This window comes from Pteropus medius, unplaced genomic scaffold, assembly GCF_902729225.1.
Source record: "Pteropus medius unplaced genomic scaffold, Ma_sr-lr_union100, whole genome shotgun sequence".
NCBI classification, from domain to species: domain Eukaryota; kingdom Metazoa; phylum Chordata; class Mammalia; order Chiroptera; family Pteropodidae; genus Pteropus; species Pteropus medius.
In genome coordinates, this window is record NW_024344378.1 from 26,382,519 (window position 1) to 26,523,888 (window position 141,370).

General features: G+C 35.5%; 3 protein-coding genes and 1 pseudogene across 8 annotated transcripts in view; 3 read left to right on the plus strand and 1 right to left on the minus strand.

Annotated features, from left to right (window-relative positions):
* CPEB3 (cytoplasmic polyadenylation element binding protein 3) overlaps nt 1-687 on the plus strand; it is a 165,525-nt gene extending 164,838 nt beyond the window's left edge. For all 6 annotated transcript variants that reach the window (XM_039871733.1, XM_039871734.1, XM_039871731.1 and 3 more), the window contains exon 10: nt 1-687. This exon is cut by the window's left edge and continues 3,121 nt beyond it. The gene's annotated coding sequence lies outside the window, so the exon portion shown is untranslated.
* A 15,628-nt stretch (nt 688-16,315) lies between these two features.
* On the minus strand, nt 16,316-104,506 carry BTAF1 (B-TFIID TATA-box binding protein associated factor 1). Its single transcript, XM_039871738.1, is given in 39 exon segments — nt 16,316-17,874; nt 19,564-19,734; nt 20,091-20,250; nt 21,543-21,754; nt 23,906-24,058; nt 25,477-25,602; nt 27,254-27,384; nt 27,472-27,613; nt 29,286-29,415; nt 29,570-29,647; nt 30,810-30,977; nt 31,068-31,189; nt 31,416-31,568; nt 37,996-38,144; nt 39,122-39,323; nt 40,739-40,848; nt 41,272-41,425; nt 43,100-43,221; nt 43,224-43,289; nt 44,391-44,817; nt 49,886-50,089; nt 51,545-51,719; nt 51,965-52,107; nt 52,392-52,541; nt 53,622-53,726; nt 63,876-63,996; nt 66,439-66,563; nt 67,388-67,528; nt 68,227-68,403; nt 68,501-68,596; nt 69,225-69,314; nt 70,417-70,485; nt 70,759-70,888; nt 73,103-73,239; nt 75,367-75,530; nt 86,249-86,395; nt 87,936-88,050; nt 91,409-91,532; nt 104,184-104,506. Coding segments are annotated over 39 exon segments (5,547 nt in total). The 5' UTR covers nt 104,198-104,506; the 3' UTR covers nt 16,316-17,730.
* On the plus strand, nt 62,668-62,786 carry LOC120610191 (uncharacterized; annotated as a pseudogene).
* A 9,028-nt stretch (nt 104,507-113,534) lies between the features above and the next one.
* Nucleotides 113,535-114,302, plus strand: FGFBP3 (fibroblast growth factor binding protein 3). The gene has a single exon (XM_039872435.1). It carries the CDS (start codon nt 113,535-113,537, stop codon nt 114,300-114,302), a length of 768 nt encoding a protein of 255 aa, XP_039728369.1.
* Nucleotides 114,303-141,370: the final 27,068 nt, after the last annotated feature.

Genomic DNA, 141,370 nt, shown 5'->3' on the forward strand with positions numbered 1-141,370 from the left:
TGACACTTGAACTAGTCGATTTTTTGAAGGCTATAACCTAACCTCGACTATTTGTTGTTATGTGCAATACTGTTTGTACTGTTTGTATAAAAAATAGAAAAAAAAAAGAAAAGAAAAAAGGCATAAATCTTTATTGCAGATTTATTTTCATTGCAAACTTTAGACATTGTGATTCACTGAAATCATTTTTCTACTGTCAAATATGTACCTTTTCTTCATGCTGGTATTTTTTCAATAGTAATGTAGCCTTTGTACTGAGACAAATTTTCATTGTTATTTTTAGAGAGATTTTTTGCTAAGAAAAAAATTAAACATATTTACATATTTTTCATTTTATTTCGTATTTTCTTTAAGGAGTGCTTTCTCAATCATTAATAGAGTTGTTTCTGGGAGGGACTTTCATATCTGGTCAATGTCATAATATTATTTTGTATTTTTACTTGGAATAAATTAATTTTATGATGCTAATTCTTTAAAAGTTTATTTTTTTCATTTTCAGTTATTTTTGAAGCTAAAACCTTTGTAATATTGTTACTAAAGTGTCTAGTTTTTTGAAATGCAAAGCTTTATGTATTAACTTGCTGATGTGGTTTACAATAGTGTGACAACAATGAAAATGGTTGGTTATGTAAAGTGATTGGAAAATGTAATGAATAATTGGGTAATAAAATGACAGAATGAGCAGAACATGTGAGATTTTGACAAGCCTTTTCCTTTATTACAGTGGTTTAGTGTAAGATTAGGGATGTCACAGTACAGTTCTCTAGGGATGTCACAGTGGATTTATACAACACCAGGTGCAGCCAAATCTGTGCCCTGATCATGAAGTCACCCCTAGTGAAATACCAACAGGTCAAAAACCTGGCTAAGTCAACAGAATGACTCATTGCTTTTCCCCTCTCACTCTTCATTTTGTTGTGTGTTTGTGAGTGTGTGTGTGTGTGTGTGTGTGTGTGTGTGTGTGTGTGAGTGAATCTGCTACCAACTGCTGTGCACATGTGGGATGGTGCCTTTTTCCCAGGCCAGATCTTTTCCGTGCGTTCACAGTGGTGACATCTGAGAGTGAAAAGAAGTTGCGGATGGGATGACACCACCTTCTGTGTAGTTAGACTGGGATCCCATCGTCTCCCCTGAGTTACCTCCCTTTACCACTTGGGTGTCATAATGAGGAAGCACCCTCAGACGTCACCACTGTATATGGACAGTCTCAGACTTTGTCTTCCTCCACCACAACCCCACCCCCTCCCGGATATGGTGCCCCTCGTCTGTCCCTTATTGTGGCAACACATCTGGCAACACTCCAAGCATGATCTGTCTGCCCTCCTGCTTCTTTTCCAACACTCACCTCACCTTGAAGCTGTGCTGTTAAGGCAGCGTGTCATTGTAATGGCACCTAAAATTAACGAAACATACAACTGCAAAACTGGTGTTGCGTAAACAGAACATCCAATGACTTGCTCTAGATAGATGGTGTGTTTCTACAAGTCCTTGATGGCCTCTTCCAGTTCCGCTGCCACGGAGGCAAGGTTATCAATAACTTGGAGAAACGTGTGTCCAGAGTTGGCTCTTGGGTATGCTCTATGTATTCAGTTTTGTAAATAATATATAGATTAGATCAAGTTGTGATGTAAAATTTTAACTCAAATTGGGTATTACTGGTTGGAATTTTACATTAGCTACAAATAAGTGATTAGGAACAGAAGAAAAGAAATTGGAAAATTCTTACTTAGTGGTATAAAGATTATGCTTAGATTTCTGCTTATATCTTGTGTTTTATAGCTTGTTAGTGAGGCATGGGCTAATGCAGAATGTATTGCATTTATGCAATTAGCAAATAACTGCTAGTTTTAATTTTATCTATTATATTAGCAACAAAATGGTATTTAACTGGGTAAAGCTCCTATCTAAATATTTGAGTATTGTGACATCTCTACTTGCAAGGTTTGAGTGAAAGATTAGTCACAGATTAGTGAAAAAAAAGTATCTTTTTGTTAAAACTTACTTATTTGTATGGATTGTTGCTTTTTCACCAGTTTGTATGGTATGTTAGCTAACATTTTCTGTTTTTTTTAATAATAACCAAACTTCTCTATCTCAGCTGCAATAGTGTTCCATTTTACCACAGAGTATTTTATAATTAATGCTGTTGACTTTATACCCCAAAATGGGTCAAGAAGTGGATATGTGATTCGGGGATGTTTAAATTTGTATGACGATGAAGTTAATTGCAACAAGTAGAAAACTCGGGTGCTAATACAGGATAACTTCTGCTCTTTTTTCTTTTCTGGATATATTTCTGTTGGGGTATAAAGTATTAGGTATTTGTATTTTTGCTGTCAAAATAATGGACATAACTTTTAGTGTGTTCACAGCTAAGATCTCTGTATTTGTTTTTCAACTAACAACTAATTTTAAATGTATTGTATCTTTTATTACCTGTTCTCTTAGATTGTTTTTGCTAGTAACCCTTACTCAGCTTCTGCCTCTGGGGCTTGGACTAATATTGCTTGTATGGAACTGCAGTACTGTGACTAAACATGGAGCTCAATGCAGCTATTGCTTACAACTGCTTAAACTTTGTAGTTTGGACTTCATTTTTTTTTTTCTGTAATAACAACTTATTAAATCTAGTTGTATGAAGTACTGATACTTGTCATCCTTTGCATTTGCTAAGGAATAGCGTGGAATATACGGCTTGCTTCTGGAAACATCGGCACATTCAATTTACTTGATTAGCTTTTGAGGGAGGAGGGACAAGTTCCTTTACAGCAGATTAAGTACGTCAACATTCACCTTTTCTCTGTCGCAAATAACGCTCATTTAAAAAAAAAAAAAACGAGTATATTTGAAACAGGAAGGTATTTCTTTTTCTTTTGACACAATGCGAACGCGTATTCAATGCAAGGTTGTTAAAGGTGCAATTGGCTTTTATCCCAGTACTTGACACGTGAAACCAATTTTCAAAATCAAAACTAAAAAAGTCAGTGAAAACGTAAGTACGCCCCTTTCGTTTTTTTACACCTGGTTCCAATCATTTCAGAAAATGGATCTTTTTAAAATTCCATATCGACTTCGGACGTGCTAGAAGCTCTCTCGTAGGCACTAACTTTTAATCCTTTTAGAAAGTGGCTGCACGAGAGAATCCCCAAGGAGAGCTCTTAGAACAAGCAGGTGCCACGTCCCAGCCCCTGAGATTGCTCTCACTGGTTTGGGGTGGGGTCTGGCGCAGCTGTTTTTAAACTCCCGGGGCTTGCAAGACCGAGCCTCTGCGGTTCAGCTGGGCGCGCAGGGAGGACGGGCGTAGGGAGCGCAGTGGCCAGGTGGACGGCGGCCACCGAGCCAGGAGCTCCCCGCTGACAAAGGAGGGATGAGGGTCGGCTGGGGGCGCCCACGGGCTCCCTGTCCCCAGCTCGGGCCGCGGCTGAGCTTGCCGGGTTTCACACCCGCTCCTTCGTCGCAGGCTCCCTCACTGGCTTCTCCCACCAGAGTCTGCATTGCACCCCTTCCTGCGGCCGGTCCCCAAATCCGCGTCCTGCGTAGGCCCCCTCCTCCCAGGTGGCCCTGGAGTGTCTTGACGGCTCATCTACTCGCTGCAGCCCTGCAGGTAAGCCCACACCCGGCCGCTGCGCTGCGCCCCCCGGACCTGGAGCGGCAGCGCGGGGCGCCCCGGGTTCTGTCCGCGTGGCCGCCGCCTCCCTCGGCACAGGCTTCTCGCGCGAGAGCCGGATGCCCCGGGGGCCTGAAGCCGATGCAGGAGGCCAGGGCCGCCGGGGACAGCTCTGAACATCGGGAGCTCTGTATTCCTCTTGCAGCCGCCTCCAAGATGGGGAGAGGAATGTTATATTTCAGGTCCTTTTTTCATTTGGCTTTCTAAAAATATACACTGAGCAACAAATGGAATCCTATTTTCAGAAGGCTGCTCTGACCTGGGACCCACATTTGTCTCTGGCAAAAAGTTCCTGATGTCCCAGTTCTTGGAGTGGAAGGGGAGTTCGTAAGTGAATGACGCTTTTGTGATGAGCAGCCTGTTATATCTAGGGGCAAAAATCAGGATTCTTGGAGTTTCTGGTGCCTGCAATTTGCAACACACTAACCCCCTACTGAATAGATGTGCGCTACAGGCCCAGAGATGGCTGGGGTTATGTCTAAGGTAACTGCTGTACAGAAAACTCACTACCGGCAAACACTGATGAATACTCAGCTTTAAAACTGGATTTGAGTGGTTTTTCACCAGACCTTTGGCACATGGGTCAATGAGACACTCTTAAATTGGAAGACTTAAAAATCATATATTTTAACTGAAGCAGCTGTCCTAAATAGGTTAATGATTGCGTAATGGGATGAGGGGAGGCCAAATGAATGGGTCCTACTGCTGTTCAAAGGATGGTTGGGAAGAATATTCTACCAATTTAGATTCAGTGATTAGGAGTCTGCAAATTAACTGACAAGACAGATTAACAGAAGAGACAAAGCTTATTCATGTGCTTACGAGGCGCATAAAAGAAGTAGCCCCCTTAATATAATTAAAGATAGGGTTTATAACCTAATTAAATAGGGGAAAGGGATGGGGAGGAAAAGTCTTCTATGGAAAATCAAATGATTTATTTAGGAAAGACAATGGGTCTTTAGGGGAACCAATGGAAATTAAAATCTGTGAGAATGTTTGTTTACACAGGGGAGAGTGTTTTCTCCATCTTCTTTCTGGCCAGTGAAACTCCCCAGAAGGGGGCTTTGGTTCCAGCCTCACTCTGAGAAGTTCCTACCTTTAGTCAGATAAAGGAGGCTCTGGGGAAAACAAAACAAAAACAAAAACAAAAAACTTTTGCATCTGTTGAATCTGAAATGTCTTCAGTGTAAAATCATATCAGCTCTGGGAGGGGTCAAGTGGGTCTCCACAGATAAATAGTTGGAATGAAGATATCACTGGGACAGATAACTGAGTTATCTTTATTCTGCCCCAGTACGTAGTATTACAGAGGGAATGAAATTTTGAGTTTGGGCATTATATTTAGGTAAGGAGGACGTGGCTGTAACTGCATATGCACTCACCTCAGTATTTAATTCTGGCCCCTCATGGGTCAGCCCAAGTCATGTTGTCATCTTTGCTATTACTGGTTACATCTTCGGTTAAAATGTTTTGAGCTGAACTGTTGAGTATAAGGGAAATATTTCAACTCATCACCTGCAGTGCAGGCTTGAACCAAATGAGACTCTTTGTAAAGGGCAGAAAAACTCCCTGGGCAGGTTTTGGTTCCTAAGCTGAGTTGTGTTGTGTCCTTGACCTCTCAAAGGTGGGGCCCTTGTGCTCAGTTTTGTTACTCATCATTAAAACCAAAACACAATTCCAATACATTCCCACAAGAATGACTAAAATTAAAAAGCCCACAAATAACAAGTGTTAGGGAAGATCTAGATAAGCATTGACAGAAGTGTAAAGTGGTACCACCCTTTTAGAAACTTCTATGAGAGCTGAATATGCGTATGTGCTATGACTTAGCTTTTTCACTCACAAGTCAATGCCCAGCAGGAATGCTTAGTGTGTTCCATAAAGATGTGTACAAGAACGATCATAGCAGCACTGCTCTCAGATTGGGAGCTATCCAACTGCCCTACATTAGAATGGGTAAATTGTAGTATATCTGCAAATAGAATACTGTAGAATAAGATGAGAATGAAGATCTACAAGTATAAACAACATTACAGAAGGATCTCAAAAACTTAATGTTGATCAAAATAAGCCAGACTCAAAAGAGCACATGATATGTGATTCCAATTAAGTAAATGGACAAAGGAGTAACTGGAAAGGGGCATGAAGGCAATTTGAGTGCTAGTGATTTTCTCAGGCTGCGTGTTGAATACACAGGTGTATTCAGTTTGTAAAAATTCATTGAGCTATATACACTGTGATTTGTGCGCTTTTCTATTTCAATGGAACATTAAAACAAAAATGGGCTCTGTGAAAGGTAAAAGCTGATGCTTTGGCCAAATGGAATTCATTCTTTCCAGGCAACCTCCATATGATTCACTTGTCACATTCCAGAATAGCCAGGCCTCTTTTCTGGCTGTCATTGCTACCAGTCACCCACACCCAATTCCCCTGCTCCCAGTCTTCCCCCCACCCATCTCCTTTCTCCTCTTCCTAACGTCTACCAAAAATCCAGGAGGATTTTTTAAAAGTCAATTTGGAGGGAAAGGTGGAGTAGAGAAAGTTTTAAAAAAACTCCACCATTAATCTCAGCAGTTGATAACCGCATCAAACACTGAAAGCCAGTTCTCACAGTGTATGTGCTGACTGGCTTATATGAAGTCTTCTTTATCATCCAAGATCTGTTGACCCCACATCCACATTATAGTGATTGATTTTTTAAAGCATGAATACGTCTTTGAGATACTTGTGGATTCAAATTCTGTTGTAAGAAATAAGACAGAGATCCCATGTATTCTTTACCCGATTCTCCCTAATGTCTTGCAAAATTGTATTAAAGATCACAACCAGAATGCTGACATCGATAAAAGACAACATGAAGAACATTTCCATCACCGCTAAGGATGCTCATGTCGCACCCACTTCCCTCCCACTTTCTCTGCCTTAATCCCTGGCAATGACTAATCTCCAGTTCTATAACTTTCTCATTTCAAGAATGGTATGTATATTAATGGAAACATACACTATATAACCTTTTGGCACTGTTTTTTAATCAGCATAATTCTCTAGAAATTCGTCTTGGTGGTTGTATGCCTCAGTAGTTAATTCCTTTTGATTGCCAAGTAGTCCTCCGTGGTTTGGATACCCCATAGTTTGTTTAAGCGTTTGCTTGTCGAAGGACATCTGGATTGTGTCTAGCTTGGGGCTGTTACACACAGAACTGCTGTAAAGATTCATGTACAGGTTTTCGGGCGGATATATCTTCATCTTTCTCTGGGATAAATGCCCATGAGTGCAATTGTAGAGTCGTATAGTAGTTTCATGTTTAGCTTTTAAAGAAACTACCAAACTTTTTAGAGTGAGTGTACCTTTTAAATCGACCAAAATGTATGAGTAACCCAGTTTCTCTGTATCCTCTCTACCATGTGGGTTTGTCACTACTTTTTTGTTTAGCCATTCTGTAAGTGTGCAATAATATCCCATCATGGTTTTAATTCACACTTTCCTAATGCCTAATAATGGTGAACATCTTTCATATGTGCGTTTATCATCTCTATATTCCTTCCCTTCGGTGAAATGTCACTTTCTATTTTGCCCATTTTCTAACTGGGTTTTTTTTAATGTGGCTATTTTTAAAATCACTTTATTTTATAGAACAATTTTAAGTTCACAGAAAACTGATCAAATAGTTCCCATGTCCTCTCCAATCATATCTCCCCCATACCCCAAGTTTCTCTATTAACATCTTGAATTGATATGGCACAGTTGTTACAACTGATCAATCAATATTGATAAATTATTAACTAAAGTCTATAGTTTACATTAGGGGTCACTATGTGTTGTACATTTCTATAGGTTTTGACAAATGCATTATATCATATTATCTACCATTATAGTATCATACAAATAAACTGCCCTAAAAATCCCCTGCGCTCCAACTATTCATCCCTTCCTTCCTCCCCCGGCAACCACTGATCTTTTTACTATCTAAAGTTTGAGCCTTTTGCAAGATGTCATATAGTTGTAATCATACAGTATGTAGCCTTTGCAGACTGGCTTCTTTCATTAAGCAATACGCATTTAAGACTCCTCCATGTCTTTTCATGGCTTCATAGCTCATTTCTTTTTAGTGCTGAATACTATTCCATTGTCTGGATGTACCACAGTATATTCACCTGCTGAAGGACATCTTGGTTACTTCCTGTTTTGGGCAACTATGAATAAAGCTTCTGTAAACATCCATGTGCAGGTTTTTGTGTGAATATACATTTTCAATTCATTTGGGTAAATATTTAGCATGATTGCTGAATCATAGGGTAAGACTATGTTTAGCTTTGTAAAAAACTGCCAAACTGTCTTCTAAAGTGGCTTTACATTTTGCATTCCCACCAGCAATGAGTTCCTGTTGCTCTATATCCTTTTCAGAACTTGGTGTCTCGGTGTTTTGGGATTTAGCCATTCTAATAGGTGTATAGTGGTGTATCATTGTTTTAATTTGCAATTCTCTAATGATGTATAATGTTGAGCATCCTTCCACATGATTATTTACCATCTGTATTATCTTCGATGAGAAGTCTATTCAGATAATTTGCCCACTTTTATGTTGTTTTTTTTTTATTGTTGGGTTTTAAGAGCTCTTTGTATATTTTGGGTACAAGTCTTTTATGTGTTTTGCAGATATTTTCTCTGGCTTGTCTTTTCATTTTCTTAACAGTCTTTTACAGAGCAGTTTTTAATTTTAATGAAATTCAACTTATCAATTTTTTCTTTTTATGCTTTTTATGTTGTATTTAAAAACATCACCAAAGGTCATCTGGATTTTCTCCTGTGTTATCTTCTAGAAATTTCACAGTTTTATGTTTAACATTTAGGTCTATGATCTATTTTGAGTTAATTGTTATGAAAGGGGTAACGTCTGTGTCTAGATATTTTGCATGTGGATATCCAGTTGTTCCAGCACGATTTGCTGAAAAGACTATCTTTTCTCCATCATACTGCCTACGTTCCTCTACCAAAGATTAGTTGACTTTTTTTATGAGGGTCTATTTCTGGGCTCTACATTTTGTTCCACTGATCTATTTGTGTATTCTTTCACCGTCTTGATTACTCTTATTGTCTTGAAGTCAGGTAGTGTTAATCCAATGATTTTGTGTGTGTGTGTTGGCTATTGGAGGTTTTAAAAAATTTTATATGCAAACTTTAAAATCAGTTTGTCAATATCTACAAAAAAACTTACTGGGATTTGGGTCGGGATTCCACTGAATCTATAACTCAGGTTGAGAAGAATAATATCTTAATGAGTATTCTTATCCATGAATATGAAATATCTCTTCATTTCTTTGCTTTCTTTCATTAAATTTTATAGTTTTTCTCATAGATCTTGCACATATTTTTTAAATTTATACCTAAGCATTTCATTTTTGAGATACTAATGCTGTGATATAGGAAAGTGAAGACCTTTTTAGTCTCTTCCTGTAACCTAGCTTTAAATTCCAGGAGTTTTTGGTCAATTCTTTAGGATTTTCTGCATGGACCCCTATGTCGTCTACAAAACAAGAGGTGTCTTGTTTTGTCTTGTTCAATGTCTTCCTTCCAAATCTGTATTCTTTTATTTCCTTTTTTCTTTTCCTGTATCAGCGAGGGCTTTCAGTATAATACTGAATAGGAGTGGTGAGAGGAGACAGCCTTGTTTCGTTTCCAGTCTTAGGGAGAAAGCATCTAGATTATCAGTATTAAGTATGATGTTAGCTGTAAAGTTCCCCTCTGTTCCTAATTTGCAAGTTTTTATAATGAATGGGTGTTGGGTTTTGTTAAATGCTTTTTCAGCATCTATTGATAAGATCATATGATTTTTCTTTAGCCTGTTGATGTAATGGATTATATTAATTTTTAAAGGTTGAACCAGCCTTTTATACCTGAATTCCCTCTAATGTATCCTTCATTTCAGTTATTGTATTCATCCTTTCTGACTGGTTCCTTTTTATGGTTTCTATCTCCATTTTTATGGTTTCTCTTTGTTGAAGTTCTTGCTGAATCCATCTATTCTTCTCCTAAGTTCATTGAGCATCCTTGTAACCAGTGTTTTGAACTCTGCATCTGGTGGGTTGCTTGTCTCCATTTCATTTAGTTCTTTTTCTGGAGTTTTGTCCTGCTCTTTCATTTGAGACATCTCCCAGTCTTGGTAGAAGGGCCTTATGTAGTAGGTGCCCTGTGAGGCCCAGTACTTCAGTCTTTCTGTGGTCACCTGAGCAAGGTGCTCCAGGGGTGTCCCTTGTGTGGGTTTTGTATGCCCTCTTGTACTTAAGCCTGATTGCTGCTGGAATGCCTGTGGGTGGGGCTGGCTGTGGTTGCAGCAGATGAACTGATGCCACGGAACGGGAGTCACTTTAGTGGAGCTCTGGTTCCAGTCAAGTGTGCCCTTTGGGTGTGTTGTGGAGCTGATTGGGTAGTACTCTGGTGCGATCTGAAGCTGGCCACTGGGTATGTTGGTTCTGGATCCTCTTTGGAGGGGCTCTGGTGCAGGCCAAGATCAGCTGCTGCTTGTGCCAGGCTTGGGGCCACCTGGTAGGAGCTACAAAGTGATCTGTGGTTGGTTGTCGCTTGTGCAGGGCTTTGAGGTGCTCGGGAGAGGCTATGCTTCGAACAAAGGCCAGCTGCCATATGTGCTGCGCTTTGGTGGGCACCACAATGTGAGCTGAGGCCAGCCACACTTGTGCCAGGCTTGTGGCTGCTTAGTTCCAGCTACATTCCAAGCCAAGACGGGTTGCCACTTATGCCAGGCCTTGGGGCCACATGATGTGAGTTACAGTGCAAATTGAGACAGGTTGCCACTTGTGGCAGGTTTGGGGTACAGGGCATACCGAGGCCAGCTGCTGCTTATTTAGAGTTGGTGGATCTTTGACGGATTTTAGGTAAGTCCACAGTGGGAACTGTGGCAGGCTGCTTGTGTGGAGCAGCTGCTGGAAGGGGCTCCGGGTGGTGTGTGTGGTAGGGTGGGGTGTCAGCAAGTCACCAGAGTGGTGAGAACAGTATTAGCCAGGTTGATGGAGAGCACAGATTTGGAGCCTATTGATACCTGCTAGCTGAGTGGGAGAGCTTAAAGGAACACTGAAGAACTGCCCCGACCCCTGCCCCTCCCGCCCTCTCTCTGAAGGTAATCAATTTAGTTCCTCCCAGTATATATCCCTGGCACCTTTCAAGCTGCTGCCCCAGTGCTGGAGCTCAGAGCAAGTGAGTTTGTGAGTGAGTGATTCTGCGCAGGCCTCTCAAGAGGAGTGCTTTGGTCTCCAGCAGCTCTGTGCACTGGATACAATCTCTGCTGCTTTTCACAGCCAGATGTTATGGAGCCCTCCTTCCTGGCACTGGTGCCTCAAGCTGGGGAGCACGGTGTGGCTCATTTTCCTTCTCTCTGAAGAATTTATCACTCCGTGCAAGGCAGGTCTACTGGCGACAAATTCCCTCAGTTTTTGTCTGAGAAAGTATTTCCCCCTTCATTTTCAGAGGATAATTTCACTTGAAACGGACTTCCACGGCACTTTAAATAATCCACTCCACTCTTTTCTTGCTTTCATGGTTAAAGAAAAGTCTGATGTAATTTTTATCTTTGTTCCTTACCAGGTAAGTTTATTTTTTCCTTGTCTCAATTTTTTTTCTTTGGTTTTCTGCAGTTTTCTCATAGGTGTGTAATGGTAGTAATATACCACTACATAGCTATTGGAGAAGATGTTGAACATCTTTTCGTGTGCTTGTCTTCTGTACATCTTCTCTGGTGATGTGTCTGTTCAGATCTTTTGCTTGTTTTTAAATTGGGTTGTTTACTTATTGAGTTTGGGGAGTTCTTTATATATTCAAAACATAAGCCTTTTATCAGATATGTGATTTGGAAATATTTTCTCTCACTTGTGGCTCATCGTTTTTTCTAAAGTATCTTTCAAATAGTGGAACCTCTTAATTTTTAAAAAAGTACAATTTATCTTTTTTTCTTCTATGGATCATGCGTTTGGTATATCTAAGAAATCTTTGCCCAATCCAACATCACAAAAATTTTGTTTTCTTCCAGAAGTTACAAAGATTTAGTTTTATTATGTCCATGATTAATTTTAAATTAAATTTTGCACAAGGTATAAGGTATGGAGAGCATATGGACACCCACTTTTTAAAAGATTATCCTTTCTCCATTGAATTGCCTTAGTGCCTTTGTAGAAAATCAGTTGACTAAGCGTCAGCATATTTGTAGGCAATCAATTCTGTTCCACTGACCTATCTTTATGCCAATACTACACTCTTGATTACTATATGTTCATGAGCTTTAAAATCTGGTGATGTAAGTCTTCCGACTGTTCCTTTTTCATAGTTGTTTTTGATTACCTGGTTCCTTTGCCTTTCTACATAATTTTTAGAATCAGCTTATTGATCTCTACAAAATGTTGTTCTGGAATATCGATTGGAATTGCTTTATGTCTACAAATCAGTTTGGATAGACCTTAAATCTTAACAGTATTGAGTTTTCAATCTCTGAATACAGTGCATCTATTTTCGAAGGTCTTTTTGGTTTCTTTCATCAGCATGTTATAGTTTTCAGCACAGACATATTTTTTCAGACTTATACCTAATTATTTTATGGCTTTTGGTGCTGTTATAAAAATTTTGTTTAAAATTTTCAATTTCCAATTTTTATTGCTTGTACAGATATTTTTTCTTTTTTTGTATATTGACCTGTATCCTGTGATCTTGCTCATCTAGTAGCTTTTTTGTAGATTCTTTGGCATTTTATACAAGGTTAATCATTGTTAAGTGGAAAGTTTTACTTTTTATTTTCTAAACTGTATGCTTTCCTTAATTATTGCCTTATTGCACTGGGAAGGACCTCAAGTATATCTTTGATCTATCTTTATGCCAATACTATACTCTCTTGAATAGAAGTGGAGAAAGTAAACACTATGTATGATTTTAGTTTCTGGAAATCTGCAAGGACTTGTATTATGGCTCAGCATATGGTCAGTTTGTATTAATGTTCCATGTAAGCTTCCAAAGACTGTATTTTGCAGTTTGGGGGTATATCTATATATACATGTCAATTAAGCCATACTTATTAACTGTATTAAAAATAATCTACGTTCACTTGTTTCTATTCTGGTTGTTCTAATGAAAGAGGTGTGTTAAAATCTCACTGTGATCGTGGATTTGTCCATTTCTTTTTTTTCTAGTTTTGTCGATTTTTTCTTTGAGTTACATATCAACTCGGAGGTGTTATACCTCCTGGTTAACTGAATTTTTAAATCTTTACTGCAAGTAATACTTTTTCCTTGAAGGCTAATTTTTCTGAAACTAATATAACTATACCAGCTATTGGCTTCAATATCCTTCCTCCTTACTGGTTTTTGTGCTTTTCCCATTGTGTTTTTCCCATTGTGGCGCAGAGTACGCAAATGATCAATAAATGTACATGTGAATGTCACTTAATTTCCTATTTTTCAAATGTGAAATCATTGTATATGTGAATGTTTGCATATCCTTAAACACTTTTGTTTTTGCCTGTTTTTAGTCTTTATATAAATGGACTCAAACTATACATTTTCTTCACTTGTTTTTGAGATTTATGTTTTATTGCTGTGATTTTTCACTGCTGTATAGTATTTCATTTTGTAAATAAACCCCCAGGATTTCTTATTCAGCCCCATACCTAAAAATATTATCTTCCAAATTTATATCTCTAGTTGTGAACTTTCTCTTTGAGCTCTACTCTTATATCTGTCTACTCAACATCTCTACTTTGACATATAACAAGATTCTCAAATGACCAAAAGAATCGATTTCATATCCTCCCTCTCGCCCTCCCAAATTTGCTTCCTTTTCAGTCTTCCGTATCTCCCCATGACACCATTTATCTAGTCATACCAGAACCAAAAACAAGATGGCAATGTATTTGGTTTTATGTTGAGGTATAAGCAGGAGGACAGACTGACTTGACTAGGGTAAACATAGTGGGATATGACAAGAGAAAGAGAAACAGGCAGGGGCCAGAACCTGTAGGACTTGTAGACCATGGTAAACAAGTTCAGGATCAGTCTGAGTGTTATAGGAAGTCACCGGAGGATTTGGCAAGCAGGAAGACCAGTTAGAATATAGTAGTCCAAGAGAGTTAAGATGGTGGGAACTATAGTAGTAGTAGTAGAGATGGAGAAAAGTGAAGAGATTTGGAAAATATTCTGGAGATGGTAGAACTTGATGTTTTGGATGCAAGGGTGTGCAAAAAAGTCGTAACTCAAAGGGGACTTCTTGACTCTTCTCCCATGATCTCCTTTTCCTTCTGGACCTCCTATTAAATGTATATTAGATGCTCTTATTTCTTCTTCGATGATTTTGCCTCTTTCATATTTTCAATCAATTCATCTCTATCTCATTGTAGGTGATTTTGTAAGACCAAGCTCCCAGTTCATAATTTCAGCTGTGTCTAATATGCACTGATAACTATCAAGTTTTCAATTCTAATAACTATTTTTCATTTATTGGATCTTTCAAAATTTGCCTAATTTTTTGTTTTCCTTTTTATATATAATTATCTTTATGATCTTTCAGATTATTCTATTTGAAGTTCTTACAGAATTCTGTTTGCATCTGCTGATTTTTCCTTATTGCCTCCTGCATATTGTGTGTATATACACTTAATCTTAGAATCTTTTTCCCTATGGAATCCTGTGAAAACTTATCCCTAGAGTTGATTTTACCGTTGATTTACTGTCTACTCAACATCTCTACTTTGACATATAACAAGATTCTCAAATGACCAAAAGAATCGATTTTACCGTGAAAACTTATCTGATCCCTAGAGTTGATCTCTAGGATCCCTAGAGTTGATTTTACTGTTTTCTTGATTTGTGGTTCCTAGAATATACACTTAGCATAAACCAAGACCTTAAATCTACCTGTGGTGTAGGCCTGGGATTCTGGTTTCTCATAGATAACTTTGTGTTTCCAGGCTCCTGGACAGCTATGCTAGTCCTTTTTGAACAAACGAGCTCTTTGTGGCTTTATGGAGGGGATTAAGTTATGGTTACATTTTTCTCCTGTAAGCCTGAAAGCAAGTCTTTTGACCCTACACAGATATTATGTTATCAACCCCTATATTCGTCAACAGAACTTCACTGGTTGGAGGAAATTTACCAGAGACTAGGAACTGTTTCTTGAAGCAGCAGGCAATTTTTGTCTCCTTAGAGATGATGGCTGACACTGATTTGTGCAACTAGCAAATATTTTCTATTAATTGGCATAACTCAAGTTTTTGATGTATAGATTCATATGGAATATTCTGGTGCTTGATAACATTTTCCTGCAATCAGTTTCACTTTAGATCCCATTGATGCAATGGGTATTATGGGAAATTAAGGAGGTCTGTCTGTAACCAAGGAGTATAAGGTTGAATTGGGATTAATTATTTGGAATGGATGTGTAATATAATGCTTATTACTTTCCTACAATTTCTATTATACTCTTAGAAGCAAAAGTGGGAAACTACAAGTGGTCACATTATCAAATAGTTTTACTTGGGAGTATTTATTTTTGAGTATGCTTATTTAACCATTTACTATACTGGTTCAATCAGTCCAACAGAGACTTTCATCCTTGTTACCACTATAATAGCTCTTGTTGAAAAACTATCTTTTGAGACATGTTTGTGGAAATATACATATATACACATGTAACAAAAATTATACCCAAAGCCCCAAACTTTAATATTTCTTTAGTGCTAAAAAACTTGATTTTCCTACAGGAAATACCAGTGATAACTGATACTCTGCTTATATAATTTTTATGTAATTTCTTATTGAATTTTCTATAATAAAAGAGGAAGAGTACAATGGGTATTCATGAACCCATTACCTAGCTTAAAATATTAACATTCTCTTGTTTCCCACATGTACACATTTTAAAAAACATTAACACATCATTATGACATCCACAAAATTAACAGCTATAAATTTAATATCATTCACTTCTCAGTTCAATTTTTCCCGTATGTCCATTTTTAAACTGCACTATGACGACTCTAAGTGGGTTACTTAATTGAGAATTCTTAGTTCTTACCTGTTTAAGTGTGCTTCTTTATTTGATTTAATTTTGTGTAATTCAAAAGGTTATTTTTCAAATGTTATAGTGACACTAATTCTTCCTCTCGCCTCCGACCCTCTTTTCCCACTCAGAGGCAATCACTATTATTTTCCTGTCTATGCTTCTAGAAATATTCTTTTAAACTGCCTAAACATCTGACATCCAGCTCTGTTCAATTTGAAAAAATTTTTAATTTTTATAGTGTTCTTCTGCCTATTTCTATTTCTTTAATGATATAGTGCTCCCTCCATATTTTCAGAAAATATCAATTACTCTGAGCTAGGTTAAATAGTTGGCTTATGGAAATAGCAAATAATAGTTAACTTAAAAATTTCAACTCAGGTATGCTGGCTCAGCCACCCACCCAGGGGTAAGTACAATGGATGTTCGATATAAAGAGTTTCCTTTTGGTCTTTTATAATTTGAATATAAAACCTAAAAATGAAATTAACCATTAGTAAGAAAAAAAGGCATTGAGCTTTTTTAGAACCTTTATATCTGAATAACTTTTTTGCTTTTTTCTAGTGATTATTTCCTACAAATAACACACAGTTACATATGTTTTACAGTTTCAAGCGTATTTATTATTCTCTTGTGGAATGCTAGATTTAATGTTACAGTATGGTTGTCAAAGCTACTGAAATGTGACAAATGTCCATGTCTAAATGCTGCAGAACAGTATACTGAATGATTTTTAAAAAGTTACTTTACAGCTGAGGTCATATGGTTTTTAAACCCAATGCCTATGTGAATGGCCAGCCACAAACCTTGGGGATGTTTATTACCTGTACATGTATATACAAATATATCCCTTACATATATATGCACACAGGCATGTATTAATTTATGTGTAAAATTTATAAAATTATATACATATACATACATGCACATCTATATACATATACCCACCCTCACCATTGAGCTCGTTTTTCTAATACTAATCAACATCAGGTCCAATTCTTATTGCTGCTCAGTATAACTACATGATTTTAAGTGCCAATACCAAGCACCTTTTCAGATGCAGGACAGGTATGTCTGTGCATATAGATATGTGTATTTATGTATATTTGTGTGTGTGTGGGTGTATATATATGAATTCTCCCTTTTATGCTTCAGTCATGCATTACTTTAATAAACAGGTTTTTTAACCATAAGTTTTGGAATTCTAAACAGTGTAAAATCTACTTTTGGAAAACTGTATATGTTCATAGTTACAAAAAATATATTATATATATGATCAAAACCTATTGCGTACATATGTTCTCTGATCTGGCTATATCCTAGCCATTAGATAAATTAAAAAAAACACCCTCTTAATAGGATGTTGTGATAGCCTTAAATAGACCATTACCTGTATTTAGAATAGTTGATATATTTTAAAAGTTGACAAAATGTTGTTAAAGATTTGAAAAACACTATGCATCTGCATTAAATATATAAAGGTTTCCACCAAGAACCTGGTTCAATTCATTGTCTAAGATTTTCATGTTCCAAGAGTGACCAGTATCAGTCATTATTCTTAAAATTATGGCTCATTAAGGCTTTTATACAAAAAAAGCCCTCTTTTTAATCATTTATAAAAACAAGTTCTATTTAAAAGAAAAAAAATGTACATGAACACTTAAGTACTCATGGATATTTATCCTGTTACAAAGTGACTATGTAAAGATATAGGAGGCTCGTTCCTACTAAGAACACCTCATGGTAGCACATGTAAACCTGGTTTGGTTCCTCTGCTCTGCAGCTATTCAGCATGTAAAATTTAAACCATTTCACATTAACATTTAAATTTAATACAGTGCAAATATTTGAGAATAACTTGTTCCCCCCAGTGAAACAAGAACCAGCGTTATGCTGAATATTCTTCAGATGTATTTACACATTGAGCTAAAAGTTCACCATAAACTTTGAAATTTGCTGAATATCAGCAGAAATGTAACCGAACTAGCAGCAATTGCATTTACAATATTTGATAGTTACTTGAGAGAATGCATAAAATTTTCCAGGCTGTACTCGGAATCATATTGCTCTTGATCCCAAAGATCACTCAGGTTTTCAAGAACTGATTTCATACTTGCTTTCCCAGGAGTAGAGGTATCAGCTTTTTCTGCTTTGCCATCCTTAAGAAAAATTGGCAGAAAGATAAAATGAAATAATAACTTCAGGAATATTTTCCTTTAAAATATTACATTTGTTTCTAACATTGCATTTATTCAACAGAATTAAATACTTCAAGTGATGGGGAAGCTCATGCTCTCATAAGATAGCTTAATCTGTTTTCCCACAGACCTAATAATTTTATTATTTTAAGCTTTTTATTTGGGAAGAATTTCAAGATTATAAAATTATTATAAGAACATTACAAAATTCATTGTTAATTGTGTCTTATTAGCTCTGTCATTCTCTTTCCCCTGTATACATGTGTATATATGTATGACTCAGATAATCAGCTTTTCCCTAAAACCATTAGAGGGGAAGTTATATTTTGCTCCTTTATTCCTAGATAGAAATAAGCATGTATTCCTAAGAACAAAGACTTACGTACCTAAGTACAAAGGTCAAATTAAGGAAATTTAATACTGGCATATTAAAATGATTTAATATATATTCCATATTCAAATTTTGCCAATTGTCACAACAGGATCCTTTATGGCAATAGCTCTTGCTTCCGTGGACCATCCCCCTGAGCCCAGTTCTACTTGCTAAGTCACCTGTAAGACTATTCTTTCAAACAGAATAAAAGCTATCTGAAGACAGAAATCCATGTTTCTTTGAGCCTTTTTTCTAGGTTACATATTACTTGTTCTTTCAACCTTACATTATATGACGTGATTAAAGAACCTTTATCCATTCTGGCCATCTTTTAGGGACTTACTAATTTGCTACTGTTTAAAATGTAGCACCTAAAATCATACATATTTAACACTTTAAATTTATTGAGATGACACTGGTTAATAAAATATAGCTTTTAAGTGTACAACTCAATAATACATCATCTGTATACTGCATTGTGTGTTCACCACCCAAAGTCAAATCTCCTTCCATCACCATATATTTGACCCCCTTTCCCTTTGGTAACCAGTAAACTGTTGTCAGACATAATATTCTAAATATGACTTAGCACACACAGTACAGTGGAACTACTTTTTCTCAGATTTGGACATTGCAATTCTGTTATTACAGCTAGTTTATCTAAGGCCAATTCTCATCATAATTTATACTGAGTGTGCAGTTGATTTTCTGAACTTATGAAGGACTTTAAATCCAACTCTTACATTATTAGACTAACCAACATTTCAGGCTAGTACATCCTTTGATAATGGATTGTTATCTGATGTATTAGTTCCACCATCCATGATAATAATGGCTACTACTGAGAATCTATACTAGATATCCTTACAATTTCCTTTTAACTTCATAATCATACAGGAATATAGACATTATTATTCTCCCAAGGGGATAGATGCTCAAAGATGTGAATTTGCCTAAGGTCACCAGTTAATAGGAGACATGGCAGGGAACACATATCCAAGTCTAACTAACTCCAGTGACAGCTGTCCTTTATCAGGAAAGGACTAAAGAAAGAAACTTTGGGGCAAGACACTTTTGGAGGACATCAGAAAGTCAAAACTTCAAACATCCCTTAGTATCCTGGAGAGTTTTATCTGGACATTAAAAATTCCCTCAAAGAGTTGTCTAGTTGATATCAAAGTGAATGCCTTTTGCTACTCCCTTCAATACTTTCACCAAGTAGTCCCAGGAAGTTTGCAAATGCATTAAAGACATAGCAAATTGTTCAAGTTCTTTACCTTATCAAGAGTAAATAGATCAAGAAGTTGATCTGTCCCCATACTCTGCAAACTAGAATTCTCTTGGCTAATAACTGTATTCGCTATATTCATCTTGAATTTCTGCAAACCCATTATTTTCTCTTCCAATGTTCCTCTGGTTATCAATCGGTACACATTAACCACACGTTTCTGAATAAGAAAAAGAAGTTAAGCAACTGTAGAGCACAAATAAAAGCTTTGAGGTTCACCAAATCGGGGGGCCTGCATACTTGTTCTAAGTACTTTACTATCTAATTAGGATTGAGTTTTCTTGATCTGGCTTAAAATGTTTGCAGAGAATCACAGATTAGGAATGGACAGTGTCCCAGTTTTCTTATCCCAAGCCACTCATTTAATGCATGAGGAAGTGGTGCCACAGAATTAATGACTTGCCTAAGGTCAAACACTTAACATCATAGTAGGAACTTAAACCAAGGATTCTTGTATTTTTTAGAAAGTATTTTTCCCAGTTCACAGGTTAACACCTGTGAGTGGTGAGTTTTTACCTGACCAATGCGATGGGCCCGGTCCATGGCTTGTAGATCACGCATAGGATTCCAATCGTGCTCCACAAATACCACTGTGTCAGCTCCTGTTAAGTTAAGCCCCAGGCCACCAACGTGAGTTGTAAGTAAGAGAACATCTATGGATGGATCATTGTTAAACCTAAAGGTATAGATATTAAAAAATAAAATTAATACATTTCTTAGGTGCCTATATAACAGAAATTGGATTATTTAATAAAAATTAAAGAGCACAAATAAGAATTTTTTTTACAACTCCATAATATAGACATTTCTGTGATTACTTGATATATACATAACATCTTTAGTAGTAGAAAGAATGTATTCTAGAACATGTCAGAAATTTCATAAACAGAAATAAATCCAATTGGTTTGTATTTTAAGATATCAGATAAAGACCAAGTTGCAAAAGTGTAATTAAACACTAATTATAATTAAAACAAAACCCAACTATGAACCTTTAACATATGGAGATAGAAGGGGATAATGGGAGGAAAGGCTAGATCAGTCAGGGAAGACAGAGGATAAGGATGTTGAGGGTGGCTGCTATTGAGCTAGTCCTAGAAGATAATGACAAAGGACATCTAGTAGCTTCTAGGAAAAAGAAAAACTAACATTATTACTAACATTTTAACCAAATGACCAATATTAGTCTCACTATGAGTCAAGCAAGGGCTTTTACTTTATATGCACTGTTATTTAATTGTTATAATAGCTCTATAAGAATATTATCATTGTCCCTATTTTAGAGAGACTTGGGCTCTGTGGATAATAAACAGGCCCAAGAGAACACTGCCTAAATAGCAGAGTCAGGCGTCAAATCTGGATCTGTCTGCTTTCAAAGCTCATTTGTGGTCTCTAACTGTATTGTGCCTAACGATCTCTTAAGGATGCTCACTAAAAATGCTCACTCTTGAAGTCAGCAGGTCTGAGACAGAACCTAAGAATCTGCATTTAGAAATGAGATTTCTAAAAGAGGGTACAGGTCACACTTGAGAAACACTGTACTCACCAATTTTGCTTCCTAGCTGGGTCAGCTTTCAACTTGTTCTCAGCAGAAACACAGAGATTAGGATACATATCTCAGCTAATCCACTTGTGTGCTTCCTCCCACCCCAACTTCCCAAAAAAGGTGAAGTAAAAGTAGTTATCTCTTTTTTGTTGATGCCTTAAATTTCTTTCATATCCTTCAAAGTGCCTTTCCTAATATAGTCACACCTTTTTTTTTAACTAAACAAACTATTCAATTATATTTCTGTAGTTCTCTAGTTTAAATAGGGTTTAGTTGGGTTGAATTATAATTATACAATTATATAATAATAAAACACATTTGCAGATATTTAGCCAAAGTAAACACTTTCTGAGGCAAACTTCTATGTAAATAACCATACATTGACTGCAGCTTGATTCATAAGAGTTTTAGAAGCCACTTACCGTGAAACAATGGAATGCCTCTGACCAGGAGGTATGCTACCATCTAATCTCAAATAAGTGACAGAGGGTAAATGAGGTTTGAGAAGATCATGTTCTACTATATCAAGCATGCTTTTAAGCTGACAGAAGATCAGGATCCTGTGCTGGGCCACAACAGACTCTGTGCCACTCTCTGAAGTGCTGCCATTTCCCAAACCACAGTCCAACAGTAACTTGAAAAAAAGAATCAATTGTTACACAGGTGTTCAATAAAAGTAGGTGACTAATAGTTTTTCAAGCTATTCCTCATATAAAATGGTTTCTAGATTATTTATTATAGTTATATACTTATAGTACCCAAGACTATAAATGATACTCCCAAAATTTGGCCTGCCTGCTGTAAAATACAGTGAAACTATGATGCCCTCATTTTGGCCATTACACTATTGTTTATCTCACCCAAGATCATAGTAGCTTTATTTACCAGAAATTAATTCATTAAATAGATTTACAGTGAACTTGACATTAAATCAAATTCAGTTTTACCCTATATAAGACTGACGTGCTACCTACTGCATTGAAGAGGCAGATAATTTTATTTGAAATGTTTGCCAAGTCTGACAGAAAACACTTGTATTTATATAAGTGTTTTAAATTTGACTCTGCTTATCGCCATTAAATTTCACCTAGAGTTTCAGTTCATTCCAGTCTATTGAACTTTTTAAATTCTGGCTCTGGTACTACCAGATACTTTTGGCACTATTATTTGCTGATAAACATGTTTTTGTATTTTTATTGCCAGATTTTTAAAAAGTATATAAGACTTCTCCTCTACTTCAGAGAATAGAAGTATTTTAGATGAAAGCAAGCAAGCAAGCAAGCAAGCAATCTAGCTTTCTCCTGAGGATGAAAAGAACTGAGTAAATGAAAAAGAAGAGTTCTAGAAAAGACATCCATGAGTACAGCCAGAAACAATCTGGGCCTAAGCTGCAGATTTCCTAAGTTTAAATTCCAGACACTTCAGGGTGACAAGAAGCATTCTAAAATGAGATTAGTTTAAGTAACAACTATAGGTAAAAAAAAAGCAATGTATAAAAATATAAACCAAAAATAATTTAAAGCCTGTAGTATCATTAACATGTGGATGAAATTCAATTATTTGAAAATAGATCCACACTGATACACATTATAAACAAAACTACTGAAAGACAAAGAGAGAATCTTGAAAGCAGCAAGGAAAAAAGTGATCCCCTGTAAAAAGGATCCTCGATAAGATGAACACTTGATTTTTCATCAGAAACCATGGAGAACATTATCGAGAAAGTGAAAGATAATATACAGAATGGGACAAAGTATTTATAAATCATATCTGATAAGGGCTTAATATCCAGAATATAAAAGAACTAAACTCAACCAAAAGACAATCAAATTATAAAACAGTCAAAGAACTTAAACAGGCATTTCTCCAAAGTATATAAATATCCAGTAAGCACAAGAAATGATGCTCAACATCATTAGAGAGAGCAAATCAACAATAAGATACCACTTCATACCCCTACTGGGATGACTATAATATAAAAAAATTGAAAATAAGTATTGGGGAGGATATGGAGAAATTGGAATCCTGGCACCTTGCTGGTGGCAGTGTAAATGGTACAGCCACTATAAGAAACAGTTTGGCAGTTCCTGAAGAGGCTAAACATAAAATTGTATGATCCAGCAATTCCACTCCTAGGTCTACAACCAAAAGAAGTGAAAAGAGGGACTCAAACACTTATAAGCTAATGTTCACTGTGGCATATTCGCAATAGCCAAAAGGTGGAAACAATTCAAGTATTCTATCAACACATGACTAGATGAACAAAATGTGGCATATACATAATACTAATAATGGAATATTATTCAGTCGTAAAAGTATCAATACATGCTACAACATGAATGAACCTTGAAAATAAGTGAAATAAGCCAGTCACAAAAAGACAAATATTGCATGATTCTACTTATATGGAATATTTAGAACATGTAAATTCATACAGATGAAAATTAGATCAGAGGTTACCGTGCTTTGGGGAAAAAGAAAAATGAGAAGTTATTGCTTAATGGATACAGAGCTTCTGTCTAGGTGATAGAAACATTCTGGAAATACACAGTGATGGCTCCACAACACTGAATGTAATTAATGCCACAGAATTGTACATTTAAAAGTGGTTAAAATGGCATATTTTATGTTACATATATTTTACCCAATTTTTTAAAAATGCTATATATATTCTACCACAATTTAAAAATAAAAGAAATGTAAATACATCAGGGAAAGCAAATTTACCTAGTGTTACAGATAAAAAATGTTCAACACATATCTAATACTTAAAGTACCTACTTACTTGTTTCAAAGCTGAGAGTTTTGGGGCATGTTGAATATCATGAAGAGAAGAATTCTGAACTGCCAGTTTTTCAGTGGTACTCTTGAACTCTGGATGTTGAGGTGTTAAGACTAATGCTGGGTGGTTGCACAGTTTACGTAAGTACTGCAATGCCTTTAAGGGGGGAAAAGTATATATAAATCCACTTCACATGCCACAAATGTCTGTATCTCAGTAGCTTTTCCTATGCTATTCTATGTCTACAATGCCATTCTTCTCACTACTCCTACTCATTCTTCAAGAGCCAGTTCAAATATCTGATCTGTTATTCTTGTGCAGTTTATATTTTATGAGAGCATTTATAACTTGTATAAACTGTACTTCTTTTGTCTATCTACCCCACTAGACATGAGCTCCTCATGGCAGAAAGAGTACCTTATTTGTTAACTCCTATAGCTAACCCTTTCCCACTCAAAGTGCTTGATAATGCTCACAGGTACTTCTGGAACCAGGCTGCATTTCCCAGAGAAGGGTTTCTTAAACTTCATTGGCTATAAAAATTTCTTGGGGACCTTATAAATCTGCAAATCTCTCCCTTCTACGCAGTATTCTGATTCAGTATGTCTGGTGGTAGGGGTTCAGGGGTGGAGCTAGGTGGTTATATTTGAAAATCAGAACCCTATAAGGTCTTTTCTTTTTTTGATTCAGCTGCACTTTCTCTTTTGCTTTTTACTTGGCTTATAATCTGGGTCTCGCCCTTGGCACAGAGATCTGTATTAGCTAGCCTCACTGAACAAGGCTCAAGAGACTGCTGAAAACTATGATAGAAATGATGAAAGAGGTACAAGGCTTTACAACCTCTTTTCCCTCTTCTATCTTTAAAAATGCTACAGTACTTAATTTATTGAGACTTTAGGAGGTTTTCTACAGTGGAATATCTCAAAAGAGAAAGAAAAAGCAAGCTGACATTTTTCATTTGTTATTCTCTTGAACACATGAGGCATCATGTCTCAGGACTTCTGTGCTTTTTGTATCTTCTGCCTGGAATCACTTCCCCGCCACTTATCTGCATGCCTCAATCTTCCTTCAGATCTCTTCTAAAATGTCACTTTCTCAGTGAGGCCATCTCTGATCCCTCTATTAAAAATCACAACCTATCCTGATTCCTACACCCCAAACTCTGCTTTATTTTCTCTTACACATTATGTATTTTATTTATTCATTTTTCATTTCTACAAGGAAAGGAATCTGTTTTATCCACTGCTTTAATTAATCCCTGAGCTTAGAAAAATTACTGCCTTGTGGTAGGTGTTCCAATATTTTTTTGAATGGAAAGCATTCTTTCTAAAAGATTCTTTCTAAAACCTTTCTTTTCATGTAATAAATGTATAATGCATTTTGGACATTTAATTTTAATATTAAATTATTACTAATTATGAATATAAAAATAAATTGGAACTTTTACCTATTTAAGAATGTATATGCAATATTTAAAAAATTTAAATAAACCCATATTTTAGCGTTCCATGTCAAATTTGCTGCACTGAAGAACATTCTTCAACAACATTTCAAAAGAACACTGCAATCTATACCTGGAATACATGGCCTGTAGCTTTAAGCTTTGGTTTTTCGGTTTCTTCAGAAAGTGCAGCTGAAGAAACTGTTTCATCAACATCACACTTGGCACGAGACTTAGCAAAATCCTCATAGAGCTGAACCTGTAAAATTCCCCACAAAAAGAAGTATACTTAATTTTCAACTGATGAAAACATAACTAGCAAAGGCCAATAAGAGCAGTAATTTAAATCAACCTTCATTAAAGAAGATAAATTATAACTATATTTTACTACTGATTACAGATTATCCACTGCATCTTGGTAAGTTCCTTTAAAATTACATTTAGAAAACAAGTATCACACATTAAGTCTGACTGATAATATATTAAAAAACAAGTCAGATAGTCCTAAACTAAATTTTTCCACTCTGTTCACAGCAAGATAAATATATTACTAATAATAGAGAACCTGAACCCTTATAAGTAAATAAGAAAAATCTCCCTTAAGTTATGTGGTCAAGACTCCATAGGTACATTCCAAGAGACCAAATCTTAAATCTTACTTCTGCATAAAAGGAGAAGTCATATCAAGTTTAAAGCACTACTTTGGGGTTTGGGTTCTGCTTGTACATGCTAAAACAATGCAAAAGGGAAGAAAATCTAGAATGCTAAGGAATAGAATTTAGAGTGTGAAAACCTATGAAAGCTAAATAAAGCCGAATGTCACTTCCTCCCCAGCTCCCTTCTCCAGACTAAATGATCTTTTATGCTGTTGTAATTAATATACCACCATCAGTACATTACCACAGATTTTTTTCCCATATGGTACCTTTTCTTTATTGTACTTTAAAAAGTCTTCACCTCATTGCCCATAAAATATTCCTTTTAAGAATATTAACTCTATTTTTATAAATAAGGAATGGAAGCCCAGAGAAATGAGGTAAATAATACAATCTCTTAGCACTTAGATTAGTGTCTTGCCCATTAAACTCAAGTTGTATAGATAAATACTCACAAACAGACTAAATGTCTATACACTGGAGGGGAAAGGTAAGTTTGTAGCATATGTCTGTTTATCTTTGATTCATTTGATCACACTAAACCAACTCATAATACTTAAATAGACTGATGAATGGTAACCTAAAACATAAATATTCAAATGAAATTCTGATTATAGGCCACGTCTTACTAATACAGAGGACAATGTTCCCTTACAAAATACTACATGAGGACTGGAATACAATAAATTCCTTTGCTAATGGTCTCTATGTATAAAATCAGAACTGTGCAGAAAACAAAATTTATTTTGAAAATTTATTGGCAATGCAATAATACTTTAAAAGGGATGAGGTTTGCACTTCCCAAGGTTTGAAACTCAGCCTTGATATATATTAGCTATATAACTAACCTTGAGTAAGTTAACTTTCTGAGCTTCAGTTTCTTATTTGTAGAAATGGGGATTGACGATACCTATAATGCTCTTGTGAGTATATGACACTACAAGATTTTTGGCCCTTATAAACATTTCTTCATCAGTTTAACCTTCCAACTTTTTCAATTAGACACAGTAGACAGCAACTACGATAGAGGATTTTGTTTTAATGCTACATTCAAAATGCACATATCCAAACAGATTCATTTATGTCTTACCTATATCTGTTTGAAATAGGATATTCCTAAAGTTATGGGAAGTAGCAGCAAGATTACAGTGATAAACCAAAGGCTATTCCCCTTTATTCAATACTTTTGTGGCTTATTCAAAGCATTCTACTAATACACATACTACCAACAACCACAATCACCAGATTCCTAACCTGGAGAGGACTAAGAGTACAGTAATAGTCTTGAATAATTTTAGGTGGAAGATCCTGCAAAACATCTTCTTTCATTCTTCTCAAAAGAAATGGCAGGACTTGGCGGTGCAGTGCATCCATCGCAAGAACACCTGTTAATAATAAGAAAATGGCTTCAAAAAAGTTAGGAATAAATCATTCACTTGCACAGAGTATACAATTATCTCTCTTTTTCATACCTGCTTCTTGTTCTCGACTGGAGCTTCGAGCATCCCTACTTGCTAATATAGGTTTACCATATCGAGCAGCAAACTGGCGTTCAGTCCCCAAAAATCCTGGCATGAGGAAATCAAATAACGACCACAGCTCCAAAACATTGTTCTGAACATAAGAAAGGAACACCAGTTATCTTTTGAACTGGGATTATTTCCTTACTCTTAAAAAAATGAAACATTAATTAAAGCCCATTATGGTAATATAGATGATAAGCACATTTTTAGGTACATGGTAGAAGTCCATATTTTAACATGTAAAATTCAGGTTAGCATTCTTGGAGAAAATAGTCTATCCTATTTGGGGGGAAATTTTCAAGTCTCCTCCACCAGAATAAACCTTGGTCCATAGTATTTAAATCTTACTGGTGACATAAAATAGTAAATAGAAGAACAGAAGGATGAATACATTTTTGATTCTCTTAACTTTGACATTCAAATTAACAGCAGTATTTAAGGAATTTGGCCAACATCACTACTACTTCAACAAAGGAAAACCCAAAAGAGTTTGGTTATAGGTCAAGTCTGCCCAGTATTTATGGATAATGAGGAAAAAGGCACATGTTCTTTCCAATTCTATTGTTGAAGTTTCATGAGAAAAAAAAATCAGTATGTTTTCCTTTTGGATGCTTTCCCAATGTGTGTGTATCCTAAGGTATCATCCCACATCTTAACCCTTCCAGATGCCCTCCTCACCCTGCTCAAGTTCTGTCTCACCATGCTGGGCTGCCCTCCCACATGATGGACCCTTCTAATTCCACTTAGGCTCTGACTCCCAATGCTGGGCTACCTTGGCTCTTCAGTGCAGAACCTACCTTAGAGCTTCAGAGCTAAACTCTTCAGGTGGGTAAGGGGGAAAGAAAGATGGCCTCTAAGCAAACAAATAAAAACCAAAAACTTCTTGTTGTAAAAACAATAACCTATTTAAAAATACTGTGAAGTTTCTATATAGTTTAAATTGAAGCAAAATCTTAATAATTCAAGCCTAAAGTGTCTTTTTTTCCCTTTTAAAGGTACTTTTGTTTATACTAAATTTTTATATGCTTGAAGTTATCTTTTCTGGTTATTGGGATCTATAGTGTTAGACAAAACCATAACATTTATAACAGTAAGTCTCTCACCAAAAATAATTTTAAAGAAAAGGAACAAATATATAAATAAAAAACCATCAATTATTTCAGAGCCAGAGGGACTCTTAGACGTCACTTGGTGTTTATCCCCCACTAACTAGAGAGTGATGAAGGGTATCTTTCTATCACAGTTGGCTATCTAAGCTATGCGTAAACATTTGCAACCAATTCCTCTAGAAAATAATAGAATCTCTCATAAGTATCTGAAGACATCTACATACTCATCTATCCCCTTCCTTATCCAAGATAAACTTCTACAATCTTCTCTTTTAAACTGCCTCCTAACCTCAGGTATTTAAACTTCTTGCTATATAATGATTCATCCCTGAATCAGCGCTAGCTTTTCAGTGTTAAATCAGATTGTGGTGTAATACTACAGAAGAATGGCCAGTGTTTAACAGAGTCTGACTAATGTCTCCCACACTTTGGACTAGACTTCTATTTAAAATATATTTTAAGTATGACTTTAAAAACCTAATTTCCTCAGATGTTGCTACATAGCAAATACATCATTATAAAAACAAGATAATTACTGGAAATGATCATTCCTGTAAAGTAAAAAACTCCTCTTATTTAATTCACAGCGAAATGCCACGCCTTCTCTCACATGGCAAATACTATAAAAAAGAAGAAAAAACAGTAAATGATTACCTGTATTGGTGTTCCAGAAAGAATAATCCTGTAATTAGCAGTCAGTTGTTTCACTGCTTTTGACAATTTTGTTTTTCCATTTTTGATGACATGGCCTTCATCAAGAATACAGTAGTTAAATTTAATATTTCTAAGAGAAAATAAACAAAAAGTTTTTAGCATCTTTTACTGTATATCAGGAACTATATTAAGAGTTTTTGAGACAGGAAAGTATTAAGTTTCTTCAAGTCTGATACTAGGTTTTTCTTAAAAAAAAAAAAAAAAAAAAAAATTTAAATTCTTACCTAAAGAAATCTATGTCGTTCCTCACAACATCATATGAAGCCACTATCAGATTGTGCCTTTTTACTTGATGCTGTAATCTATTTAAAAATAAATAAGATTTAGGAAATGAGGAATGGAATCTGCAAAATCTATAATATATTTTCAAAGGGGAAACTACAGCTACCATCATATAAGGTGCTTTCAATCTGCCTACTAAACGCAATATTTTCTTGTTTACATTTATGACCTTGCTGTCTGAAGGCCATTCTTCTTATAAATTGGCCTTATCACCCTAACTTAAGTCTAATTAGAAAAGAGATGGACACCTAACTCAAAATGCTGTGGACATGTTTATCTTTATTTGCTAACTCCTCTTCCTTGGAGGCACTATTCCTCCATAACTCCATATTGTTCTGAGGAAGTAGAGGGGAAGCTGTCAATCACATAACCCCATAATCACCAAAGAGATGAAGCATTTGAATCAGGTTGAGCCATTCACAATACTTGGTTCCCTGACCACAAAGGGCTGGTTTGTGGTCATGACACAAACAAGAGCAGTCAGTCATCTCCAGTATCTGTATATTAATGTTAGGAGAGGAAAGATCTGTTTACTGTAGTATTGCATAATTGCAAAACTGCTTAGAACAATGCCTGGCCAGTAGGTGCTCAATATATGTTAGCTATTATTAAGACAGAAGGGCAGCAAATCTATGGGACTAATCAGCAATCTATGACTATCCAAGCTTTAAAAGATGAACTGAAATCAACAAGATTCCTCTCTTCAAAATTTGTATGTAGGAACATAAGAGATGTGCAAGTCAACACAGAATAAAGCTAACAGGGCTCTAGCACTGCTATGGTATCAGGGCAGCTAGAGCAGTAATTGTGGACAAAAGCACTTTTGGGACAGGGAAGAAGGAAGAAACTCTTAGGGAAAGTGGGTAAGGAATGAGAATTTAACAGAAGCTCCTAGGAGATGCTATGTTCACAAGGCTCCCAAGAAGGACCTAAACAATGGCTTTGGTTCTTGATAATTCCCTAGCTCCAAAACGTAGAAAGCTCAGTTGATTGTTAATAATGGCTAAAATCTTTGAATTTTGATGAATCTTGATGACTATATCATTACAATGTATGCACTCTCACTTTTCTTAAGTTTCTACATCTGAAAACGACAAAACAAAATTCATTTTTAATATATTTTATTCTTCCAAACTACTTAAAAGCAAAAGATGTAACATTTTTTGGTTGTACAGCTTTTACCTTATTCTTTCAGTAGGAGGTCCAGTATAGTGCAATGGATTGAGATATTCTCTGGAGCAAAATTTACCTACTTCATCCACCCAATGACCTGTTAATGTTGGCGGACAAACCACTAAGGAAGGAAGTGGCATACATTCTGCCAATTTCGATCTTGCATATTCCTGCGCCCTTTACAACAGCAAAACACAATAAATTAACCAGCTTATTTACATTTCTTAGCATCTGGAAGCCTTTGTTTAAAATAACATTTTAAATTACCTGTGACAATGATCTCCTGCTAGAATGCAGATAGACTGTAAAGTTTTTCCTAAACCCATGTCATCACATAGAATTCCATGAAGTTTATACTTATTAAGAAAGGCTAACCAGTTCACACCATCCTGAAAAGATGAATGAGGAAAATTATAAATGTAAGCAGATCGTAAAACATCTTTTCTTATCAAACACGTTTGCATATACAAAGAATCTATTTTTACGGGCAAAAGAAATAAATGTATATAAGAAACTAAACATGAAATTTTACTAGGTGAATTTTTAAAACTCTTCAAGGCATATTTGAAAGGAACAGTCACCGTTCATATTTACAAGATAAATATAAAACTTCACCTGCTGATATTTCCTGAGTTCAGCATTGATTGGTACTGGAATTTTGTAATTTTCTAATTTCTTCCCATCTAACAATTGCTCCAAAAAGTGTCGTTCCTTGGCTTTCAATTGGATTAATTCTTCTGACATATTTGGAGGGTCTGGAATGCCTGCCTAAAATGATTTTTAAAAGGATGTCAAAACTATTTATTCATAATTTTTTTCATCCTCAGATTATGAAATAACTTTTAAGTCTTATCAAAATATAAATGCAGGAAAAAAAGTAATTAAAAATAGTATAATTTGAAGTTTTAGAGAAACATAGTAGAATGAGAGACATCCCCAGATCTCTCCCCTTGAAACGACAATAAGCTGAACATCTAAAATTCAACAAAAAACACCCAAACTGCACACCAGTGCGTCTGAGCATGGGATCTGCACATAAGAGCTACCATAGGACAGAACCCCAGGTGTGGGGTGGTGGACTGGGAGAAATAAAGAAGCTGCCGCTCACAGCCAGTGGAGCTCCCTGTAGAAGGAGAGAGAAGGGAGAAGGTGTGGCGACTTCCCTGAACAGCCCTTCCTAGGAGTACTGTGAACTCCATGCTGCTGGTGGCAGGGCCCAGTCATTAGGGCAGAAAGCAGAGAAGCAGGATAGCAGAGAAACAACAGTTGATTTTCACCAGCTGGGGTTGCAAAACCGAGGCTGAGATGCAGTCCCCAACCCCTAACACAGAGGACCCCTCCCCCCATATCCTCTGAGACTGAACGCCGCAGAGCCCAAGGAGAATCTGAACAAACGCTACCGAAACTGTCGCTAATACTGACAGGGAAACTGAGACTGAGTGCAGCAAGCATGATTAAATATCTACATGAAAATAAAAAGGCATCATTAAGGCTTTATATAAAGCAGGGATCCAAGAGGCTTAGATGCCACCTACTGGAAACCAAAAGAAAAGTTCCTTCTTTGCAACAGGCTAAAGAGAGATCTTAATATAATAAATCTTTCAAGAAAAACAGCAGAATACACTTCTATTAATACCCAGGCAGAGAAACAGTCCATTAAACACTATGAACAACCAAGGTGACAAGGCATCTCAAAAAGAAAGAGAAAAATCTCCAGAAAATAAGCTTACAGACATAGAAATATGTGACTTAAATGACAAAGAATTCAGGATGGTACTTCTGAAAAAACTCAGTGAGATCCGAAATGAATCATATCAACAATTTCGGGAATGGAAAAAAACTAGATGAGCAGAGCAAGGAGACTGAAACCCTCAAAAAGAACAGAATAGATCTGAAGATAAAGAACACACTGCAAGAGATGAAAAATTGAAATAGCAAGCTTGGGAAATAGAGTCGACCAAATGGAGGAAAGGATCAGTGATATCGAAGACAGAAATCTAGAAATAAATCAGAAGGAAGAAGAGAGAAACTGAAGAATGAAAAATAATGAAAGAGAAATACAAGAACTAGCTGATACCATCAGGAGAAGAAACATAAGAATAATGGGCATTCTCGAAGGGGAGGAAAAGGAGCAGGGATTAGAAAGCATTTTCAGACAAATAGTTGATGACAATTTGCCAAATCTAAGGAATGAGCTGGAGCTTGGAATTCAAGAAGTCAACAGAACACCCAATTATCTCAACCCAAAAGGACCTTCTCCAAGACACATTGTATTACAATTATTAAAAGTCAACGACAAAGGCAGAATTCTCAGGGCAGCCAGGGAAAAGAAGACGGTAACCTGTAAAGGAAAAATCCATTAGATTATTGTTGGACTTCTCAGCACAAACTTTACAAGCCAGAAAGGAGTGGAATCAAATATTCAAACTATAAAATGAAAGAAACTACCAGGCAAGAATAATGTATCCAGCTAAGTTCTCCTTTAGATATGAAGGAGAAATAAAGGCCTTTCCAGACATACAAAAGTTAAAGGAATTCTCCGCTACGAGGCCTGCATTACAGGAAATACTGAAAGAGGTCAGCTCACCCAAAACAAAATGACTATATATATATATGTACACACACACACACAATTGGGAGTAAGGTGACTATCAGGCAAATAGAAGTAGAAGAGTGCAACCCTTACTAAGAACAGGTCATTATAAGCTTAAACAATAAGAAGAGAGTTGCTATAGCAAGATGGAAGTGAATGTTTAGCATACATAAAGACAAACTGAGACAACAATGACTGAAAAGGGGAAAATTCAAAGATCCAAATTCGCAAAGGGTAATGGAGATAAGGCACATGCAGAAGAAAATGGATGACTATATTTATAACTATCCTCTACATATTCATAATGGTAACTACATGCCAAAGATTCAGAATTGAAGTACATAACATAAAACAAGAAGAACCAGAGAGAAAAACCACTAAAGCCAACTAAAATAAAGAAAACAGAAACACAAGGACAAGGAAGCATGGAAACACTGAGCTACCAGAAAGCAAAAGATAAAATGGCTATAAGAAGACCTCATATTTCAATAGTCGCCCTAAATGTAAATAGACTGAACTCAACAAGAAAAAGGCACAGAGTTGCAGAATGGATCAAAAAACAAAACCCAACCATATGCCGCCTCCAGAAGACACATCTCAGCTCCAAAGACAAATATAGACTCAAAGTGAAAGGGTGGAAAATGATATTTCAAGCAAATGGCATTCAGAGAAAAGCGGGAGTAGTGGTACTAATATCAGACGAAATAGACTTCAAAATAAAAACGGTAAAGAAAGACACTTCAAAATGATAAAGGGAATCATGCACCAAGAAGACATAACACTCATTAGTATCTATGCTCCCAATCAGGGAGCCCCGAAATATGTAAAGCAATTACTAACAGAACTAAAGGGAGAAACAGACAAAAACACTATCGTAGTAGGGGACCTAAATACCCCACTGTTGGATATGGACAGATCATCCAAACAGAAAATCAATAAGGAAATAACATCCTTAAATGACACATTAGACCAACTGGACATAATTGACATTTACAGAGCCTTCCATTCCAAAACAGCTGCTTATACTTTCTTCTCTAGTGCACATGGCACATTCTCAAGAATCAACCACATACTGGGACACAGAGATGGCCTCAACAAATATAAGAGGGTTGAAATCATACCAGTCATATTCTCTGATCATAATGCTTTGAAACTAGAGATCAACTGCAAAAAGAAAGCAGGAAGAACCACAAATACATGGAAGTTAAACAACATACTACTGAAGAATAACGGTCAGAGAAGAAATAAAAAAGAGAGATCAAGAGATACATAGAAACAAATGATAATGATAGTACAACATATCAAAATTTTGAGGAAATGGCAAAAGTGGTAATAAGAGGAAAGTTCATATCATTATAAGCCTATCTCTAAAAACAAGGACAAGCCCAAATAAACAACCTAATGCTTCATCTTAAAAAACTAGAAAAGGAAGAACAAATGAAGCCCAAAGTCAGCAGAAGGAAAGAAATGATCAAAATTGGAGCAGAAATAAATGAAATAGAAAACAAACAAACAAAAAACAATAGAAAAAATAATCGCAATAAAGAGCTGGTTGAGAAGGTTAATAAAATTGACAAACTCCTGGGTAGACTCACTAAAGAAAAAAGAGAAAGGACACAAATAAACAAAATCAGGGATGAAAGAGAGGAAATTAACAACTGACATTGCAAAAATACAAAGGATCATACAAGAATACTATGAAAAAGTATATAACACCAAATTTAATAACCTAGAAGAAATGGACCAGTACCTAGAAAAATATAATCTTCCTAGACAGAATCAAGAAGATCTGGAAAATCTAAATAGACTGATCAGCAGTATGGAAATTGAAATAATCATCAAAAACCTACCCAAAAGTAAAAGTCTAGGACCAGATGGCTTCACCAGTGAATTCTATAAACATTCAAAGAAGATTTAATACCTGTTCTCAAACTCTTCCAAAAAATTGAAGAGAAGGCAATACTTCCCAATTCATTTTATGAGGCCAGTATCAACCTGATACCAAAACCTGGTAAAGATAACACAAAAAAAGAAAACTACAGACCAATATCTCATGAACACAGATGCAAAAGTCCTAAATAAGCTAGCAAACCGAATACAGTAACATGTTAAAAAGATTATACACCACAATCAAGTGAGCTTCATCCCAGAGGCACAGGGATGGCTCAACATATACAAATCGATTAATGTGATTCATCACATAAACAAATTAAAAAATAAGAATCATATGATCATATCAATAGATGCACAAAAAACCTTCAACAAGATACAGCATCCATTTATGATCAAAATACTGAACAAAATCAGTACAGAAGGAAAGTACCTTAACATAATAAAGGTCATCTATAACAAACCCTCAGCCAGCATTATACTTAGTGATGAAAAACTAAAAACCTTCCCTCTAAAGTCAGGATCAAGGCAAAGCCGTCCACTATTGCCACTGTTATTCAATATAACATTGGAGGTCCTAGCGAGTGCCTCAGACAAGGGCATCCAATTAGGAAACGAAGAAGTCAAACTGTCACTATTTGTGGATGACATGATTATTTAGAAAACCCTAAAGACTCCACAAGAACACTACTAGAAACAATAAGAAAATACAGTAAAATTTCTGGATACAAAATCAATGTTCAAAAATCCATAGTGTTCCTATATTCTAATAAAGAAGTGTCAGAAAAAGTGGAAAAAATAATTCCTTTCTCAATTGCAACAAAAAGAATAAAATACCTAAGAATAAATTTATCAAAACATGTGAAAGACCTATATAATGAAAACTACAAGACCCTATTAAAAGAAATCGAAGAAGATACAAAGAAATGGAAAGATATTCCGTGTTCTTGGATTGGAAGAATCAACATAGTTAAAATGACCATATTACCTAAAGCATTATACAGATTTAATGCAATCCCCATCAGAATCCCATCATCATTTTTTAAAGAAGTAGAACGAAAAGTCATCAGATTTGTATGGAAGCACAAAAGACCTCGAATAGCCAAAACCATCCTGAGAAAAAAGAATGAGGCTGGAGGCATCATCCGCCCGACTTCAAATTATACTACAAAGAGGCAGTAATCAAAACGGCATGGAACTGGCAGCAAAACAGACACACGGACCAGTGGAACAGAATCGAGAGTCCCACAGTATACCCATATTTATATGGGCAAATAATTTTCAACAAAAAAGCCAAAAACATACAGTGGAGAAACGGAAAGCCTCTTCAATAAATGGTGCTGGGAAAAATGAAAAGCTACCTGGTAAAAGAATGAAACTAGACTGCTGTTTATCACCACACACCAAAATTAACTTAAAATAGATTAAGGACCTGAATATAAGACCTGAAATAATAAAATGCATAGAAGAAAACAAGAACTAAACTCAAGGATCTTGGACTTAAAGAGGATTTTATGAATTTGACCTCAAAGGAAAGGGAAGTAAAAGCTAAAATAACTGAATGGGACTACATCAAACTAAAAAGCTTCTGCTCAGCAAAAGAAACCGTCAACAAAGTAAAGAGACTACCAACCGAATGGGAAAATATATTTGCAAGCAATGTCTCCAATGAGGGCCTAATATCTAAAATATACAAAGAAATCATACGACTCAATAACAACAAAAAAACAAACAATCCAATCAAAAAATGGAGAGATGACCTGAACAGACACTTCTCCCTAGAGGACATACCAATGGCCAACAAATATATGAAAAGATGCTCAACATCACTAACTATTAGGGAAATGCAAATCAAACCCGCAATGAGATACCATCTCACACCTGTTAGAATAGCTGTAATCAACAGGACAAGTAATAACAAATGCTGGAGAGGATGTGGAGAAAAAGGAACCCTCATACACTGCTGGTTGGGACTGAAAATTGGTACAGCCACTATGGAAAAAAATATGGGATTCCTCCAAAAACTAAGAATTGATCTACCATATGATCCTGCAATCCCACTACGGGGTATATACCCCAAGGACTTGAAAACTCATATCCGTAAAGATATTTGCACACCGATGTTCACAGCAGCATTATTCACAGTGACCAGGACATGGAAGCAGCCAAAGTGTCCTACGACAGATGATTGGCTAAAGAAGCTGTGGTACATACATACAATGGAATATTACTCAGCCATAAAAGAGGTGAAATACTGCCATTTGCAACAACACAGATAAACCTTGAAATAATCATTCTAAGCGAAATAAGCCAGACAGAAAAAGTTGAAAAATCACATGATATCACTTATATGTGAGATATAAACCTAAAAGCAACAAATGAACAGAACGAACAGAGACTCATAGACATGGACTATAGACTAGTGGTTACCAGAGGGTAGGGGATAAGGGAGCAGTGGGGAGGTAGATGAAGTAAAGGGGGTCAAATACAGAGGAGTAGGGGTAGGGTGAAGTGAGTAAAGGGGATCAAATATATGGCAGCTAAAGGAAACTGGACTTTGGGTGGTAAACACAATAGAGTATACAGATGTGAAATTATAATATACACCTGAAAATTATGTAATTGTACTAACCAATGTTACCCCAATAAACAATTAAAATAAGTTACAATTATTATGTTATAGAAAACATATACCAATTATTTTCCACTTACCTCAAGTGGCATGAGTCTAATTAGTGTTGCAAAGCACTGTGTAGCCATGAATCTTACACTGTCTGTCTGATCACTCATTCTTCCCAACACAGGCACAACTAAAAGGACAATATATGGAACAATACCAACATCCAGTTGTTCCATTACACCTGATTAAGTTATTAAGGAAATTTCCAAATGGTTCTTAGGTAGATATTTTTGCAAATGAACTGATACACCAAGATTGTGACTTCTAAAACAGTCTGCATTTTCTCATGTGTATTATTAGGGAACAGACTGTCTTTCAAGGTCTATGATTCAATTATAATAGAATCAGCAAACTGTTGCTCCTTTGTAAACATGTGACTTTCTCATGACTAAGAATATAAAATCATGTTTGTCATCTGAGGAAGGCCGGAGAAAGTTTTACTAATAAGTTTTTTTTCATTCCTAGAAGTTTCTAGACTTCCAATTCCAAAATAAAGTGAGTTATGTTGATGCAAGGGAGCACAATTCAGTGTCAAAGATCAATTCCAAATTTCCCACCAGGATCTTGACAATCATAAACTGGACATAGCAGGGCCAGTATTAAGTCCCCTTGCAATTTTTAGCATTTCTGAACCTGAGTTTCTACTAATTTGATCTCCATCTTCTGTCTTTCAGATACTTCAAATTACAGAATGTCAATGGATGCCACATCCTTAGCAAAGAGCTTGCATGTATATCTCCAGTAATTTAGTACCTTTAGTCATTTTCTACCCAAATAATGAACAAACTTGGAAAATATAGTATGTTTATAACGACAACCTACATAGTATCTGATATTAATAAAACACGGATTATAAACATAGATCAGTTACTATATAGTTCATAAAGTACATAAAATTATTCTTGCCTATTCAAAAGCTCTCAAAATTAATAGGAATTCTTCAAACTTTCTGTGTAAAAACTTTTATAATAAAATATAAATACATTTGTAATGTATTTATAATGTAATATAGAAGTGCTTTGAAATAAAATGTAAAAAAGTAGTTTTCCTTTTGGAACAATCAGGTTATTTATGTGCATATTTGAATAAATCAATTTTATTGTTAATCCTTAAATAAAATATAATTTCTGAATAGTTTCTCAAAATAAAAAAGGATACAGGCAAGTGCTTCAATTGCACCCTCTTGTTTAATATTGTCATCAATTGCTCCCAGCCATGGAAGAACCTTCTCCAAAAAAATATTCATTGTTTCCATGGTAGCTATTTTACTCATGACGCCTACACAACGAGCAGCCATATGTCTCACTGCAGTGCTGGGGTACTGAAGGCACATATAAAGATGAAGCAAGTGCTGTACCAACTAAAAAAAAAAAGTTTAAGACAATCAGAATACTCATCAGGGAATCTATCATTTAAAATATAACTATAATGGCCCATACTCACAGGTTCTCAATATTTTAAGTGACTCTAAAAATCTGAGACTATCGCCACTTACCTCAAAACGTTACTGTCAAAACATCCTCAATAAAAAATTAACCTAAATCTAAACAAAGGTATTAGAACTCTCTTCAAAAGAAAAGAAAGAAAAGGTGCAGAACTTCTTTCCTGTTAAATATCTTCTCGTAGGCATCAGGGAACACTCAGTACATTCCAAAATTAACAGGAAACACACCAAAAGGCACTTGTAAGATTTTCCTACTGAGGCTAGGAAAATGACAACATATCACCAGCACCCTCCAAATCTGGTAGCACTGGCTTAGATTTAGGTATATATTTTTATTCACTAGGTTGTGTAATCCTGATTGTGATTTTGTTCTAGGTATCATACTTTGGTAGGTGTATTTTACACTTTAACTTCCTGGCTTACTACAGGCATTATGACTACAACAGCATGACATATCCCATTATTTAATGTCTGCTGCATGGAGTGCCAGGATTAATGTTGATGAGAGCCAGGTACCTGCTCAACAGACTAAACTTACAGCTCAGTTAAATGCATGTTATTGATCATGGAGGGTAAAAGGATAGGGATGGATTCCGTCCTTCTTTATTAATGATAAATCAGCAAAATTTAACAAATAAAAGAACATACTTTATTACTATATAAACAGAAAAAATGCATTCTTCTCTACTCTCTCAGATTCCTTTTACATTAGATTTGAAGAGAGAAGTAGAACTAGCATCCTTCACAACACTGTAAATTGCAGAGAGCTTTCTATTGCAGTTACATAGAAAGAATAATACTTTATTCTATGGAAAAGCCAGATAACTACTTCTCTAGTCTATTTTTATCTTCTCCCTGTCCCACGGTTTTTGTAAGAAATGTTTTTAATAATCAAAAACACAAACTGTGTTCTATCTTTGCCACTGACTAGTTTCATCTCGGGCAAGTAACTTCCTTCCACCTTTAGACTTATCTTGGGAAGTAGTTTTATTATACCTGTGTTCTTCCTTTCTTAAAGCTGTATTACTAAGATGATATGAATGAATAGGGCTACAGCTTGATTTCCAGTTTATAACTAGCCTCTGTGTCAGCAAAGCCCTGTCCCCACTGTCCTATATTCTAAGGTCCCAAGTGGGCTATCATTTGTGCACCCAACTCTGCCTCACAGCCCAGAAGAGTTGTGCTGTCAGTAAAGAAGGAATCTAGTTATATCATATAAAAGGAAATACAATTACTAGGGATGACAACAAAGTTGCACTTTTCAAGACCTCAGACTTTTAAAAATAAGAACATTTATTTTACTAGAAGAAAACTACACTTGCATTAGTTACCAAGGGATGAAGCTCAGAATCCATGGATGCTGCGGCTGTTTCAAAAACTTGCAGACAATTCACCAGTTCTTGGGCTGGGCCATCTCCTTTTTCCAGGAGAGATTTTCCATCTATTAAAATATATTGATTCAATTGCATATCACCTTACAAATAATTTTTCAAAATCTAGGGCCCACAAAAAATTTTAGCACCTCCCCAGTTACCATGGGAGACTCTGTTTTGCTTTTTTTAATGTAAAGTTAAACACCATGCCCTTAATTTGCATACTGGGGTACTACGCTCAAAACAACTACAGAAGTTTAATATAATGATCCATTTCAAATATTTCTAAATATGTAATACAAAAAATAAAAAGCAAAAAATATAAAAAATGACATGGAAATAAATTAAATGTTTTTACCAACATCTTATTTTAAAACTTACCAGCTGGTCTGGGATAAACAGGTATAGGTATCTTTTATTTTATAAGGCCACATGTAATGGATATACACTGAAATTTGTTAAAAATCCAACTCAGAAAAATGTGTACACACCAAAATTATTTATGTCGATTGTATTTCTCAATGGACCAACCATAGCATCCCAGAGATGTGGCAACTTCACTGCCATTTCCCTACCAAAATGCTTCACTATAGTTGTCAAGGCAAATTCAGCTCCTCTCCGTTGTACCAGGTAAGGTTTCTGGGCCTAAAATTAAATGTTAGTTAAAAACAGAATTTCAGGGAAAAAAGTGTAATGCATTTGAAATTTTATTAAGAGAACATAAAGTCACCATCTAAGAATTCATAGTGTTACCATTAACCAATTAAGCAATTAATTATTGGACATATCTGTCACAACTATAAACATTTTTCAATAATTAAATTTACAAGGGCATAAAATCCCAAACTAGATTTTTACTTCCAAAGTAAAATACTTTTTTGGAGTTGGAGATAAGGAATAGAAGAATATGTGCTGTGTCTAGAGACAGTCCTAAGTGACCAGTTTTATTCTTTTTCTCCCTACCCCAAAGAACCTTACTAGAGACACAATTAGGAGATAAAATGATCTGTCCTTATTTATATGTCATTAGGGGATAGAATAAGAGCATTCTGTTTAATCTAACCACAAGATTAATAACCTCTTAGCAGTAATTTTATTATAATACCAAAAACTCCCCCCACTGAAAAATACATATGTATTTTACGAATTATTTATTTTTATTTTTTTTAGGTGAGGCAACCTTTGGTTGACCTCACAGACTGCAAGGACCTTGTAAGCTTACGATCCCTTATTTTTTACGCCGACAGCACCTGATCATCCTAGGTGGTCTCCCATCCAAGTACTAACCAGGCCTGACCCTGCTTAGTTTCCAAGATCAGATGGAATCGGGCTTGTTCAGGGCAAATTATTTTTAAGTGGAGGAAAAAGTATATAAACCATAGAAGTATAAATATCAAAATCACAGTAAATTTTTGTTTAAAATTATTATGGGGAAAATATAATTAGTGAAAAAACCTTTATTCATAGAATATTTTAAAAGAAATATAGATAATAAACTAAAATTTTGATTTAAAAAACTTAAAATAGGCCTAAATTTTATAGAAATATATTGAACAAATGTCTTAACATTGATAGTTTACTGCTGACCTCAGTTAAGTTCCTATGTCTTAGAACCAAAAGAGCTCCAGAGCATTCATTCCCTTAATAATGTGATCGTTAAATTTTCAAAAACCATTTTTTTGTCATCTTTAAAGAATACTGTACTGTAGAAAAAGTAGACCAATGAAACAGAATAGAAAACCCAAGTAGATTCTCACATATATAAAGCACAATATATAACAGAGGTGCCATTATAAATTGGTGAGAAAAGGATTCAGCAGTGTGATAACTGGCTGTTCACATGAGAAAATAAATTTAGATACCTCACATCACACATTTAATAAATTCCAGGTTGACTAAAAATCAAGTAGGTGACACTTATTTGACACTTACAAACTTATCCTTATTATAGAGTATCAACTATAATTCCTGACACTGATAAGGCTGAGAAAAGTTAGCTTTCACTATTATTTAACATCTCTGAAGTCACTCCTATAAGAGTGAATTAGTTTATATTGATGAATGACTTATGTTGCCACTATTAAGAGGGTTTCTTGCCTATGGAGATAATCAGAGTCAAGCTGGTAAAAATCTGCGGCATGAGAAATTTGAAGAAGTTTGCAGTTTTTCTAGATTGTGTTGCTGGAGTATTAATCCTAGTTCTTCCACTTAAAATTATAAAATTACATTCTGGAAGCTGATATGACAGTTGACAATTTAGCTCTCAATCTGAAAAATATGTTTATAAATCGAGTAGTCAAAGAAAAAAAAGCGACTTACCTCATCAAGTTCAACAAGAATATTTCCACTACTTCCTGCAGGAAGATCTGCTATTTGAGCTTTTACTGCTTTCGGGGTAGGACCTCGCCTACTTGTGATAGCAAATGCAGCTTTCTGATGCTATAGAGTGTAATTATGCCTCGGTGCTTGGTGACAGTGTGATGCATTCCATCCTTTTCCGAGTTGGATCCTAATAAGGAAAAAACGTTTTAAAATTTTTAAGCATAATGCTTCTTGCTGCAAAAAAGATAACATTTTTAATTTGTCTTTTAAGCCTCAATTTTTATAGGCCAATGACATTTTCTTTAGATAATAAAATAACAAAATTGTCAGTAATTTAGAACATTAAGTTAAATGTTCTGTATCTGCATAGTTCCATACTTAATACAAAGTTGTAGAATCATGTTAACAAGAAATATCATAAACAAGAATGATTGTGCTTTCAAGTTAAAGCATATTCATTTTTAAAAAGTGAATGAGCTTCTAGGCATAAAAAGAAACATTAAAAAATATTGTAAGCAAGTTCTCTCTGTAAGTAATGTCCACAGTTACCATGAATTCAAAAACACTGACTACTGCAAAGTATTGCTGCCTCACATAGCATTGAGGTTGGGGTGAGGAATAGAATCATCCTATTATATTTTTAAGTTGTTGATATTCAAAATATCCATGTTCCTTTTCCAGTTCACATTTTTTTCAAGACTAATATTGCATCAAAGTTTTGAGTCTATTACCTTTTGAATAATTTGCTTTTCCAAAATCTTATTAACAACAAAAAAAAAGCATATAGGACCAAGGAATGCGAGGAAACATTGGTCCTTAAGACTAGCCATCAGAGAGCAGTTCTTATTTTCCATATTAATTCTCCAGTTGAAAACAGATAAGTTGGTTAAACCTAATTTGCTAAAGGTAATAGAGTTCACTTATTTCATAAGACATGCACTAAATCAGAGAAGCCAGTTTTATAGGAAGAACTTTCATCAACATTTGACACAATTTAGTTTTCTAGCCCAGTTAACAATAAACCTTATAATGATGGTCTTGAAAGAGAAGGTAAAGGTTAACACCTGTCTCAGATTTCAGTCATCTTACATGAGATATGAGGTCTTTTGTGAATAGCTTATTTGAGTTTAGAGGTTTGTAATTTGATTAGCTAATATGTGCAAATTCTCTCAAAATGAGGAAAAAGCTCTAATGTAAATAGGATTTGTGCTTAAATTATACCTATAAATGAAAATAAAGTTAAATGGTTAATTCTTTCTCTACCCCAAATGAAGTTTTAGATATGTACCTTTAGAATTTTCCTGGCCACTTTGTGTTGGTACTGGACATGTGACACAAGGAGTTAGATATGGGTCCACACAAAGTGAGCTACAAAGGTTTTTAATAATTTTTGAATTGGGACAGGGCGTCCTTGTTGTACACTGCTGAAGCAGTTTGGCTATGCACTGAGCTGCATAGTTTTGCACTAGTGTATTCTCTTCCTTTTTAATTGTCTCCATTAATGGTTTTATGATAGGATTTAATTTCTCTGGAAGCTGCTGCAAGCTCACAACTGCACATGCAGCAAAAGTATGCACTCTCAACTGCAACACTTGCCACTCCTGGTTGGTCTCTGTAACAGTCATTTGGACCTGCTGTCGTTTACTATCTAACAGTTGTGACACTTGAGGATTTAAATCAAAGGATGACGTGACTTCATTAAAAACAGTGGTGACCTATTAAAAAAGAGAAATTAAAATCATTAATGACATCAACCCCAATATAGCCCATAAACTCCTAAAGGGAGACAGCAAGATTTGTTTCAATTTTAAGTTTCATAATATCTAGTATTATTTTAGTACTCAATAAACTAAATAAATGTCTAATTTATTTAGACAAACTCGTTATGTCTAATAAGTTTGAGAGAAAAGCACACTCATCACTCACATAATACTTTGGTGAAATAAGAAAGCTATAAGCAATATAAATTAACTGTTAAGGAATAGCAAAACTAACAAACATCCTTTTCGTCTCAACTCAAATTTTAGGGTAGCTGTTGCTAAGTGGCTAAGTGTTACTAACTGGATTTTCATTCTTTCTTTGACCTCTACTGGTGAAAATGCCCAAATAATGGTGGGGGGAAGGGGGATAGGCTAGGAATGTTACAATAGTCATTAATTCTTTAATTACCAAGAGCTGCCTAAAGTTATAAGACTGTGGCATCAGACTACTTTACAAGGCCCATTAAAAGACTATTCATCTTTTTAAACAATGTTATTCATATATAATTCACTTACAATATACCCATTTAAAGTATACAATTCAATGGTTTTGATTATATTCAGAGTTGTACAACCACTGCCACAATTTTAGAACATTTTCATCATACCCAAATAAAAGCCATACCTCTTAGTAATCATTCCTGATTTCCTCCCAGCCCTACGCAATCACTTATCCACTTTCTATCTTTATAGATTTCATATAAATGAACTAATACAATATGTAATCTACAGTGATTGGTTTCTTTTAGCAAAATGCCTTCAAGATTCATCAATGTTGTAGCATGTAAGAGTACTTCATTCCCTTTTTTGCTGAATAATATCCCACTATATGGATATTTCACATTGTATTTATTCATTCATTAGTTGATGGATGTTTAGGCTGTTCTCATCTTTTAGCTATTATGAATAATGTTGCATGAACATTTGAACATATTTTTGTGTGGGCATATTTTTCAATTACCATCTAAAGACTGGGTGATGGCTCACGTAACAGTCTTCTTGTTTGATAAGTAACTAAAATCTTAAAGAGGTTCCATAAATAGATCAAGTCTGATCAATATTGGTCAGAAAAGCATGTAACACTGAAGAACCTAACTTTTTTTTAAATGAAGAACCTAATTTTTCAGACTTAGAAATGATCAATTCCATTATGGACAAGAGTGATAATGCTGGCCTCTTATTATGAAAATCAAAATAGGCACACAAATAAGACTATAAAATACCAAAGACTTTAAAGTGAGCTATATCTGCTTGATTTTGTCAATTTCTTCACTGCAAAGGAACATGATCACATACCACTTCTAGCTCATACTTTCCACTGTTTTATGTATACAAGTTCTGCATAAAACTTATTTGAAACAGGGTTTCACTACTAGAAGTTTGAAAACATTGTCTTAAATATACTATGCTTCTGTCAATTTTCAATGATTCTAGGCAGCTAAGGAAAAGTTTTCTGATTATCTCCAATTCAGTCATTCATTCAACAAATATTTATTGAATAATATTAAAAGATGTCTTCAAAAACTCAAAAAATTCATAAACTCAAAAAATGCAGAGACTAATGTGGGAGACAGATATATAAGTAAACAATTATGGCAATGCAACGTAAAACTGAGGTAAGTGCAAGTTGCTGTGGGAACACTTGAGTTGCTTAACTCTTCTAACGTGACAAGATTAGTGGAAGCCTCACAGGAGGTTAACATCTGTGCTGGGTTTTTAAAGAATGGGTAAGTCAGGAGTTGTAGGGGCATCTGGGCAAATAGATTGAGGGAGGGAGTGAAAAGTGGAACATTGTCCAAGGAACTGAAAACAGCTTATTCAGGCATGACCTGAGCACATGGTGCAAATGGAGGAATGTCAAGAGATAAGTTGGCATGAGTACAGGGGGTTGAGGGTAGGGAATTCCTGGCAAAGCAAACAGGAACTCAGGCGAAGTGACAAAGACTGATAAACAGAAAGTGAGTGTGGTGTATTTCTGCAAGAGGAACGCTAACTAGATTTAAGTGGAGAAAGTCTAAGAAATGAGGAGAAAAGGGATGAGGATTTAAAGAAGTTGCTGAAAGTAAGGGGAAAAAAACTAAAATCAAGGAAAAAGAAAATAATGTTTCTAAGCAAGGGAGGGATGCATTTAGAGTGGCAGTAAAGGACTTTATTAGTCTGGCACAGAGATTGCCTGGTGGCTTACAGATGAGTCAGAATCTAGTCATAAAAGACTAATAAGGGCTTTGGCTGAGTTTTGGCTATGGAAACAAACAAAAAAGTGAACATGTGGGACTTTCTGAAAAGAAATGTTAAGAAAATTCCAGTTTAATTTAAAATGACAGTGAGATATCCAAGTAAAAATACCTAATAGAAGAAATAAAAGATCAAGAGAATATAGCATAGCACATGGATAAGAGGATAAGAACTAAATTGTGAGAATGGTGAGAGACGAGAGACCTTAGGGAAATGTCTATATTTGGTAGGTAAAGAAAAATAGGGATTCAATGAAAGACTCAAAGGGCAGTAGCTCTTAGCCAAGGCCAAGACCAACCTTTTAAAAACTACCCTTCCCATCAATACTCTCTTACAGAGATTCTAATATCCCAGGTCAAAACCACTGGACTAATGAAGTTGATGAAACAGAACAATAATTCCATTGGAGAGTAAGAGGTCTGAATAACAAAACTTTAAGGAGCTGTTTGATAACTTCAAAAAAAAAAGTTGTTAGAAATAGTAGGAAAGGAACCTAGACCATAAAGAAAATTTAATATTTACTCCAGAGAGTCAAAAAGGGATGTGGGTGGGAGGAGTAAAAATTATAGAACAACAATGATCGGAAAAACAACTTTATAAAAGAACACAGAAAAAAATAGCAATTTTAGATTTCCATCATTGGTAAAAACAAAAAAATTTCAACTACGTAATTTTGTAATTAGAAAGGGGGCTATGAAATGAAGATTGCTATTTCACAGAGTCCAACACAAGTGGCTCAGTTTCTGATCCTCAACCTCAAAAAAAAAAACCAAAAACCTCATTTACACTATCTAACCTCAAGGACTAACTAAGCACAAAGCTACTATAACAAAGATACTGGTGTCGGCATAAAAAAGCAAATAGACTGAACAAATAGAACCCAAATAGAGACCCACACTTATACTTCAATGAATTTTGACAAAGGTGTCAAAGCAATCCAATGGAAAAAGGGACTCTTCTCAGTAAACGATGCTGGAAAATTTTGATATTTTTAAGAAAAACAAAATTTAATCTCTACTTTATACTATAAACAAACATTAATTCAATACAGATGACAAATCTAAATATAAAAGCTAAAACTACAAAGCTTTAGAAGAAAATGTATGTTACTACTTCACCACCTGGAGACATGGAAAGGTACCTTAAACAGGTCATAGAATACAATAACCATAAGAGAAAACAATTGATAAGTTAGACTTCATCAAAATTTAAAATATCTGCCCATCTAAAGACACCATTAAGAAAATGAAAAGGCAATAAAGAATAAAAGAAAAGGCAAGCCACACAACTGGGAGAAAATATTCAGAAAGCATCTACCTGACAAAGGATTAGTATCCAGGACACATAAAACTGTGACTCAATAGTAAAAAGACAACCTAATTAAAAATAGACAAAAGATCTGAACAGATACTTCAGAAAGGAAGATTTACAAATGGCCAATATGACATAAAAATAAATGTTGAACATATCAGTCATCAAGGAAACGCAAATTTAAACCACAATGACGCTATTACAAAGCCACTAGAATGGCAAAAATTAAAAGGTGTGACCACACCAAATGTTGGTGATGATGTGGAGCAACCAGAAATCGCACATATTGTTGGTTAGAACGTAAAATGATGCAGCTACTTGGGGAAAATGTCTGTAATTTTTTATAAAACTAAATAAACACCCACCCTATGACCGAGCAATTTCACTCCTAGGTATTTACCAAGAGATATGAAAATATATTATCTACAAAGACTTGTACACAAATGTTTATAGTAGCTCTGTTCATAGCAGCCAAAAACCTGGAACAGCCCATGTGTTCATCCACAGACGGGCTTAATTTTAAACTAATTGTGGTATATTTATACAATGAAATAAAACTCAGCAATAAAAAAGAATGAGTTATTGATACGTATAACATGAATTTTAAAAACATCATGCTGAAAAAAATCCTTACACCAAACAACACAGAGTGTATGATTCCATTTATAAGGAATTCTAGAACAGGCAAAAGTTATCCACGTGGAAAAAAATCTGAACAATGGTTACTTGAGGGCAGAGAGAGGCAGGGACTGACTGGGAAGTAGTGATGGTACTGTCTATATCCTGACAGAGACATAGGTATATGCACAGTTAAAATTCATCAAATATTCCATTGAAGATTTGTGTACTTCATAGTACATAATAGTATCTATTTAACTTGAAAAAGCAAAATATATATATATATATTGAATTTTAGTTAATGATATACATGCTAAAGTGTACTGATATCTGCAACTTAGAAATGCATCAAAAAAATAAGATGAACTCATGGCTGGATATAAGTGTAGACAGTTGCATCTATATGTACTAAAGCAAATCTAGTAAAATAGTAACTGTGGAATCTAGTTGGTGGGTATATGAATGTTCATTGTGTAAGTTTCTTACCTTTTATGTTTGAATATTTTCATTATAAGTTGGGGAGGGGGAAGGAGAAATACTCAGGAACCTAAAGAAGCAGTTCTATACTCTGTCAGTTTTAAGCAAGATTGAGAAATGACAAAAAATGTGTAACAGCCTTTCTAATAAAGGTGCACTGGTTTGTCAGAAACTGAGATTAAAGAAAAAATCCTTTGCCATCCTCTTATTTCAAAAAAAGTCAATACAATGAAATAACTTTTCTAAAGGGTAGAGATGATGGGCTATCAAACCACAGAAAGGTTCAACAAATTAGTGTTTTTGTGGTAAACATAACATCACAAATTTCTAATCTTTATTTCATGCTCAATCTAAAATTTAAGAAAGTTACTTCTTTACTCACCAAGTCATTAGCTTGATCTATTGTAAAGACACTGTTGTTTACTCTATTACCAACTTCAATCTGTGCATCAGCTAATGATGAAATAAGCTGTTTACACTCATTTTGCATTCGTGTGAACGGAACGGCAATTTCATCATAATATAAATGTTCTGAAAGGATATCAAGTAAACGTGGCTGCACAGCTAGGGTAACAGCTTTACATTCCTAAAATATAACAGACAACAAATACTCAGGGAAAATATATAAACATAATTCTAGAGATGCACAAATCTTCACTTGCAAACTACCAAGTTCTAAATTCCTACTGATTTCGAATCTATGTTGTTATCTCCCAGAACAACAAAGTTGCACAGAGAAGTTATCACACCCAAACTAAAATTTAATATGAATGACTACAGAACATGCACATGGAACTATTACAATTCCATTAAAATTTCCACCTAATTACTCTTACTTTACTCTGAATTTATTCTAAGTTTACATATATATATACATAGCACAGATTTAAAAATATATAACTGTAAAAAGAAATGAGTCGGATAAGAACACGTAGCATGCACTAAACATGTTATTTAAAAACTCATTATTAGATTTCTTAACAGTAGAACCTATAGCTTCACATGCCATACTGTAGAAATGGATATATAAATTATAAAAAGCTACTTACCTGCCCCCAAATTTAACTAACCCTTCCCACTCTCTCTGGTTGTTGCCTGCCCCAACCAGAGGGGGAATGGCCTCAGTGGTGAGCCATGAGGGGTTCTGTGGGATCTGGGTGATCAGCCTGGGCTTCACAGAGTAAGTCCAGAGAAGCTCTGTGAGGGTCCAGAAACCGAACTGTCAACACTTGCTGCTGAGTCTGAGAGGCACAAAAACACAGCATCACTGCCTCTCCAGCACACCGAGTCCTGCTGAAAAAACAGATGAGCCTTGCTTCTTTCGAGAAGCAAAGCTGGGGTCTCAGTTGCAAGAGCATGGCTCAATTACTTTTAGACACACCTCTGACAAACTGCTAAGAGGCAGTAACAAGCAACTCTCACAGCAAGTGCAGACAGTTAAATTTCCAGAATTCCAGTCAATGGAATAAAGAAAGCCAGCAGGAAGTTTCTTTAATTTACAGAAGCAAGTCTCACACAAAATCATACATCTTACTAGAAGTTAAAGGTTAAAGTGGCTGCAAGGGCATGGAAACAAAGATTTTGATTTAAATGTGGAGATTCTTCTTCCTGTGACCAAAAATTCTGCCCTTGCTAGACTACTAATATAATCTAGTACTCAAAGCCTCTTATCTTTCGTAGTTTTCAGTGATATCTCAAACAGATCTGGAGGAATGAATGATCAACACTTTCTGGACTGCTTCTATACTTACACAGGTTTTTTTTTTTTAGGACAGACATTTCTTAACAGGTAGTAGGATCAAGAGCAAATATTAAGTATAGGCATAACTAGCAGTCTCAGGTATGAGACTGGGGGTTCTAAGAAGGCAAATGGGAGAGAAACAGTATTTCAACAAAATAATTTGGATGCTTTTCTATAATTGCTGGATTTTTATACAGAGAAAAAAAATTTTTATTATAAAATATAATAAAAATAATCCTAACAACTAATAAAAATTGGTTTATTTAATGTGACTTCATTACTTTTGGGGCCAAATCTTACCTTTTGTAAAGCTGCCCATTCACAGATTACCAAAGCAACACTAATTCTCTGTAAGGCAGATTTGGAGTTCAAATGAAAGAGTAGTAACTGGCCAAGGGATTCAGCTGGTTTAATTTCTTGGGTAACTACATTTACACCTGGATCACAAATACAGCAACAAAGTGCTCCTAATAACCTAAGAGGGAGAGAAAAGACGTTACTACAGAAATTATTTGAAGTAGTTTCTCCTTATTGAAGCTGTTACTTTTCTCAAGGATGACATAACTCCAATCTTATCTTCATAAAAATATACAAATCCTATTTAAGACTTCAAAAAATTAAGTTTTCTTACACTTTAACTTCTTATTTTGTAACTAGTGTGATGCAGGAAGGATTGAGGAATCTTTGGATTAAATGACTTTTGAATTTATGTATACTCACTTGGCTGCCATCATTCTGGCTCGCATAACCACAAAATCCCTGGTGGCAGGGTCTTCCATGATGGTGTCTGCACCTGCAATGTACTCCTGAAGTACTTCTTTACTCTGGCTTTGGCCTTGACGTACCTTACCACCTGTTTTTTCCTAGAGGAAATGAGAAAAACAAATGAACCAATAATTAAAGATTAATCATTGAATAGCAACATCAAAAATACTTTCATGTTATAATCTCAGTAAAAAAAAATTCTTTTCACTAAATTTTAATAGATAAAAATTACTATGCATTTTGTAAAGATTCTAATGATAATTTTTCCTTATGTTAAATCAATGAAATCACATTTATAATAAGCAATACAGATTTCTTACATGGTTACTATATTAACATTATGAGCTGAACATACAAATATAGTATGTCCCTCTACACTTACCTTTGCTCTAGCTTTTACTTCCAGCAACATATTTAAATCAATAGGTATATGTGAAGGCTGCATCATTAAGCAAAGCCAAGCACCCATCCACGGACAAGCAGCTGCTACCACGTACTGAACTGAAGCCTTGTTCAATAACTCCATCCAAACCTACAGAGTGAAAGAAGAACATGAAAGTGAAATTTTTCTAGTGAGGGCTACTAAAACCTAATACATTTATGGATACTAATTTAAAAAATAATTCAGAAATACCATAGAGAATAATTTTAAAATTCAACATAGAGGTCTATTTTTAAAATACTGGGTTACTTTGATAGGTTTGTATACTAAAAAAAGCAATTAAGTTTTTAAAAAAGGAACCCAAAAAAATTTTCTTCAGTATTTTATGAAAGTCATTTAAAAGATATCCATAAAAAGTCAAAATCTCAAGAGTAAGTCACTGAAATTCTCTACATATATCATAAAACTCAATACTAATACAATTCTATATTCAACTCACACTTCAAGTTATAACAGCTCCTGATAAATATCCTCTAACTTTAGAAGTGATAATATCCTAGTATAAATTAAGAACAGTGTAAGTCTTAATTCATGATCTTACTCAACAAGGTACCTTGCTTGATGCCTAACATTAAATGGGATAGGACCAGCATACAGAAATAACACTTCTGCTAGTAACGAGCCACTTCAGAGGCCAATAATTCAAAACTAACTTAACAAGTTTTAAAGGGACAACAATGCCATTTCTCCCCGTAAATATTATTAACTATATCACATGGTTCTTCTTTAAAGATTCCAATAATCAATCTTGCTAAGTAAAGGGGAGGGGGGCAGGAGAAATAAGTTTCAATTTTGACAATCAGACTCTATATTACTAATAAATCCCAAAAAGATGCTTTGTAGGATCAATAAGCATTCTGATAAGTAGTAAAATAAAATAAGTGGAGAAAAACAACCTTTTCTTCATTTTATTTTCTGCATTGAGGCTATCAGAAAGTGCTTGAAACATGTGCACAGAAGGTCACATAATAAGAGAAAGCAGCATGGCCAATCGGGACTTAGCTATTATATTTTCTTGTCTCGCCTTGCAGATCTCCCGACTTTTCAAATCTCTAGGGTGATTTCCAATTTCTTAAAATCCCTGACCGATAACAGTATACGGCAATTACAAAAATTTTAAAAAACTGCCAAGTTACTGGGAAAAGGAGTACAGATATATTCACTGTGTACCTTGTGAATGAGGTCCAGAATTTCCTGGCTGCTTTCTAAAACACAAAACTGAAAAATGTGTCGCAGCATATCAGGCAGGATGGGTATAAGCCAAGATGAAGAGTTCTGAAAACAAAAACAGAATCAAAACTATAGCACATAATTCTCGGCTGATAGCTTATCTGAAAAATTGTAAGCCAAATAATAGAAGTATTACCATGAAAAGACTACATAGCTCTATCAAAAAGGTTCAACTAGTGATAAATTCTGACAAGATTTTAAAGCAAAAGAACCATATACATTTTTCTAATGGTTTGGGGAAACTAAATGGCATATAATCACTGGAGAAAGTCTGATTATGATTAACAATTCTAAATTTTGCTTTAAATAAGTTGATATCATCCCTCATGTGGAAGCAGGCTCTAATCAACAACATCTCCTTGGTTATACTATATATCATTGCGTTGTCAGAGAAATTCGAAGGATGATCAGATTACTGCTGCTGAGCTGGATGATCAGTTTAAATTCTATTGTGCTCACCAATAATGCAAGTAGGAATTATAAGATGATATCCAACCTATAAAATTCTACTTTGAGTTCACTACAAAATTAAGGTAAATGTTCTTAATCGATTTTGGGTCAGAGAAACTTTGAAAATCTAATGAAAACTATGGACACTCTTAGAGTATATTAGAAAAATATACTTACATACATATATAACATTTTGCTTTCAATTTCAGAGGGTTGAAAGATTCCCTTAAGCCCAGGTTTAGCACCTCAATCTAAAAAATTTCTCAACAATTCAAAAGCCCACCCAAATGAAGCAATCAAATAGTGCTTAATCAAGTATCTATTGTGTACCTAAAATTCTAAGATCTCACATGTTGTCTGTTGTTCAAATAATTATAGGCTCACTGAATAAGACTGACCAATAGAAAAAATCCAGTAACTAATTCACAGTTACTAGTATCATCACACTCCACCATAATTTTTTTTAAGCAAAAAAATGTTATCTGGAAGAGACTGAAGAGAAATTTGAAAGATTTAACTGATATCCCATGAAGCCAGAAGTTCTAGGTATAATGACAACTTAGAAAGCTACCTATAATTTTCTAGCCAATGGAAAACTAATGAATGACAAAGATAGGACCAGGATTATATGTTCTCAAAATGGTTTGACAGAAGTTTAAAACAGACAACAAAACCATCAACTGGGGGAGGCTATTCACTGATTTGCTATGCCTTAACTACTTTTCATTGAAAGGAAAAAAGAAACTGGGAAGAAAAGTTCTTTTTTTTCTCATCAGACAGAATCAGAGACAATCTTAACAGAATCAGAAAAGCTATAATAGCAAGAAGCAAATAATTTAATATTACTCTTCCATAATCTCTTCTCACTCATGATTTCTCCTCTTCATATTTACCAACTCTCTTAACCCACCTCCAACCCCATTATTGGAAATCCAAACATTTGCTTGTAGATCCCAAAGGCCACATCTATAGAAGATTGCTTGCCAGGACACAAGCTTAGTTACTCTAGTTTTCCGATCAAGATGGTGGAATAGGTAAACACTCTGCTTGTCTTCTCTCACAACCACAACAAAATTAAAACCAAATTATAGAGTAGTCATCATCAAGAGTCCCCTTAAGTCTAGCTGAACGTAAGTCCTACAACTGGGGACATACAAAAGAGGACACCTTGAGACTGGTGTGCCTCGGTGTGCCCTGTATCTCTTGATGAACATCCTTAAGCCCGGCATTAGTGGCAGCCAGCCAGGTTTGTGGCTTGGCTCCTCAAGGCACCTCTAAGCCCAGCATCAATGGTGGCCATCTTCGGATTGCTTGGTGACTCTTGCCAGGTGGCTCCAGGCAGTGCACAGGCTACGGCTGAAATCGGCCTGCAGTGGGAACCCTCCCAGGACGTCCAGGGGCTGGCACCACATAGTGGCCAGCTTCAACCAGAGCTAGAGCACCTCTGGGCTGCCTTGGAGGATGACACACCCAAAGAGCTGACTGGGCAGGCACCAGCGTCCTGCTAAAACGAATCCTGCTATGTACAGTCAGCCCCTCACTGGCCAGTCCTCACAACCAATCAGCCCGAGGGTCAATTCTTCCCAATGATGTGCAAATAGCAATCAAGGCTCAACAGGAAGGCACACACAACCCATTCAAGAGACACACCTGGACCACCCAACCTTGGTAACCTGGAAGACTGTGCCACTGGGCCCCAGAGAACACCTACTACATAAAACCACTCTACTAAGACCAGGTGACTTAGGAGCCCTAATACATGGAAACAAACACAGGAAGGCAGCCAAAATGAGGAGACAAAGAAACATATCCCAAATGAACAGAACAATGCTACAGAAAAAGAACTAAACAAAATGGAGACAAGTAATCTACCAGGTGCAGAGTACAAAACACTGGTTATAAGGATGCTCAATGAATTTAGAGGAAGAGTACATGAACTCGGTGAGAATTTTAACAAAAACATAAGAAACATAAAAATGGAGATAGAAATCATAAAAAAGAACCAGTCAGAAATGAAGAATACAATAACTGAAATGAAAATACATTAGAGTGTCTCCACAGTAAATGACACACACACACACACACACACACTAGAATGTTACTGAGCCATAAAAAAGAATGAAATCTTGTCATAATATAATGGAATCTGTAACAATATAAATAGACCTAGAGGGTACTGTGCTGAGTGCAGTAAGACAAAGACAAAGACAAATGTCATATGATTTCACTTATATGTGGTATCTAAAGAATGAAATAAAGGAACAAAACATAAACAGACTCATAGATACAGAGAACATTTTGATGGTTGCCAGATGGAAGTGGGGTTAGAAGGATGGGTGAAAAAGGTGAAGAGATTAAGAAGTACAAATTGGATCCAAAGAATGAATGTACAACATCAAGAGTGAAACCTAATGTAAACTATAGACTTTGGTTGATAATAACGTGTCAATACTGGCTCACTGATTGTAATAAATATACCACTCTGGTGTGGGATGCTGATGGTAGGAGAAACTGTGTGGTGGGGGAGGAGGTATTTGTGCACTCCATACTTTCTTTTTAATTTTGCTGTGAACCTAAAACTGCTCTAAGAAGTCAACTCAATAAAGAATAAAAATTTCAAAATAAAGAGAAAAAACAAAAGTCCAAACAACAAAACCCACCCCAGAATAGCATGTGATTAATGCAAATTCTCTAGTAGCATAGCATAAAGTCTGCTTATTAATAAATGCAAGATAAGGTTGGGAAAACATCTGTAGGCCAAATTCGGTCCACCTGAACAATTGTGCAAGTATCTGTTTTTAGATATGGCTGGAAAAAGTAATACAGTTTTAGCTCACTATTAGTACATATCTTAAAAGATCACAAGGTATAGTTTGGCCTATCCAGGGTCAATTTGTCTCTTGCAAAACTAAAAGTTGGCCCATCGATTTTCATTAATTTTGCACCTGTCTTCCAGTAGGCATTGATTTAGAGAGGTAAACTAATGCTGCTGCTTTGTATTCATAGGTTTGTTTAACTGGATTGGTGAGGGAAGAGGGCAAGTGGGGAGTGCAGTATTTTCAGTACTTTATAGATTATCCACTTGAGATTCCCCTCCCTACAAATTTTTTAAATAGTCAACAAACTTCTAGTATGCTACTAACTTGGACTCTACTAATCAAAAATTTCTCCACTAATCTTAGATAAAATTTGGAAAACTTTGATAAATGTTAAGTATTAGTCTACATAGTGTAAACTAAAATACAGAAAAATTCCTACTACAGACTGTTTAATTCTCCAGGTTTAAATTAACTATAATCTAGACCACCATAACTCAAGTTATAAGTGAATTCATGTTTTAAGGGGGCTTAAATTTTTTCTTTGTATTAAATAATTAACATAATAGTAGCACTTTATGTTAGTGTTAAATGTTGCCCCCATTTGTGAAAATTACAAAACAAACTCAATTTTATATTTAGACAATTTATAATACCTGTTCCATTCATTTGTCCAAGCAATACTTAATTGAAAGTCAGCTAAATATTTACATTTTGTCTCCCCTTTTGATATCTTTATAAAATCTGGCCAAACCTCAGTATGCTAATGTTCTCTAAAGCCAAACTCTTAGTCAAATCTATTCTTTTGGTCTTTCTTTCCTTCTCTCACATATGCCTATGTTAAATTTTCATATACATCCTGGATTAAGTATGCCTCAGATTCCAACTCAATCTCATGTATATCTTCCTGCTAAATATAAGAGTCATACCAAAGCCTGCTTTTCAAATTAAAGTCAATATTGTATTAGTAACTGAAATTTTGGAATGATTCAAAGTGACTGTAAAGCAAATGGAATGGGAAAATCAACATTGTTAGCAGAACATGTCTAAAAAAATAGATTAATTTCCAGAAGCAGACCTTTCTAGATCATGGAGTCATGTTCTGGCTACAACAGTTAGTGGTTATCAACACTAATTAATCTAGATATTCTCGTAGTTTACTGATAGACATATACATTCATAAATAAACAATTGCATGTATAACCACAGTCATAGGTTAAAGAGAGAATATAGAAAGGAAAAACAAGTGGTAAATTCATTCATTTTGATTGCCAAGCTGCTAGTTCAGGAAAGTTAAGCCTTGATTTTAAGTCATTAGCAAATGAAACTGGTGTGGTTTGCTTAAGAGCTCTTATTTCATGCTCCCCAAGAAGCCAGGCTTGCAAATACTTTCACATGTTAACACTACAAATAAAGGCACAGGGATGTGTCACAGAAAAGTCCAATGGAAATAAGATTCATAAATAACTGCATTAACTATGATTCTACTTATTGAGAGGAAGAGGTTGAGAAGTTAGAAACTAAAACCAGAATAGAGATCCTAGTAATTGAGAGGTGAGATTTATTTTTTCACTTTATACTTAACATGACTTCAGATTTACAATGGGAAAACAATTCAACAGACACTTAATTCATTTTGTCGCCTTATAAAATTAACAACTGAAAGTCATCCAGAATTAGATCTGAATCTGAGCTGAGCTGCTTACTGTGAGCTGTGTAGCTACGTAAGCTTGGGAAAGTTTCTTAATTTTTGATCATCAGTTCCCTTATCTGCAAAACAGGAATGGGAGTAGCCATCCCATGTAATGTAATATGCTTACCAGGTACCAGTTCACAATGCCTAACAGTTCATAACATAAAGTAATCCTTCAATAATAGCTTAGATTATTATTACTACAATTAAATATAACTCTTACACCCCAGAATATAAATAAGATTTCCAAATTGTTAGAAAAGAATCCCCAGAAGTGTTAATTATTGTTTTTACAATTTGTACTATCATTTATATTTGTATAGAATTAACAGTTTTAAAGCACTTTCATATACATTATCTTATTTGACCCATATAACTCTGAGAAAGGCTGAGTAGAGATTATCACCAGAAGTGTTAAATAAACTTGACCATGGTCACAAAGTTAACAAATAGTTATAACCTCAAGTTATAAGTGAATTCATGTTTTAAGGGGGCTTAAATTTTTTCCAAGGTTAAAACTCAGACTCTCTGGGTTTAGTTAAGGGATCTTTTCATTAAACCACTGAAGAGGAAAAATAGTGATAGAAAGCAGCTGAGAAAAAAATAAGACAAGTTAAAGTGAGGGGAGGGTAGATTTTATCATCATCACAGTTTTATCATCTCTTGTCCAAATTCCCTGGAACCGAATGTGTTTTGAAATTCAGATAAGAGATCATGGACTTCATTACAAGACAGTTTGCACATAGTTATGAATCAATCAATAATCATCATCAGGCAATGATGTGAAAAGGAATGCAATAACAGATAAAACCATCAGCCATGGTTTACTCTGATAGCAAATAATGTTGTTAGGATCACAAGATTAACAATTACCATCAAGTAGCCCAGGTTACATATATAAATAGACTCCAGGTTATATATTAGAAAATAGTAGGAAAAAAGGTTGATAAGAGCCAAATAACAGAAGACCAAGAAAGACAGGAATTTAAATCTAATATAGTAAGCAATGACAAATTACTAGCCAGTTTGCAAGTAACTGAGGCTATGATCCCCCATATTATTCAGAGACTTAACTCAAATTCTCTTCCCTTTTAGAAATACTATGACTGTGTTAAAACTAAAGATACAAAGCCTGGTTTTAAACCCTAAGGAGCAAACTACCAGGGGAAGGAAGTAATATTTTTAATAAATATACAGAAAGAAGAATGTGGGCAAATTAGAAAACAGGGAATTATGACTTATTCTTAATATTCTGATTATAAAAATTTGAAGCAATAAAACATAATTATAGCAAATACCAATTACAAATTGTGAATTAGTAAATGCTGTTTTATAATACTCTGCTTTTTTTCCTATTTAAAAAATTTCCCCAAATTAACAACAAAAAAAAGGACCTAGGCAGTGGTAGTAAAAAAAAGTCTTCTAAAAGGATTTGGCTTTATACAATAAGTTGAAAAAACAGAAAAGAAAAATCAAACAAAAATAATAAAGGATATATGTGGGGGCCAAAAGTGAAATGTATTGAGAGTAGGTGTAAGTGCTATAGTTATAGTCTTCAGTGGTGAGAATACTGGAAAGCAAGGCTCAGGGCAGTGACAAAGCGCAAAATAATCTATATGCATCAATATCAAGTTTCACTGACAGCATGATTTTCAGTAAAGAGATACTCTGAAGACAGAGGCTTGATAGAAACAAGAAATGTCATTAGTGATACTATTATAGAGAGAGGTATGGGAAGATTAGGGGTTTTTTTTTTTAACCTTATCTCCTGAATCCTCCTAATCTTTCCGCACGTAGTCTAACCTTCAGTGCTGCTTCCTGACACCTCTCATACTGTAGTCTTCCGTTATTTAACTCTTTGCAGAGGTTATTAAACTTACCATGTAAGAGTCTTATCACAATCACACTGTAAAAACTTCCAAAGAACCATGTAGGATTTTTTTTTATTTCCCAAAACACCCTACATAAAATTTCATACAAATTTATTTAACAAATATTGAAGGCCTAGTGTAAGTGGTGGCCAACAGGCCCCAAATCACATACAAAAATAATAGAGTTCTGGTATAAAAAATAATAGAGTGGTCATCAATTCTTTATATATGCAATGGCCAAAACCTTCATTTAAAAGCCAGTAAAGTCAGATGCAAAAGACAAAATAGGAAGCCATGGGTAAGAAAACCAACATCACAGAATGTATAGATGTTTTCACAACCATATAATTTGTCAACAATCATTGAGGGACTGAAAAATATGGAAGGGGATTTGTGATCTTATCTAAACTGTAAAAAATTTAAAACACAAGTGGAGACATCACATTATAAGACTAACAAAAGTGAGAAATTGCAATTGACAGTTGAGAAAAAAAAACTAGCAAAAAGCAACTGAAAAAGGACAGTTCAATCACTGAGAGAAGTGATTCTTGTTATCTCAATTTCCCACATTAAGCACAGTATAAAAATTAATGACCAGTAAATAATACTGTTGACTGATTTATCAAAAATTATTAACTTATGTTTAACATACTTTTAAAAAGATGATCAAGAAAAGTAAATCATTTTAATAGTCAACTATTTTGGTGTCAGAAAAAGTTATGTTCTCATTACTTAGAAAATCCATTTATATAAAATACCTTATTCCTCAATAAGTAAATAATATTGACATTATTAAATAATAAAAACCCACAAAAGTTAAAAAGAGCTTGCACATGGTTTAATCACCTTATAATGAAGAGAAAGGCTTTTAATAACAATGTGGGACTCATAGCCAAAATACACAAATCTTAAAATTAAAGAAGAAAATCCAATTTAAAAATGGGCCAAAGATCCGAACAGCCACTTCACCAAAGAGATACAGATGGCAAATAGGCATAGGAAAGATGCTCAATGTATGTTAGGAAACTGCAAATTAAAACGATGAGGTACTACACACTTGTTAGAAAGGCTAAAATCCACAACCTTGACGATATCAAATGCTGATGAGACTACGAAGCAATAGGAATTCTTTATTCATGGTTAGTGGAAATGCAAAATGGTACAGCCACTTTAGAAGACACTTTCTTATTTTTACCATATGATCTAGCAACTGTGCTCCTTGTTATTTACCCAAGTGCACTGAAGACTTATGCCCACAAAAAAACCTGCACATGAATGTTTACAACTTTATTCATAATTGCCAAAAACAGGAAGCAACCAAGATACCCTTCAATGGGTGAATAAATGAACTGTGGTACAGCCACAATGGAATATTATTATTCAGTGAAAAAAAGAAATGTGCTATCAAGCTACAAAAAGACATAGAGGAACTTTAATTTTGTGTTGCTAAGTGAAAGAAGCCAGTCTGAAAAGGTTACATAATATATGACTCCGACTACATGACATTCTGAAAAGGCAAAACTATGAAACAATAAAAAGACCAGTGGTTGCTAAAGGCTTGGAGGGAGGAAAGAGGCACGCATAGGTGGAGCACAGGCATTTTTTAGGGCAGTGAAACTGTTCTGAATGATATTGTCATGGTGGATACTTATCATTGTACATTTGTCAAAACTCACAGAATCTACAATACAAAGAGTGAACTCCAATGTAAATTATGGACTTTAGTTAATAATAAGGTACCAATATTGGTTCATCAAGTGTAACAGATGTACTAAAGTAATGCAAGATGTTAACTATAGGAGAAACTCTGGGGGGACATATAGGAACTATGTACCTTTTGCTCAATTTTTCTGTAAACCTAAAACTGCTTTTAAGTAAGTCTATTAAAAAAAAAAAAGTGCCTCCTATGTGTTAAGCACTATTCCAAGTGCTAGGAATACACCTAGAGCAAAACATTAAAATATTTCTGCCCTTGTAGTATATTCTTATGTGTTTACATGGTCACCATACCATTTCTACTAGGCCCAGTGCTCTCCTGATCTTTGGATATGTAGCAAGGGTAACCTGGTGGTCAATTTATTTTATAAAATTTATATAAATTTCAAGAAATTTGATAACTTTAAGAAGCCTAGCCAAAGTGAATTTGATACAGTACTGTCTACAGCCATGCCACCCTGAACATGCCCGATCTTGTCTGATCTTGGAAGCTAAGGAGGGTCAGGCCTAGTCAGTACTTGGATGGGAGACAATCTAGGAATACCAGGTGCTGTAGGTGTAAAAAAAATAAAATTAATAATAATAATAATACAGTACTTATAAACATTTAGGCAAAATCCACAAAACTAAAACAAAAATGAAGGGAAAATTCGGAACCATCCATGCCAGTTTTGTCGTAACAGCCCAAGCCTGATCAACTGAAGATTATAAAATAGACCTGAAAGCTTTTCCTCAGAAGATTAGACAAAATCAAAACGGTAATGCGAAATAAAATTTACAGATATTGATTCAAAGAAGTGCAATACATCATGCTGCAGATTAAAGTAAGTCTATGTGGAATATTCCTAATTCACAAAGAAATACATGGTTAGTGAACACAAGAGACATTTATCCATACTATAATTTATTGTCTAAAAAGTTAACCACTGCTTTTTAAAGATCACTGGCTCAGCTGTAGTACCTATAAATAAGAACATGATAGAAGAATGGATTCCCTATGACATTTCCCTAAATTCTAGTATTTTTGTTTGACTTATAAGGTTATTTAAAAAAATAGGAATATGAAACCTTTTATAGACAGAGCAAGGACTCCTCAGCTCATCATCGATTCCATTCACAAACTGGTATTATCTGAATGATTTCTGTAGGCATTTAAATGTGTGACTCCTGAAGTATACTATCCTTGGAAATACCAGGCTCTTAAGATTGAGTAATCATTAAGAGAAGGCAAGTGCCCAGCAATTTCATCATCAGTCTTTAGAAGTACTGCAGAGCTTCAAATTTAGCCTTCTAACCTAGGATGGGTTCTGCCAACCATTCAATTACCAACCACAAAGAGCAAGTAAAGACAGGTTTTTGACAGGAAGAGACTATTCAATCTTTCATTCAACAAATATTTATTTACTGAGCACCTCATATGTGTTAAGCACTATTCCAAGTGCTAGGAATACAACTTAGAGCAAAATATTAAAATATTTCTGCTTCTGAGGTAATTATATTCTTATGTGTTTACATGGTCACCATACCATTTCTAGTAGGCCCAGCATTCTCCTGATCTGATCTCTGGATATGTAGCAAGGGTAACCTGGTCAATTTATTTTATAAAATTTATATAAATTTCAAGATTACTATAGTTATTACTTCTTACCTGGTCCTGTGTTGACAATAACGTAAACAGAGTTTCCAATGCTGCTCTTCGAACTGATGATATAGTGTGATGCAAAAAAGGCCAGACACGTGGAACTAAAACTGTGAGTGACTGCTGAATACTAATAAAGAAGACAAAAGTTAATCTTACTTATTTTTGGTTGAAATTCTGTTGATACATTACCTAAATATCATTTCCTTGTGGACCTAGTATCTTTTTTGATGAATAAATTCTAAAAATAAAATACAATTTTTATATGAACTTCCATTTAACACTCTCATTCAAAACTGTTACTATAGCACCAAAATAGCTAGAGCAAACACGGTCATAAAGAAGAGTATAAATATTAACGTTAGGGTCTTCTGTGGCACTAATGTCATAAATTATCTTTATCAAATTAGAACTTTCCACGATAACTACCCTGATTCTCAGTCTGTTCTTACTCAAGAAAATGGGACATGTGTTTTAGCCTACACAAAATCAAGATTGCTAATCATTACTCCTTTCCCATGGTTAACCCCAATAGGTAACCATTAGAAGCACCTAACTTATATCCCCCTTTGGGGCCATCTCTGCCACAAATCTAATGAGGAAAAGGTGGTAAGGTAATAGCTTTGAAATTTGTTACCATGATTCAGCATAACTAAGTTAAGAAAACTCAAATATCTTCCTTCTTACAGATTAGATTTTAAACAGGGAAGTAAGCAAAGCCACATCTAGGCTAACAACATGGACCACTGGATTCTTGTAAAACCCATGAATGATTTATGAAAGTTACTTGGCATGAGGAAATGATTCATAAGTAGCATTTGAAGTACATACCTCTGTCGAAAAGGCATGAATAAAAAAGAATATGTCAGTGTAATTATTTACCTATTCTTTTGTGGTTCCTCTCAGGAGGCCTATCTTTTTCAAATAGTAATGAAACACTATTTTCATTACTTGAAGGTTTATATAATCATCACTTCTTACATTAATTTATACATTTGGTACACATGCACACTGACAAAAAACAGACTCAAAATATCTAAAAGCATTATAACAAGGTCTTATTAATAGTATAACTGTTCATGTTCCAAATGATATGCTCTATTTCTTCTTATATAAGCTGGAAAGAATCTGCCAAATATCACAATATATGAAGCAAATTTTCTAATAAAGCAATTAAAAAAAATCAAAAACTACATTATTTCCCATTGAATTAACAGAATTTTCACTAGTCTTTCATTTTTACATTATGCAGCTTTCCTGATGCTACTTGGTATTTTTTATTTTTAATCCCAAGTCCTTTATTTAGGGCAAGTGACAACAAACTAAGACCCACAGTCCAAATCCACTCTACTTGGTTTTTTAAACACAGTTTTATTGGAACACAGTCACCTTCATTCCTTTATGTATTGTCTGTGGCTGCTTTTGTGCTGCAATGGCAGAGCTGAGTAGTTTTGACAAGATCATATAATCCACAAAGCCAAAAAATATCATTATCTGCCTTTATAGAAAGTATATGCCAACTTCTAAATTAAGGGTAATTAAAAACTCGCATTTTGCAGCTTGAGAACGGCTTTCATATAGATTAGCTTATGTATTCCATATAGCTTTTATTACTAATGAAAGCACCTGAAAATTAGGAAATATCATATATACACTACCATCTCAATTTTTTCATTTGTTTTTACAAGCACTAACTAAAGTACTACCAGTAAGTCAGTGTAGTATTTGAAACACTATATGTTTTTCATATATCTATGATTTTTGCTGGAAATAGACTCACAGAGCCAAAAATTATTTATAATCATATGAACATTCACTGAACACCCTCACTAGGCTAAGAACAATAATTAATTTTCCCGTCTGTAATTTTTTTTAAAGTTGCACATGAATTTTTTCTTCTGTAACTCCAAGGGTACTGTTAATAGAAACAGTAACATTCAGCAGCCAGTCTAAAAGGCAAGGAACACATTAATTAGCTGAGCTGCATTTCAAATATCAGGATAGGAACGTAGGTGACACTTGAAATTTCCTGATTTATGTTTTTGGCTTTACCCAATCTCTGTCTTTGGACACTATATTACATTATCATGTTCTTCCTTCCTGATGAGTAATCCTTGATAATCCTCTCCTTAAGAACAAGTGTTGAAATGAATATTACAAAGAACAAGTTCACAGGGGAACAAATTTTGGAAAATGTAATGCTGATGTTCAACGATAATTCTATTAAATGTCTCTAAATTAGGCTAAAATTCCATATTCTGTGGGTAGAGGTGAAAATAATATGCAATGATTGTTATTTCTAAAGTCAATTATTATGGGATGAATAAGATGAAGAATTCTATAACTGAAGTAATCCAAGGGTAAAAGAATATGACCTATTTAAGCTCCTGCCTCAAATGTGCTGGTGGCTAGATAGTAAAGAAGAAAAGGCCTTCTGAAAATAGCAGTCTTTGGCATCCCCAACTTAACAGTACTGTTCTGAAAGGTACTAGACTATTGTATTTTTAGGCTTAATAATCTGGAAATTTATGTAAACACTTTTTACTTTATTCCACTAACTAAAAATAATTACCTGCATTGCTGGACCTGAGGATAAGTTAACAGGGATGAAAGAAGAGTCATAATACTATTTGTTGAAGCTGTTAGATCATCCAGTTCCAGAAGAGCATCCCATAATGTATTTATAATGAAGGGTACCTATAAGATCAGTTATTAAGAAAAGTTATTAATTTTACACAAAATATTGATAAGTCATGTCAAATTGTATCCCACGAGTCACTACTGATTCAAAAATACATACAATACCAATTGGACCTTGGACAGTGCCAGTTTTAAGCAAAGTGAAGGAGACAGTATTTGCCTTTAACAGTGCCCTTACCCCTATTTTTAATGACACTCACATCTACTCTGACACTTCTCTTCCTAAACAGACTCATAATGGGGGGTGGGGGTGGAGGAGAATTCAGGAAATAAGATAGCCAGTACTTTATTTTATGTAAGAAACTAACCTCTGATAATAATACAGTAGACACACAAGACATGACTCTCTAGGTAATTTTATTTAAAACAGTACCAATTGTCACAAAAAGACAAATTTCATTTTTAAAATACTGCTTGCAGTACTTCCAATATGTGTGTTCTGGTTTTGATAATATAAAGTCAGACCTTAAAAGAGGTACTTTAAAAAATGAGACCAGATTAAAAACTCAAAAGCCAAAACTCAAATCAAAACAAAGCAAAATCTCCTATGTCTGAAAACCAGGAGTAAAATAAAGAAATGTCTGTGTTCTTCTCAGGGAAGCTCCCTACACATTGTGTACATGAAGGGGAAGGAGATTAATAGACACAATTCATTTTCCTCAAGGACAATGTATAATCGAGGTCACATACATCAGAGGGCTAATCTGTCCTAAGAAAAATGGAGGGTGAAGGAGAAAAAAAGTACTCAGTGTTTTCCTTAATACTCTACTCCAAAAATAAATAAGCTCTAAAGGAAGAAAATGCAAAAACACTACACTAACCTTCTGCGTCTGAAGATACACAAGGCTTTCTACTACGGGTACTAATGATGCTGCAGCAACAGCTCTGACATCATCATCAAGGTCCTGGAGTCCTTCAATTATTTTAGTTAAAACTTTAGGTAATAAAGTATTAATTACATCCTGGAAAACATTAAAATGGATTAATTTGCTGTAGTACAAATATTATGCTTAAAAATTTATTAAATTTAACATGAAAACATAAATTCCAATCTTTATTTAAAAAATAATCACATAGAAAAGAAAAAGGAAAATAACATCAACAGAAGCCTATGTTGCTAATTCTATTTGAAAGACTGCAACAGTATCAAACACTTATTAGTGTGACTTAAAACATCAGAACATGTTCTCAAGGTAAAACTACAAATGCCCTATGTGAACACACACAGATACATGCCTCTGGTACCTTAACTTCTATTTCTCATTCAACCCCACTGACAATGAAAAAGGGTATGAGAGAAAAGGGAAGGGAAAGCCAGTCTCTTCCTGCTTCTCTTTATTCCAATCTACTCTCTTTTCAAGTTCCCCAACAGAGCCAGCCTCCAGAGGCCGTTCCTATGATCATACACAATGGAATCTCAGCTAGAATTGGTCTTGCTATGAAATAGGAACAGATTTCCAAACCTAATAATCTTTTAAGTTGTACTTAAATTCTTATTAGAATCACCTATCTCTATGAAGCTACCTCAAGAAAGCAAATCTTGAAAAACTGGCTTAAGCTGTAACACTAAAAATCTAGGGCCATTTCATATAATTAATGAAAATAAACTAAGAGGGAGAAAAAAACTCTCCCATATATGATTCAAAACTGAAGTGATTACCTGACGAACTGCCAAAGCATATTTTATTCCTAGCAGACCACCATGTCTAACTTCCCATTGTTCTTGTGTAAGTAATTTAAGCAGCACATCCACAGTCTTATGAACTCCTGTTTCATTCATGTGTTTTAACACCACACCTAATGTTTGAGCGCAAGTTTCACGAACTGGTGCCACAACCTACAAATGAGAAAGGAAGAAAACTCATATTTTCAAAAAACTTATTTTGCTTAATTTGAAATATGATTGGGCAAAGCCTCCCTGAAGTGATACTTACCTCATCAGAAACAAAGTCTCCAAATCTGTCTAATGCAAAAACACAAAGGAGTCTAATAACCAAGTCTTCCAACCACTCTTGATGTTGCTGAATCATCTGTTAAACAATCATTTTTTAGTAACAAAGATCACGTTTTGTATTAAGGTAAACATATTAGGTTCTAAATGGAAGACTAAAATATTGCGATGGATTATTTTAGCCATAGGAACAAGAACCAAAATGTATTACAGTCCCAACTGCTATCTTTAATATAATCACATCCTATGATTATTAGATTCAGACATACTATACAAAATCTTTAAAACTCATGAATTCTATTATGTTACTTGCACTCCAAAAAACAATTAAGAAACTACTTAAGGTTGCTCTATTAACAATTATGTCATTTATCTATTATCCAGCCTATTACCAGTGTCTCTAGGCTACACCAATCATATTGTTCACTGAACTCTAAACTATCCTCTTACACATCTTACTCTACTTTCCAATCCTTTATACCTCGTTCATATATTCTTGCTTCTACATATTTTTCTACTCAATTTTTCTGAGTATCTTTCCTCTGAACTCTTAATCTTTTTACTTTTCCCCCTCATAATTACTTTTCCTTATTTTTTCTTATTTACCTCTCATTTCTACTTCATGGCACATGCTCTGTTACTTCCTTGTCTTAGAAAAGAGGCCAGTAACAGAAACCTGGTGATAATTATTGCTTTACTATACTTACCTCTTCTAAAGTGCTATCTCCCATTTTACCACCGCTTTTACCATGGGCTTTAAGGATTTCCCTAAGTCCAGTGCCTGCGCCATGTCGAACCTACAAAGAACCAAGAAGCAAACATCAGAAGTTAAATGCTTAAGAAACTGAGTTTAACTTTTCTTCAATTTGAAAAAAAAAATACTAGACTTTTAAGAAATTCAAACAAACTAAGTAGCACTTTACAAGAATGTCTTTTTCCTCTACTACCCAGGAAAAATCACATATGTGAATTTTACAATTTTGCTTATGCGGAATTTTTTTTTTTAATAAGCTAAGAAAATAGTTATTCTAAAATTCTCCAGAGATAGTATCTATTTGCTGTCCCTCCTCAACACTTTACGTGCATTTAGCATTATCATAACAAAGGAGCATAAAGTATCACGTATTGTTCTTTATAGCTCCAATATTAATATTTTAGAAATATATGCCTCAAAAACTAAGTTCTAAAGCTACCAGTGTTAAGTGTCAAAGAAAGACAATTCAAATAAAATATCTCATGACTAATGCTTTACTGTAGCCCTGTAACCTTCTGCAGTATCATCTGGAAGGGAGGAAACAAGCCACTGACAGGGTGTACCCATTTATTCAAGACCACATGAGTTAAACTTCAATAGCTTTAAATATAAGTATATCAAGGAGCAGAAAGGCTGCTAAAAGGTATTCCGAACCAGTGTTTTTTCAATTACCCAAAGGTCAAGGGAAATGGGACAAAATAGTTTGAGACTACCAACCCTCAATTTCAACCAGAAGAACTTCACTTTCATCTCTTTTACATAATGGGACCTGTTAAAGGCTCTTTGAAGACATATTTTTCAGGCTAAAAAGCTGGTGTGAAAACTACTACTTTTAATTAAAACTGTCTACTTCCAAAGGAAATTTCTACTGTCTGAGAGAGAGATATGCAAGTCTTTTTATTACAGCTAAAAGAATGAAAAGAAATGAACAATTCACTAAAGAAATATCACAAAAAGGTTATGAAAGGTAAAAATCAGTCTTAAGTTTTCTACTTAGAAAGTGAGTAATACGAAGTGTCTTGACCAGTAGTCCCAAGGGACACAGGGTAAGAATAAGGACTGTGAAAAAATAGATTGAGCTTGACATAGTTCCCTTCTTAGCAAAGAAAATAAAGCTGAGAGAAATTATAATGAAGAAATCATACCTCCCAAGAGGGATTAAAAAGGTCATTGCAAAGTTCTTCACAAAAGCTTTCCAAAGGCCATTCATTTGTCTGAATAAGAAAAGTAAAATTACTACTAATTCAAAAGGTCTATTTTCTGCTAATAGTTTAATTAATTTTAAAAAATGTTTTTATTTTTAAGTCTAGTAATAGTCAAGTTTTTAAAAATTTAAATAATTAAAATTTTTCCTAATGAAGTAGATACTTGTAAGATTTTTAATAAAATTTTTCAATTGACAGATTATGAAATATTATCTACTGACACATTAGTATGAAAAAATTACAAACAATTTCAAAGGACACTTCAGGGCATTTCAATTGTACCTCTTCAATTAAAGAAGAACTGTCTGGAATGTTATCAATCAAGACTTTGGAATCATTTGCAGACTGATTAATAACAACATTTGCTATTTTTCGTCTCTTTTCTTCTGGTTCCCCATCGGTGCTATCATTGCTAAAAAATAAAAGTCACCATTTAAAAAATGAATAAGGATAATGTGAACCACAATGAATGTTAAGAGAATCTATTATTTAAACAAATGTTCTGCCATATTCCTCTTATATGGTTTACTTAAAATTTCATGTAGCAAATAACTAAAATTAATCACTTAATTTTTGAGCAAAATATCTTACTACTCTTATTGATGAAAGTAAAATAGATCAATAAATAATTGCTTTCAAATTAGACCTCAAATTTAACAAGTCTTTCTTTTTTTCTTCCTCTCTACAACCAGCTCCTCACCTTTTTAAACTCTCTTAGTCTAACAACCTAAATCTGGCCGAACATAACTCTTTTAGGCTGTTGTACCCTGGAGAAAACTAATACATTGCGTGATACACTATAATTTTAACTAGTTCTTGAAAAACACAGAGATAAGACAATTGAAAAATGTGTCCAGAAAATCTGAGGAAATGCTCTTTTATGACTAAAAAACCAAAAATATTAAAGCTAACCTAATAACAAGATTACAAAGGCGAAGACAAGTAAAACTATTCAGATTAACAGAAACAGCTAGCACAGTTAAGCTACATATATATGTATATATGTATACATATATAGCATTTTCTATAAATATTCCATCTTAATAGTGTAATTATATGGCCAATTATTTTTTTCTATAAGGTGACGAAAGAAATCTGAGCCTCCCTAATCTCACTTGCTATTATTTTACCCTATTTCTCTCTAATCTAGCCACATTGGTCCTCTTTCTTTGAATGTTAGGTATGTTTCTACTTCCAGGCATTTGCCACTATTCACAAAGTTAGTATCCTCACTTCTTTCAGATCTTTACTGAAAAGTCATTTCTGTGACTCCTTCCCTGACCAGCCTATCTAAAATTTCAAACTCTCTACCCAAAAAACATTTCACATGTTCCTTCCTTGCTTGCTCTCTTTTCTTTCTTAATTCTCATTATCAACATGCAATTTACTTATTTATCTTGTTCTTCATCTACTTTTCTCTCTGGAATGTAAGTTCCATGAAGGCAGAAATCTTACCTATTTTATTCACTACTGCATCCTGTAGGCCTAGAACAGTATCTGGCACATAGACGTATTCAGTAAATATTAATGGAATGAATGAATCATAAACTCTGAAAAATAAGGTCTAACATTTCCAATATTCAAATATTTGGGTAAAAATGCTTATATAAATAAAGCCAGTAGTAATACTCACTAGGTTACTAACCGATCCTAATGAGCTATTAACTTAAAAACCCTGCAGTTAATAAGCTCAATAAAGATTTTAGATTTAAAAAAGAAACCACAAATAAAAACTTATACCAAGTAGATGTTTATTATTTATCCCCCTTGTGCCTAGCTTTTAATGACACTGTAAACATTTGCTTTTTAGTTTTATATAAATGAAAAGAACGGCAAAAGGTTCCAACATCTGTAACAAGTTTATTTTCATGGGCTCTCAAGTGCTTATCATTTACTCAAACATTTCTTCAATACCACCACAGATTCTGATACAATAGAGGGGAGTGTGGCCTAAGAATCTTTATCTTAACAAGCCCCTCAAAATGCTTCTGAAGGGAGTTGTTTTGAACCACCCTTTGAGAATGCTGCTCAAAGGGTGCCATATACAGTTATCACTCTTATTAAACTCATTAAGAAAGTGAGGGCTGTGATTTTAACCACAGATTTCTTTCCTACAACAGGATTAGGTAAACAAGCCTGGATTATTAGCTAATATTTGCCTTAGCCTCCAGCCTAGGGAACAGGTAATGTAATACTGTAACAGTTCTCACTTTACTAATACAGTATTCTTAATTTATGGTCTTTAGACCATCATCTGACTTCGCTCTTTACTACTCTTCTATCCACTCATCCTAACCATACTGCCCTTCTGTTCCTTGAGTATTTCATGATTAAAGCATTTATACTTGTTCCCTCTGTCTGGAAAGCATTTCCCTTGGAAAATCTTCAGCCCTCATTTGGAGTTCATAATTGGTAAGGAAAAAATTTCTGCATATGTGGATTCTTCTGGAGAAGTTGCCCTAGTTCTTAGTAATAGTAAATACTCTCTGACAATTGAGAAAGAAAATCCAAATGGTACTCCACAGCCAAAGACAACATCAGGAAAATGTTTTCAGAAATCAAGCAGACAGATTTAAGCTATATAACATTACTATTCTAAATGGATAAGCAAAAAAAAGATTACTACCTCTTCTCATTAGTTTCCACAGCATCCCTGGATCTCTGTTTTGCAAATAACTTCGCCATTCTTTTAGCTTTGTTTTTTTGTCTATTGCTCATTCCTGCTCGAAATTCTGAGTCAATCAATTCAGCTGCCTGGAGAGTCTAAAAGAATAAAAGAATGCTGAGTTTGAACTTTAGAATTTAAAATAAATATCCAAAGTCTCATCATCAGAAGAGGACTACGTCTATAAATTTCACTATTTACAAATGGATCACATTTTTTTTGATGGCTTCAGCTATTCTGTTGTATGGCTGTGCCATAACAGCACTTTCTTCTTCCTTCTTCCCTAGTCTTCCAATTCCCAAGAGATGCTCATGTGTTTGTTAATTTTTCTTGTCACAGACGTGGCACAAATGTATGATTCTAACTCAGAGAAAGGGCTTTGAAGAGTTGAGATTTCAAAATTATCATAATACCAGCCAAAGGTTATGAGACTGAAGACTGTCAATGAAAGCAACTGATAATCACTATCTGCTGAAAAAAAAAATTAAAATTATAGCTAGAAGTAATCGGTCCAGCATCCTATAGTCAAGTTAGCCCATATGCTCCCTTCCTCTTAAGCACTCACTGCCTACTATTTTTGATGTCTTTTCCATTCATGAGAGATGTTATAAAGACTATGAGATAGAAATGCTTTGAGCCCAAGCCTAAAAATCCTTTCTGCCCTTAACTGATTAAGATTCAATTGAAATTTACACTCTACAACCAATTAGGGTCACTGGTGTGAACACCATGCTACAGTCTTGGTCCAGAGACCACTGGTACATACACAAAGCAATGCAGCAGTGATAACCCTACAGCAGCAACTAACCATGGGTTAGCTGTGCCTATGGCAACTCCTCCCAAAAGTCTGTGACAACCAAATTTGGATCTTACAAACCTTAAACTGGTCGATTTCCATCCCATATCCAAGTATTCTGTATATAGCCCATTTTCTCAAATATAACTGACCATTCATTTTCTTACACCATGCCAAATTACCACACTGTGATCATATTATTATATTCTTGTTCTCTTTTATTCTATTTTCTTCTTTATTTTTTATTTACATCTTATGCTTCCTTTTGTACTCCATTTCTTTCTATCCCTTCCTGTCATTATATTTTCTGCCTCTTTACACTCTCCTTTTCCCTCCGATATGTGCAATTTTTTTTTTGCCTACAAAAGTTACTTATCGTCGCACACACTCCAAGCACAAAAAATATAATTTATAAATTCTAACTGTTTAGAGAACAACTAGTATAAAGGCAAACAGATCATTTTCCAGTTAAAGGAAAAGGCCAAGGAAATCAAAAGATAAGGGTTTCATGACTACAAAGCAGCAGTTCTTTACAAGACCCATGGAACCCTAAAAGGATATTGCAGAGGCAAGAGTAAAGAGTACTGAACCCCTGGAAAGGTAATATTTCACTTGTATGTGAATTTTTCTGAGGAGAAAGCCACAGCTTCTACTGGAGCTTAAAAGGAGCCTGGGGCACAAAGAAGGAAGCACATAGGCATCCATTGGGAATTTGAAGAATAGAGGAAAAAGGAGGAATACAGAGCAAAATTATGGTACAGCCATAAAACGAAATAGCATGAAGCTGTCAAAAAATGTGATCAATCTGTATATATTGATATATTAAGCTACACAAAGTAGGAAAAGTAAACATGGCTTAAATGGACACATATATTTTGTGTACACAGAAAATTTCACAAAGGATGCACAAGTAACTCATAAAGGGCTGCCTATGGGGCATGGGGACATGGATGTCCATCAATTATTGAAAAGAAACTTCCTTTACTTCGTATTATATATGCTTTTTTGCATTGTTTAAAATCTACTTTTTATCATGTTTGTTATTCTGTCAAATAAAAGAATGAATCATAGCTTTAAAGATTTCTTGTATTATTGTATCTACAATAGGCCTTCCTAACTCCTCTCGCTCAAACATTTACTTTTTCTCCCTTTTGCTAAAGAACAAAGGAAAGAGCAATCTCTCAATACCCATGACTCCTAAAAGGTCCACCACAGCTTTTATCTAACTGTCCAGTCTCTACAAGGTAGGGTGAACTTCCATCTCTTTAAAATCTGTCACCAGAAGTCCAATTTATAAAGACACTAAATTATGATGTCACTAAGCAGCAATGAGCAGAATTAAGGATAGCATTTTTTTTTTAAATTGCAATTGCATTGCAAAATGAAGCAAGCCCTTTGTATTATGCAATCAAACAAAGGTTTTACCTACAGGTTGTTTGTTTACAAGGGTTGCTGAAGTTGGGGTATAATCCAAATCTTCATCATTGAAGAGTTCTTCAGTACTCATTCCAATAGCTTCTCCCATGTTAAGGCCAAGTTTCTTCTGTAATAGTTTTCGTTGGCGTGCTATCCTCTCTTTAGGATCTACTTCACCTTTAAACAGAAAAGAAATATATTTCCTCCACATGAGTTAAGAAGTTTTCTAATAAAGATCATACTCAAAATACAAAATAATAATAATAATAATAATAATAATAATATTAAAACATCCTTCCTGGCAATAAAACAAATCATACTCAGTTTCTGAATGTGTCATAAACTCTCATTATCTAACCATGAATGGAATAGTGTTCTAGCTGACAAAACGCTCTAGGAGCTTTCATCGAGACTGTCCCATTGCCCTACTGTCAATAATCAAATATATATAAAATGAGATTCATTTCTATGGAAAAAAACAATCTTATTGTATAACTACACCTTTGTAGTCTCTGAAAGATCTAAAAAAGCTAAAAAACCAAAAATCTAGATTTTATTGACAGAAAAAGATCTCAGCAAATACATGCTTATTCCAAGTGTGGCTTTTACGTATTCTGAGATGGCATAGTCCTAACATTCCAAATAACAAAGATAAAAACATAAAAGTAGACAGATTGTGACTGTCCCAAGTCACAATTTACAATACTTCATTGGAAAACAGATGAAAGGTATTATTTAAAACATAAAAACTAAGGCTAAAAATAGCCCCAAGTTGCAAGAGATAGTTCTACACTACTGGAAAAAAAAAATCAACATTTTTTTTTTAACTTGAAAATAAAGTTTTTAAAAAATTTATCATTAGTTTCAAGTATACATTGGTTAGACATTTATGTAGTTTATAAAACAATCCCCCTGATTACTCTTTCTCTCCTCTAGCTCTATACCTAGCCATTATATTAACGCTAACTGCCTTCCCTATGCGGTGCTCCCCATCCTCGTGACCATCTATCAACAGCTAATCTGTACTTCTTTAACCCTTCACCCCTTTCTCCTAGCCTCCCAACTCCACTCCACTCTGGCAATCACCAGATTGTCCTCTATATTCATGAGTGTCTGATTAGTTTTTTCTTTTTGTTCTTTAGATTCCGCATATAAGTGAAATCAAATGGTATTTATCTTTCTATGTCTGACTTATTTCACTCAGCATAATAACCTCTAGGTCCATCCATGTCATTGAGAATACAAAAGTTAATATTTTAAAAACAATAATGATCTGTTTCTAATAATGGCAGAGTAAGTTTTTATTGGACTAACCCTCCACAGATAACTGTAGCCAAAATATATATTTAAAAAAAAACTACCGAAATAACAAATATGAATAATAAAACGGCAGTAACAATGTACCTGTCAGTAATCACTTTAAATGTAAATGTATTAAATGCTCCAATCAAAAGACATAGGGAAACTGAATAGATAAGAAAACAAGACCCATGCATATGCTGTCTATAAGAGACCTACTTCAGATCAAATGACACTCATAGACTGAAAGTAAAGGGACGGAAAAAGATATTTCACACAAATGGAAATGAAAAAAAAAGCCTAGGTAGCAATACTATATCAGATAAAATAGACTTTAAAACAAAGGCTATCAGAGTCAAAAAGGGCATTACATAATGATAAAGGGATTGATAAATCAAGAGGACATAATCCTAGTAAAAATATACACACCCAACATAGGAATATCTACATACATAAAGCAATTAGTGGCTGACATAAAAGGAGAGATTAATAGTAATACACTCATAGTAGGAGACTTTAACACCTCACTGACGCCAATGGACAGATCTTCCAGGCAAAGAATCAACACGGAAACAATGGGCCTAAAAGACACACTAGAACAGATGGATTTAATAGATATTTTCAGAGCATTTTACCCCAAAGCAGTAAAGTATACATTCTTCTCAAGTGCACATGGAACATTTTCAAGGACAGATCACATATTAGGACACAAATCAAGTCTCAATAAATTTAAGAAGACTGAAATCATATCAACTGTTTTCTCTCATCACAACGGTATGAAACTAGATAACAACTACAAGATAAAGACTGGAAAATACACAAACACATAGAGGCTAAATAACATGCTACTAAACAATGAATGAGTTATTAATGAGATCAAGGAAGAAATCAAAAGATACTTAGAGACAAATGAAAATGAAAACACAATGACTCAAAATTTATGGGACACAGTGAAAGCAGTATTAAGAGGGAAATTCATAGCAATACAGGCCTACCTCAAGAAACAAGAAAAAGCTCAAATAAACAATCTAACCTTACAATTAAAAAAACTAGAAAAAGAACAGCAAACAAAGCCCAAAGTGAATAGAAGAAAGGAAATAATAAAGATCAGAGTAGAAATAAACAAAATAGAGTCTAGAAAAACAATATAAAAGATTAAGGAAACCAAGAGCTGGTTCTTTGAAAGGATAAACAAAACTGACAGACCCTTAGCCAGACTCATCAAGGAAAAAAGAGGACTCAAATAAGTAAAATCAGAAATGAAAGAAGAGAAATAACCATGAATGCCACAGAGATACAATGGATCATGAGAAAATACTATGAGCAATTATATGCCAACAAATTGGACAATCTGGAGGAAATGGACACATTCCTAGAAACATACAATCTCTCAAGACTGAATCAAGAAGAAACAGAAATCTGAACTGACCAATTACCACCAATGAAATCTAATCAATAACCAAAAGCCTTCCAAAAAAACAAAAGTCCTGGACCAGATGGCTTCATAGTCGAATTTTACCAAACATTCAAAGAACTAACACCTATTCTTCTCAAACTATTCCAAAAAATTCAAGAAGAGGGAAGGCTCCCTAAATCCTTTTATGAGGCCACTATTATCTTGATTCCAAAACCAGACAGATAGTACAAAAAAAGAAAATGATAGGCCAATATCTCTTATGAACACTGATGCAAAAATCCTTGATAAAATATTAGCAAACCAAATTCAGCAATGCATTAAAAATATCATACACCATTATCAAGCTGGATTTATTCCTGAGATGCAAGGTTGGTATGATATCTGCAAATCAATTAATGTGATACATCACATAACAAATCAAAAGATAAAAACTATATGATCATATCAATAGATGCAGGGAAAGCGTTTGACAAAATCCAGCTTCCATTTATGATAAACTTTCAGCAAAGTGGGAATAGAGGGAACATACCTCAACGTAATAAAGGCCACATATGACAAACCTATAGCTAACACCATACTCAATGGGGAAAGGCTAAAAGCATTTTCCTTAAGATCAGGAACAAGACAAGGATGCTCACTTTCACCACTCCTCTCAACGCTGTATTGGAAGTTTTAGCCACAGCAATAAGACAAGAAAGAGAAATAAAAGGCATCTGAATTGGAAAGGAAAAGTAAATCTCTCATTGTTTGCCAATGACATGATACTATATATAGAGAACCCTAAAGAGTCTACCAAAAAACAGAACTGATCAATGAATTCAGTAAAGTAGCAGGTTACAAAATAAATATTCAGAAGTCAGTGGCATTTTTATACACCAATGATGAACTTTCAGAAAAAGAAATTAAGAAAACAATTGCGCCGAAAACTATAAAATACCTGGGAATCAAAATAACCGAGAAGGTAAAAGATTTGTTTACAGAATATTATGTCATTGAAAAAAGAAACTGAAGAAGATAAAAATAAATGGAAGCATATATCATGTTCATGAGTAGGAAGAATCAACATCGTTAAAATGGCCATACCCAAGCAATCTATAGATTCAATGCAATCCCTATCAAAATACCAATGTCATTTTTCAGAGAGCTAGAACAAATAATCCTAAAATTTATATGGAGCCATAAAAACACCCGAATAGCCACAGCAATCTTGAGAAAGAACAAAGTTGAAGGTATCACACTACCTGATATCAAACTATACTACAAGGTTACAGTAATCAAAACAGCATGGTACTGGCATAAAAACTAACACATTGATCAATGGAACAGAATAAAGAGCCCAGAAATAAATCCACGCCTATACGCTCACTTAATATATGACAAAGGAGGTAAGAATATATAATTGGGTAAAGACAGTCTCTTTAATAAATGGTGTTGGGGAAACTGGACAGATACATGCAAAAAAAAAAAAAAAAAGCTGGACCACCTTCTTACATCATATACAAGAATAGATTCAAAATGGATTAAAGACTTAAATGTAAAACTCGAAACTATAAAACTTCTAGAAGAAAACATAGGCACTGAACTCTCTGATATTACTAACAGGAATTTCTTTTCAGATATATCTCCCTGGGCAAGGGAAACAACAGAAAAAATAAACAAATGGGACTACATCAAACTTAAAAGTTTTTGTACAGCAAAGGAAACCAACAAAACAGAAAGACAACCAACTGGGAGAAGGTATTCGCTAATGATACATCTGATAAGGGGTTAATATCTAAAATATATAAAGAATTTATACAACTCAACAACCAAAAAACAAATAATCCAATTAAAAAATGGGTAGAATATCTGAACAGATACTTCTCCAAAGAGGAAATACATATGGCTAATAGACATATGAAAAGAGGTTCAAGGTCACTAACCATCAGAGAAATGCAAATTAAAACCACAATGAGACATCGCCTCATACTTGTCAGAATGGCTATCATCAATGAATCAAAAAACAAGTGTTGGCAAGGATGCAGAGAAAAGGGAACCCTCGTACATTGTTGGTGGGTTTGCAAATTGGTACAGCCGCTATGGAAAATGGTATGGAAGTTTCTCAAAAAATTAAAAATGGATATATTTTTTGATTCAGCAATTGCACTTCTGGGTACTTGTCCAAAGAAAACCAAAACAATAATTCATAAAGATCTATGCACTCCAATATTCATGGTAGCACAATTTACTACAGCCAAGATATGGAAGCAACCTAAATGCCCATCAACAGATGATTAGATAAAGAAATTATGGTTGATATATACAATGGAATATTACTCAGCCATTAAAAAAAATGAAATCCTATCATTTGCAATGACATAGATGGACCTAGAGGTTATTATGCTAAGTGAAATAAGTCAGATAGAGAAAGATAAATATCATATGATTTCACTTATATGCGGAATCTAAAACAGAAAGAACAAACTAACCAAAAAATGACTTTCAAATATAGTGGACAATTTGGTGATGGACAGAGCAGGGGGTTGGAGGGCTGGGAGAATGGGGTGGAGAGTTAAACAAGTTCAAATTAGTACCCAAGAGATGGTCACAGGGAAGAGGAGCATGCAGAGGGAATGCAGTTAGCATTAATATTATGGCTAGGTAGAGGGCCAGGGGAGGGAAGGAGCAATTGGAGGGATCATTTTATGAACTATATAGATGTCTAACCAATGTTCTGTATACTTGAAACTAATTTAAATTAAAAACAACAACAACAAAAAAAAACTACCTGAAGGCAGTGGAAAGAGAACAAAAGTAGGCATACACTTGGGGGAGTTGCTGTCAATAACTGGAAGGCATGGATGGCACTAGAGGAGTTTCCCAATTTTGCAGCTTTTGAAAGTAGGCCCAGTCCATGGTATGTGGGGTAACTAAAAGTTGCGGTGGGGGGCAGTTTTTTTGGCTTGAAGAACTAAAAGAAAGAGAGTCAGGATTCACTATAGCCACTGGAAGGCAACCAGGGATTTCTAGAAAGTAGAGAGCCAGAAAGAAGGATCAAATTCTGTGTAAACTCAGCCAAGTCGCTGGCTGAATTCTGAACTATGCATGCACGGGGAGACTCCACACAGTCTAACTACAGCTAAAAACTGAACTGAGATTTGAGCTGTTGCCCACTGCAAAGGAGTCTATATTTTGAGTTTTGCCAAATTAAATGCCTGCTGAAACAAACAAGCAAGCAAACAAAAACTAAAAACCAAACCAAAACACTCTTTGGAGGACTATAACTAAATCCAGGCTGCACAGTATTGCATTTATGATGTGAGGGATATAATCCAAAATTAACTGACATACAAAGAATCAAGGAAATGTAACCCATTATCAAAAGAAAAGACTTGATGGAGACCAGCTCTGAGATGACCCAGCTGTTGAAATCAGAAGACAAGATTTTTAAGCAAGTTTAACAATGCTCAATGTAAAGGAAGACACTGACACAATGATGATAAACATAAGGTATCTCAATAAAGAAACAGAAACTACAAAAAAGAACTAAATAGAATCATAAACTTGAAAAGAGTAAATTATATAATGTGCAAAATATGCCAGTAGAGCTCTTTAAAAAAAAAAAAAATCGATCTGGAACTAAATAAAAACAATATCTGAAATTTAAAAATCACGGAATGGGCTTAACAGCTAAATGGAGATAGTAAGATAAAATATAAATGAGCTTATAGATAGAGCAATACAAAATACCCAATCTAAAGAACAGAGAGGGGAAAAAAATTTTAAAGAAACAACCCAAAAATGAAATTGGGAACAATTCTATTTGCAATAGCATCAAAAGCAAAACTTAAAACTAATATTCTGAAAACATCAAAACATTGGTGAAAGAAATTTAAGAAAATATAAATAAATAGAAGAACATTCCATGTTCATGGGTAATATTTAATATTGTTAAGATAGTAATAATTCCCAAATTGATATAGAGATTCAATACAATTCCTATAAAATACCAGCTGGCTTTTTTGCAGACATTAAAAAACTGATACTAAAATTCACATGGAATGCAAGAGACACAGAATTACCAAAACAATCCCGAAAAGAACAACAAAGTTGGAGGCCCATGCTTCTTTTAAAACTTACCACAAAGCAACAGTAACCAAGACAATGAGATACTGGCATAAACAAACATCAATGGAATAGATGAGAGTCCAGAAATAAAACTATGTGCCTATGGCTAACCGGTTTTCAACAAGGGTGCCAAGACAGTTCCGTGGGTAAAGAATAGTTCTTTTCAACAAATGGTGCTGAGACAAGAGGATATTCTCATGCAAAAGAATAAACCTGAACCCATAACCTCACAATGTATACAAAAATTAACACAAAATGGATCAAATACCTGACAGTAAGAGCTAAAGCTATAAAACTCTTAGAAGAAAACTTAAGAGGTAAATGAGCTTAGATTTGGCAATAGCTTCTTATATGTGACATCAAAAACTTGAGAAACAAACAAAAAGAAATTAAATTCTTCAAAATTACTAACTTCTATGCTTCAAAGGATACCATTAAGAAAGTGTAAAGACAACTCATAGACTGAAAGAACATATTTATAAATCAAATATCTGATAAGGGGCTTGTATCCAAAATATTTAAAGAACTCTTACAACTCAATAATAAAAGAACAAATATCCCCCTTTAAAAATGGGCAAAGGATCTGAACAGACTCCAAAGTAAATATACAAATGGTCAATAAATATATGAAAGATGTTCAATGTCATTAGTCATCAGGAAAATACAAATTAAAACTATGAAACATCACTTCACACTCACTATTAGGGATATAATCAAAGTCAGTTAATAGTAAATTGTTGGCAAGAACAATGAGAACCCTCATATATTGCTGGTGGAATGTAAAGTAGTAGAGCCACCTTGGAAAACAGTCTGGCATTTCCTCAAATGGTAAAATACATGACCCAGCAATTCCACTCTTAGGAGAAATGAAAACATATGTCCACAAAAAAAAAAAAGACTTGTACATGAATGTTTATCACAGCACTATTCATAATTGCCAAAAGGTGGAAACAACCCAAATGTCATCAACTGAGAAATGGATAAACAAAATGTGATACACATATAATGAAATGTTATTCAGCCATAAAATGAGATACATTCATTAGGACAGCTATCACTAACACACACACACACAGAAAATAACAAATGTTTAAAAGTGTGATTAAAAAAAAACAGCTATTCTGAGTTGCTGCCTAGGCATTTTACAGTATGACAACCCTCCTCATACCTAGAGTCTGGACATTTAGATAAGCACTGGAGCCTAGCATTCCCTCCACAAGTTTCAGCTTTGCTTTTTCCTGGGGCATTTTTAAAAATAACCACATAAGAATTGAGCCCAAGAAAAGTTAGCGACCTCCCCAGCAACCACCTTATCCACCCTTTACCCACTATAACCACCTTATAATAGATGCCTACTACCCTGATCTCTTTCTCCTGTTTTCTTATGACTTGGAATAGAGAACTGCTTGTCTTCCCCGTCTCACCCCACTTCAACCCCTCCACCACCATCATCTCCCATTCATTTCTGAGATCTCTAAATCATAATTCTTGTGGCTTTACTTCCTTTCTATGAGTATACTGAAAGTGTGCCTTCCATCAAAACAACCCTTGGGTTTTCACTTTCCCAAGGCAGGAACTCAAATGCTGAGAAAGCTACCTGCCGATGACCCTGTGTGAGTGGCTTGTGCCTCCTCATTCAGTAGGTCATAATCTACATATTCTTAATTTAACACACCAGTACACCGGCTATGAGTCCCCCTACACAACAATGATGTGGAGAAACTGGAAACCTTGTGCATTGTTGGTAAGAATGTAAAATGGTATAGCCACTATGGAAAACTGTATGATAGTTCCTAAAAAAATTTTTTTAAAAATAGAATTACTATGATCCAGTAATGCCACTTCTGGGTATATACCCAAAAGAACTAAAAGCAGGAATTCGAACAGATATTTGCATACCCATGTTCATAGCAGCATTATTCACAATAACCAAAAGGTAGAAGCAACCCAAATATCCATTGATAGATGAAACAAAATGTGGTATAAACACACATTGGAATATTATTTGGCCTTAAAAAGGAAAGACATTCTGACACATACAACATGGATAAACCTTGAGGAGATTATGCTAAGTAAAATAAGTCACAAAAAGACAAATACTGTATGATTCTACTTGTATGAAGGACCTAGCGTAGTCAAATTCATAAAGACGAAGAGTAGAACAGTGGTTGCCAGTGGCTAGGGGATAGGGAGAAATGGGAATTGTTGTTTAATGGGTATAAAATTTCAGTTTTGCAAGATGAAAAGAATTTTGGAGATTGCCATGTGAACGTTAATGCTACTGAACTATACACTTAAAAATGGTTAAGATGGTAAATTTTATATTATCCATATTCTATCGCAATTAAAAAAGATACATCATGTAACAGTAATAAAATTATTTAGGAAAAAAATGAAATAAGTACTGAATATATTACAATATGGTTAAACCTTGGAAACATTTTGTTAAGTAAAATAAGCCAGTAAATGTCCAGGATAGGCAAATCTATAGAGACAGAATGTTGCTTAGGGCTGGGAAGAAAAGTGAAGGAGGTAAAGGGGATAAAAGTGATAGCTGAAGGATATAGGGTTTCTTCTTCAGGTATGAAAATTTTCTCAAATTGACTGCACATATCTGTTAACAGACTAAAAACGAATGAACTACACATTTTAAAACAGACAAATTGCATAAAATGTGAATTTTGTCTTAATAAAGCTACTTAAAAACATTTTTTAAGGCTGCTCTATCTGGAGGAAAAAACACTAGGCATCCAAAAGAGAAGACTGGTGTATAACAAGTACTCTCATCCAGGAAAAAGTCCTACGGGGAAAAAAAATCTACACAACCGAAAAAAAAAAACAACTCGGACCAGCACCTATACTAATCATGTATGTATTCTTCATATATAAGAGAAGACAAACACAGATGAGCATACATTTCAAAGAAAACCTAATTACAGGGTTTTAAATGAGCACTGTTCAGTACACTATGACTAACCAGCATTTAAAACTGAGTTCTAAAAAATTGGGTTCCTAATCCTGGTTATACCTTAGAGTCATAAGCAGAGTTTATTCTTTTAAATACAATTTCCTAGAGTTCTCCACAGATCTATTTTATATTAAATCAGTACCTAAGATAAGACCCAAACACTATTTTTTTAATGACAAAGGTGATACTTTTTCTCCTGGATTAGAGCCAAAGATCTATGACAATGTCCACAGGTACCCTAGTAAGATTAGTAAACTGTTTATTTTTTTTTCAAATTGGAAAGTTTTTGAAATGACTTCTACCTCCTTTATTAAAATTATGCTTTTCCAGAACTTAAGCAAATTTTCCTCTTAATTTTCTCCAAAAGCAAGTAAACTAGATCTTTCAATAGAAACCATATTAAGCAAAAGGGAATGGTAATTGACATTTTTTAAAAGATGTACAAATTGAAGAACTTAGAAAGATATGCTTTGACTAACAATTAACTTAATTAACAACAAAACAAAACACTGTTCTCTTTTTGTTTTAGTCACAAGAACTTATTTACTTACAGAAATCCATTAAAAACATCAAGGTTTTTTCCACTCAAGGCACCATTCTTGAATGGCCAAAACATTTATTTTATATCCAGATAGATTCTGTAAGTTTAAAGATAATGGGACAGTTACCTATCCAAGATTTATTTTTCATTTTTAGTTTTTGCTTTGGTCACCAGCATGAGTAGATCCAATTATTTAAATATTTAAAAGACATAATAAAAAAAAAAGCTATCATAAAGCCTCTCAAATCCAGAATTGTGAAAACATTACCATAATCTGAACTAATCTTGGATTTTAAAACTATTCAACTGAGGCTTGGGTAATATTTTATAATTTCTATATTCCATAATAAAATGGCTGCTGAAATAGTAAAATGTTATCTATTAATGTTGCAAATATATAGTACACGTTCACTTAATGGAAGAAAAATATTCATATGGTAGCTTTAGACCAAATACTTCTGGTTATCTTCCCCACCCACTGATGACTGATACATAGCACACCAAGTAATAAATTAGTTTGAACACTCATATTTCAGACTTTCTTCTATGGAACTACTACATACCTGATTTTTCATCTTGCACTTCAAATTCTGCACCAGCAGATCCCAACAATGATGCCCCATGCTGTAACAACCTACATATATCAAATCTGTCAAAATTCAATCGATCTGTAGTAGATGAATCTTCCATAGCACTTTCTGAAGTAGGTTCTAGATAAAATTTAAAAAATATTTAATTTGATCATATAGCCAAAGTGTAAAATGAAAGAAAACAGCGTAGATGAGTAATATTTTAAGAAAAGTAAAAGGTGAAAGGAAGTAGAAAAGCTACCAAGGATTTATTTATGATCAGCTCTTATTCACGAATAAACTAGTTGGTGGCTCCCCTCCTACAAACTGTGAGAATGTTAGTGGGTGTATGTATAGCTGTTTTTGACTACAAAAGTACGTTATATGAAGAAATGTATCCCCATGTTGAAATATCATGCTGTCTCCACTTACCATTAAATTGTTTAAAAACAGTATGAGTTTATTATAGTGCTAAACTGGATGATAAACAATTCACAGACTATATTCATAAAAAAGACTAAAAAACATCATTCCTTCCTTACACCTGAGGAATATCTAGGACACGAAACAACTCTTCATTCAACAGAACTCACTTCTCATAATATAAAGCAAATTATAATCTCTTGGTAAATTGCTAAAAATTATATAGAGATCTGAGGCCCAAAAACAGCTAAAAATGTTCTGTATTCCTCTTCAAAACGGTTATGCCATTATAAATTTTAAAATATATTGTAAGATTGTTCACCAGCTTAATGGTTTAATTAGCTAGCATTTGCATGTAATTAATTTGCAAACTAAAATATAATTGCTTGACTTAAAGAGAATTAGTGATGACAAGTAACCTTACTATAAATTTTAATGCTAGTATAAGTAATTCAATAAATTTTGTAGATAAGAATCTGAGTTCTAATATCTCTATATACCAAAATAAGCAGGAATAACAAGCTTGAAAAGTTTTTCCTAAAAATAAGTTATAACTTCTTCTAGTTTGTATACTTCATTTGATGAGAGAAAAGAGAAATTAACATCATCACTCAAAATAATAACAGGTGCCAGCAAGTTAAAGCAACAATTTTAGACAAGCTAAGACTTATGATAAAAGTGATATTATCAAAGCAGCTTGAAAATGAAAACTGGTTGCACCATATTAAATTTTCCCTGAATTAAAATGTGCACCTTTACATATTTTATAAAGCATACACTCATTTTTAAATATCATTACAGGCAATCAAAATAATTTCCACTACAAGACATCTAAGGAAGATATAAAAAATTAAAGACTTATCTGTCCAAATATCCATACATAATTGTACTTAAATTTAGAAAATAATTATACTAGTCTTCTAGCAACAACAAAAAAATAAACTGTGTAAAATATTTACTTGTTACTGATTTAATTTTTTAGGACATAAATTCCTTGAAAGAAGTAATAATCTCTGTAAATCAAGCATACTATAGAATAATTTTTAAAAATATGTAAAATATTTTGTTTATCCTGTAGTTTTTTTAAAGTGTGGTGAAAATCACCTTATTCATGTCATTTCCTGACAAGGCTATACTTAAAACGCATGACACTTAAGCCTTTAAATTAAAAATGAAATTGTTAAAATATAAAATGTATAGTACAGTTAATTCTACAGTTAGGTTTTTATTGCAAGTAAGTTTTTCAACTTAAAAGCACCTTGTTTGGTTCTTGGCACTGGATTCCATTCAGGTACATTTTTCACTATAGCTTCAACAGCTTGTCCTGCTGCAATCCGGGTATCCCAGTTTGTACTCCGTAAGTATATCAACACCTTAAAAAATTATAAAATAAAATACATACCAAAAAATGTTGTTTGTTCAAGGCAGAAAAGAGATATACAAATTTACTTATTAATTTATAATTTAGCAGCCTTCAAATTTATATAAAACATCTTAAAATTATTAAAATCATTTATAAGATTCTCTCACAGGACATATCACTATGCCTTAAAAAAAAAAATAGGAAACTTTAAATAAAAGAATGCTTAAGTACATTTAAAAAACAACACAGCTTTTAACACGCTAAAATGCAAAGTATATATTAGGTCCCAATAATGCAAAAAGTTATAAATACTAGCAGAAAGAATGAGTTCAGCAAGATTGCAAGATATAAGATCAATATACAAAAATCAATGTTTCTATAAACTTCAATAAACAATCTGAAAAAAATTAAGAAAACAATCCCATTTAAAATAGTATCAAAAGTATAAATGACTCGATAAATTTTACAAGTGCAATACTTGTATGCTTAAAATTACAAAAATTCAAAACACTGTTGAAAAGAATTAAATAAGATCTAAATAAACAGAAAAGACACCTCATGTCCATGGATCAAAGACTTAATATTGTTAAGATAGTAATACTCCCTAAATTGATCTACAGATTCAATATTATTCCTCAAAATCTCAACTGAACAAGTTGACCCTAAAATTTACACAGAAATGCAAGGGACCCAGAATCACCAAAACAATCTTGAAAAAGAAAATTGGTAGACTCACACTCCTGATTTTGAAACCTACTACAAGCAACAGTAATCAAGACAGTGTGATATTAGCAAAGGGACAGATACATAGATTAATGAAATAGAATTTAGAGTCCAGAAATAATACTATGCGTTTATGGTCAAATCATGTTTGACAAGAGTGCCAAGACAATTCGATGGGTAAAGAGTAGTTTTTTCAACAAATAGTGTTGGGGCAACAAAATAATGATTTTGAACCTCTACTTCACACACACCACACCCCACACCCCACCCCACCCCCCCCCCACCTTGCCCCCCACCACCACCACACACACACACACACACACACACACACACTCTCTCTCTCTCTCTCTCTCTCTCTCTCTCTCTCTCTCTCAAAATGGGCCATAGGTCTAAAAGTAAGAACTAAAAACTATAAAATTCTTAAAATATCGGGGTAAAACTCTGTGACCCTAGGTTAGATAAGACCCAAAAACACAAGTGATATTAAACAAAAAAAAAAAAAAGAGACTTCATCAAAATTAGTAACTTTTGTGCTTCAAAGAATACCATTAAAAAAGTGAAAAACAACCCAGAGACTAGAAGAACATATTTGCAAATCAAATACCTGATAAGGGGCTTGTATCCAAAATATATAAAGAACTCTACAACTCAAAATAAGTACAATGAGATAACCACTTCACACTCACTAGCATGAATATAATCAAAGTCAGTTAATAGCAAGTTCTGGCAAGGATGTGAAGAAATCAGATCTTTCATACACTACTGCCAGGAATGGAAAACGGTGGAGCCAGTTTGGAAAACAGTTTGGCAGTTCCTTATAAAGTTTAATACAGTTACCATATGATCCAGCAATTCTACTCCAGGTATATATATCTTAGAGAGATGAAAACATATATCCACACAAAAACTGTACATTTTCACAGCAGCATTATATAGTATAGGCCAAAAAGTAGAAACCACCCAAAAGTTCATCAACTGATGAACAAATAAATGTGGTATATCCATACAGTATATTCGTATCCACACAACAGAATAATATTGGGCAATAAAAAGGAATAAAGTTACGAGACATGCTACGATATGAAAGATCCTTGAAAATATTAAGTAAAAGAAACCAGCCACAAAAGATTACACATTTATAAAAAATGTTCAGAACAGGCAAATTTATAGACAGAAAATAGATTAGTAGTTGCCTAGGACTAGGTATAAAAGTTAAAGCGATGGAGTGTGACTACTAAATGGGTATGAAGCTTCTTTTGAGGGAGATAAAAGTGTTTTAAAACTAGACTATAGTGATGGTTGCACATATCTGTGAATATAATAAAAATCACTGAATCATACACTTTACATGAGTGAACTGTACGGTATATAAATTATATTTCAATAAAGCTGTTTAAAAAACAAAACTAAAAGGCATCAGAAAAACAATGAGGGCAGAGAAAAGAGGACAGGAGATAAGAAGATGCTAAAGACAAACTCTGCCTCTTTTGGAATTATTTGATGGCAACCCATACGCTGGGGTCTGAGTTATAAAGACCAGAACACACTTGGAAGGCTGGAAACCTTTTTCAGTTCAGTACAGATTAGACTAGTTCACTGTTTCCAGTTTCATTCAATCCTCCTCTCTTCCCTTGGGATGAGAAGAAATGGGTATGCTTCTCTATCCCTCCACCTTACATGGGTATAATATTGCCTAATATGCATCCTACTTTCTGAGAATGTGAAGCCTGTAGATGTCAAATCACTTTCTCTCCATCTACATCTTAATTAGAAAGTTCTGATAATATCTAAGCAGGGAATACACTGGAAAGAGAGTCACTATTAACCCTAATGGCAGGAACTACATAGAACAGATTTGCAGATATCAACAAAGGACTTAGAACTCCTATTCATATGAATCAGGTAGGAACAAATGAGAATGAAAGGAGCGGGTAAGACAGGTGGCAAGAGAGGTATCTTGGAGCTTCCAATGTCTGGACTATCATATTGTTCCTTCATCCTATCTCCTATTCTCCCCTGTACCAAAGTGCTTCAGTTTTTACTTTGCATGCTGTTTACTATCATACAGACACACTTCTATAAGTCCACAGAGTTCAGTAAAAGTACAGCCATTGCTTAGGGAAAGAACATGGGCTAGAATTATGAAAACACTAATCCACCAAAACAGAAAGTCTCTACTTTCAAAAAGCTGATAACTAAGTATGTAATGACAACTAGCTTCTCATATATTTTAATCATCTTCCATGAGTACTCATCCATTTGAAGACTGCCAACTATGATATAATTATTAGCCATAAAGAACAAGTTAGACCACTAACAAACTAGATTAACAACTTAGTCCATTACCAAATTGGGTCAGATTCAAATTTGTGCCACAGATAATAGGTTCTATGCTGTCAAATTCCTTAAACAATTAAACTCGATGTAAAAAATAACATTTTAAATCCTGTGACAAACTAAATAAATTATAAAGAAATAGCAAAAGTTTTAAAATATGTGGAGAAATGTTAAGATACTTAATGAAATCTGAAGACTACAAATTGTCACTAAAATAAGACAATTTCTGTCTTTAATTTTATGATCCTAATCATGGACAAATTTCTACAATTATATTACACTAAGAGGGAATAAAAAGGAGTTCTTACTTTAGATAAAAGATTATTTAGTTCATGAGGATGAAGTTTCACCACTTCTCCAAGTTGCTGTGCAGCAGCTTTTCTTGTAACTGGAGTAGTGCCAGTATCCAGTAAGATAAAAAGACGGTCAAGCCTAAAATAACAAAAATATAATGGTTATTCTGACATGTGTTTTCTCATATGTATAAGTTTGAGTTAATAAATGCATTGAGTCTCTGTGAACAAAGAACTATACTAGGGTTGTAGGACATCTCTACTCTCAAGGAACTTGCTATGAGAGGTGGAGTGAATGGGCAAGGCAAATACCCAAATAAGTAGACTACAGATTACGATTAAGATACAAGTCAGAAAAGTGCTTTAAGGACTGGGAACGGAAAGAGCAAATACTGTATCTTCAACTGTGTAATACTGAAAAGGCTTCACTAAAGAAATGGTGTATGCGAAGGACCTTAAAGGTAGAATAAGATTTCAATACTGGAGTTGAGGTGGTGAAAGGAAAAGGGAGAGAGACACCTGGAAGAGGGAATAACAACAGCACAGCAATAAGAAAAAGAAAACTAAATTTAGGAAAGTGAATAACAACTTGATTGTAATTCAGGGTGAACTTAAGAGAACAGCAGGGAAACTTATTGGATTTCATTAACCAATGTCACCATAAAAATAAATAAATAAATTTAAAATGGCAAAAAAAAAAACACGCTGTTATAAATTTCCTAATTATTACATTGAACTTGTTAATTGCTTTGGCTAGTATTGACACATTGATAATATTATCTTCCAATCCATAAATTTGGAATATTATTGCAAAAAAAAAAAAAGAGAGAGAGAACAGCAGGAGCTATCACTATCGAAGTAGCTAAAGCCCTATTGTGGAGACTTTTGAGTGTATAGTTCAACCATCAAGGTCTTGAGTAAAAGAAGTGATGGGACTGGAGCTGTTTTAGGAAGGCTAATCTGACAGCAGTATGAAGCCCTGAAGTAAAATGCAAGAAAATATGTAGAGAATTTTAGACTAACAGTGCAGACCTGAACTATAATCATGGCAAAATTAAAAAGAGGTTAGGAGAAACACTAAAATAAGACACATATGGTATAGTAATTAAATGAAATGCTAAGGAAATGAAAGGATCCCGAGAAAGTCAATCTTAGAAAATAAAGATGTCATTAAAAGAAATGTTAAGAACTAGTGAGGAAATGTTATGACAAATTTACTAGTGACAGGGACAAGATAGCTAGGAGAGACCAACAAAGATAGCTGGAATAGAGATCTGAAGTTCAGGAGAAAGTTGAGACTGAAGTTTATAGGTATATGAATCATTTGTATAGAAATGACAGGTATGGCAATAAATAAGATCCGAGGAAAGACTTTATAAAGGCATATAGCATAATGTCACAAAATCCAGAGCCAAAGCACCATGGTTCAGATCTCACCAATGAATAAAGTTGGGAATAAAATACAATGCCTTATACCTGGAATAAGTGGGGAGAACTGGAAAACTGCTACTTTGTATTGGGGACATAAGAAAATCCTAATGTTTTAGAAAGGAAAGTTAGAAGTAACTACCACCAACTGTCCACATATCATATAAGTCAGAGGCCCCCAACAATTTTGTTACCAAGGACCGGTGGTTCTATGAGAATCTAATGCCTGATGATCTGAGGTGGAGCTGAGGCAGTGATGCTAGCGCTGGGGAGCAGCTAAAAATACAGATAAAGCTTCTCTCCCCTTGCCAGCTACTCACCTCCAACTGTGTGGCCCAGTTCCTTACAGACCATGGGCTGGTACCTGTCCATGGCCCGGGGGTTGGAGACCCCTGATATAGGTAAAGCCCTTCCGCCACACTATTAATCAGGCTAAATGAGACCGGTAATGAAAGGAAGGTGGCTTCATATATATGGAATATGTACTTTAAACAAGATGGTGACAAGGGGCAAGGGGCTTCATATATATGGAATATGTACTTTAAACAAGATGGTGACAATTGGGCACTGACTGTGCCCAATCCTATATAAGGGGAGATTTAGTGAATACACCTTCAGATTTCATCAAATGAAAAAGAAAAAGCAAGTAAGGTCCCAAAGCTAATCATGAGCCTTAAACATTAGACTGGAAAGAGGCTCATATTTTTCTTCTGGGATTCTTTTTCTTTCATTAAGAGCTAAAAAAGAAGCTCTGAAAGCCTTTTATAAGACAATCTACAAAGGGGAAATGAAAAGAGCAGGGTGTTTTTCTTTTTTTCTGGTAGTATTTCTCAAACTAGCCAGTCACTAATAAGTACAAAATCATTATAACTGGTAAGAAATATAAATAACATAGATCCTTTTCAGTCAAGAAGGCTAAGGGTATTAAGAAAACTTTTCAACTGCTTCAGAACAAAACACTAAGAGGAAAGGTTCAAATTTTATAATTAAACGTACATAAGAAGAGCATATATCAAGAAAACTATCTGAGGCAATTAAAACTAGTGGCATAAGGAAAAAAAGTAACACAACATAGTTTTTGCTTCTAATATACTGAGTAGCACACAGAGTGAATATAAATACATTTTTATAAGACATGCAAAAATTAATTTTCTTTAGACATATACTATGCATGGACACATCTCACTTTATTCATTCAATGCTATCTAAATACTTGCCTTTATCATTCATTCATCAGTTTTTGCTATAGGATTTGGTGAACAGTGACTCAGAAAGATAGTGAGACAAAAGAAAGGGAAAAAGTTTTTCTTCTGACAGGTGGTGTTCTTAAAAAGTTCTAAGACTAAGTCAGACCCCAAATCCCGTCCCCAGAAAATGAACTCCCTCACCCATCCCATACATAACTCTCAGAATGCCTTCTGACTTATTTTCATCTTTAAAAGCGGTTGTAATGTTTATTAGAACCCTCTAAACTTTCACAACAAATATCTGCATATTGCCGTGACCATATGATTTTGAATGCCTATACTCAATGAAATTTGTAAAAAGAAAATTTAAATATCTACGAACAACCTTCTGTAAGTATCCAGACAAATACTCATTTAAACCTTCTATATTCTACAATCTTCTATATTGTGGTAGGCAAAATTACCAAAAATTCAATGTTTTACTACAAAGAATATATTAGTTTTAGGCCAAATTTATGATACAGTGGACTTACAATTATATATGCTGCAAGTATTCATTATAACAGTATTGGGCTCTCCTGTACGTATACACTTTACGTAGATCCAGGACTTTCCTATAGGAAACAGTGGTAAAATAGAAAACAAACTAGACTGGAAACAAGTAGACCTTTAAAGTTCTCTAATAAGACCTACTTCTGTCACTTATTAGAGAACTTAGGGAAGCTCACTTGGCTTAACCTCTTATTTTGGAGGTAAAACTAGATAATTTAGCTGTATTTTATAGCTTCACATCATTGCAATATTTTTTGTAGTTTTTTTTCCTTACATAATGTTTGTCAAATCTTTAACTTATTTGGTGCCAAACTCCTCAGACTGCACCTCTGTAAAGATTTCACCTACTTGGTAATTACTTTTCCATGATGGTGCTTCTACATTTTGTAACCAAAAGCAAAGCTGGCTGCAAAATGAACAGTCTAAGAAAGTGACAATACTAAGATGTTTATAAATCCATGTGTAAGAAGTTAAAACTGACCATTCCAAGTTTTCCCCAATCATTTCCATATTCCTCAAGCTCCAATTACCATTCTCTATTCCTTAAAAAGAAATGGACGACTTCGCTGAGTTGTCTAAGCTATACAACACAAACGATCAAGTTCTCTCCTTAATACCTCTCAAGATCGGTCTTCACACTTATCCTGTCAAATGAAAAGATAGTCCTCGCTCCTCAAGACTTACATATTGTCCCATTGCTTTCTTCATATCATTCCATTCTATCATCAAATTATCCTTTAACCAGTATTTTAAATCATTGCCTTATTAATCCACTCCCTTCTATCTTCAAATATGCAGAGATCTGTCTCTAATGAGAAAATAAACTGCTTCACCTCCATCTTGTAGAACACTTTCTTTTTTACTGCCAAGTATCTAGAACAAGTGTTTAAAATCAATTCTTTTATTTCCTCATCATTCAGTTTAACCCTTATCAGTCAATTCTCTATCCTTCTCTACTAATGAAATAGCACATCTGAAAGTCATCAATGAACTTGTAAGATCCCAATCTAATTTTTTTTGTAAATTCAATTTTCTTAACTCTTCTATTATATATCTAATTATCAGCAAATACCCCATTCTTGAAATATTTTCCTTCCTAAGTTTTTGCAACATATTACCCTATTCTTAACTGTTTTTTTCCTTGGTTTCTCTACTCTTACCACTTTTAATATGAACATTCTCCCAGATTCAATCCTTGGCTGCTCATCTCTCACCAGTTTCTCTGTTAGGAAGCTATAGTATTTGTTAAAATTATAACAATTTGAATAATTCCCAAATCTGTCCCATCTGGAAGGTCTAGTGCCACTGTTTAGTGAGCATAACTCCATACTAATATGATCTTACTGCCAGATTTACTTCCTCAAGCACCCTTTGATCAAATTACTACTTTTACTCAAACTATGAATGGCTCACCCTTACCTATCAGATAAGCAATCAAAAACAAAAAAGTATCTCCCAAACATGGACTTCTTTGGTGTTCACAATTTGTCTATACTGTTTTTCCTTCACTTGGAATGTCTTTATTTGGTTCAATCCTTTAGATAGCTTCCATCCATCAAGATTTAAACTCTTCCTTGAAATCATCTCAAACTACTATACCACAGAGATTACTTCCTCTTCTGAAATCCACATGAATTATCATCCTGAATAGCCATTTTGGTATTTATTATGCTTTGTTTTGTGGTATCTCTTACATTGAGCTGTCACATGATGTCTCATGCTCATTAAGCTTCACCTCCCCCATAATACTTTGCACAGTATCTCTACACAGTATTCAAATATTTGTTGAGTAGTTGGTTTACTGTAATTAAAATTATAAAGAAAAGTTCAAATTTTTAAGGGGCAAATTTAAGTAACATTTTTAAGCAAAAAAAAAAAAAGTGTGTTATATTACAATTTGTTTCCTTTGAAAAATAACCTTAATCTACAAAAGATATATTACATAAAAACAAGCTATAAAAATAACAAAACCTATGGTAAGGTAGTGTTTTAGTAAGTGAAAAAATCAACACAGCAGTACTTCAGCATTTTGAACATCAAGGCTATTATGTCTGCTCCAAACAGCAAGTTGAAAGAAACTGTGCAGTAGGCACTATATTCCTCCAATAATTTCCACCTTTCCTAAACTTTCCTTTAGTTCCCTGCTACCCAGCCTCATCAGAACCACGCTCCTGCCCAAAGACCTTTGGCTCCTCTCTAACCTAATGCTGATCCTGTCTCTCAGCCATAGTTTCTCTCGCCTCTTCTTTCTGCCAAGCCTTTTATCCCCATGCCATGTCATGTCACCTCTGCTCCTTCACCAGCCAACTGCCTTGAAGGTAGTAGATCATCAGCTCACTCTCTCATCCAGTTCCAAGCCTGTTTATTCTCACATCTTCCACTTTGGTGGTAACCAAATATGCCTCCCTGAATAGAGGAATAGGGACACAAGAATGTTTCTTTGGTCCTCTTGACTCAAAGCCCCTTTTGGAGTTCTCCATTCCTCTCCAGGACAGCAGATTAGATACCACACAAAGGAATAACAAAGAGATGTACAGACCAGGATCCGACAAGAGGGCAGTCTGACCTGTTACCACAGGGTAGCCAGCTATGAGGCAAGCAGGGTAAGCATCAGGCCACAATGGAAAAGGCTGGCATAGGAAACTGGTGGGAGAGGGGGAAAGGGCTTGAGACAGGGTCAGCATTATGTTGGAGCACAGACAGGGCCCTCGGTGAGAGAGAGGTCCTGAAGGAAGCTATGTAGTCAGAAGAGAAAGGAAGTTAAAAGAAGGGCTGATTGAGGGAACACAGTACTTACCACACGACTTCTTTTGGCTAAACCTCTTACAGAACGGCTAGTAGAAAAAAATGCCATTCTTTATTTTCTGAAGAATAGACAGATGGCAAAGAGATAACAGATGTCAACTGAATGCAAGGTACCAAAGACTGTAGAAGAATAGTTTAAATAAAACATAAGGCAATTACATTTGACAATATCCACTGCTTATGAATTTACTGATGATATGAAATCTGGTCCATTTTCAATTTGGATTTTAATTCAGCGATAACTACACAAGACATGATTCATGTTTTATTTACCAACCTAGGATTTCAGGCAACTGCTCTAAAGACTACCTAGAAAAAGAGTATGTGGAAGTTTGTAGAGGTTATGCAGGCAGCTGCAATCTAATCCCTCTTCTTTTCAGCTTTTTGCATTAATTCATAAAGACATAAAAAGAAACCAAAAGAAATCACATGCATTTTGAACTATGACCTAGATTACTACTTCATCCTTATTAAACAAGTATATGTTCTATTTCCATTCCTAAGCCAGCTGAGTATGAAAAAAAGAAGGTATATAACGTCCTCAATCTACTTCCAATCTCAATAGTCTCAGAATAAATTTAATCTCTCTGAAAAATTGTAGGTCAATTGACAGATTACTCCATAAAGACGGCTTTGTAATCTTAACTTTGAAACCTTAAAAGAGAATGATCAGTCAAGTCTGTCCATTTTGTTATGTATTTTTTACATTTAACAAAAAGTGCAGTAAAATTTAAAACAAACTACTTGAATTTTCACTTTTCTGTATTACATGGGGAATAAAAAAGAGAACAGATCTCTAATATGAACATGGTACTAAGTCCCACATGTTATCATTAAGCAAGAAAAGTTATGGTCAAAAGAAACAACTTCCAAGAAATTCTCCAGACTGGTGTTTTAAAATGCCTATCTTCTAGTTCATATTATGGGTATTCTGAAACTATATTAATGTTATGTTCTTTAAACAAGTATATTAACCTAACATACCACAAAGAACACTAAGAATCAATATAAAGACATGAAACCACACCAAAGCCAGGTGCATGGCCAGGTGCATGCTAATTAAATTACATTCCCCCATTCTCACCCTAGAACATAAACTCCATGGGAATGGAGAATCCATTTTTGTTCTCTGCTATATCTCCAACACCTAGAACATAGAAAGCATTCCGTAAATACTTGTTAAATGAATGCTGAAGAAATATAACCAAACTGTGTTATCTCCTTCAGGACATTTTTTTCTAACTTCCACCCCATCCAACAACCCAGAGCCTTTTGCATGACTTTATCTTAAAGATAAAATCCGGGTTACTTAGCAGAAATATCTGTGGTATTAAAACTTTATGCAGAATTGTACACTTTAAAATGGTTAAAGTGTGAGAGCGTTGAGATCTTGCTCCGTCATGTCATCAGTTTAAAATGGTGAATTGTATGCTGTGTATTTTATCACATTTAAAACAAAACAAAAGCCCTCTATATAAGTACTTTGAGTAATAAACCAAAGATACAGAATTAACTGTATAGATTAAAATGGAAAAGCTTCTATAACGCATGCCCTACCTTTCCTGGCTTTGTTGTCCCTAAATTTGTTTAAGCATGAAATATTTGATATACAGCAGTCCCTCAGTATCTGAGGGGGATTGGTTCCATGACACCCCTCATCCTACCCCTTGGATACCAAAATCTGCAGATGCTTAAGTCTCTTATACAAAATATCACAATACATTCTTGTACATCCTTCCCTATACAGCAAGTCCTGGAAAAATGTCATTTTGTTCAACATTGTTTCGTTATAACATTGATGAGATAATGTGACGACAGGAACTTAACTCTTGTTTATATCAATTAGCCAATGGTAAAACTGGTTTTGTTATATATTGTTTCCCTTCAAGTCTGAGAATCTTTCAACAACATTAAGTGAGGATTTACCATACTTTAAATCATCTCTAGATTACTTGTAATACCTAATACAATGTAACTGCTATGTAAATAGTTGCTATATTATATTGCTTAGGGAATGACAAGAAAAAAGTCTGTACATGTTGAGTATAGATGGAACTATCTTGGCCTAACTACACAGTACACATCAGTAACAACAGTAACTACCCACCCCCGTTTTCAATCTGCAATTGGTTGAATCCACGCATACAGAATCTGTAGATCTGATGGGCAGACTATACTGTAATTTATAGTAATCTCTTCTGTCAATCCTATAATGAATAGAAATTAGCAGTACAGGAGGAATAGGCCTTGCAAACACAAGACACCTATGGTGCCCTACAGGTAATTAAGATCATTTCAGCATTTTCCCTGTCATTAGGAAGAATCTACTAGAACTTCTCCCACATCAAGAAACTTCCTTTTATTTGGCAAAACAGGCCTATTGAAACAATGTTTCTCTGAAGTATCAGCAGTGCAGAGATAGAATTAACAAAACTGAGTAGAGATCTGTTCATACGTAGCAATTTGTTTCTTCCAAAAGAGAGTATGTTTCATTTTCTTTTCTGGCTCTTTTCTGAACACTGCATCATTTTCAAATGCAAAAGTATGTATCACAGATGTAAGGTATGGCTTCTAACACAGTCAAATCATAATTACTGTCTAGACATTTTAGACATGATCTTTACAGCTTAGTTCATTGAGGAAAAAATTCTCCAAATATTTCTAAATTTTTTCTATATGATCATATTAGCTAGTCAATGTACAACAATTAAGGGAATCAGTTGTGGCATACACAAGCAAAGGTATCAAAAACAAGCTTAAAAATCTACAGTAAGCCATGGAACCCAACACTGTCACAAATTCGCCACCTTTTTTTTTTTAAGTTTACTGGGGTAACATTGGTTAATACAATTATATAATTTTCAGGTGCATATTATCATTTGACATCTGTATATTCTATTGTGTGTTTACCACCCGAAGTCCAGTTTCCTTCAGCTACCATATATTTGATCCCCTTTACCCATTTCACTCTCCCCCAACTCCCTATATTTGACCCACTTTACCCCATCCACCTCCCCGCTCCTCCCCGACCCCACTAGTAACCACTAGTCTATCTTCTGTAATGAACATAATATGCTTTAACAATCCTTCTGAGGTTGCCTTTACTGCTGATGGCCAGACCCCAACTAGGTGACAAATGATACTGAGAGAAAAGCTCACAAAGTAAAACAGAAGTATTCAAAGATTTAACAACTGTGATTTCAACTGTTTTCAAGCAACTCTGAACACTTTAATAAATACTAATTTGTCTTTTTTGCTGAGGTTAGTTTTGTAGGAGCAAGTCAAGTAACTAGTGAGTGAGCTTAGCTCTTTCCAGCATTCACATCTTAAGGGCAACACTGTTCTCTACTACTACATTTGTATACTGTCTCTTTTATTAAGGGTCTAAAGGAGACATACATTTTTCAGTAATATTTAATTGAATTTTACATAGAACTTCAAATGTTATCGATGTACTTTCAATTTTAGAGTCACAAAGTTTATGGTGTGTTGAGTTTTGGTTTTTGGTTTTTTGTAGGTTTTTTTTGAGCAAAATTTAACTCACCCAGCGTCAAGAATTGACCATTCACTTTCATAATTCGCCGGCCTTAAAATTCAAAGTACTGTAAAACTAGGCCGTTATAAAACTCTAAGCAGGGTCTTAAAACTCTGATCATACAAAATGCAGGGTTACTTTATATCCAATTTGCATTCTAAAATTCCATACTATCAAAGAATTACACTATACCATAAACTTTTAAAAACAGTTCTGATAATACCTACTTGTGTTTTTAAAGTTATAAGCCTGGTCAATATTGAAAGCTATAGCTGAAGTTTTTCTTCCTGACAAAAAAAACCAAAAAACCAAAAAACAGAAAACAAAAACTGTAGCTAAACTCAGAAACACTCACTAACAAAAAGTCGAAATATTCTGCTATGTATATATGTCCATTATGGTAAATCATGACAGGTATTAAAACAAGAAACAAAATCATTTATTTATTCATTTTTTGAAAATACCCTGAGCACCTACTAAGAACCAGGTACTCTGCTGGAGATAGAAAGATCAGACATACTCCCTTTCTCTCACAGTTTATGTTAAACTAAGCAGGGGAGACAACAGACAGTTACAAAGTATGATAAATATTATGATTGACAGAAGTATACATTGGTGCAAATAGCTAAGATGAAGTAAAGCCAGAGGAGGCTTCCTGAACCAAGTGACATATTGGCTGAGATCCAAAACAAAAGGTTGATTAGCCAGACTTGGGGAGCGGCGGTAGGGGGGCAGAAAGAAATGTTCCAAAGATAAAGAGTAGGAGGTAAGAACATAGATTCAGAATGAAGGAGAATGGGGGAAAGAGAGAGACACAGAGAACTTGACGCAAGACGAAGCTAAAAATATGAAGCAGGAATCAGATCACAAAGGATCTGGTAAGATGTTTGTTAAGGAATTTGGACTTTATCCTAAAGCAATAGAAAATTATTGGGTTTTAAGCAGAAAAAATGACCACATTAAAATTTGTTTATTAGCAAATAATATGGCCATGGTGAAGAATAAATTAGAGATGCCATGGGAGGCAGGAAGAACCAGTGGCTACTGTTGCAGGTGTCTTGGATTACAGGTGATGATAGAATGGAGTAGGATGGTGGTAATTGGTTTGCAAAAGAAAAGAAAAAAAAAAGATTAGAAAGGTAGAACAGACAGGATTGGGTTTGGTGACTGGCCAGATTGGGGAAAAAGGTGGGAGGGAGAAGTCAAACATTATTCCCAGATTTCTGAACCTGGAACTGAGAGAATGATGGTACCAACTTACTATTTCCCTTCTGGAAATATTGATAAGATCCTAAAAATATTACTCTTCTCTGTTATGTACACTGATATAAATAGAGCAAAAAATATTTCAGATTTGATTCTGGCAAATATGATTTTTATCTTTTAAACTATCTTCCACCTATTCTGCATAAAATCATATTAAAATGAGTCTGTATTTCACAAGCACACACCAACAGGAGAGAAAGGAAATTTAGTTAGTAAAAACAAAACAAAATAAAACAAAACATGTTTAGTGCATGGAGAAGGCTAGCGTGAAATTAAAGTTTGCTATTCAGAGTGAATCCTCAAATGAAAAAAGCAACAACTGACAGTATCCCCCAAACACAAGAGTCTCAAAACTGTTTTCTTTGAACCTATTATATTATTAAGCACAGAAGTAGCTTTTTCATAAAACCATGACAGGCTTTTTTTTTTTTTTTTTTAAGTAGAATTTAACAGAATTTTGGTAAGGTGAACAAGAACGAACCTACATAAAAAAGAACACTACCCTTTGAAATCCAACATCAACAATAAAAAGCAGTAGTTTTCCTTCCTAAAACTCACTCACTCATTCAGAGATTTAGGTGCCCTAAACTTCTGTAAATAGAGTAACACTGGCCAAGGAGATTAGGCTCTTTTAAACACTTTCATTTTGTTTCTACAAAACTATATCTAATACTGTGAAAATATACAGTCAGCTCTAAGAAAGCAATTTCAAGAACTACTCATTCCCTTAAACACTATCATCTGCTAAACAAATCTCATATTAAGCTTACGTATCGATGTATTTATGATGTGTATGTTTTTATATGGTAGATAAAAAATTAAAAGATAAATTTCTGTATTTGCAAAAATTGAAAATACCATTTGTTCTCGAGGTATAGTTATATCTCAAAATAAGAATTTCCTCACATTGAATAGATTCAATTAATCTGTGTAATAAAAATTAGATGCCCCATTCTATAGGTACCTAGCAACCTCCTTCACCAACTCCCAGGGGCTTCTCCCACAAATTATTTCATCAGTTATCTAGGGAGTCTGTGAGGGATGGGTTATCCTTTCTCTTGTAAAACAGATAAAGCCTGAGCCCATAATGTGCTCAAGGAATGTGTTCAACTAATTGTGAAAAAAGAATGAAAACTATTTGTTTTCTGAACTATCATTTTTCCTTCAGTCTCTGTGGCAAAAAGATCCAATTCTCGTGAAAACTTATCTCAACTCTAATGAATTTGGTGAATCCTTCTGATTGCTATCAGAGGAACTATCCCCTACTTATATGTACATAGGTCCACTCCTATCAAACCTCTGACAGAAAAGTTTTCCCACCATTCTATCATATTGCAGGAAAAGAGGACTTTCCTCCTACAGCTACGCAAATATGTCTCGTTTTCTTAGAGTTTTCCTATGCTTGCTGTTGTTAGGCAATATTTTTAAACAATTTAAGATTTGTAATGTATCGTTCACGCCTTAGTTAAGGAAAATGGTACTAAAACGATAATTCGACAAAAATTAAATGCTGACGACTGAATGTTTACTGCTAAACAAAAGAATTCTACTGTAAGAAAAATTCCTCAGGAAAGAACATATCCTTAAAGCCATAAGTACCAAAGTTTAATGTAGTTAGAACGTCATTTAAATAACAGTACTCAAATCTCCCCGACTTAGTTACTACGAAGTTTTCTCGTGAAATGGAGGTTAGAGATCAGCCTTAGAATACTAAGAAAGGTAAAAGGCTCTCCTAGAACTGAAAGAGGGAAGAGAAACCAGACAAGAAACGTGGTGAGGAAAGAGAAAAACTAGTTCTATCGTGGCAACGGGTCAACTCCACAAAACGTTTTTGAACAGGATTTACGAGGAGTAACCCGAGCCCAAACCCACGCAGACTGAGGAGCGAACTCCGAAGTCTGCGGAAGAAGGCGCCCAGTGACAACGGGAACCGCTCTTTTCTAGGAGTGGGGGCACCGAGAGGCGATGGTTCCTCGCAAGGTCCTCCTTTCTTCAGCTCGTCAGGAGCTAGACCCACCTGGAGACCGCCATGGCCCGGCGCCGGCGGTTCGAGGTTCCCCGCGAGCTAGGGCCCGCGACGCTGAGGCGCTAGTTTCCAGAGAGCACACCGGCGCAGGCCCAGGCCGCGAAGCAGAGGGGAGCGGCCGGTGAGGTGCAGGGCGTCGCGGCACGGGCCCTCGGGCATCTGCCCCGCCGCTTACCCGAGCTTGTCCCCGTCGCGGTCGGGGAGGATGGGGGTCTGAGACAGCGGCGGAGATGGCAGTCCTCCGACCCGCACGACTTCAAACCCGGTGCCCCCAACCCCGCTCTTTGCTGACGCAGGCGTCGGCACGCCGGACTGAGCGTCAGCGCGCCGGAAGTGACGTGAGCTCGCCCGGAGTGGTTCCGTTCCTCCAGTGAGAACGAGGAGCACAAGCTGCGTTGTTTTGGTGGCTTTCCCCCCAACATAAAAAGTTTCTTTTTACTGATCTGGAGAGGGTCGTTAGTTTTAAAACGAGGCGAGAAGGAGAAATAAGGAGTCCCTTATTTTCTAGAAAAAGGAAAAAAGGCAATTTAGCCAAGAGTCCAGAAATTCTAATACTTGGTTTCTAATTCCTTACGGTTCCATCCTCATCCCACCAGACTGCTTCTAGAGAAAGCACATAGGAAGGACCTTAGGATGCTCAGTCCAGGTGGCAATGCCAGTGGGAATATTGAAATTAAGAAAGATCTGCAGTGGCACTTAGGGCAAGGCTCAAAGTTTTGCCATATTTGCCAGAAATTTTGCGTAGGTATCGGAAAGAAGGTCTTCTGGCAATCATTTTGCCAAGTTTGATTTCTTAATTGTTTATGTTGTTGGTACCATCATTTTCTCAGCCAGATGTGAAAACTCCCAGCCTATTTAATCGCTTAATTCCTTAGACTTTTAAACGTTATTCTGTCATCTAGTGCAGGCCCTTAACACCTTCAACTTGACTTTTATGATAGTAGTCAAAGTAATATCTTTCCACATTCTTCAGTCGACCGTGTCTTATACGCCATCAACAGATTAATCCTCAAAAACCACTGCTTTTATCATGTCACTCCTCTGCTTCTAAACCTTGTACATTGGCTTCTCATTACGTGAAGAGGCTATGTCTCAACCTATGAGTCTGTTTTTCATCTGTAAAACGAGGCTAATGAGAAGCACTATAGAGGGTTATAGAAATAAAATGAGATCATGTATTTAGAAGAGCTTACAAGAGCTTCATAAACCATAAAGTAGAATATAAATGTTAGGGGAAAGAAATGAACATAAGTACCTACTCTGTGGTAGGCATTTATCATTCATTTTATCACGTAATTTGTAGGCTAGCCCTATAAAGTAAGTTTTAATCTTCAATTTATAGGTAAGGAAACTAAGCCCAAGATCCAAGCTAGTAATACTACTTACTGTTCATTCATACATCAAATATTTGGCACGTGTTCTGTGCCAAACACTCTCTTAGGCACTGTTTATATTAAAATATGATTAAACTAATGTTCAAATATCTTCACAATTTAGTCTCCTTTAACCTCAATTTATCTTGCATCACTAAAACTAACTAGCAGGTACTATTTACTGATGGGACACTGCACTCATTTATTCAGCCAAAGTTAAGTATCTACCATGTGCTAAACTCTGTACTAGAGATTGGGGCTTCAAAAGAAACCAAAACAGACTAGATGCCCACTCTGGTTGAACTTATATTCTAATGGAAGAAAGAAATAAACAGATAAACAAGAAAACATCATGTTTACATGCTATGTAAAACAGAATCATAAGATAGAAACTCTAGATTGAGCAATTAGAGAAAAAAGAGTTGCTTATGCTGAGGCCTGAATGACAAAAGGGAGCCAGCTGTGTGAAGACCTGAGGAGCCTTCTAGGTAGAAACAGGTACTATAAAAAGCATAAGAGAAGTCTGCTGTGGTGGGAGACCAAGCTGGGAGAGAGAGAAAGGGGGCATTATAAGGAATTTGGATTTTACTCTAGATGCAGTAGAAAGTCATAGGAGTATTTTATGCATGTGAGTAAAATGATCTGATATACATTTTAAATCTTTACTATCTAAGAGGTAATTAGATATATAGTTCAAAATAACATTTAGAAGAGAGATAAGGGCTGATATTATAAGTTTGAAAAGAATAATGTAATAGTTAAATATACTGATGTCAAGCTGAATTGTTTTAAAATCTTTTCTCATCACACTTAACAACTGTTTGTCCGGGGGAGTGTATAACCTTCCTAAGCTTCAGTTCTTTCATCTGGGAAATAGAGATAATAATAGTACTGAATAGAGTTGTGGAGAGGATTAACTGAGATGATAAATATATAGCATTTAACCAAGTGATTGTCACAGTAAACACTAAAAATATTATAAACTACAATAATTATTCTTTTTGTTAACTATGCAACCTTGAGCAAGTGACTTCACTTATACGTTTCAATTTCTTGGGGATAATAATACAACTGGTCCACAACCCTTACCTGAAACCCCTGCCAGATGGTCTCCTGAATTTAGAATTCTTTCGATTTTGAAAAGTTATCTAAAACATACACCTTGTTTATGTCACACCCCAACAGCTTCTAGGGCAGCACCCTGTAATTAAGTACATTTATACTTCTACAGCAAAATGTATGACTAGCCATGCTAAGAGGAACAAATAAAGACTGTAAATAGCTATGTGGCAGTTCAGGACAGGTTTTGCTGCCAAATTAATTTTTTTAAACTATGGTTTTCAAACCTTTTTCAATTTCAAAACTGTAAATAGTGAATCATGAACCTGTAGTTTGTAAAATTGTAAGGATTAAATGAGCTGATATGTGAAACCCTTAAAAAATACTAAATGCTAAATATTAGCGATTCTTTTTTAATCACTAGAAAGATGGCTTCAGAAATTAATGGCAAAAGAAAGAACTATTGAACAAAGAATATTGGATAATTGATTCTCTATGTGTACAGAAAAATCACATTCCTACTTTATACCATATCCCTAAATAAATATCAGATGAATTAAAGAGCTAACAATAAAAAATACAGAACTCTAGAAATATTAGGAAACTATACTGAAGAGTATTTTGACATTGGGGATTGGCATGAAATATTCAAATTGATGAAAAGCAAGGACCTACAACCAAGATTACTCTACCCAGCAAAGCTATCATTTAGAATTAAAGGACAAGAAAAAGCTAACAGAATTCAACAACACCAAACCAGCATTAAAATAAATATTAGAAAGACTCTTTAAGAAGAAGGAAAAAAAGATAAAAATTATGAATAGTAAAATGTCAATAACCACATATTTATCAACAATTACTTCAAATGTAAAAGGATTAAATGCTCCATCAAAAGATATGGTGGCTGAGTGGATAAGAAAACAAGACCCTTATACAGGCTGCTTACAATAGATTCGCTTCTGATCATAAGACACACATAGACTGAAAGTAAAAGGATAGTCAAAGATATTCATGAAAACAAAAACAAACGAACAAAAAATCTGGGGTAGCAATACTTGTACCAGACAAAACAAACTTTAAAACAAAGGCTATAACAAGAGACAAAGAAGAAGCCAGTAATTCTATTTCTGGGTATTTACTTCAAAGGGACATGTGCATCTATTTGTTCATTGCAGCATTACTTACAATAGCCAAGATATGGAGGCAACCTGGGTGTCCATCAATGGATGAGTGGATAAAGAAGAGGTGGTACATATATAAAATGGAATATTACTCAGCAGTTAAAAAAAAATGAAATCTTGCCATCTACAACAACACAGCTGGAACTAGAGGGTTTTGTGCTGAGTGAAGTAAGTCAGTCAGAGAAAGATAAATACCATGTGATTTCACTTACATGTGGAATCTAAAGAACAAAACAAAACAAACAAAACAGAAACAAACTCATAGATGCAGAGACCATTTTGAGGGTTGTCAGACAGGAGGGGCATTGGAGGGAGTGAGTGAAAAGAAGAAGGGATTAAGAACTACAAATTGATAGTTACAAAATAGTCATAAAGACATAAAGTATAGCATAAAGAATATAGTCAATAATATTGTAATAACTATGTATAGTATCAGATGAGTACTAGACTTATTAGGGTAATCATTTTGAAAGTTATATAAATGTCAAATCACTATTTGTACACCTGAAACTAATATAATATTGTATGCCAACTATAATTGAAAAATAAAAAAATTATTTTAAAAAGGTATAAATTATCCAGTTAATTTAGACTTTCATATCAAAGTTATTAGATTTACAGTTATATCGTTGCTTCATGCTAAACACGAAATAAATTTTAGATGGATTAACAGAAATTTTAAAGATAAAAACTTAATATAGAAAATATATATATTAAAGTTCATATATAAAACCTCAAATGAGATTTAATATGGATGTGAATTATGCCTTTCTGTAGTCAAGTGGGAGTGGAGCAATGACGAAAGGAGGGGGAAAAGGAAAACCAGCCTATTACCCCGACAATAGGTCCATTCCTAGGCCTCTGGTTGAGATAAACATGCAGGAAAGCATACACATGCAGGTTGAGGATCTTAAAATTGAATCTTATTTTATTTTTTTTCCTTCTTTAATTCCCCCCACACACACACACACTTTCACCCCTGACCTATGGATGTTGCCATTTCCCCTTATGAACTGGATCTCTGAATGCAGAGCCATCTCACCCCCAAGCGCTCACAGCATGCAACCAGGACCTGGTGCACCCGAGGCATGGTCGTAGGTATGGTCGTAGGTATGGTCCGTAGCTCCACCTGGGGCACGAACCCAGGACCTTCTGCGTGTAAAGCAGACGTGCTAACCACTACACTATGAAGCCACCCCAAAACTGAATTTTAAAAAGTCTATTTAGGCCTATACACATCTCTAAAAGGTTTTGGGTATCCTCATGGGTACTTATACTGCAGTTTAAAGACCACTGCTCTAGAGAAACATTCTTGTCCACAAGATCTCTATAAGGGTGTTCATTGCAGCATTGTTTGTCATCTCGAAAAACCTAAAAATGACTGAAAGGTCCATCAGTGGAATGATGGATAAATTAAATATAATATAGCCACATAATGGGATGCCAATAGTGGTAAAGTAAATTAACTAGATCTACATATGCTAATACAGACAAAGCTCAAAGTCATAAGTTGAGTAAAAAAAACAAGATAAAGAATATTATTTACAATAGCATACAATTTCTATAAATTCTAAAAACTATACTTACAAAGCAATACTATTTGTATTTTTTAAATTATGGGTTCGACATATAGAAAAATATTATGGTTTTGAGATTAATACACTTTATGCATGTGGCAGTAATTCATTCATTTTTTTTATTACTGATGAATAAACAGATTGTATGACAACTGTTTATTCATTCACCTGTTGATGTATAATTTGGTTGTTTCCATTTTGGAGCTATTATGATGAATAAAGTCCTACAAATATTTTTGTACCTATCTTTTCGCAGTCCTATGCTTTCATTTACTTTGGGTAAATACCTAGGAGTAGAATGACTGGATCATAGAGTAGGTGTGTATTTAACTTTGTAAGAAAATGTCAGTTTTCTAAAGTGATTGTACCATTTTCTATTCCTACCAGCAATGTATGAGTGTTCAAGCAATCAACTTTTTTGCCTTGAGCGCTGAATTAGCTACAAAAGAAGTTGAAAAATTATCCTTGTCTAAAAAGCTTACAATATAACTTGTGAAATTAGGCTAATCCACATTAAACAAAGAAAATTTGAATGTTAAACTGTTCAAAGCTTATTTTACATGCAGAAAGAATTATGTAATCTTAAAAAACCAAGAGGCAGAGGGTCCTCTGCCCCTACCCAATTCACCATAGAAGTTCATTGGGTCAGCTACCCTTCCCTAGGGAAAGAAAAGAAAGAGGTGCTACACAGACTTTTTTCCTTACGTTAAGATTTTTTCCTTTGTGGGATTCACAGGGCAGAACTATGTAGTTAATCACTGAAATTGCCAAGATATTTTACCCTGTTCTAAACTGTTAAGTAGCACATGGTGTGAATTCAAACAGGCCTGTTGGATCACTGATGCAAACAAGATTATTTTTTTAAAATCAATATTAAGATATATATTTTATGTTTTCTTACACATCTCACATCATGATGTCTTTTAAAGTGTCTTTGTTTGGACTATATAAGAATTTAAAACTTTCATGCATCCAGGGACACTATGAAGACAGTGAAAAAACAACCTATGGAATGGGAGAAAATATTTGCAAATCATATATCCTGTAAGAAGTTAATATCCAGAATATATAAAGAACTCTTCTAACTCAACAACAGCAACAAAACAACCTGATTAAAAAAATGGGCACAAGACTTGAATAGACATTTCTACAAAGAAGATATACAAATGACCAATAAGCACACCAAAAGATGCTGAGGAATACTAATCATTAGAGAAAAGCAAATTAAAACCACAATGAGATACCACTTCACATCCATTAAGATGGCTATTATAAAAACAAAAATGAGCAATCAATCAAACAAACAGTAAATAACAGTAAATAACAAGAATATGGAGAAACTGGAACCCTTGTGCATTGTTGGTGGGAATGTAAAATGGTAATGTGTAATGTAAAATGTGTAATGTAAAATGGTACAACCACTATAGGAAACAGTATGGAGGTTCCTCAAAAAGTTAGAAACAAAATTACCATGTGATCCAGTAATTCCATGTCTGGGGATATATCCAAAAGAATTAAAAGCAAGAACTCAAACAGATATTTATATACCTATGTTCATAGCAGCATTATTCACAAGAGCCAAAAGGTAGAAGCAACACAAGAACCCACTGACAAATAAATGGGTAAGCAAAATGTGGTACATACACACAGTGGAATGTTATTCAGTCTTGAAAGGAAGGAAATCCTGGCATATGCTATACCATGGAAGAACTTTGAAAACATTATGCTAAGTGAAATAAGCCACTCACAAAAGGACAATTACTATATTATTTCATTTATATGAGGTACCTAGAGTAGTCAAATTCATAGAGACAGAAAGTAGAATAATGATCGCCAGGAGCTAGAGAGAAGGAGGAATAAGGAGTGATTGTTTAATGCATACAGTTTCATTTTGGGAATATGAAAAATGTTCTGGAGATGAATGATGGTGATAGTTGCACAACAGTATGAATGTACTTAAAGCCACAGAACCGTACACTCCAAAACAGTTAAAATGGTAAATTTTATGTTATGTGTATTTTACCACAATTTATAAAAAGTAACTTCTGGTAGAATTTACTTGCCTCTGACATGGCACAGCACATCTGTGTGTCGTAACTTTTTCCTCTGAGAACAATGTTTTGGACAGAAAGCATGGTCTCTGGAATATATGCCTTTTCAGATAATAAATGTTTTCATTGTAATTAGTACAGAATGTCACAAGATGTCACTCTTTATCTGAGAAACTATTTCAATTTGGTTCAGTAGCTGATACCACTAAGTAATGCCAGAACAACAGACAAACACGGTTTTAGGGCTTTACTCATACAAACACGGTTTTTGAAGAAAGAGGTTTTCATCTCAAAGTGTATTAAGAAGTTACTCTTGTTTATGAAACTTATGTTAATATTTGTTAATTTCATAGATACTAATTGCTTTTCATTATATATCAAATAGGTGTAATTAAGACATAACTAACTTTGCAATTGATTGCAATGACTCAAAGCTGAAATGTAAAGGTCATTGATCATTGAAAGTCAGGTAGCTTTATGGCTTTATTACTCAATGATGGCAAGTTATTTAATCTCTCTTATTTCACCAGAGAGGTAAAAGAATTCTTTTCTTAGGTTAATATATACTACAATATATTTAACATGTGCTAATTCATATTTAAGTACTTTTTTCTAATTTAAAATATTTTAGTTTCTATAGTAGTAATTAAATTATAACTGTTCAAATACAACATCAGTGTGAATTCAGTAATAGAAAATACTGTCCACAGGAAGACATTAGGAAATATAATGAGACTTTTTGACATCTTGGGGAAATATTTTAGGAAAATATTCCCATGTGTAAAACAATTATAGTCAGAATCATAAACTCTCAAAAAATTTAAAATTACATTTATTACTGAGAACCTTTGAAAAAGATGATAGAATATCTTCCAGTATATTTTAACTTTGCTTAAATATATAAACTCCAAGATTCAAGGACATGTTAGTCTTAAAGATTATACCATTTGAACTGGTAATATTACCTTACAGTTACAATCCAAATAAGTTATTTTTTTTAAAACTTCTAATATTTGTAAGAAGTCTATAAGCGATTTATAATACTTAAAAATAATCAAATGCCTGAATGTTCATCTGTGAGTGAACTGTTGAACACTATGGTATATGAATGAACTAGACTATGTTTTATTAGTAGTAACAGTTATTAGAATTAAGATTAAGTTATTGGGATAAGACTTTCGGAAATGATGGGTGAAAACATAGAATTCAGAATAACATGAAAAATAGTATAAATAGTGCCTGGTTTAGAATATTGACAGTTGTTTTGTTTCATTTTCTTTTGTTTAACTATTAGAACTTAGATCTTTCTGTTTACCTTTTATGTTCGGCTGTAAAAGGAATGAAAAGAATGACTTGTTAAAATTCGCGTGATTATTTTAAACAATGGAAGCTAAATACAAGCTTTATACTTCGAGAGAGAGAGAGAGAGAGAGAGAGAGAGAGAGTGTGTGTGTGTGTGTGTGTGTGTGTGTGTGTGTGTGTGTGTGTGTGTGTGTGTCCCGGTGGTGGGAAACCTCCCAGTGTGAAAGAAGTCTGGGAGGGGCATAGTCGGGGAGGCCCCTTCAGTCCCACTGATACGTTCATTCACTGGGAGCTGGCTAACAGACTAACCTCTCCTCCAGTCATTCTTTCTACCTTAATAGGGCTTCGCCACCTCTGCTGTAACTTGGTAAGTTCAAAGAGCAGAAGTGCGCGTTTCCAAGAAATGATCCGGAATGATTTTGCTAATAGCATATTGGAAGGTGGGGAAGGGAGAAAGTGGAGGCAGTAATTGTCAGTCATTACTTTGCTTTTGTATTTGCACGGGGTTTCAAAACCATTTAAAAATGATTATTTAGATAGTAAGCAATTTTCTCCCGGGAGAACTTTATCAGAGGGGCCCATCGCAGACTGCTGCTGTCCACTGGAAACCAGCGCCCAAAAAGTCTGGGAAAAGGAATTCGCAGGTGTAAGTGCTGGGGCCAAGGGCGGCGCACCGGTCAGTCAGTAGCAGTCTCTGCTTCTGTCTTCAGGTCCGAGAGATGCTGCTCTCCTGGCCCTACCACCGCTGAAGCACCCTGTGGGCCCGGAAGAGCCGACCTGAGCGAAGATACCGCGGGCCATGAGTCCCCTAAGGCTGCGAGCGTCGCTCTCGCTGCTGCTGCTGGGTGGCTGCCTCCTCGCGACCGCCCAGAGGGACAAGGGAGTGGGAAGCAGCGCGGCAGAGTCGGCCTGGGGTCACACGGGCGGCTCGTCGGGCCGCTTCGTCAGCCCCGAGCACCACACATGCAGCTGGCAGCTCTTGCTGCCCACCCCAGGGCAAGTGGTGGGCAGCGAGCTGGCGCTGCTGTGCCAGGGCCCAGACGGGGCGCGCCAGCACTGCGCCTACCGCGGGGAGCCAGAGCGCTGCGCCGCCTACGCCACCCGCGGCTCGCTCTACTGGAAGCAGGTGTTGGGCAGGCTGCGCAAGAAGCCGCGACCCTGCCAGGATCCCGCGCCGCTCAAAGCCCGGCTGTGCGCCGGCAAGAAGGGCTACCGCGCGGAGTTGCGCCTGGTGCCCCATGCGTTCCCACCTGCCGGCCCTACTGCAGCAGGCTACCTCCGGGATCTCAAACCCAGGGCCAGGAGCTGGGGGAGGCCCCAGGAGCCCGCGATCCGCCCCGCAGCAAGGGTCCCGCCTCTCCCGAGCTCACCGCCCAAAGGGAAGCCCTCTAAGAAGAAGACTAAAGGGGGCAAGAGGAAGGCACCCTCGGCCGCAGTCGAGGAGCGACCCCTGGGGACCAGGCCAGATCCCGACGGGCTGGACGAAAACGCTAAGCTCACAGAGACCTACTGTGCTGAGAAGTGGCACTCTCTCTGCAACTTCTTTGTCAATTTCTGGAATGGCTGAGGCTGCCGGCCTGGGGAGGGACGTGGGGGGTGGGTATGAGGGGGTCTGAGCAGCGCCAGAGGGAAAGCGAAGGGCATCTTAGGCCTAGACATACCGGATAGAGAGTGGGGAGTCGTCCAGGTTCTGGAATGCGGGTGTGGGAGTGGAGTTTGAGATGAAAGTGTAAGGGGTATGGAGAACCTCTAAGACAGCAGAGAAGTTAAAAAAAAAAATTATAGAGTCTCGACTCTGATTAAGAGCAGGAGAAATAGTGGAAACAGAAGTAGGCATATGTTAAACATGTAAAAACCGTAGGCTGGGGAAGAGATGGGTACAGTGAGAGGCTAAAACAGTTAAGGGGGAGAAAGTGACTAGGGTGATGTGAATTTTGTGCAGGAAGCAGGATACGATGTTTAGCACATTAACATGTAATCACGAACAATTGATAGTTTGAGCCAAGCTGAGCTCTTTAGTGTCTTCTCACCTAATCAGCTGACAAGGTCACTAACTTCTTTTCTTTCTGAATTAGTATGAATATGGGTATTGCTTTGTGTTCTAGATGACCTCTACAGGAAAAGAAGCCATTTATTGGTCAAAATTGACTTCATATTTTCAGGATGGTTGTCCTTGAATTCTTTTAGCAGTCTACTTTTAAACAGTGATGCCTAATGTTCTGCAACTTTCCCATCAACCTTCTAAATTCAGAAGTTAATTGTAGAAGTCGATTGCTCCAGTAGGTTTTAAAAAACAATTCTTTTTATAGTTGATCATATTTTTAAAAATAGTTAAACTGTAAGTATGTACCTCAAAGTCATTTGGACCATTACGGAAGTTGTATTTCTTTTTCATGTAATTAATTTGTCAACGTATTTCATTTCAAATAAGATGTAATGACAGACTTTGCAGATGTTAGGGGCTCAATAAAGTTGTATGGGTAGATTTAAAGAACTGGCAAGGCAATGGAAATTCTGACTGCATTTGATCTAGTTCCAAGTACACCTAGAAGTAAGTTCCTAAACATGTCTTGAATTGAGAAAAGATGAGAAAGAAGCCTGTATAAGAGTCACAAACTGGCAAAGCCTGGGTTCTCTCACAGTTCTGTTCAGCCTGCACATGGTTCTTTCGCTTTTCTTCTCTTCCTCCCTCTCTCTCAAGTTGGATTTGTTGCCAGAATTTAAAAATTAGATGACTTTACAGAAAAATTTAGATTTCTGAATTGTCTTGAAAAATCAGATCTAGCAGCATTGGACCCACTTTCTTGCATGGCAACAGTTGGCTGACACTGAATATTGCCTGCCCTGTTTAGATTTGCCATGTTTTCTAGAGTTCTCCACTGTTCCTATACATCTTACCAATCAACTTTATTCATTCATATTACAGGCCTGAGCCAATGAGACATTTAAGCCACTGCCTGATATAAAATTTTTACCTTTTGGCTGAACTTCTGTTCTTCTCACCCCCTCCCCTTTAAAATTGTGGTAATTGCAACAATCTTACAGATACTGAATATCTCTTAACTTTTTTCTCTTGGACAATCCTCTAGGAAATGCAAACTATCTTTTACCAATTGTGTACATTCTTGTATTTATACAATTGGTAAAAACATTCCGATGGCACACAGTTTCAGGCCAGGTTTATGAGGTTACATTCTGAGTAACATTGACGATTAGATAAAATTCATTTTGGCTGAGGAAAGGAAGCTCAGAGTAACTGGAAACTACTCCTTAAAGATAGAAACCAATGCACACTTTCTCCAAAAAGTTTGGAAAAATTTGGGTGTCATCAGAAAAGGATATTGGAAATGAAAGAGCACTGTCTAGAACCATAGCTAGTATCATAGTTTTAACTCTCTAAACAAGATGACTGCCAATTCCTTCCTGTGAACCCTTTGTCAGTCTCATGAGCTTACCTCTATGGAAGAAGGAAAAGCCAAACTCTGTAGGCCCAAGAATACAGTGTAGCTTGCTACTTCTCTGCTCCTTTACTCTTTAAGAAGACCTAAACCATAACTCTGTCTCAAAAACAGAATACAAACTGAAAGGGGCCAATTGTTTATAGTGGAAGGGAAATTGATAGATCCTACCATCAGCTTCCAGAGTGACTTTGGTTAAATCCCAGTGTCTCTGATATGTATATTGAGGGGAGTTGGGCTTGGTTAAATCTGAGGTCCTCAAGGCACACTTCTAGCATTCTAAAATCCTATACATATTTTTGCATAGAGATGATAACATGTGAAAATTAAATACTGTGTGTATAGTACTACATGTGATAACTCAAGAAAGTTCATGGAGTTAGAAAAGATTCAGAGAAAGACAACTGAAATGGCCAGAGAAATAGAGAAGGCTTCAGTATCCGGAAAATCTAGAAAGATTTGGAAGGCTAGGTTAGAAAGACAAACCTGCAGGTGGGAGAAGACAGGATCAAAATCTCTAAAATAATGAGGAGGATGGACATGGGAGACATGAGAATTTTCCCTTGCAGGTGCCATTAGGAGTGAAGGGAAAGTTGCCAGGGCACATCCAGGTTAACCATCAGAGCTGGGATTGCAGGGGCATAAAAAGTAGCAAGTCATTCATAGCTCAGTCTACGGGAGACAGAGAATTTATTAAAAGCATCGGACTATCTTATTTTGGTTGTACTTCCCAAATTATTAAGCACAGAGCTGACAGGGAAAAGTGGAATTATACCCATGCACTTCACACTTTGCCTTTCTGAATTCATCTCAACGGGCAAAATCTTTCCAATCTTCAAAGGCTTTTAGTTTCTCTCTTTTTCATTTTGCCCTACACACCACCAAAATATTAATCCTTCTAAAACAGCGCTTTCATCCAATGACTCAGCTTACAATTTTAAATAAACACAGGATCAGTAACAGTGCTGCGGGAAACTATACTGGAGGCAAAATTACAATCAGTAATAATAATCCCGTCTTTATTTAAAAGTTTGATTTTTTTGTTCATCATGGATTGTTTGGCATTAATTTTAATTTTAAAAAATATATTGCATTAAAACATTATTTATCTTGATTGCTGCGTTTGTTGGTACGCCCTTATATTTTGTACCCTAGGCAAGAGCTTCACTCCTCTCACTTGCCTCCTCTACTCCTGGCCCTAGGAGGCAGTCCTATGATGTGGACAAGCACTGGTTTTGGGGTTAGGTATGGCTTGTCTGAACACTAGTTCTGCCTGCCACTAACTCTGGGTTACTTTGAGAAGGCTGCTTAATCTCTCCATGTTTCTCTCTTTCGCCTGTTAAATAAGAATAACGGCCAACTTCCAGGGTTACCATGAAAAATAAATTATATGACATATTGAATAATACTGCCCAGCACCACATGATATTTGGAATATAATAGGTACCCAAGTAATATCACCTCTCCTTCCCTTGCAGAATGGTAAATTTTTTTTAAAAAAGAGTAGTTTAATTAAACAATAAACACATAGTTTTTGATGCCGTGCCAAATGCCCTGGATCTCTTTGGTGCTAAGGAAGAGTATGAGGATGGCGGAAACCTTGCATAATACCAGCCTTCAACAAGCTGGAATATAGGATTACACCATGAAACCATTAGAAAACAACAATGAGAACAATAGATGTTAGGTTTCTACATGTAAGAGATTAGCAAGGTGAAAGGTGAGTATATGTCTGGTTATCTGGGAAGCCTATCTAGGAGATGTTAGCTTGAGGTTGCTATAACTCAAGAAACAGGTGTGGAGGAGAAAATAGATGATATAAACTTAAAATTCCTGGGCCAAGCCCCACTCTGCCTCTAAGGCTAATTCTGGGCAACTCACAAATTTTTCTGTGCCTCAAGATGGCATAAAGAAAAAATATTTACTATGCTGCTGAAGGCTCCAGGAAACAAGCACTCTCAGGTAACAGTGATGGGAACATAAATTGGTATGTTTCAGAATTAGAAACATACCTCTGGTTTCTTAATTATTTTTTTTGTGGTAAACTGCCAGTTATTTACCCGAGTCTAATCTCTATTTCTTCTTGGGTGCATGCCACCCAGTCAGAGATATTTTCTAGCTTTTCTTGCAGATAGGTGTGATCAAATGACTAAATTTTCACCAGTGATGTGTGCAGCTTCAACTTTAATACTTTTTTTTTCTTTTAATTGCTGGCCTTGGACTTCCTCTCCTTTCCCCCTTTGAGAGATGAAACATAGATGTCCTAGTAAATTAACATTAATCATGTAGAAGAATACAATGTCCTAGAGGATGGCAGCACAACAAGATGGAAGGGAACTGGGCCCTGAATAACCTCATGGAAAAATGCCTCACTGTTTTATGTGGGCCAAACTTTTTTACATGAGGGAAAAATAAAATGTACAGTCAATCTTCATTATTTGTGGATTCTGTTTCTGTGACTTCACTAAAATTTATTTGTCACTTTGAAATCAATACTCATGGCACCTTTTCAGTCATCTGTGGACACTTGCATACACAGAGTGGTGAAAAATTTGAGTTGTCCAACAAGCATGTTCCCAGCTGGGAGCTAACAAGGCAATGCTCCGTCTTCTTGTTTCAGCTCTTTAATGTAAACAAGCTTCTTTTTATGGTATGTATAGTGCCATGTTTTGTAAGATTGTTGTGCTTTGTTGGTAATTTCTCAGTTTAAAATGGCTCTCAAATATAGTGCTGAAGTGCTGTCTAGTTAGTGTTCCTAAGTGCAGGAAGCCTGTGATGTGTCTTAAAGAGAAAATATATATATGTTAGATAAACTTTATTCAGGCATGAGTTATAATGCTGTTGGCCATGAGTTCAATGTTAAGGAATCAGCAATACAGATTAAATGAGGTATCTTGAAACAGAAATACATATAAAACAAGGTTATGTGCGGACCAGTAGATGAGAATTCTGTGGCCAGAGGCTTGCAGAAACCCAATCCTGTATTTTCCTTAAGAACAATGGTTCAATATTTGCTAATTCCATGTTCACATCAACTTTATAGAACATAACTACTGCAAATAATGAGAATTGATTGTATTTCTTATTTAAACCCTTGTAGTCTGAGATTAACCTTTACCTTAACTAATACAAGATTCTAGTGCAGTTTCTACTAGTTGGAAACACTGCATTTATTGATCCTAAGGTATACATTTTATCATCAATGTTCCTATAGGAAATAAATGACACACTCAGTAAGGGTAACAGAAGAGTGTAATTAAGGAACTGCTTATAAAAGTGTGGAGTAAGGGACTGTACTTAGTTGAATAGTGTCCTTCAAAAATTCATGTCCTTCCGAGAACCTGTCAATATCATAATTGACAAAAATATATATTAAACACCATTTTGTCTCCTGTACAGGTAAGGAAACAAATATGGTAAATGAAGAATATATTAACAGTGCAGCCCAACTGACAACGAATATTTTAGAACCAAGTGTATGTACCTGCTAACTGATCTGCTGAGGACTGGACCAGAGGAAAAGTTCATGGCCTGTAACCAGTTTCTTTGCTGCTCAGTTCTGGGCAGACTATAGAATATTTCCCATTCAAGGGCAAAGAGAAATATAGAAACTTTGAAGAGTATCCATAGGATAGTTACAAAGATGATAATATCTTTGAGGAAAGGTATATCTAAGTGAGTCCTCTAAGAATTAGGTGGCAAGACTTACTGAGAGAAATGACTATAAATGATAAAAACAGAAAGTGCAGGAATAGGTAGGGCATCTCTGAATCCCCCAAGGGGAGACTGGGAGGAAGGAGGAGTGGATAGGTAGGGCCTTAACTCTGTGTAGCTCTGAAGAAACCTCAGCTAGGCTGGTGGGGAGCCCCAGCTCAGATTGGAAAAATCCCACATTGGACAGAAATGACCTGCTTCTAGCTCCCTTGCAGGCACAGTCATTGGCTTGGAGTGACCAGGAAGACCATGCTCTTGGTGTGAACACTGGGGTGGATTCTAAAGGTGCTGCTGCTGGATACTGTCAGCTAACTACACCACTCATAGTGGGTTCTCACTTTTTAGGGAGATTCGAACAGTATACTCCCATGGCTGCCACAGACATTTAATGAAAGACTAATATTTCAGTTTGGTTGAGGCATAATTTAGGTCTTTTTCTTTCCACCACCACAAAAATATATTATAATTAAAAGCTACTAAGAGTTTAGGTAATGGAGATCGACATGTATGGGTTCAAATCTCGGTGTTACCACTAACCAGCTGTGTGATCTTGGATAATTTTCTTCATCTCTCTGAGCCTCAGTCTTATGTAAAATAAGGAGGAAAATAATAGTAATTTCCTCGTGGGACTGTTGGGAGGATTAAATGAGTTGTTCATGTAAAGCTCAGTGCCTGGCACATTGTAGACATTCACTAAATATATCCTTAGAATTCCCATTTGCTTTAGTATACCCGTGCAGGCATTTAAAGAGAACTTTCCTTCTTATAGGGCACTTACACAAAATGGTGACAAGTAACTCTCCATCTCAGCTGGGAACAGCACAAAAAAGAAATAAGCAAGAAATGTATAATTGTAGAAAAAAAGAATTATCTGATGATGAGAACAGTACACAGTGCTCTCCTCCTTAATGTATGTATAGGTGAGATCCCCTTCAATGAGGACAATTTGAAAGGAGATGAAAATGTTTCTGGTCTTGGAGATTTGGGGACCACAGTTGATCTCCCAGGTCCATGGCTTTCTTACAACTTCAAAGAGCAACTCTCCTCACTTCTTTACCAATGCCTACAGCTGTAGGGCTTTGATGAATTTACCCCTAGTTTGTCCCTCCTGTGACCTCTGGCTCACCACATTCAAACTCTTCACTATTTCAATTTTTAAAAGCAAGCATAGAAGCAGACCAAAGCCCTCCTCTCATTTTTAAAGCAAGAAGTCTGCTTCAGTCATATTAAAGGTATTGGGTTGTCATCATATATAGACAACAAACAGAAAAGAAAATGGAAGATGCCATTAATAATAGCAACATGAGGTAAAATACCTAAGAATAAACTCAATAAGAAATATGCTAGAGCTACATGAATACAGAAATACTTCCGAGGGCAGATAAGAAAGACCTGAATAAATAAAAACATGTATGGATGTTGTTATTATTATTATTAGATAAGAAGCCTTAACATTTAAAAATTTTCAATCTATGCATTTAATAATCTATACATTTAAAAATGATTATGATAAAACTACCAGCAGGATTCTGGAGTATGAGAACCAGGCAAACTGATTCTAAGTTATAAAGGAAAAATAAAATGAATTTGAGGGCTAGAGGGATGCAGGATTGTATGTTTCAGAGAGAGAGAAGAAGAAAGGATGCTTTTATTAAGAGTACAGCTTGAAATGGCTAAATACAGAATCTCCCAAAGGACAGTTGGCAGCATAGTGCAAGGCCATGTAAATGACGTGAGGGGGACTGTTTCTAGGTAACCATAGGGACTCTCCATGAAAGGCCAGAAGCTTCCTATGAGCCTGTCAGTTGACAGTTGCCTCCTTTGAGCTGGGTGGTCATGTGATCGTGGTGGGGCTGAAGACCCTAAACCTTTGATCCATATGTTCTTTTGTTCCCATGCACAATGGTCACAATGAGAAGGATTCTTCTCCAAATCGAGACAGATTTGGCCCTTGTGCATTGATTTTAAGATATGGGGAGAGAGGTGAAGGGAAGACAGTGTGGAACCCCCAGGAGGGTGAGATGTCACAGTTTGTGTTTAATTATGTATAAGTATTCCTTGGCAGTGCCCTGGGATGAAATATTTGACAGCAGTTAAAGGCAGTTATTTAGTCATCTCCTTCTTATCTCTTTTCTTATTACTGCATGAGGCTTAGGGATGCTCTTAATTAAATTTAAAAAAAAAGAAAGGAAAGAAGAAAAAGGCAAAGCAAAGCAAAATAACACATTAACACACACACACACACACACACACACACACACACACACACACACACACAACTGGAGTATTTGAAAATTTACCAGCAAAGAAAAGCCTAGAGGAAAATGTGTGTGACAGTCATATCCCTTTATTCTTAGCTCACACCAGAAGGATTCTTCCCCAAATCGAGACGGAGATATGGCCCTTGTCCATTGATTTTAAGATGTGGGGAGAGAGGTGGGTATACAACTAGTATCTTTAGGTGAGTTTGAATGTTCCTGCAAAGCCCAGTTAAAACCCACAACATAAACCCTCAGGGAAATCTGGAGGGTGAAACCACTTTGAGTAACTATGAATGGCTGGCACCTACAGTGTTATAAAAACTTTCAGTGAGTCACCCCGAATGAAGGAGGACCTCAGTGTAGGATGACAGCATGTGTGCAAAAACGCAAGTAGGCTGCTTGAGGAAGGCTGGGGGAAGATTGAAGGCTGGAGAGCCAAAGTTATTTGCAAACGGGATAATTAGACTCATAGGACCAGCTGTAGGGCATAAGAAGGGAGGGGCCAGAAGGGGCCAGTAGGGGTATTTGGCTGCAGCATCAAGTTCCTAGCAGCCTTAAAAGGAAACTACTACCTAGTGGTAGGTAGGTTTGTTCAAAATAGCATAGGAAGCCTTCTTTTTAAAAAGCCATGCAGGTCATTTGCTATTAAAAAATAACAAAACAATTATCGTTTAATGTCTAAATGATCTTGAATTTTTAAAGTATTTTAGAAAACAATTTAGACATAACTGGTGTGTTATTTTGGTAATGCAATTTTACAAAATCCAGTATCAATAACATAAAAGTGCCTTCCTTTACATTTTATTGTTTATATCAAAGGTTGCCATTAAATCCTAATTGAAATTCATGGACTTCTTGGTACTTGCTAAACATTGAAAGTGAGAGCTCAGATCAGAGTGAGAGGGTACTTTATGAGATCTGTGAGTCTGTGTTGGTGGCCTGTTCCCAAGTCTGAACTCTGCATGTGGCAGGGGAATAATTGCTGCCAATTAACCTCCCAGGCCTAACAGTGCAGATCAAAGTCATCCTTACTTTGTGTGTGTTGCTCCGTCTAACTTGCAGTCAAACCCCCCAGGAAATTGTGCCAGGTGTCCGGAGAGGGGTGGGCTGCCTTAAACTGAGGAGGACATCTCAAAGAATGTCTGTCCTACTAGTCTTTTTGGAAATCCAAGAGGGAGAAGGCGAAACACCAGGGGAAAATCACGGAGGTAAAGGATTTATTCTCAGAGCTGTGGAAATAGGGATGAGTAGTACTCAGGTTATTTAGGCAGAGACATTACACCAAATAGCAGTTGCCTCTTTAGATTCTCCTCCAACATTTGCAAGACCTGGGGCAAGAATTCCAATGTAGGGAAGTCCACATATCATCTATCTAAATATTAAATAATCATAACTCATGCTAAGAAACGTATTCTATCTATCTTGACTATACCTTCAAACAACAAAAATTTAAATATATACATACGAAAACTATGATTTTTATATACGTGGGAGTTGGTAAAATATCAAAGACAATGAAATTTAACAATTATGATGCATGTCTGGTGTTCTGTTGATAGGCTGGTGAATTTTGGATGAGTAATAATGATACATATAATTCAAAAGTTATATATTTATACTTGTCTTCATTTCAGCAAAATTGCCAATTATGTATGCTGTTTGTATTATAACTGCATGATTTATGCTCTATTGCTAGAAATGCCAAATTAGTTAATAATTTTTGAGTCATTATAGTTCTTAGGTGGCTTTTTTAATTAATTTCAATTTTGAGATACTTTACTCTGGAGATGCAGTAGCTACTGGATTTGTCAATAAATTTCTTAGATTCAGAAATGAACCCTAAATTTTACAGATCACATTTAAACATTATATTGGAATTGCATATGATAAATTAACATTATTGCAGAAAATATTATAAAATATTTAAATATAGTTATAAAATATTTTAATTTCAAAATAGAAATTGTTCACTTATATTGCAATGTTTCATTTCTTAAAATAATATCTAGAACCATACAATATTTCTTAAGTTCTTCTTTCAAAGTCTCTAATTCAAATCTCTCTTCAGTTGACATTATACTTTATTTTAATAATGGCCAGAAAATAGATTTTATTGAAATTAGTTTAGGATTACTTATGAACAAATCTTTTCCTTCAAAGTCTCCAACTCGTATGACATCTAAATAATGTTCCAAAATGAAATCCTTGCTCCATAGAGAATTGTATCACACATATTTGTTTTAAAGCCTTTATCAATAAAAACTCTTTGATAATGATTCTTATCATTCGTTTTTGCTTTTTAATTTGAAAAGCATTTTCCTGTATGTCCTCTTATCTATCTCATGAGATGACAGTTTTTGAGTGAGGAGACAGGTTCAGAAACAGTCAGCGACCTCTCCAAGGACACGAAGTATAGCTGAAACTTGAACCAACATCTTTTCATTATTGCAAAACTGTCCCATCATCAGGTCATAGACCTTGAACAACCTCCACTAATACCTCAGTCTTTTATCCTCAAAGAACCCTTGATTCCGCAGTGTCATCTGCCAGTCCTACATCCATAGGCTTATGGGTGCATCAGATCTTCACCCTTAATCAGATGGAAGCCACTCTCAGTGCTTTTGTTAGATGGGCCTCATCCCGTCCATCTTGGCCTGCACACTCCATCACAGTAATATGGCTAACATAAGATATATCTGATGAATCACCCCCTTATAGGTAAAATGATGGTGTTGGCCTATATGAGCAGACCCAAAGTCAGTTCATCACAAGGCTTATATTTATCTACCACAAAATGAGAAAACCAAGGACATTATGGTAAATTTTGATATGGCTGAATTTATCAAATTAAGATTATTCTTTATTCTGGGATTATATCCCTAATAATTTTTAGGGGTGGAGGGAGTTAGATTTTATAAAATGATGATACTAGCATTATAGATGGTAATTTAAAAAACATTCTCACTTGGCAAAGTAACAAAGTGGAAACCTTATGTCTTTTCCCAAAATGTATAAGAGGTTTTAATGGTTTTGGAATTCCAGACATCGGGAAACCACTGTTTTAGGGATGATCTAACATTGTCTGACTCCCAGGGGTGTCTATGGCCTCAGTGAGCCAACAACAGCTAGCAGAGATGGGCTCTCCAAATATCATTTGGTTAAAATGTTAGCCTTGTGCTCAATACACAGGCCTGGCACATGAGTGTCATCAATTTCTGCCAAATGACTTATGAAAATAGTGACAAGCAAAGTAACCCGCTGCATGAAATACCTCCCAATTATACAGGTGCTTTATGTGTTAATGTCTCAAAGGTAGTATGCAGTGTTAAGAACATGGACTCTGGAGTCAGATGGCCACGAATCAAGTCTCAGCTCTACATCTTACCATGTCATACTCACTAGAAAAATTACTTATTCTAGGTCTCAATACCCTCATCTTTAAAATACAGTTACTATTAATGGTGTCGGCTCTATAAGATTGTTCTTTAGTGTAATATTAAATATATATATTTAATATAGTGTCTGACATATAGCAAGCACTCAATATGCATTTATTATAGATAAGCCAGGAAATAAACGCAATAGGAAAAGAATTCTGAGGTTCACATATGGAACAAAAAGAGTGGCAGAACTTAGGGGAAGTTTAAAAATGTTTTTAAAGCTCTCCCAAAAAGAGAAAATAGAATGGTTTAATTTGGGTTCAATTAGAGTTGTAAAGCAGCAAGGAAATCATGGATCCAAAAGGAAGGTAAGAGAAAATAAAGAGACTAAGAGCCTTTATGGAACACTTGGCTCTGGAAGCGAGGGCCTAGGAAAGTCAGGTTTGCTGCATCAGGGTTGGGTAAGATGCCAGGGCAGAGAAGCACATTGGTCTGCATGTGAAAACCATGATTTGTACCACAAGCTTAGCAACAAACAATTTCTGTCAAAATCTTGGTTTAAAAATGTGTGAACTATCCTTGGGGACAAGACAGATCTAGAATAACCACAGTCCCCAAATTTAAACTCCAGAAATGTGCCATGCAGGCTGAAAATAATAAAAATCATATAATAAAATTACCATAAAGAGTAAACAACATAATTGGATGCAATGCAATTCATCTTTATTGGATTCTGGATTTTAAAAAATTTAGTTCAAAGGTATTTTGGGAACAGCTGAGAAAATCTAAATATGGCTTACATTTTAAGTGTTATTTAATTAATATAAATTTTCTTAAGTGTGATAACACTATTGTCGTTATAAAGGGAAAGGTCCTTATTCTTAGTTGCGGCATGTGAATTATTTCAGGATAAAATGTCATGAGGTCTACAATTTACTTCCAAATAAATTTGGAAGAAAAAAATCTCTCTATACAGATAGTTAATAAAGCTAATATGGCAAATTTCTATCAAGTGGTGAATCTAGAAAGATAGAGAAATATTCATTTGTATCATTGTACTACATTTAAAACTATTCTGTAAGTTTGAATATTTTCTAAATAAAAAGTTTTAAGAAAAACTAACCGGAAACTGATCACTCCTCTACTCACTGATATCATAAAGTTATAGAGAAGGGAAGAAAAGCAAAAGAGACAAGGCCACTGCTTCACTGTTCCCACGTGTAAAGTGCGGAGGAGGGGGCTATAGTTTTGAGAGTTTGCCTGGGCGCTGGCCTCCTTCCTCTGGGAGCTGTGCTGCGACTGCCGTCTACATTGCATTGGCTTCCCCAGCCCCACGATTACCTTAAAATGTTTTCTACATTACTTGAACTGTAATGAAAATATGTGGTTCTGGGGAAAGTAATTTTGGTAATTAAACGGTGAGATTTTACAAAACCTTCAACACCCAAAGGGCTACGCGTTCACGTAGAGAAAAATGAACTTGTCAAGCCGCAGCGCCGCGCGTGGTGCTGACACCGCGGGCAGTGCGGCGACAGCGGGCGGTGCTTCGTCCTCGGGGTGATGCTCCGCAGCGGGGCGCGCACAGGGTTAACGGCGGCCCGAGGGGCTCGCGCACCGTTTGCCCGCCCACATTCCGCCACTGAATGGAGGCGATGGCCTGATGCTGGTGGGGTGATGTCGCGGCTCCGCGTCCGACCTTCCCACTGGCCAGACCTGCGTCCCTCCCGGACCCCCGCAAAGCTCTGCTGTCAAGTTACCCTCTCCGCTATTCACGCGGCCCGGGGGGTTTACAAAGCGGGACATTAAGAAGTCTGCGGGCGTCGCAGAAACTAGAAATGTGGGGCCCGGAACGTGGAGACAATTACCGCGATCCTGAAGCTCCCCCAACCCCCTTTGCCCGTCGCCCAGGCATGTAATCTGACCTATTCCATAAATTACAGGGGCCTGTGTTTGCAGATCTGTTTGTCTGAATTTTAAAAATAAAACGTGGTACAACTTCGGAAGTGTGTGTGTGTGTGTGTGTGTGTGTGTGTGTGTGTGGTGTAGGTGCCCTTTCCTTGAATCCATATGGAACAAATAAAATGGAGACACTGATTTGTTTTTGTCTAACTTTATAAATCATAAAATGTAAACTTTTGTAAATACTAGGAGAAAAAACAGGTCTTAAGTCTACAGAAACCTAAGCGAAAATACAGATTTTCATAAATAACGTTTCTGAACCAAGTCTAATCATTTAACCTTCTTTCGTGACAAATCACATTTTTGTATCTTTTATTTGAGAGCTTCAGCTGGAAATATTTTCTAAAATATTTATAAGATATAGAAAACATAAAAGAGTGCAAATGCTTCGTTTTTATTATCCAATGTCATCGAGAGGAGCTGGCTAAATAGTCTGTTGTCAATTTAAGACACAAACTGTCCTAAGAAGTTGGAAGAAGATCCTGGCATGAGGAGAGTAGAATGTAGGCATTGCTTGGGATATCCTCGTTCTAGTCACTTATATCAGTTGGGTGGCCTTGGAACAGCTGAGAAAATCTAAATATGGCTTACATTTTAAGTGTTATTATTTAATTAATATAAATTTTCTTAGAAGTTGTTCAACCACTTTTGGCCTTATTATGCTCTTCTGAAATTCAAGGAGGTATATCAGACCCAAATCCTTATTTCTAACAAAATCTGATGCCGAACACCAATGTGTAAAACAGGTGAAGGCTGAATGGGGTAGGAGACCTGCAAGACCTGATATGTATGACAGCTTCCTGGAGTCCACCAGGGCTTAGCAAGTCAGAGTGCAGAGCACATGTGAGGCTTCTGAAATAGTTTTATGTTTTTGAATCATCATTCTTCCCCATATCATGGTTCAATGAGATAGAAATGCAAAAAAAATGAACCACTAAATCACACATCTCTTAAAAACAGATATAACCTCTAAGAGTTGTTCCAACTCTATGATAATCTCAGACTTCAGCTAAATTGCTTTCTAGCTGGATGAGAAAAATTAAAACGAATGATTACGACTGTACCACACTGGAGTATAATCAGAAAATTCCCCTTTAGATTGAGGCAACACACTGACATGGAAGTATCTTGGAGATAGTGAACATACTGTGGAGAGAAAAAAAGCAAGGTGTTTTGTGGGGAAAAAGAAGAGAAAGAAGAAATATATAAATTTGATTATGCAGAGAATCTGTGGAGAAATACAAAGGAAATTGTTGATGCTGGTAACTTCTATGAAGGGAACTGAGTGGCAGGGGATGGCATGGGAAGGAGGCTTGATTTTCACTTTATACCCTTTCATCCCTTTGATTTTCACGATGAGCATTTTACTTTTCAAACTGCACTTTGGTTTCCCCTACCACTCCTTTTGACATTTTAACCAGCAATTCTACTTCTGGGAATTGATACAACAGGTATATCCATACATTCAAAACATGACATGACCATATAGTTGTTCACTGAAGCTTTTTTTTTTTGTAATGACAAATGTTTGAAACATTGTCAAGGTACATCAATAGGGAGAATTGGGTGACTAGGGAATGGGGATAGAAGAGAGATAATATTGAATATATTTTTATACATTTATGTTTTTGAACCATGTCAATATTTACCTATTCAAAAATTAAATAATTAATTTTTAAAACAAATATATAAAAGTATACTTTGCCTTCCCTCTCCTTTATACCAAGAGCTGCCATTATGATTTTGCTTCAGAGCCAGAACAACATAAAAAACACACTCTTTTAAAGGGGTCAGCCCTTGGGCCTACCTTCATCCTTTCAGATAGGGACTTGCAGAAAATTGAAAGCAGCATCTCTTCCCTTTGGCTTCCTAGTCTTTGGAATTGTTCTACGCCAACTTTTTATGGCCCCTTTTCCCTACCTCTAATACCCCAATCCAATTCTCATCAATCTTCCTTGGGCCTTCCCTCTGAACACTACTGTAGCAACTAAAGCTCTGATTTATAGCACAACTTTGTGCTTGGAATTACAGAAAGCAGAAGCATGGCTCTGAACATGAGTGACTCAATAACTCTCATCCCTATTGCAAACTCTTAACTGGTCCCACATCTCACTTTCCTCATACAATTGAAATCCCAGGGTCCTTCAAGGGATGAATCATTGCCTTTCACACTGAATCAGTCTTCTCACACTCCAGGCCATCTAAGCCTGCCTCCAATCCTTACTAAATCAGGTTTCCACATACCCTGGTCACCCATTATATGATTACCTCGGGTTATTTCCAAACTTAGCTCAGCCATTTCTCAGAGCCCCTCTCCAAAAAAAAAAAGAAGCCATTGTTGGGTCTAAACAGGCTACTACTAAGGCCTGGATCAATGAACTCCAAGGACATCTTTGCATTCGTTTAATACAAATGTCTCCAGTATTGGGCTGGATATTGGGAAGGCAATCATGAACAAGACTGACCTGGTCCCTATCTGCATGGAGACAGCAGCTCAGTTGGAAAGGCAATTTAACAAGGAATCAAATGCTGCAGCTCTCAACTCTGGTTGCGCATTAGAATTCCCTGGGATCTTTTAAAAAATACTGATACTTTAAGTCCACTCTTGAGCAACAGAATCAGAATCTCTGAGGGTGAGGCTCAAGCAGCAGTGTTTTTAAAATGCTCTAGTTGACTCTAATGACAGCCAGAATCGAGAATCCCTCTCTGACGATGTATTTATAGGCAACCCTCTTACTTAAAAATACAATCTAAGTGATTCCTACATGATAGTTAATTGAATCACAAAAATTTATTTTCTATAGCTACCAGGCTAGAAACTAGGGTACCATTCTGAAAACCCATTTCATACCACAAACGACAATTGAATCCTGAAAATAAAAGACAAGAAGCCAAAATACATGCTTTAAAAAACATCCAAGAAATAGGATGGACCATCTTGGTGGTAAGAATTCTGGACAATCGGGAATGCATTTTCCAACCTTTGTGATTCATAGGGTTTTGGATTTCTTGGCTTTACTCTATTCTTTAGACGGTTCCAAAGGAATTTCAACTATAAAAACAAACTTCTACCACCCCAGTCATTCCTTGCCTCTACACTAGGGGCTCAAGTATGTGGTGATGAGATGGTACAACTCTTTAGTCAGTGGGCCTTATAGTACAGAGTATCATTCCTTCCATACCCTCTCTGGTGGGCAGCTCTGAAAATTTTAGAAGACAACTAAAGACTTGCAAATGAGAATTTTCCCTTAAATTTTATTCAGGGGTACGGTTAATGTTTTTAATTTATTTCAAGCATTGAGTCTAATCAGGCCAAATGAAAAAAATAACACATGGGAAATAGTGTCAGAACAATGAAACACATACAGCTTACAAATATTTAACTCCATTTCCTCATTTGTAAAATGGGCATCATTACAGATGAAATTATGTAGATTTGCTATGAAAATTAATGGTGATTTTTTTGGGAAAACAGACTGATATATGATACCACGTGGTAGATAATATTTATTATTCTTTCTTTCAATATCTGAAAAGGAAAGCTAGGCAATGCTGTTTTATAATTTTATGAATTACAGATTTACAAATTGCCCTCCAGAGGGCACCAATTTACACAAATTTACACTCCCACTCACAGTATATGAGAGTACCTATTTTTTAGCACCTCTACCAGAATATTATTCTTTAAAAAAAATTTGCCAATTTGATAGATAAAATTGTTATTGTTGTTTTAATTTTCTTTCATTTGATTAATTCTAAGGTTGAACTTCTTGTCACATCTTTGGTCTACTTTGCAGTTCTTTTTTGTATTTATTTTTCACATATCAAATTTAAAATTTCAAGATTATCATCTCTCTTAATCTTTTGATTTACGACTTTTTTGCTTTCATGCTTCCTCGTCTTGAGATCACGTAATATTCACCTTTATCATTCTCTTGTTCTATTTTTTAAAAACATATGACTTTTTAACCTATTTGGAATTCATTTTAGAATATGATTTGAAGTGAGGATTTAACTTAATTTTTCCATAAATAGATAATCAATTACATTAGTGATGCTGGATGGGGTGAATTCTCCCAACTGGTGACTTAAAGTCCTACACTGAGAAAGAGAGGGTCCTTGACCATGCGCAAGACAGAATTCAAGTGCGAGCCAGAGTTAGAGACAAAAGGAAATTTTTTTAGAGGACTAATGCTCCACAGACAGAGATGTGGTTTCCTCTCAAAGACAGAGAATGAGAGAGACTCTGAGTGTTCAAGGAATTCAGTTTATATGTGGGTGTGGGTATGCTGCATTAAAAGCTTGGGGAAGTAGTTGTTAGTAATCTCAGCAGGAATCTTCCTGTAGGTTCCCTGTGGTCTAGCCATAAACTTATCAACTAGGTTCCCCTGTCTAGGAGCATGTATCAGGCTCTGAATACAACCTGGTTTAATATTTAGTCAATTTGTGTAGTTCTCATGCCTCTTTTCTATATTATTAGGACCACTTATTACATAATTAATTCCCCATTGATTCTATTTTTTATTGTTTCAACAATTTTTACTGTGTCTTCTTATAATAATAGCACATATTTTAATTATTATAGCCTCATAATAAATGTTTTAGTTTCAGGCAGTGCAAAATCAGGGGGAAAGTCTTAATCCTGTATCTTGTTTGCACAGCACATACTTGCTCGTGCACCTTGTCCCCTGAAGCAAAACACACTACTTTGGCTCATTTAACTGTGGGGCTCCCCCCTCCCCCCCAGAAAAAGTTTTCTTCACACATTCTAAGTTCTTCTGGCTGGGCTAATAATCAAATTACCAGAGACAGACTTATAGGAGAAAATCAAATTTTAGTTACATGTCCATGGGGAATTCACATAGGAATTCACAAAGACAGTGAGGCCACATGTTCCCCTGGAGGAAGAGGGGAACACTTACATGACAGGCAAATTCTTGCTAGCAACTCAGGAAAAGTGGGACACAGAAGGTAATCTAATAAACTTGCTTGGAGTCTTTCAGACTAATACCAAGGTGAAAACGCTTAAGGTGATTACGCCAAGGTTCCCTTCTTAAAGCAGCTTTTTCTATCTGAATTTCTTTAAGAGAAAGGGGAAATAGAAAACTCTTCCTGAGTTTGTTGGGCTTTAATTGATTTCAGTTCAAAATAACCTGCACACCAGGGTGGCACATTCCGGAGACACTTGCTCCTGACCCTCACACATCCTAAGTTGAGATACTTTATTCTATGTGATGGAATACAATGCAGTCATTAAAAATAACCCTTTCCAAAAAGAGATATTTAGTAATGTGGGGGAAGTGCTTCAGATGTAATAAATGATTAAGGTTAAACAATATGATCTGGCTTTGTTAAAACAAAAACAACAAATTATCTGTCTATATGAACAGAAAATAGATTGTAAATTGAATACATTAAAATGTTAATGGTAAGCTATTTCTAAGTAAAGGAATAATGGGTGGCTTTTCTTTGCTGTATTTTTTAGTGTTTTCTAAATTTTCTACAATGAATGTGCTTTACTGTTACAATCAGTAATTAGTATTACTTAAATGGATGTTTTAAGGCCTACCACTTGTCAGGTCATTTGGAGGAGTTAATCCTATCCCAGAGTGGAGATGGCCTTTTTCTCCATGGGGAGTCATGGACGGGTATCCAGCCTTGAAAGGGATGCAGTTATCACTTCGGTTGTCTTTTTGAATGGGAGATGCTGCCATTAGACGTTAAATGCCAAATAACATCATCTGGAATCTCATAGGACCCTTTGTGTCGCCAGCTGGGAGAAGGGTGTGTGGTGTCACCTCCTACTTGCCCTCTCCAAACCCCAAGGGGAAGAGCTGAGAAGACATAAAGATGTTGTGCATCAGGAAGGTATGCAAATGCCAGCTTGTCTCTCACACTCTAATCCTATCAGGAATGCTTAGGGTGTTAATTTGACCATTTTTCACAGCTCATAAATCTACTTGGGGGGCAAAGCTGAGCTGCCAGACACCATCAAGCAAAAACTTCTTCTGAGGCTGGCAGTTTGATTAAAGCAGCAGGGATCATGCCTCAATAAAGTCCAATAAAGAGCTTTGTATGTAGGGGACTGGAAAGCAGCTTCTCACATTTGGATACAATAGGACAAAACAGTAGGAAACGTGAATGTCTGATTATCTGGACTGGTGGTCTCCCCTATGCCCTGCCTGCCCACTGAGCCATGGATCCTCATTCATTCACAATTCTTTACACACAGATGGATCTATCTTGCTCCCAAACAATTGCCTACACAGACTCCCTTCGGATTAGTTTATTTAATCCCTATGCGTAAATACAAATTGACTATATTTGTTTCCACTGGAATTTGCTAGCCTTTTTATATTAAAATCTTTTAAAGTTCAGCCAGGTCATTTCTGCCAAGATTCATTCTCTTTTTTCATTCAGTGGTCAGAACAGAAACATTCTCTTTCTGGGACAGGCTACTCTCCCAGAAGAGTTCTCACTATTCTCTCTTGACAAATAAATATGGTTGAAACTGTCAGCAGAAATCAGTTTCGACCTTTGGATTACAGCTTCATCCAGAATGCATCTGTTCCTCCACTGGTGGTCAGTTTAAAATTCAGCTGATTAGAGATTCTAAGTAAAAACATCCTTTCCAGCATCTATTTCAAGAGGGAGGGCACTGAGACAGGCACAGTCTAATTTCCAGCTTCCTACTCAGTCCAAACCTCTTCTAAGGCAAGTTGGAGCAACTTTCTGAATCTGCATGTTGACTGAGGTGGGGAGGAATGCTGGCTCCAGGAGAGACACACAGCTGTTACTACCCATGATCTGAGACTGGCAGCACCAGAAAAGTCAGACACACCTACCCATCCTGCGTCTCTGTATGGTACAACAAATGACATTCTCACAGAGCTTCAAGGAAAGATTTCTTGTCTCTTCAGGGCTGTTACTACTCCCAAGAGCACAGCAGGCTTAGGAGATTTGAGGAACATAAGGAAAAGGGAATCTGAAAAGACTTACCAGTCTTGGCTTGGGGCAAATTGAGCTCTAGTTCTCTTACCTGAAAGAGAATCCATATGGGATTATCCGGCTCATGGTGTAGAGATTTAATACATGGTAATTGTGATGATTATTGATGGACCTGAGCGAATCTGATAACTGTGATTACTATTACTAGTGGTAAATTTAAAAAATAATACTGATAATTCATATGTTATTGCTGGCAGTGAACTGAATACATGATAATTATGATTATTGATATTATTGCTGGTAGTGAATTTGTAAATAACCATGTTGTTATTGTTATTTCTGGTAATGCCACTATTAGCTATTGCTGTCTCCATATAATAATGAGTAGACTAAAAGACCTGATAGAAGATCATATAAGCCTATTAATTCATTTAACTAGTATTTATTGAGCATCGTTTATGTGTCAAGCACTGTTCCAGGCACTGGGCTACATCAGTGGAATCCATCCTTGCAAAGTTTACCTTTTGGTGGGGTGAGATGGACAATAATTATAATAAATAAGTAAATTATGTTGAATTTATAACTTTTACTTTAACAGGGAAAAAATGGAGCAGAGTAAGGAGGATTGGGAGTGAGCTGGGAGAAAAGAGGAAGGATGCAATACAATTTAAAAGAAGGTGGTTCTGGAAAGCCTCCCTGAGGTGACATTTGAACAATCAGGAAGCAAGTGGGGGAGAAAGTCCTAGGGAATGCTGGGGTAAGAGCATTCTAGGCAGCAGACACAATATCTACAAAGGCAGGGGTAGGGGGACGGGGTGGTGGGAAGGGTTTGGGGTGGAGTGAGGTATGGTGGCAGTGGAACATGCCCATGTGTTCAGAAGGCTGGAGTGGCCAGGGGTAGAGTGGGAAATGATGTCACCAGATTGCAGAAGCAGGTCAATGTAGGTCAAGCTGGCATTTTAAGGACTTCAGCTTTTTACTTTAAGTGAAATAAGAAGCCACCACCAAGTTTTGAGGGAAAGGCGTGACATAGTTTGATTATGCCATTTATCTTTTACTTTTGTTTGCAGACAAAACTTTTGTTAAGTTGTATTTGTCAGTATTTTCATTCATAGCTTCTGGGTTTTGCATTAGAAAGGTCTATCAGGATTAGTAACATTGTTCTATGTTTTCCTCTTGTAAATTTGTAGTTCCATTTTCTATCATTACATATTTGACTTCTCTGAAATATTCTGATGTAAAGAATAAAGGATTGAGTCCAACTTTATTTTTCCCAGATGGCTCCTCAGTTGTTGCAACACCTTTACCTTCCCCACAATTTTATAATATACTGCCTTTATCATATAAAAGGCAGTGGATTGAGACCATTTCTGGACTCTGTCTTCCATTCCACTGATTTGCTTATGCACAGTGTTACTGTTTTAATAATAGTAGTTTTAAAATATTTTTAATGTGCAATGGCTAAAAGCCCTTTAGTACTCTTCTTTCCCTGATTTTTTTTTTTTAAAATAAGAATCCTTGGACATTTATTTTTCCATAGTAGTTTTAGAATCGGTTTGTGGTTTCTCACTCCTTATCTTGAAAAGGTTATTTTATTAAGTTATAGCAAATTTATGTTAAATTAGGGAGAACTGAAACCATTATATTAAATCTTTCTGTCCAAGAATAGCATATGGTATTCTATTTGTGAGTCCTATTTCTAAGTAACACTGTTTTCTTTTTACGTTTATTCTTATGTATTATATATATGTTGTCATTGTAAATGTGATATTTTCTTCCATTATATTTTACAACTGCTTTTTATGTGTAAATAGGAAACCTATTATTTATTAACTTTATACCTACTCATCTTACTGAATTTTCTTACTGGTTGAAATAGTTTTTCGGTTGATTTTCTTGGGTTTTTCAGCTATTACCAATTGTAAGTAAAAATAATTTTACTTTCTACTTTAACACTTTTAACTCATTTTTTCCCTCTTGACTAGTAGCAACTATTCTCCAATTTAAGCTTTAATTTCCTGTTTGAACAAAGGAAACATCTTCTGTATTCAAGTATTTAGGATTTTTTGTTTGCTAGCTTTGTTGCTAATTTTTAGTTTTGACAAATTGTGTTCAGAGGATATTGTCTGCATTATTTCTAGTATTTGGAATTTATTAAGGTTTTCTTTGTGGTCTAATGCATGGGCAATTTTTGTGAATGTTCCACAAGCAGTTGGGGAATAGAATTTTTAAAAATATATAATCAATTTAGATCTACATTGTTATTTAGGTCTTCCATATCTTTACTTCTTTTTTGTCTCTTTAATCCATCATATAAATGCCTTAACTGTTTGGTAGATTCAAAGTCCTATCTATCTTTCAGATTCGTTATCCATTTATGCAGCACTTACTATGAGGTAGGCAGTATGACAAAGGCTTCCACGTGCTAGTTTTAATAGGTCATGGACCAGCTTCTGCAATCTTCAAAAACTGTTTTGCTTGAGAATTGATTATTTAATGTTAATAGGACGATACTACTAAATTCACTTAGACGTGTGGTCACAGATTTCCAGTGAGTCAAAAGTTTAGAGCTTGGTTTATGAATTTCAGTCTAACACTTCTTTTATCAGCTGACTAAAGGGCACATCTATTCCTGCTCCCCTCCCACCAAAGTATTTTTTTTTTTTTTTGGCCACATTCTTTCTTAGCCTTCCATGTGGTGCCTAACAAAGAGCCTGGCATACAAGAAGTAATCAGGAAGTGGTTTTGGAGTGGCACCTTTAGTAATAATCCTGTATTATTGCTGAAGCAGAAAACAGATGCCGCAAAGTCAGTAATTCAAGAAAGATTTAATAAAGTATTTACAAAGTATAGACAGGGTGGAGGGAAATCATAAAGGATAGTGCAGTAGAGTGGAACTGTGACCACCCCTAGGCCTGAAGGAGTAAGTGGAGGGGGTGGTATTGAAACCCAGAAGAGTTGCCTAAGAAGGAAGGCCATTCTCTGAGGAGCAGTGATCTTTTTAAGTTAAGGAGACCGCTAACTGGTCTCATTCAGAGCGTTTTGCCTCCAAATGGACATCTGGCTGTCACGCTTGGGGGAAAGGTGCTATTTGCATCTAGTGGTTAGAGATCAGAGATGCTGCTGAACATCCTACATTTCACAAGACTGTGCCAATAACAAAAAATGTCAACAGTGCCAAGGTCATCCTGAGACTGGGCAGGAAGGGAGCTGGAGACTTAAATGTTCAGATTTCACTCCCTTCCCTCCTTTCCTCTTATCCTGCTAGGATTCCCCTTTGGCCAAACCCTAGAGGAAGCAGATGGCAAGTGAATCTGTCCATGTGGTCCATAAATATTCTGGGGCAGAAAGGAGGGTAAACAGTGAAGAGTATATTGGGAGGGCAAAGAGTAGTTACCATATAAACATTGCCATCCATGGTCTGCATTTTTATGTGCATCCTGGAGGTCCTGAGCAAGGGTTTCGTCTTTACATATGCAGAAGTAGGATTTTTCATCTTTATCAGTAATGCCAAATTGTTTTCCAAAGCACTTGGATCCACGGCAATGTGTAAGAAATCCATATCCTCTAATACTTGCATTGTGAGTTCTACTTTTGCCAATTCTAGCAGGTGTAAAACAGTATCTTATGATACCTAATTTGAATCTATTACTAATGAGGCTGAGGGTTTTTTTGGAATGCTTACTGGTCACAGGAGTTTCTCATTTTGAGAAATCCTTTTTTAAATTGTGTATTTCCCATTGTAGTTTTTTAATATATCCTCATATGAATCCTTTGTCCTTTATGTGTTGCAAATATTTTCTCTTACTTTGTGACTTGCCTCTTTACAGAGGTCACTGAATGAACAGATGTTCTTAATTTTAATATAGACAAATTTAACAATCTTTTCTTTTAGAGTTAGCATTCTTTGAAGCTCAAAGTTCTTTCTTATTCCCAAATCAGAAAGTCTTCTAAATTTTCTTCTCGACATTTAAAACATGTTGCTTTTCATATATGTCTTATATATGAAATCCATCTGGAACTTATTTTTGTGCATGCATCCAGATCTCTTTTTTTCCATATGGATAACCAGTTGTTCCATAACAATTTACTGAATAGTTCCTCCTTTCCACGTGACCTGTAATGCTACTTCTGGTGTATATAAAAATACTGCATTCGCTCTGTTCAGTTGGTCATACGAACCTTTCCTTGCACCAATGTCATAGTTACCGCAGCATTAATACCATTCTTGATCGCTGGCCTTCCTGTCTTATTAGTTTTCTTCAGGATTGTTTAGCTTATTCTTAGCCCTTTACTGATATTTCTTTCCTATTTATTCTAGGTTCTTTTATATCTTTTGGGGAAAAAATTGCGAGCCCCGTTTCTATTTGAGTGTATATATTTTTTTTACTTTTCGTTTTTACCTTTATAGTTCTATTCCTACTCTTTTAGTGATTATCCTTAAAAATTTAATATGCATAAACTGTACAGTTCATCAACATGTGAGTTTATCTTCCATATTATTGTAAAGTAGTACTTTAAGTTCCAACTTGTTTTTAAAATCTCAAATCTACGTCTACAATGGTTTTATAGAAAGTGCTTATCGTGTTTTCTTTAGATGAAAATCCTATTTTTTCTATTCAAAAGAAATAAAAGAACATACAGTGGAAAGTCTCTGACACCTCTGTCGCCCGGGCACCCAGGTGTTCTCTCAGTGGTTTATGTGTATCCTGGAAGTATTTTATGCATAAAGAAGTTAATGCATATTGTAGTTTTTCCTGTTTTATACAAATAGTAACAAACCATATAGGTCAACCTTTTGATTGTCTTGAAGATTATCCCATATCAGTTAACAAAACACTTAATATTCGTTTTATACATGAATATCTTGTCTATTTGTCAACATGTTTACCAATTTTTGTTCATCATTTTCTTGCATATCACTCCTTCGAGTCAACTGCATTCTTTCTTGATTTAGATCCTGAGTTCAGCGAAATCTGAAAATGTTACTCATCTTCTTTTGAATATCAACTTACTTATGTATAGAATTCAAGGCTAACGTCAAATTTTTCTCAGCACTTAGATGTTCTATTGTCTTCTTGCCTACATTGCTGCCAGCGAAAGCCTGGTGTCAGTGTAATTATTCCTTTGTAAGTAATCTCTCCTCTTTGATTGCTTTTAGATTTCTTCCTTGTCTTTTGCCATTCTACTACATGTCTGGAAGAAGACTTGTTTTTAGTCACCTTACAAGGTATTCGTTATGGTTCTTTGAGGATTCATGTCCTTTATAAATTCTGGAAATATCTTCGTATCTCTTCCATCCCCTATTCGTATGTTTTATCTTCTTGTTCCATTCTCCATGTCTCTTAGCCCTTTCCTATTTCCCCATCTCTTCCTCTGTTATAATCTGGGTATTTTTCCAATTTATTTCCTAGTTCACCAATTCTCACTTTGGATATGCCCAATCTGTGGGTTAGTCTGTCCACTGAGTTCCTAATTTCATCGATTACGTATTTTTTAGTTCTAGAAGATGTAGCTTTTCAAATGTTTTTTTTTCATTAGTGCCATCCTAATGGTTTTTATGCTTTCTTCTCCGCTCCCAATCATTTTAAACATTCTCATTACAGTTATTCTACTATTTTAAGTTTGTGGGGGTGCTAATCCTTCAAGATTGTCTGATTTGTGCTTAAAATATTGTTTCATATTTTTGATCATGAGTTCATTTGAGTGGGGATTGTTTTTTCTTTACTGTAGGAATACGACACAGGTTATTGGTGTATCTTTCTTCCCTCACCAGGCTGCCATGTCTGACCTGGTGCTTTTATTGCTAATTTTTAAACTGAGATCCTCAGGGCCTAGGGATTTATACACTTTACATTTTGAGCTTCTTAAGATTTATTTGAATGAAGGGATCAGTAACTAATCTTGCTGTTTTTAAAATACTATGTTCAGTGTGTCCAGGACAAGCGAGAAAACTCAATCTCTAGTCCCGGAGAATTCAGGGAAATAATATTACAATAACCAGTTATTGACAAGTATAACACTTAGCAGCACACAGAGAAAATCATTTAGTTCTCTCAACAAGCCAGTAAGTACTATCTATAGAGCTTATCAAGCATATGTAATTTATTCAAGGCTGTATAGTTGGTGAGGAATAGGGTCAAATTCAAATACAGATCCATTTGACCCTAGAGACCAATCACTTAATCACCATTTATTCACTTAACCAAAGTTTACTGACCAATTATTATGTGCCAGGATGTGCTAAGTGATGGGTCTAGTGGTAATCAAGAGAGATATATTTCTTATTCCTTTCAAATTATTTGTGAGGGGCCATTTTAAAAAAAATTTCCAATTTGTTACAGACCAATATTTTTGTTAACTATAAACACTGCAGCAATGTGAAACTCCTATGAAAGTTTCCTCTCCATTTTTTTCATCTCTCCATGGGCTAGTAACAAATAGTTTGCAGACCAATCTCACCTGCAGGCTACTTTTACGTAGCACTGCTCTGGAGTATTTTGGCAGACCATTTTGGGGACTCTGTGTATATCTGTGTGATGGGGATGACAACTGTGGGTAGATAGTGAATTGGAGAAGATACTTCTGATAATGGCGGCTTGTATGTGGAGAGCAAGAACCTTCTAATAAAGTGTAATTAAGTTTTTTAGGTCACAATCTGCCTAAACTAGTAAGCATGAAAATGGGGATAGGGTGGTAGAGATTCAGGAGATAGTGAAAAGGCCAGATTATAGACTAACTTTATAAAAATCTGACAGTCCTGGTGAAGAACTTACTTCTTCCTCTGTCACTTTAGTCCTCTGCCGGACAGTAGGTAAAGAGCCAGTCAGAAATACTAATCATAAAAGCTTAGGGAAATTTATTTGTATGTTTTCTTTCTTCATCACCCTGCAATCAACTGGATCACATTGTACA

Coding starts and splice junctions, on each gene's coding strand:
- FGFBP3 (XM_039872435.1), top strand. CDS start 113,535: ATGAGTCCCCTAAGGCTGCGAGCGTCGCTCTCGCTGCTGCTGCTGGGT.